The sequence below is a fragment of the Solea senegalensis genome, linkage group LG10 (genome assembly GCF_019176455.1).
Source record: "Solea senegalensis isolate Sse05_10M linkage group LG10, IFAPA_SoseM_1, whole genome shotgun sequence".
Classification (NCBI taxonomy): domain Eukaryota; kingdom Metazoa; phylum Chordata; class Actinopteri; order Pleuronectiformes; family Soleidae; genus Solea; species Solea senegalensis.
In genome coordinates this window covers 22178978-22299441 of record NC_058030.1, presented here as the reverse complement: position 1 = coordinate 22299441, position 120464 = coordinate 22178978, and the positions used below count along the sequence as shown (strand labels likewise).

General features: G+C 40.6%; 2 protein-coding genes across 12 annotated transcripts in view; both read left to right on the top strand.

Moving 5' to 3' along the window:
* Positions 1–26855: 26855 nt before the first annotated feature.
* pclob (piccolo presynaptic cytomatrix protein b) lies at positions 26856–98877 on the top strand. 7 transcript variants are annotated; one of them, XM_044036752.1, is made up of 38 exons: positions 26859–27055; positions 28384–29590; positions 30296–31051; positions 33859–34671; positions 34795–35655; positions 35860–36807; positions 37055–37915; positions 38060–38878; positions 39028–40176; positions 40413–41426; positions 42084–43217; positions 44097–45101; positions 57706–58584; positions 59011–65764; positions 66225–67792; positions 67941–68206; positions 68583–69408; positions 69722–70772; positions 72551–72619; positions 72915–72941; positions 74060–74148; positions 74232–74307; positions 74392–74517; positions 76075–76183; positions 76405–76472; positions 76580–76818; positions 78472–78519; positions 78611–78741; positions 79799–79825; positions 80204–80297; positions 84220–84291; positions 84910–85210; positions 88498–88692; positions 91501–91642; positions 93165–93223; positions 94078–94215; positions 94313–94458; positions 95298–98877. In XM_044036752.1, exons 2-38 carry the CDS (start codon positions 28637–28639, stop codon positions 95439–95441), a joined length of 23958 nt encoding a protein of 7985 aa, XP_043892687.1. In that variant the 5' UTR covers positions 26859–27055; positions 28384–28636; the 3' UTR covers positions 95442–98877. The 7 variants fall into 7 exon arrangements, 6 of the variants coding, with proteins under 6 accessions (XP_043892693.1, XP_043892687.1, XP_043892689.1 ...); XM_044036758.1 differs by lacking the exon at positions 88498–88692 and having other exon boundaries at positions 26858–27055; XM_044036754.1 differs by lacking the exon at positions 72915–72941.
* Positions 98878–106211: 7334 nt separating this feature from the next.
* The window catches only part of LOC122775663 (voltage-dependent calcium channel subunit alpha-2/delta-1), a 115102-nt gene continuing 100849 nt past the window's right edge, over positions 106212–120464 (top strand). For all 5 annotated transcript variants that reach the window (XM_044035738.1, XM_044035737.1, XM_044035735.1 and 2 more), the window contains exons 1-3: positions 106212–106535; positions 112891–112972; positions 114143–114259. In XM_044035738.1, coding sequence (XP_043891673.1) covers positions 106429–106535; positions 112891–112972; positions 114143–114259 — 306 coding nt within the window. In that variant the 5' untranslated portion in view covers positions 106212–106428. The remainder of the gene's footprint in view (positions 106536–112890; positions 112973–114142; positions 114260–120464) is intronic.

The window sequence follows — 120464 nt, the reverse complement described above, 5'->3', positions numbered from 1 at the left end:
CTCCTTTCTCCACTTCTTTTACTTCCTCCCTCCATCACCCCCGTACCCTCCACCTCTTCACGCACACCCCCTTTTGTTTGTCTGCAGATGGAAAGTTAATGACAGGGTGAACCATCCAAGCATGTCATTAGCAAAACTGATGAGTCAGCCTGGCAAACGTTCGCGTTCATAATTGCGAGACGACGGAAACACAAATCAAGCTCACGCAGCAATGAAATGCATTGTGGCACTTGTGAGTTTTGTCATGTCTTGCTTTTATTTTTCGTATAATTTTGACCTTCTTGGCTTCACGTAAAGGAAAAAAACAATCATTGCTTAGTTTTGTCCTCACATGTCGTCCCTCATTATTCTGCTTAATCATTCTTCGAAGGGAAATTGATTAAACGAACTGTTCATCATGCTTCACCTCGAATATGGTGCAAGCCAAAACAAACACCCACACACACATTAGCAATTAAGACAGTAAACCAATAAAGTGGAGGCAGACGTAAAGTGAGACCCTCGCGTGTTATTATCTCCGCCCATACGAGAGTTTAAAGTGTGTACTCTATCGGGTGATGTTCTTTTTTGATCTAGATTCAAATCTTTAGTGTTGAGTCTAAAGCCAGAGAAAATAGTACCACCTCAGATAATATAAAGCTCTCAAAATAACTTGTGGGCTATAACAGTGGGTATAAAATATTAAAAGAAGTCTGTATATCTTCTGCCTCTCTGGTCAATCACCACCAACTGTGTTAAAATTTTGTCATTGTCCCAGACTCCTCCTACTTCTAAAACCCGCCCAACGTCACCTTTCTCTATCACAGTGTGAGCGACTGATGCCACGTCCAGATGCAAATGGCACGAAATGTAAACCATCTTTGCCGTTTTAAAAAAAACGTTCCCCGTAAAGACGGCATTGTTTCAGGAAATACCACCGTCCACACAGAACCACCTGGAACGACTCTAAACGCTGTACATAGTACATTTGCCAGCACTGTAAGTTGCGTTGTAACGTTAAACCACCAACAGAGAAGGCGACGTTGCAAACGTTAGATATGAGACAGAATTAACAAAGTCAGGGGAAAGAAAGGGAAATCATGTCTGTTTGTTTGCGTTTACAGTTTTACAGCGACTTTAAAGACCCCGTGACTATTTTTGATTTTTTTTTTTTTTTAAATGACTACGACTCCCCGTCATAACCCGAATTACTTTACGAGAATTGTGCCATCTAACTGTATTTACTGCGGGCGAAGAGTCGCACACACACACACACAGAAGTACACTGTGTGAGTGCAGCGCGCACACACACACAAAGTCACAGACAAGAACGAGCTGTCGATGTGCATTACACAGGCGGCTGTGTGTGTGTGTGGAACAATCACTGATCTGTTTGGTTTCCTCCTCTCTTTACTTGACGATGCAACACTTTTTTTCGCCCCTGAACATGTTTGAGTGATATCTAGTGTCTCATCAGGTTGACTATAGTTACTTTTCATTCACAGTCGTTGGTAAAACGGTCAAACAATCTCCAAACACAAGACAATGCAATGACTGGGAGCTGGGATTATGACGTCATCGTAGCATATTCTCTGTCTACATGGAAAGGCGAGGCTGGTGTTTTTTGGTGAAATTTTACCATTTCAGCCCCTGCACTGCTCACTACTCTCCCTCCCTCCCCCCTTTCCCTCCTTCCTAAGACTCAGAAGAGTAAGTTGAGTGACTTGCCTGAAGTTTATACCTGAAATATTTTTGATAGCTTTGTCAATTTCCTGTCGTTGTAATTGTTTGACCGACCCTTATTGTTTTATATAGTGCATCTTTGCCCCTGTGAAACCTTGTGCCTCTGTTGGTCTTGCCTATTGTTCGCTTGGTGCCCACGTTTTGTTTTTCCTTCATTAGGATTTCCTGTTTGCCTGCCAGCCTGCCTAACAGCATACAAGAGACTCAGCAAGCCTGTTTATTAAAGTTAAATATTCTTCACTGCTCCTGCAGTCTTTGTTGTGTCTACATTTTGGAACCAAAGTAAATATATGGACCAAAAACAGAAATAAAAACTATATTAAGTAAGACTTTTTGTTTTATAATGTTGTGCAATGTTAATAAAAGCAGAACTCTGCATGTTTTTACCCTGATTTAACAGCTTCAGAGTCATTGTGAAGTGGCTTGTTGCAGGGAGATTGGGGGCCGTCTCCAGGGCCGCTGACCTGGAGAATCATGAGGTCTCACTCAGGAGAAACTTGAATTGCTTCTTGGCACTACACGCACACACATTAGGATTAGTCTTGCATGGGGAGGTGGAGCAATGTGATTTTACCACAGGACATCTGTAATATTGATAGCCAATTTGCACTGAATAAGAAATAACAATAATACTGAGTAACACTGTCCCAGGAGCCCTTTACTGGGCCAGCACAAATCTTTACCATAGACTTTTGCTATAGTGACACATGCACACAGGAACCCAGGAAAACTCTGGAGCACAAACTTCAGTGTCCAAAGACTGCCTACACCAGATTGGACTGGCCCAGATAACCAATATAAACATCATACTCCAGATCTGTCAGCGTCAGTGTGGACACACGTCGTCTTTTCTCCCCCCCAAACATTTTCTATCACCAGCCGCCACTGGCTAATGCACCTCAGTGGTGTTCTGATGATTGGTCGTTAATATTCTCATTTAACAACAGATAGTTACGCTTAAGAAACACATGTTCCTGGATATTTTGGGAACTACAGGTTTCTATTTCTGTGTGTGTGAGAGAGCGCTTTTTCAATCCTGATTCACAGTAGTTTACGTTTTGTTTCTTTCGACGTGAACCAATAAAAAAATATGCAATTTTTTTTTTTTTTACAAAGAAACCATATGTCCTCATCTTCATTCCTACGTCCAGACACTCACTGACCCATTAACTGCCTCAAGCTGTGTGAGTTAGCTGAGCCTAATAACCCTCCTAAACACCAGCCATTTGGGACTAATGACCCAAATGTTCAAGCTGGTGTCAGAAGAAGATCCACCTTTGCTATGAGGCCTGAACAGAAAATATTGACCTGCAACACCCCAGGACTTTGAAGTGGACTTAATTGAATATCGTCAAAGAGATCTGTCACAATGTGCCCTGTCATCGCTGACCACAAAAAGAGATTTTCTCCTAAAAGAGGGTGCAGATTATCTCCTTCAAGGCATTGCAGTTCCATTCTGACAGCTTACCACACAGAATAGACTGCAACTCCATATTAAGAGTTTGCATTGATGTTCATATTTACAGCATGCAACAAAGGGTTATCATATTTTAAACTTGTAAATCATCATAATAGGGTAGAGACATTGTTCCAACCGGGGCTCAAACCTTGCAAAGGTAAGAGTGCTAACCACTACACCAACCGTGTGGCTGACTGCTCTGCTCAAATACCCGGCTCTCAGCTCCAGTCTTTGCCAGAGCGTTAACCTCGTACATGTCTTATTTTAGGATTTAGTCTGTTTTTTTTTTTTTTTGGTAAAATCTCTAATTATATCTTTTCCTACCTCCGTTACTCTCCCTATCTGCCTCTCAGCCCGGAAACTCCAATTCTATGCCACAACTCATCCTGTCCAGCCAGCTTTAGTAACTCTTTAATTTTAGCAGTAAACTCTCAAACTCTCTAAACGTGGGTCTGTAATCTTGAATCGTAATTTTGAAAGTATAATCTTTTTTTTTTTTACGTATTTTTTAATGTTTTCTATGTAATAGTTTTGCATTTTGTGCTTCCTTTGTCCTTTCGATGGACAAGTTAATTTGTCTTTTTTCATAGTGTCTTATTCAATATGCTGTAATTTGAAATTATACCATTTCTTGCTATACCTTCACATTACCAACCACGTTGTTTATTAATATGACGTTGTTTACAAATCTGATATTACATAACAGATTTGATAGTTCATATTGCTAACGTATCTTACCTGATTTGTTAATTGTAGTGTTTTTGTTGGACAGTCACTTCAACACTGGTCTTTGTCTGCTCTCCCGCCCTTGTGATTACTGTTTGACTTTTCCTTGTTATCTTCTTGTGTCCTGTTCTCACGTGGTTCTGGATCTTTGTACATTGCATACATACGTTTTTTTTTTTTAACTTTTTAACTTACCTTTAGGGCCTTTGCTTTGTTTTGGGATAAGTGTTTGCTTGAGACTGCCGTTGTTTTTTTTGAATTTGGATTTTTTTTTACCTGTCCTCTCTCAGCTATGACAGCAAATGTGTGGGTGCAGAGTTAGCTCCTCTATTGTTGCTTGGCTTTTCTGCATGTAGTGACATCATGCTTATAGAGCAACCAAAGTAATGTCCTCTGGCAGGCATTATGTAAAAGTATATACTAGACAACACATAAATCTGTCAATATGTCAGACAATTCGTCTCTGACGTGATGTTGAAGATGGTAAATAGATTGGAGACAGAAGAACACAGAGCGATGGGAACCCACAAGCAACAGATGTTGTGGTTAGCTCTTGGTAAATCATGGACTCAGATTAGATTTACCAAGAGCCAGTCTGCACAGCAACGATCAAGAGAAGATGTCAGGATACTGCAGATTATTCACTTTCACTACATACCGGTCGTTCTCTATGGATGTATTTGAAATGACACAAATCAGGGTACTTCACATGTAGATTTGAGGATTGCTCTGGCACTAATGTTAGAGCCACACATTTATGTTTTAGATGTTTTTACGGCGTTCATTTTCAGCGTCAAACAATTCATACAAAACAATCCCAAAGCCTAAACGTAAACACAAACCCTTAGAACATATTCCAGAAACCGAGTCACGTGACGTGATGCACAGAACTCCATTGGTGACTCTCACTCATATGTATATCCAGCTTGACAAAGACATAAACACAAATAGCACCCAATCATACATATTTAATAAATATTAATACAAAGCTTATAATTAAAAACAGGTTGACTTGAAGTGAGGTTTTATGGAGATAATAAATCGAGAACAATCAGTAAGTATGGCCCGGTTATAACAATCATAATTATTAAGCTGCTCAGTGGGACCCCACACTCATTCAAATTCTGTTTGGGTCCACCTGAGTCGGTGGGGTGCTGAAGGCATTTGAGAATGGAATTCACGCTGCTGATTTATTCCACATGGCTGCCATAGCAACAGGCTCTGAACCAGTTCAGTTCTCTCCTTATCAAAGCTCCCTCCATGGTGTCTGTCATGTTTTAACACCGTTAACTCTGGGCCCCTGGGACCATCTAACCACTGTTCCCTACTGTTCATGTATCACATGCTGATGTGCAGTATAGGATCCTGGAAGATGTATCAGATGTATTTTGCATTTAGTTTCTGAACATATACTGAATGATTCCATCTGAGCTGTCCAATCTCATCACATTCCTTCAAAAATGTGCTGTAAGGTTCAAAAGGGCCATGTAATATAGTGTACTGTCCTGCAGTAAATCCATCCATTGATCTCCACAGGAGCAAAGGGTCAAAGATCACTACATTTAACAGCACGTGGTGCAGTCAGTGTAATAACGTGGCAAAACTGATCCTTGTCTTCCATTTGCAGCAAATTCCTTTCCCCCCCCCTCCTCTGCTGTCTTTGTTGTTCCTGCACGTTCCTGTTTCTTTGAGGAGCCAATGCACCAGAACCATTTGAATTACAAGTGGAAATGTCACGTAAAGACGGAAAGAGGCAAAGAAACATTAGAGGACAAAGAGTAAACACGCCTCCACCAGCACTGTGACTGTGCTGCTGCTCAGAGCAGACACACTTTCACATTGAAATCCTACACTGAGTGAATACACATGCACAGACATAACTGTCCCACTGTCTCAGTGCAAATCCTTATTTCTGTCTTTCAGAGTCTGGGTAACACTGTCCAATACTTTCATTTGAATTGCACTACCCATTATTTACACATAGCCCCTGTAAAATATTGTAATATTAAACACAAACTAAAAATATTCTTTTCATATTTTAATAAGGTCTTGGTCCCCTCATATTTAATGTTATTCTCCACACACATCGTGTAGGTGTAACATCTGAAGGTTAAAGTCCTCTCCTCATGGATACCTGAACCGATGACGACGAGGCAAAGGGGGATCCACTATCAGTGGAGGCACAGGCACCAACTTGTCATGCATAGGACAAAAATAGGACAACCGCTTTATCACACACACACGGAGAGATGGATCCTCAAATAATAAAAAGAACCTGCAATAATATAGGGGCCAATAAACTGTTCATACAAGCAGCACGTCAACATGCTATGTGTTATCTTGCTGACGCAGCTGCCTCTGAGGTACAGTGTTTAACATGTAGCCAGCACCAGAAGAAGCTCTGTGCTTATGTCTCCTAATCCACCTTTTAATGTTCTGTAATCTTTGTAAGGCTCGCGGAAACCTACATAATACGGATGGAACTTCATAAATTCACTTAATATGACTCTCTAAGCGCTACATCTGGTGGTGCTTCTCACAGCTTAATGTCTATCAGCACCCATGAGGCTCACAGAGAGGACAGGAAGGAAGATGGGAAGTGAAGATGATCGGGCTGAATGAGTCGGCGAGAGAGAGGAAAGAGAAAGGGTGGAAGAACAGAATAACAGGAGGTGTTAGATGTGGATCTCTGTGCTCTTGTCGCCTTGGTGTTTTGCCTCGTGTGGGGCTGACACTGCTCTGAATTCATGTGTTTGGCTGCATAACCTGGGAGAGTCTGTCAGGAGAGAGCGGTGCAGGTTCCTGACGCAGGTGAGAAACCGAAAATATAGTCAGGTGATGTTGCAGAATAATGAAGGTGCAGTGTCATGCCTTTCCATTTTTGGAATTCGCTTCCAGCAGAATGTCTGGAAATAAATCCATCCGTGCAACTTTGTTTGCACACATTCAAATGCATTGTTGTGTTCAGTCATAATAATAATCTATTGCGTAACTGCTGAATGGGTCATGTGACAGGCTTCTTTACTAAGGGCACTAGTGTGTGCGGTGCTGATGCAAAATAAAGGAGATATCAATAGAAATTTGACAGCTATATCTCTAAATGAGCCGTGTGGATGGAAACATGAATGCCCATGGGTTACCATGGCAACAAGGTAGTAAATTACCCATTTTGCATGTTGTCTACGGACACACCAGTGTGTGCAGTGCCCACTTTGACCACCCACTGCTGTAAGAACCTAAATCATGTTTTGTTTCTCCTTTTTGTTTTTGTCATAATCATCATCTTCTACCGCTTTATCCTCCGCGATTATTTGAAAAAGAATAGTTTTGAGAGCTGATTTAAACTCAGACAGACACTCAGACAGAGTCCAGTGTGTGCGTGTGTGCAGGAGGTTGGGTGTTGGATAATGCATATGCCACGAGCGTGTGACGCAGTGAGTGCTGTGTCATTAATCTGGGCGTAATCACTACGTTTGTCTCTCCCTCTCTCTCTCTCTCCTCTAATCTGTTTCCCTTAATCCCTACATCTTTCTCATCACAACAGTGACCTTTGTACTGCAGCTGCCCCAACAGCTGGTCAGAGCTGTAAAAAAAACAAACAGCACAGCCGTTCAAGAACACTGAGACCTACTCACGTGGCATCATACAGTAGATAATATGCACACAGCTACAACACACAGTAAATACAGGAGTCTGGGGTTTTAAATATGAGTACAGTGAGCTTATTTTAGGTCTGCAGTGTCTGAGTAAGCCTCATTCTTTACTCTTTGTAAAGGTGTTCTGTGATAGTTTAAGAACACCTTCACTGAATGATATGTAGAAATATTCCGGTGCACGTATGATGATGAAGACAAATAGTTGTTTATTTATTTATCACCTTTACATTTTTACTATATATGCTGCTGTAACACTGGGAATTCCCCATCATAAGTAATGATTATAACAAATATATTTTTGACACAAGCCTGGCTCAGGGAGTAGGACAGCCCTGCCACGCACTCTGGATCGTGACATCATATCCTGTGTTTAAAAGCTGCAGAGCATTTATGAAGTCAGGCTCTGATGTTGGACGAGAAGGCCTCTTCCAGTTCATCCCAAAGATGAGGTCGATGGGGTTGAGGTCAGGTCAGGGAAGTTCCACACCAAAGGACCTTCTTCAAACTGTTGCCACAAAGTTGGAAGCAGAGCATTGTCCAAAATGTCTTGGTTTGCTGAAGAGTTAAGATTGTCCTTCACTGGAGATACGGGTTCTAGCCCAAAGCCTGACTCCAATACTTAACAGGAAAGGCCAAATTATTATAGTGTATCTTCAAATGAGCTGAGCAGGTGTGCGATGATAAGTGGATGCGTTGCAGTGTCAGCAGTTTGGAAACACTTTAAGATAAGCAGTGAGAGCAGACTGTAACCTGTGCTACCCGTGCTCTGCCAGACTGTCAAGAGGAGGAGGAGAAAAGCAGCTCCTTCAACACCAGTCATTTCAGAAAATATCTAGATGTATATATATATATATATATATATGTATATATATATATATATATATATATATATATATATATATATATATATATATATACATATATATATATATATACATATATATATATATATATATATATACATATATATGTATATATATACATAAACATGATCTCTATGCCTGCCGTAATTGTTGGTCCTTCTCACTCTTATAATCAAATCATTGCGTGAATGTCAGTCAAGAACGAACCCACACCTGTAGTATTGCGGGCGGGGGACACTAGGACCCAGAGGAGTCCTCATGTTATTAGGAAGCACAGGTGAGCCTGATTCACTGATTCACCTCGGAATGAAGCTTCAGAGAAAACAAACATTTTCCTGGTAAGACAAGAACTTCCTGATGTTTATTGTGAGGTTAATGGATGAGTGTGAATGCACTCATCCATGCAGGTTTTAGTTAAAAATGAGGTATAAATAAAAATACAATGTTATGTTGATGATTATGAATGTGGTTTACTGGATAATAATGTTTTGAATATTTGATTTACTTTGTGCCTATTCTCCTGATAACTTAGTGGAGGTGTGAGCGTCAGTGTCATGTGTCGCCATCTTGTCTTCCTGTAGAGGACCGCACTAGAATTAAGTTATTATATAACATGTGTGTCTTTATCCTCATCATCTTAAAATAGTGCGACATAATTGTGTTTATATTTTTTTTAATAATGTCAAATAAAGCTAATCAAAGCCTTAAGTTGAGAATCAAAAAACTGCACTCAGAGACAATGCCGTTTATTCCTCAGGCAATTTAATAATTCACTAAATATGAGTAAGCAAATGTGTTTGCCCTCCCAGGCAACATAGTTCACGAATACAGTTAATTATTTACACAGAATTCTCTCTTGTTTAATCATCCCCTGATTAACGCTCAGCTTTGTGATTAAAAAACAAACTCATATTTCAAAATAATATCTTCTCCCATGCCACGTCATATGCGTGGATTAAATTGTGTGACTTCATTTGTCCCAGAAACAAAGCAGCTGCGTTTACATCAGCAACTGGAACAGACAGCAGCGTTGCAATAACGTGAAACAAGTGAGCTGTGAAATTAATTTCACCAAGGAAATATTTTTCAAAGGTCGATGATCATATTAAGTGTGAATCTGTGGCCTCTGTGGAAGTGGAGGGTATTAGTCTGACACTTTCCTGCTCATGTTTCAATATTGTGATCTAATATGAATTAGTTTTGTGGTACTTCTAATCTGATGTTTGAAAATAAACTGTAGTCTTCAACATGTTACATGTCTGTTTACCTTTTACACACATAATGAACTCAATGTGCAATTCAGTATAACCAAGTCATTCCAGGCTCTATCCATGTAGAATTATTTGTGATATCCAGCTTGATATTTTCTGCAGAAGCACAGGCATTTATGAATGTATGCATTAAAAGGAAGTGGATCATGTCACACAGTGTGAGTGCTGGGGAATAAATAGCCTGAGACGGGCTGTAGGCAGAAACAGAGAACATGCATAAATGTAATAGTTCTTTATGCCCTGTAGGTCTGGGAATCCATTTTTTTGAAGCTTCTTACTTCGGCAGAGGTTATGTAACCTCTGCCAGGAGGGTTTGTCTCCCTGTCTGTCTGTCTGTCTGTCTGTCTGTCTGTCAGTGAGCAGTGTAAATCTTGGATTTGGATGCCATTTTCTGCAGGTTAGGATTTTGGTGGCGATTCAGAGTCAGGGTTAAGTAAAAATGTCAACCTTGCAAGATAGAGTGCAATGACAGAGGGTGGAGGTTTGTACTGTCTCTGATTTTTCACCTGTATTTATCTGCCTAAGACTTGTGAGCAGCACCAGTGCCAGTTTCAAGCAGCCACGGTTCACTGTGCACTTGTAATGGAAAGAGATTGAGTCATTTATCACAGAACTTGTCAGACTGAACATATCTGACCCTTATAACGGCAAATGATCTTTATTCATGAAATATTTTCTAGTCTTAATGACCACTCAGATCTACGTGCAGTGCATTTTCTATCACATACCCACCGGTCGGAACCAGCGCCTTTCTGCATGGAGTATGTTCTCCCCCCCCGTGTGTGTGTGTGTGTGTGTTCTCTGAGTTCTCTGGTTTCCTCCCACAGTCCAGAAACATGTAAATTTGGGGATCAGGCATATTGGACACTCCCGCAGTGACCGCAGGTGTGAATGTGAGTGAATGGATGTTTGTCTCTATGTGGCGCAGTGATGGGCTGGCGGCGTGTCCTATGTCAGCTGGGATTGGCACTAGAGCCCCCAGTGACCCTCATGTGGAGGATAAAGTGGTAGAAGATGAATGAATGAATCTTTCATACCCAATCACACACTGTCGCCACACCTGTCAGGAGCAACATCGGAAATCAAACCCACAACTTTCCAGGAGAAGGACAAATTGCTCTACCTCTGAACTACCGTATATACGTCTATGGATTTGAACAGCCTTGATGCAGGTGTGTGCTCTGAGTGCTTTCTCTAGTAAATATAGTGTCCAGTGCCACCTTTCACCTTATATCAGCTGGGATTGACTTCAGCTCCACCGACAGAGTGGTAGAAATTGGATGGAGTGATTGGATCTGGATGGATCTGCTTTAGACTTTAAGCTTTTATACTGCATATTTACACTGTGCTACACTGTTAATGAAGACACAACATGCATGAGCAAAGCACAACTTGAATTGATCTTCCTCTGGTCATTTATTTATTTGTATTCATAATTTAGAAGTCTTGACAGCCACTAAATGTCCAGGTTGTATATGTACAGCACTCACATCTGACGTATAGTCAAATTGAATTATCCTGCGTTAGACTGAGCTCCAGACCCTCCTACCTCATTAGCACACGACACAGAAAATGTGTCAATAAATGAATGAATGGATCAATAAATATATTTTTGAATTTGTTTTGTAATACTTAATTCATGTATTTAGTTCTCTATTATTTAATCACATATAGATATGCCATGTTTTGCCCTCCATGCTAATAAGTGTGTGTGTGTGTGTGTGTGTGTGTGTGTGAGTGTGCATGCGTACATGCACGCTTTATAGCAGCAGGCAGCTGGGAGCCTGTGGTTGCTGGTGAATATTTGATGAGAGAATGGATCCTCCACCTCAGTACAGTGTGCATACTCAAGCCCACACATAAACACACAGCAACAGACATACACATGTACACATATGTACACACACACACACACACACACCTGGTGGTGCAGTTACTTGGCTGTTTCCACAGTCTTGTGCCAAGCAGGTGCCAGTGAAGGTTATGAGAGTTTACGCTGATCTCTCGTCCTGCAATTTTCTGCAATCACTTGCACATGTGTATACTGTACATGCAAGTTCATGTATTTACACAAGTATAGGTGAGGAATCCTTGGAAAGAGTCAGAAAAGATTTCATTTGAATTTATTAGGGAACCCTCCTGGAGATAAAGCATCTCATTTTCAACGAGGTGCCACTACTTTCCAGTTATAGGTGTGAAAAGGTTAAAAACACGTTTTAAAATGAGAATATGAAGACGTTTTGAATCAATGTGAAGCAGTTAAACAGCTTAAAAAGTCTGGAGATTATCCTCGTCAGGTGGAGCTTTATATTGAAATGATCTACACCTGATTTTCTTGGAAATTTTTGGAGCAAAGAATAGGATATTGAAGAGTGAAATGGAACAAGGAACTGTATCAAGTAGGACAATTTATATGCGATGGAATTGATTTTGCTTAAAGATCAATTTTGTGGGTATCTGCGTCATTACCTCGTTTATGAAGCCCTAAAAGTCCATAACAATCAGTTCAGCCACTGCTGCGAGCGCAGAGTTCGATTGTTTTCCTGAGCTCTACGAAGCAAAACGGCACTTCCGTTGACTAGTTACGTCACTGGTGAATTTCACCACTCCTCTAAACAGAAGAGCCTCCATATCCGGGCACATCCGGTGACATACTTTCAACCGTAGAAGAAGAAGAACTACTCTCGTTGTAGCTGCTGAGCGTATGAGTAGTTCTTCTTCTTCTACGGTTGAAATTAGCAATATAAACAGGACACAGCACCAAACTTCACCTAAAGGAAGGAGCAATGCCAACAATACGCATATAACTGTCTTTGTGTGCTTGTTTTGTCGTTTAGCATTAGCGATAGCCGGCTACAGGCTAAGCTACACGCTACGCTTGTGCTTCATTTGCATGTGTGTTTATCATCTCGGTAACCACAACGTTATCCAAGCTACAGGCGTCCTGCAGCTGTCTTTCACTTGTCACAGTGTCTTGACTCTGGGTCAGACTCAGGATCAGCACGGCTGACGAGAGCGTCGGTGATGAGACATTTACATCGGCTCGTTTGTAGCGACTAGAACGTTTTTGACCATAAAAACGACTTCATGTTTGTAAGTACACCTCCATATCGCACAAATTAGTGAGATAGGACCATGCTATGGCCGCTTTAAAATCCAGAATTAGCAGCGTTGGTGGTTTGTTTCAGTTTGAACTACATTTTGAATTTAGCGACCGAACAGCAGCTTTCTGGATGACTCGCCTCCGATTGGTTCTCTCCCTTGATTGTCCCATCCTGACATTTTTATCTCATTTTTATCTATTGATGAAAGTGTCAGTAGTTTTTGTCATTTCATCTTTATTTTTATGTACTTAACGGTGGAAAAGGGTTAAAATAAACACTGCAAAATAAAATTATGTTATATAAATATATACAAGCATACTATGGGTATAATATAAAATGTCTTTAATGCAAGTGTCAGTTTGTTCATATTCAGAGGTTTATAAAAGACACATTTATTACAAAGATTTTAAGAGGCTTGATTGATTTTGTTTCTCCATGGTACGGAAGAGAGTGCATATTTTCAAAATGAACATGCACCTTTCCACCAGCATTAGCATAATTTAACACGGCGGTGGTAACACATCTCTGACAGCAAAGAAAAGCAGACGTGATTTTTATTTTTAATGGATTAGAGTTCCAAGTCTGAGTTTGTTTGTTTTTGATTAATGTGAAGCAGCCCGAAGGTGGTAAACACACATAGTTTTAAACCCTCATCTTCAGTTATACACAGAGTGCTGTTGAGACCTTATCACGGCACCTCTGTCCAGCTGAACAACACATAGAAATGTACCGATCCTCAGATTTAATTACATCTCTCTGCTGGTTTTGCAAGTTTTTGTCTGTGCACTTTTTTAAAGTGTAACTAAATCGCTAAGCCACATTTTTTTCCAGGCGTAAACCGCTGTATATGCAGCGTCTTGTCATCTGATTTCTTTTGGCGCTTTCTCTGCTTTTCCTCCCACAGTTCAAAAACAAACATGCAGAGGTTAATTGGACACTCTAAAGCATGGGTGTCAAACTCATTTTTGTTCAGGGGCCACATACAGCACAATTTGATCTCAAGGGGGCCGGACCAGTAAAAATAGTAAAATAATAGCATAATAACCTATGAACAACAAGAACCCCTTTGTTTTTTCTCCTTTGTTTTACATTTACTGAAGGATCATTTTACAAAATATGAAATTTCTTGAGAAATATAAGTGCAATTTCAACAATATCATGCCTAAATTTACTATTTACACAGCACACTGGATCTATAAAGGCACAAACATTTAGTCACGGGTATCTGGAGCATTTGACATTACGTTTAGATTAGTGTGAAATTTTAATAAATTCATCCTGTGGGCCGATTGGACCCTCTGGCGGGCCGGTTCTGGCCCCCGGGCCGTATGTTTGACACCCCTGCTCTTAAGTGACCGTAGGTGTGAGTGTGCGAGTGAATGTGTGTTGTATCGCTGTATGTTGACCCTGTGATGGACTGGTCATTAACTGGCCCCATCTCTCACCCTGTGTCAGCTGGGATCGGCTCCAGCAAATCATGACCCTCATGCGGAGGAAAAAGCAATCAGAGGATGAATGAAAGAAACCTTAAACCACAATATAAAATACTTATATAACCATACTTAGGGGTAGCATATATTGAATTTCTGCCAATAAACCATCTTAAGCATTATAGTCTGTGGGTGTTTTTTATTGAATCTTTCTCTAGCGTTCCTTCAACATCAAGGTCTAATGTGACCGTGACGTTTTATCTGCTGTTTTAAGAAAACTGAATCCATAAATACGTACATACATGCAAAATAAGTTACACTTATTAACCAACTAGGTTATAACATGTGTAACTGCAACTGACAAAAGCAGCTTTTTACATAGCATATATATATAGAGAGAGCAGCCTGCCACTTAAAATCTACTTAAAATGTCTGTTTTTGGTACTTTCTGTTAAATATTGGCACCGTTATTGATTCGCACACAGTTTACTTTTTTTCCCACGAGATAGGGTTGTGTATGGGTTGAGTGGTCGGGGAGTTGTGGGCGAGTGTGTGTGTGTCTATGGCACGTTCTCCATCTGTTGTCTTACCCATTCATTTCCCATGGCAGTATTTTTTTGACTGATGACACCTAAGGTGTTAATAAACCCCCCCCCCAAAAAAATGTGAAAACGCATTTGATCAGCAAATGTTTTTAATGAGGTTAAATATTATTAATTGTGGTGTTGTTTTCTTTCCTCTTCTCCTAATGTTTTGCACATTGACAATCTGTACTGAATAACACGTAGACATGTTGTGTGTCTACTCTTTTGCTTAATGTATCACTCCATACAGTATGCTAATGTTGAAAGAAATCACAGACATTTGCCACACAGGAAAAAAAACATTATTTTAGATTTAAGCTGCAGCTCTGCTTTTTTCTATTTCAACCATCATCACTTCTGCCAGTGTGTCGCTCTTATCTTCAATTAAGCGTCCTCATTTCACCACGAGATTAGATGCATTTTCTATTCAACGCAGACTCATTTTTATTCCACTCCATCCTTCTATCCTCTGCTGGCCTGACTCTCATCAGCAGTGATTTCCTGCTCACTGATTTGTAGGATTTGGGGGCGTGGGCTGTGTTATCCTTAGTATTCTCCCATGACTTTACAGCTGAGGGAGACAAGGGAAAGAATTATAAGAACAAGGAGAAACAGTGACAAGGGTGTAGTGGACGCTGTTTCTTTAAGAGTATTTTTAGGAGGCAGTGGCAGATAGCAGTGGTCACTCATGAGGAAAAAAAAAAAAAAAGCCTGGGTGGCTTTAGAGGCTCATGCAGTGGCCTAGCTTGATGCTGAGGGAGGAAGAGAGAAGAAGGCACAGCATAAATTAAGCTCCCTGAGAGACAGAACAGACAAGGCTGCCAAGCTCTGGTTAACTCTACCTGCATATCAGCATTCTACTATCATCAAGTTACCTGTCAATAACATTGTTGGAATGTTTGTAATGTGACAAAGCACTGGCTCGACCAGGCATTCAAGAGGAGGATGGAATCATTGTCGACACTAGTGAACATCACTCGTCCTGTCCACTGCATTTATTTTAAAGTCAATCACTCACAAATATTCTTGGAAAATGACCTTGTGTGTCCACTAGAACCATAATCATGGATTGATGTGTGTGTACGCAAGTATAATACATTCTTAAAGCCACCTGAATCCAGAGAGGGAAGACCCATTTTAATATAACAGTTCTTACATGACATCATTTGTGTTAAATCTGTCTGAAAGAAGCTAGTTCGAAGAATGGTAGCCAAGCAAAATGTGCTTATCCCATTAGTACTTTATTGTTTTTAAAACAAGACAATTCAGAACAGTTGGCTTCTTACAATTAGGGCTGTTTTTTGACAGTTTTTCAGTAAATTATTATCCCATGTTGCCTCTTCTGTTACACCAACTGTCCTCATGTCCTCCTTCAAAACATCCATGGACCGTTCCTGTGAAAGATACTGTACGTTCACAGGGTAAATATACGTGTGTGTGTGTGTGTGTGTGTGTGTAAAAGCCTGTTGAGGTTGTATGTTGTATGTGTCTTCCTCAGTCTTTAGACTCAGACCAGAAGCTTGGGAGTTTGAAGGTCTTGTGCAATTTCAGGACTGTGCTCTTCTGGACAGAGATTAGAGATCAGCCAATGTGGTTCTTAGTCTCAGTATTAGTCCTATATCGGTCAAAATCACAGGATCGGATATTGGAAGGGGAAAAAAAAAAGTGACACAATCCAGAAATCCTATAAATGTATAAATGACATGCCTCGAAAGTATTTTAGCTGAGTCATGCTGCGGGCTGCTTATTTCTTCGATGTGGGAGAAGAATATTTCTTACATCGTTGGAGAATTATGTCTGTTGAGCTTCATAATTTAAAAGGTCTAAAATGACTGTGTTTGACTAATATTGGTATCGCTAGTTACCCGAGTTTGCGATGTTGTATCGACCACAAAAAAGTGATGTTGTGCCATCCCTAAGGCAGACTATTGAGTTTGAGTGAATTTGTCACACATTTCCAGTGTTACACACAATTATGAACTTCATTATGAATGGACATGTAGAGTAACATCATTGTAGAACTCTGGCATGGTGACCATTGTGAAAGACAAAAAAAACAACAGAGATCTCAGATGTTGTACCTGGAATTGTTGGAGCCACTCTCCCTCAAGCCTCTCGATGCTGCTGTCACTTTAGAACGCTACATCAATCACCACTTTATTCTTCTGTTGTTTGCGAACATGAAGGTGTCTGGTGGATTAGCCATTAGTGGATTAGTTTGTCAGTCTGGATGTGGAAGACCCACGTGACCTTTTCTTTGTCCTTCTCAACCACCCTGTAGCAGGTGTCTTCCAGTTTGACACCTCAGACTGGAAGACACCTGTAAGTCTGGGACTTGCAGCTCACGTTCAGATGCACAGATGTTTCTGTGAACTATTCCAGCTTCCTGGTTATGACATTCCATGTTCACCATTCCTGTCAGGAACTTACCTGCTGCTATTAGTGTTTAACTGTTTCAGGGGCACCTCTGCACCTGGAGTCCTGTCTGGTGCTTTTATTGATCTTGTTGTAAATGCCTGTTCTTGTGTAGCCATGTTTAATGCCTCTGTGGCCATGTCACTGCATGATGGTTCATCCTGATCCTTTACCACACAATGATGCTATAAATTACAGTGATTTAGCAGTACTTTCCAGAATAAATATTGAATTTTCCATGACTTACTTCACAGTTGTTCCATATTACTGTGATTTAGTACTATTTTCCTTTAAAAATAACTTTCTTTAATTTCCTGAGCTAAACACACAATATAAATATCTTACATTTTGAAGTATCACAGTTAAAGCCTATGAAATGTACTGTGAAATGTACACAATTCTGGAAGTACTTTACAGGGGGCAAAATTAAGTGTGTGAAATACAAGAAAAATATTGCTAAATCACACCATTATACACTGTATGCCACAATTACTCTAAGGTCTATGTTAAATTCAGTATTTATAAATGGACAATAAATCACTGTAATATTGCATAACTGTGAAGTAAGTGTGCAATAATTAATGTAAGGCTTCAGTAAAATACAGTATCCATACATACAGGGGAGTGTATTGTATAATTGTCATTGTACTGTTATATACAGTACTATAAAAGTATACAGTAATGTATTGTGGAAGTATCTAAGACTGTAAATATGGTTTATCTTGGTCTTTTGGAGCATTTACACCTGGTTCCATTTCCAGTGTGGTGTCACAAGTCCATATTTTCCCCTCCTTAGGGCCTGATATGTAAATTTAATGACACTGGCAAAGTGTGTGTGATCAGGTTACTGTATAGATTACACAGTGAACCTGCCAAACACACAGAGACCCAGAGACCTAGAGAGGACGGCAAATACGCCTCCATGCAGGCCACGGCTGCTCCACACCGCTCCGGCTCCACTCCTGAGAAAACCATGCCGGGAAAAAACTGCTTTGCCTTCCTGAAGGGTCAGCGTCAGAGGTGTGTGTTTGTTTTGCAAAGAAATTCTTTTTCCACAGTCTTCCACAATTGGAAGTAACTGTTTGTCTGTTGCTGTGGAGGAAATTGCAGTCTCATCCGTGAAAATTACAGCTGTGGGGGTTAGAAACTGCTTGGCAGCATTATGCTCCAGTGTGTCGGCTTAATTAAAATGAGAGTGAGATAAGTATAGTGGGGTCCAGTCTCAACTGTACAGACCAAATGTTACGTCTTTCTTGATGGTGTATGCCTTTAGGCCTTATAGGTCTGTATTAATCTTTGGAAATATGGAAATCGGGGTAGCGTTAATGGAGTCTGGGTTTGTCAAAGGTGATTTGATGGTTTCACTATTGTTGAGGACGAGCTTCTCATAAATCCCATGTTTGTCCCACAGGCAATAGTCAGAGTGCACTGCAAGTTTAAAAGGCCTGAAATTCGACTTATGTAACTGGAGGCAAACAAGATATTTGATAAGCCTTGAGGCCTGTTATTTAACAGGTAACACTCTCAGCACTGGTTCTAATATTATAACATATCAGTGGCCAGCATGGACCAAAACCAGTGTTAGGATCCGGCCTGGCAGATGATTTCAAATGTCAAATGACAATGTCACACATAATTCTATTGCTAGAACTGTTAATTAACTGACATAAAATATATAGAATAGAAGCCTGTTTCCGTCACTTGATTACGACTTAGATGCTAAGTCATATATTTGAAATAGTATCTCATTATTATCCAATCCAATCCAACTTTATTTGCAAAGCACCTTAAAACAACCTACAGTGAACCAAAGTGCTATACAGAATAATAAATAAAAGGCGTAAAAGCTCACGCGAGGCGATAGGATACAACTAAAATAAATGAAAGGACATGAAACCGTGGATAAAAGTAGCAATTAAAATAAATACAAACAAAAACAAATGACCTCATCAGCTTGAACGGTGTCAAAGTCCAATGAAAAGAGATGAGTTTTAAGAGGAGATTTAAAAACAGATGGGGAAGAGACAGATTATTCCAGTGTTTAGGGGCGACTGCACTGTCCCCTCTGAGCTTAGTCTTTGGCACACTTTTAGAAATAAAATATATGACGAAAAGTTTAGAAGAAAATGTTTGGTAGAAAAGAAAAACAACCTATGACATAATACAGTATGATATAATATAATATAATAAAGAGTGCCTCTCCAGTCTTGACAATCACATGAAGCACTTTATGTTACAGTTTTGCTATAATCAAATTCACACCCATTGATATTTTGATATTTTATGTGTGTATTTTGGATTAATAGTTACCTTCTCCAAGGAGATTATGTTTTCATCAGTGTGGGTTTATTTGTAAGTCTGTCCTTATGTTGGCAACTTCCTGTCTACAGTTTTTCATCAGATCAATCAGAATTTTTCGTCATGGGTAGTATGTTCTGAGTATGTTCTGGATCCAGATTACGGAATTGGTGGCAATTTAAATTTGACATGATTAAGTCCCATTTAAGAAGTTGTTATATCTCAGTGAAATTTTAACAAATCAGGATGAACTGTGTCAACTTTTTGTAAGAAGGTAATGTAAGATATAAGATGGTAAACTTTCTATACAGATCCAGAAAGTGTTCTCGGTTTTTACCCGCCTTTCATGTCATTGCATAGGAATACAACATAATTAGTTGTGACCCTCAAATGATGAATCTAAACATAAAAACATTCAGGACATTCAGTGAATCATTTAACAGCATAATTAGATTTTTTGGTTTATTTAGTGCGCTGATGACTGTGGGGAAGAAACTGTCTCTGAGTCTGGTGGTTTGTGCTTTGGCAGCTCTGCAGAGTCTGCCAGATGGTAACAGTTCAAAGAGTTGGTGACTGGGGTGGGAGGGATCAGTGATGATGGTTTTTGCTCCGCAGATATATCGTGAAATGGCAAGTTCTTCCAGGGGGTGCAGGGAACAGCCGGTGATCTTTTCTGCAGACATGATGACTCTGTATGCAGAGTCCTTTGGTCTGCAGCAGTGAGTACACTCTCAATGGTTGAAAGTTAGGAAGCAGAGGTTGAAAGTAATGAATTACATTTACTCACTGTAGTTGAATAGTTTTTTTGAGTCCTTTTTAAAACATTTTTAAAGTAATCTTTAAAATTTGTAAAAACAATTTTAACATGTTTTATGGAAGTACCGCACTTGAATTTTAATTTTAAAAAATGATAATAATAATAATAATAATAAAGGGGACAGGTGAATGATGGTGAGGACAGGTGAATGATGAGGAGGACAGGGGAATGATGAGGAGGACAGGTAAATGATGATGAGGACAGGTGAATGATGGTGAGGACAGGTGAATGATGAGGAGGACAGGTGAATGATGATGAGTACAGGCTAATGATGATGAGGACAGGTGAATAATGAGGACAAGTGAATGATGATGACAGATGATGAGGACAGGTGAACAATGAGGATGAGGAGGACAGGTGAATGATGATGAGGACAGGTGAATGATGAGGAGGACAGGTGAATGATGATGAATGATGATGAGGACAGGTGAATGTGAATGATGATGAGTACAGGCGAATGATGATGAGGACAGGTGAACAATGAGGACAGGTGAATGATTATGAGGACAGGTGAATGATGATGAGGACAGGTGAATGATGATGAGGACAGGTGAATAATGAGGACAGATGAATGATGATGAGTACAGGCGAATGATGATGAGGACAGGTGAATGATGATGAGGACAGGTGAATGATGAGGACAGATGGAGTTAAGGCATTTTTGACCTTTGACCCATTTTGGTTGATACATTATGTGTTTACATATTTTATTTTGTCAGCACTTTAATTTGTAAAGATTTGCCTTTAATTAAAAACAATCCATGTCCAAGATTTGTATCCCCTTTTTTGCACAACACAAGAAAGAAGCCCAACCTAAGTTACTTTTACTCTTAGTATATTTTAAACTTCTTTACTTCTAACTTTTTTACTTTAACTTGAGTACATTTTAGACCAGTACTTTTACATTTACATTTTCCACCTCTGGTAGAAAGCCACTATCACACTGTTCCTGTAGACGTAAAACCACACAGATCAAATGAAAAGAGAACCTCCCTGGTGGACACTGCCAGTACAGCAGTATGGGTTTCAGTGTGCCTTTCCCATGAGCACTTTGGCACGCAGACTAGAGGAGCCACAAATCAAACCACTCAACATAAGGTTAGTTGTCTTTGTCATGATTCATTCATTATGGGCAAACTTAGCCTCTGCCTTCTCTAAATGATTTTTGAAAAGACTGTATGACTAAAATGAAGAAAGCGTTCTACTTACTTCCTGTATGTGAATTCAATCACCACAGATGTGGTAAGGCAGAGAAAGAAAGCTGCGGGCCAAACATGTTGTTAGTATTCCTGCTTTTCTCAAACCATTCCCCTGACTGGAACACTTCTGACTCCTCTGCACTTTCAAGAGGATACAATCATCCCAGCGTTCGTGTCTGCATGAACGATCGATGCTGTTCAAATCTAGGATGCTTGAGCTGTGTGAGTGCAGGATTTAAGTCTGGTCTTGTGTTATCCGAGTGTGCGTGGGAGAAAAAGAAGAAGGCTGGTGACAGTGTATATTGTCGTTGTTTTATTTAAACTGACAAGCGGGGAGAGAGGGATAAAAAGAAGGAACACGATCGAGCCTTACATAAGAGTTGTTGACTGACAAAGGTGACATACATGTGTGAGTGGGATGAAAACAGTTTGACAGCAACAAAAACATGATTTTTTGACAGCTGGTTGTGTGCCACCATGTTCTTTGTCAAAACATGTCGAGGTGCATAGATCTAAAAACTGAGATTTGAGCCATCTTATAAATGTATTGCAAGCCGCACTCTGTGACATGAAGTTTGACGTACGCAGACTACGTAACGTCAAGACCATTTATGGTCAAGACGCAGGTGTAAAACGTCATCAGTCTCTGGCTCTCTTTGTGTTGGTTTAGCGCCGGTGTCACGTTGACCACTGCGTCATCTCGTGCGGCATTTCTATTGGTTCTTTACTAGACGTGCGTCGTAGCGGCAGTCACACACTGTGAGATGCTCGTCCTACATTTATTACGCAGTCAGAATTCGGTTCCAGGCTGTCTTTGGTCGACCACTGTTTTGGAGGCGCGACCAAACATATTGCCATGTTTCATCATCTTTGATCTGAGACAGCCCAAAATTGTACAGCGCAAAGTTGGCTTAACATGAAAGTACAAACGGTGGCATCTCCTACCAGATAAAAAAGTGACATGTATTGTATCAGCAAGTGCCAAAAAGTGTTACAGTATAGCTGCAGTGCATCATTTGTGTTGTTGTTGATATTATTCTGGCTCTGTTTGGTATTTGTGAACAGAAATTGTATGCTACGACCATCTAAGAAATGGGCTACGTCAAACAATACTATCAGCAACAGCAGAGCATGGGCGGGCGGGCACAAGAAGCATTCATCCCCTCAAACTGCGAAACAAGTGGGGTTTTTGAGCAGTAAAATTGACTCCCAAATGAACTCGGTTGACAGTGGTTTGAATGTGACAGACTCTGGATTGTATTTCAAAGTTACACACTGCGTCTTTAAGTACCGCATTGTGACGATGAGGTAGATGTAGCAGTCAAACACTCCTTACAGGATTTCCTGCCCATGTACAAGCCCACACAATGATAAAGCCTCAGTCCCCAGATGGAGATTGTGCTGATGAATGTTTCCTGTGTGTGTGTGTGTGTGTGTGTGTGTTTTCCAGTGCTTGTGTGTGTCCTCAAGCCCAATCTGCTGCTTTCCAAAGCAGGACCATAACTACTCTCCCGCTCACATATCACACATGACGTAACGCTCCCACATGCCCACACACCACTTGCTTGTCATCCTTCCCACACATCTCACTCACGCTTATACCACATCCTGGAAAGGAAAGGACTTTATCGACCGTATGCCACGTGTGTGCGCGCGTGTGTGTGTGTGTGTGTGTGTGTGTGTGTGCTTGTATTTGTAACATTTTCTAGCATAAACACTGACCTTGTCAGGACCAGTAGTAATTTGTGAGGAGCTGGTTAAGGTTTAGGGCTTGGATTTGAATTGTGGTTTGGCATGAATCGGTTGTGGTTAAGGTTCAGGAAAACACATTATTTAGGTTGTTCTGAAACTGAATGGGATTCAATGCAGTGTCCTAAGAAGAATAGATGTGCAAACCCGTGTGTGTGTGTGTGTGGGTAGGTGGTTGTGGGTGTGTACCACATGACAGGTTTTAGAACCAAAACTAATTCATTATCGCCGTATGTGGAAGAGTTCGATATGAAGTGGTGAGAATATAGTTAATAGTTTCTAAATAGTATATAAATAGTGTATGCTAAACCACAACTGCTGTCAACTGCCAATGCACAGGGATGTATGATGTCTTGTGGTGTTTACATCGTTGTTTTCAATGGAAGTTTAACTTTGAAACTGTTGTATAAATCTTTTTCTTCTCCTTCTTCTTTCAGCTTCTCCCTTTAAGGGCTCACCGCAGCGGATGATCTGTCTCCATCTTGTTGTCTCCCTTGTGTCCTTTTCTGTCCTCATGTCCTCCTTCACAACATCCATGAACCTTCGCTGTGGTCTTCCTCTTTCCCTAGTGCACGGCAGCTCCATCTTCAACATCTTCAACAACTGTCCCTCCTCTGCACGTGACCAAACCATCTCAACATTGTCTCTCTTACTTACTTTTACTATTTACAAACCCTCAAATATGCTCATTTCTAATCCTCTCCATCCTCGTCACTCCAAATGAAAATCTCAGAAGAGTTGCAAAAATATGCATGCACTAAATTGCCACTTTATTAGGTACACATGACATCCAATCTGGTGTGGTTTGACATGCTGTGCAGTCAGAGATGGTTTTCTTGTCCGGCCATTCTCCTCTGACTCCTGGTGTCACTATGGCATTGTCACTGGATATTTTCTTTTCTTTTTCTCTTTAAACCCTTGATCATGGATCGGAGAAACTGCTGATCTCAGTTGATCAGCAGTTTCTGATATATTCAGAGAAGCCCGTCTGGCACCACGCTCAGAGTCACTGAAATCACTTTTTCTTCCTCATTCCAATGCTCAGTTTGGCCCTGAGCAGCTTGTCTCGTGTCCATTCTGTGGAGAATCTCTGGTTGGAGAAATTGTGAAATCAAAGCCAGTGTAAGAGACATGTTGGACAGTGTGAAGAGGTGCTTTGAGCCTGTGGGTGTTCACTACTGATTTCATATGTCTTCATTAGCTATTCTGCAACCAGCCAACAACAACTTTTAATTCAGGCCCTGGAGGAAACGTCTAGACTGTGTCCGCACAGTGGAGGCGCACAGGCGTCCAGTCCTCAGCTGTGTGCTGAGTTGACAAAGAGTGGAGAACTATGAGAAGGCAGTTTTCATGACAAAAGCTGAGATGTATTGCTGTGTGCCAGTATTTTGACAGGCCTGAAAGATGGGTGTTGTTTACGATTGAGATAATGAAATGATGAGAGTATGGATTCAACATATCGAGTCTAGGAAAAGTATAAGAGTGAATAAACTGTAATGTTTATGGTAGAGATCTGTCGATCTATAGAAATCTGTTCAGCCGATGGGTCATTTATGCAGATTGTGTAGCTAGAGTTTTTTTTTCCCTTGACAAAACCTATGAGAAAAAACCCCAAAATGTAATAACAATTTATACCCAAAATTGTCTAACTATAAATATTAATTTCAGGTCTTTTTCTAGAATCTAGAATGTTGCAGATTTTGAGAACAAACATGTGTAAACTTTCATTAATAAGTAATTGGCTGATTAACTATCAATAGGGTCCTCACACCACTGTGTGAGCTCACACCGTTATGATCTAATCCCATGGTGCTCAAACTGTGGTACTTGTTCCACCAGTGGTACGCGAGCTTCCTCTGGTGGTACCTGGAGGAAAACAAGAAATACTGTTCTACTGTTTATACTGTTGAAATCTGCCAGTCAATCTAGCTCTAGTTTAAGGTGGTAACTTTAAGCCAGAAACCCAATTCATCAATTAATCAATCAATCAGAAATTATTTGTATAGCACTTTTTATAGCATTTCTAGCATTTTAAGCAAGCTAAAATGCATGGAATGGAAAGTGGCAGTAGGAAAGAAAAACGTTATGTAACGTGTTGCTGTCACAGTTGCTGTTTTCATGTGAAATGAGTCACGGTGGTTTTTCACCTCTAAAAAGTGGGTGTGCCCCTGCAAAATATTTTGGGAAACACTGACATTAAAGCAACAGTGTGTAACTTCTGTCACCAAAACACTGCTTGTGTCGCTGTGTAGCTTTCTGAAAGGAGGTCCATATTCAACAATCATTTCATTATCTCATTACCTCACTCGTGTTTCAGAGACGTGGGGATCATTTCGTTTTCTTTTCAGTTTTTTATCTTTTTATCAATCAAACTTATCTATTGTATCAATATACTTGTACAACACACCACTCTGTGTCACCACAGAACACTGAGAAACACATGGTTTCATGAAATTCAAACATGTAACGGACATTAATTTATATTAATATTTATTTTTCTCCATGTATAAGATATCACTTCAATGATAAAGCAGATTTCAGGGAGCATTTTCTCAGTTATTCATCTGCTCAGTGGTGGTGATGATCACACTGACATATTAAATGAACGGCCTTTTGCTTTTAATTAAGTAGATTGATGGACCGGTAATTGTACTTCTCGCCGGCTCAATTGTGACACAAAGTGTGTCTCTGGATGGATGCAGCCCAGGAATGTCACCACAGACACAGAAACAAAACAGAGCGAGCGAGAGACGCAGACAGAGTTGTGTTGAACTGAAAACTTTAATCAGTCATGTGTAAACTCATTTGACAGCGGAATCTAACAGACATTTATTAATATTTAAAAATATGCATGGCAGTCTGTGGTCAAATGTAATCAAAGTACAGCAATAACACTTTCTCAGCCTGTTTCCAGCCATAGAAAATTCAAAATGACAAGTACAAAAAAAAGTTTATGGTGAATATGTGGTAGTTTTTTTGCCGGTGATTTTCGGTGAATATGATCTGAACATATCTCTACATGCTCATTACCACATCATCCCTTGATTACGGATCATGAATTGATTAATCAATTACTAAATCGTCAACAACTTTAAAGATGATCGACTGAGCATCTGAAAAACAGTCATTTCTGCCTTTAGGGTAGGGATACACGATATATGAGCACGCAGAATCACGCATTATCAACTGATGTTTCTCAATTTTTCTGTATTTTATGGACCAAATAAAATACTTGTCCATCAAGTCAATAATTAACAGGTTGATAGTGAATATAATCGGTATTTGCTGCTTCTCATCCTAATAATCACACTCACATTTCAGATGACGTCAGTGGTCGCTGAGAAAACGTGGGTAAATCTCAAGGACGTTGCCACTGATGACTCCGTGGAAATAAATCACGTTGTCCCCTTTAATTTCAATTTCCGTGCGTGATATATATTGTGATCACCTGTCAGATGGCGGCGCCTGCGCACTTGAGAGGGGGGGCGGAGAGGATGCAGCTGATCGCTCTCTATCACTCTCACTCTCTCACTGCTGCCTGTGCCCTCCATCCTCAGAGGCGATCACACACACACACACACGCGCGCGCGCGCGCGAAGAGGCAGAAGAGATATCAGAGAGGGTTTTTTAAGGATGAGGAGGCAAATGTGCCGCTGATGAAGGTCCACGTTCTGCCTGTTCCTGTTGGAAATACCCGGCGCTTCAGTGTTTGACATTGTGACCGCGGAGGGTGAAGGATGCTGGGCTGCAGGATGGGAGGAGGTGAGGAGGGAGAGAGGGAGGGAGGGGGGGGATTACAGATAGTGTTTCACGGGAGATGCCATCGTTGACAGGGATTTTTCTGGGTTTTCCTCGCTGATTTGAGCAACAGCACTGGCTACTTTTACAGGTCAAGGACACCAAAATGGGTGATAATGTGTTTGCTCCAGCCGCGCGCGCGGAGCTGTCACCACCTTCAAGCCCTCCACGGAGTGATGTAGTCGGGTTTGGAGTAGTGACGCGTGATGCATGCTGCTTCCCCCCCATTACGATAGAACGTCTCTGTGAAAGATATCCACGTCCACTCATTGCAAATGTGTGAATGATTGCTCGTGGCGGTGAGCTGAGAGTGTAGTAAGCGTTCAATCCAAGTCTACACGCGCTGGAATAACATCTGCCCATTACAGACTTGTAGTATATGATGCTATATGATATGAAGAAGGATCAATTGCCCCCCCCCCATGCATTTATTCCATGGGTCCATGGGCCTCTACCCGGATGTGCCTGCAGTTTCTGCAGAGAGAGAGATAGTGTGTGTGTGTGTGTGTGTGTGTGTGAGAGAGAGAGGGGGGAGAGAAAGAGAGAGAGAGAGTGTTTACCCGTCTTCTTGCTGCTGTGAAACATGCTATGCATGGTGTTCGTGCTCACTCCCTGACGCTTGGTGCCATTTGTTTGATGAATGTGGAAAACCAGTGTGTGATTCTTACACAGTAGATCATAAAATGTTTGATTTCCTTGGATTGATTCATTGGAAATGGGTTGGTCATAAAGGTGTTGAGGGTGTAGAGGCCTCCTGTGCTTCACACAGGTCTATATTGTGTGGCCGGGCAGTAAAAAGATCTATATTTCTGAGGTTTCAGCAGCTCTCGACTCTGTCCGTGGTGCTGAATGCAACAGCTGGAAGGAGTAAATGAACGTGTGAGGTTTTCTCTGTGCAGGGGCGGCAAATGAGCAAAAGGGATGAAAGTACATTTTATGTAGTAGGTGCTATATGGTGTGTGTGTGTCACTGGAGATGTTTTATTACATTTACAGTGCTTTCACATTTAAAAGCACCTATTGTAAGAAAACTGCAGTTCATAGATTAAGATAAAGATCCCGCCTTAGAGTGAACAGCAGATTATATAACACGAGTAAAAGTATAATGGACAGGGGTAGAACAGACAGAATATGGAATAAAATATTAGTATAGAAACATAAATAAATGTGAGAAACCTGGCAGAATATTGGCTGAGCCATCAGTGTAAATGTGAATCACACATCCACACTTTCTTTTGTCTTGTTCCTTGTCATCTCACACTTCTTCTGTCTCTGTGTGTGTCGTGGATTTAGGAAGTCTGGCGTAGATGCTGAGCCAGAGGAGAGTCCAGGGAGCAGCAGCCACAGCAGCAGCAGCGGCAGCAGCCACAGCAGCAGTAGCAGCATCAGTGGGGCTGTAGATGCCCTCTCAACAGCTCCACCCCCAGCCCTCCCTCAGGCCTCTGTGGGAGAGCCTGGACAGAGAGGAGACAGCTCCTGCTCTGACAGTTCTGTAGAGTCCAGCTCTAGTGAGGAGGAGGAGGACGAGGAGGAGGAAGACCCCGCTATGTTCTCCTCCAAGTTCCTCAGTGGGGCCAACCCCCTCAATGCTGTGTCCTCTGCTGTGAATAAGTTTGGTTTATTTGGAGACGATGGGGAGGGGGGTAAAAATACGAAACCTCCTCCCCAGCAGGGGCCAAAGCCACATGGAGGAGAGCAGCCAGGAGCAGGTCTTGGCAAAGGCCCTAAACAGCAGCAGCAGCAGCAGGGAGCCCAAAAATCAGGGCAGGTCCCCCCTATGCAAAAGAGCCAGCCATCTTCGAAACAAGGATCACCACAGCTGCATGGAAATGGACAAGCTGGGCTCCCGAAGAAGGCTGGTGGGCAACAAGCTGCTCCAAAGGCAGACGCACAGCCTGGAGGTCAACCTAAGGTCCCAATTCAGCAAGGTTCACCTAAACCTGGAGCTCAACAACAGATTACATCTAAGAGTGGAGCTGAACCAGTTTCTCCAAAGGCATCATCTCAACAACAGGTTCCACCGAAGACAGGGACACAACAACAAGATCCTGCAAAGACTGGGGTGCAAGGGTCCACGAAGGCTGGGCAACAAAAACCTGGCTCACAGCAAAGTTCACCTAAAGTAGGTCAGCAACAGCAGGTGTCACCACAAACTGGACCACGACAGCCGGGTTCCCCTAAAGTTGCACAACCGGGCTCACCGAAGGTGGGTCAGCAGCAGCAACAGCAGCAAGGCCTCAGGACTACATCACAACAGCAGTCCTCTGAAAAACCTGGACCCCAGCAACAAGGCCTAAAGGGACCGAGTACACCAGGCCAGTCGCCACTGGCAGCAACGAAAGCTGGATCTCATACAAAACAAGTCGTTAAGCCCCTTTGCCCAGTTTGTAACACAACAGAACTCAATATGCATACCAAGGAACCACCTAACCACAAAACCTGCACACACTGTAAAAGTGAAGTGTGCAGCTTGTGTGGCTTCAGCCCTCCAGACTCTGATGTAAGTACTGGTTCCTTATTACATTTTATATACAGTATAAATGTTTTGCTTAATATTCTCTCTTAAAAAAAGTTTTGCATACAGTACAGCAGTGTTGCCCAAACTTGCTAAACGGGGGACCTACTTTTAAAAATGGCAAATGTTGTTTACAAATCATGATAATAGCTCACCTGTGCATGGTTTGGCAGCTAATATACAGATATATATAACACCTAATCACTTGTGAATGAATATTTTCCAAGAGACGTTTCATGCATGTTATTTAAAACATATACAATATACTTTGTCTTAACAAAATCCATTCATCTTCTATCGCTTTATCCTAAATGGTTGGGAACCATTTATTTGGGTCTGGACAGTATCGTTTAAAAAGGTCAACACTTGCTGTATTCACAAGAATCCTTTTAATTTTATACAAAAACTAATAAAAAAACAAAAAAAAACAAAACAAAAACACTCATTAGGCTGCAGACATTGGGTTTTATGTCATTATTCTGACCAAATAATTGCGATTCAGGGGATTTTAAGGGGAAGATACAGGCTCAGACTTTTGGCATCTTCAACATTTTTATGATTATCTGAAATTCACCAGGATCAACTGTTATTTCTGATGCCATTTAACTTGTGTGAGATGTATATATTATTTACTTATCATGTTTAATATCATCCAAATTAATGTATCTTTTCATTTGTTTTCTTGTACAGGGGCGTGAGTGGCTTTGTCTTACCTGCCAGATACAGAGAGCTCAAGGAACTTCTGAATCATCAGGACCTGCCATGAAAAAGCCCACACCGAGAAAAGTTGAACCTGTCAAAAAAGAGATGTCAGCACCAGGTTCACCTCAGAAAGTGCAGATTAAAGCTGAAGCTGTGAAAGGGCCAGAAAGTCCCAAACAGCGCAACCCAGCTGCTCAAAAAATGACACCTGAGACCCAACGAGCATCAGGGTCTCAAAAAACTGACCTGACTAGTCAAACTGGACGTAAGCAAAGCACTGCTTCCTCAGCTTCCCAGCAGGAGTCGGGAAGTTTATTTGGCTTTGGTGGTGCTAAGAGTGAATCTGCAAAGCCCCAGGAGTCAGTGACTGGGAAGATGTTTGGTTTTGGTTCCTCCATTTTCAGTTCTGCGTCTACTTTGATAGCCTCAGCTGTTCAAGATGAACCCAAATCAACGCCGCCAGTTTCTCCCAAAATTCAGACAAAAAAGGAGACCAAACCATCATCTGGCCAAATGTCAGAACAAGACAAGAAGCATGAGCCACCCCAGCAGGCACAGGCCAAAGGTGACAAACTTCCATCAGAGACTCCAAAGGCTGCTAAAGCAGGACAGTCCACATGTCCACTCTGTAAGGTTGTGCTCAACGTGGGCTCGAAGGAGATTCCCAACTACAACTCCTGCACTGAATGCAAAAGCATTGTCTGCAACCAGTGTGGATTTAACCCCATGCCAAATGTTAAAGAGGTAAGGTGTATTATATGTATCCATGATAAGTAATATAACATAATTCGTCCAAAGAAAGTTACATGCATCACTTTATCTTTCTGAAATTCTCCCAGGTGGTAAGATAAGTTTCTACAGAACCTGACAGATGGTCCGGTCTGTAGTTACGTCATTGTCTGGAATGTTCATTTGAAACTCCTGTTCATGGGGGTGTTCAAGTACATAAATAGATAGATTATAATTACTTTTGGATAGACAACATCTAGTACTGAAGAATAATTTAGAAATATTTTCATACATATTTTAGAAAATAGTGGGTGTGGAGTTAAGAATTATGGGGCAGACTGTTCTCTCCAGTCTTAAATTCAGGACTTTTTTGGCTTGTCTGAAAATGTGGCTCGATGACGCACCAGAACCATAATTAGCGTAACGATATAAAAACCTCAGCTGTTTATCATTTGCTTTATGTAACTTCACCTGCTTCCACTGTGCTGTCTTTTGCTTATTAGCTAGCTGAGATTCCTTTGTCCCAAAATGGTTCTTACCTCGATGCAAAAACACAGAAATCTCTGCCACTTTATTTAAAATTCATAACAATGTGGAAATGAAGTAAAAAGAGGAGCAAAGAGAGCAGGACTGTAGCTACACCAGCTTTGTGTTTGTGTACAATATGTACTGACACCAAAATAGTGAGAATCTCACTTTGCTATGACAAATAGTGATTGGCTAAAGTGTGTGTGTGTTTGGGGAAGTTTGATATCAGTGCATTTACGTTAATATTCAGTACAAACACAAGCGCCATTCATCGGCTTTGATCCCCACTAAAGTTTCTTTGTGTGTGTGTATGTTGGGCTCCTCCACTGCACACTTCCCCAATATCACAGTGCAGCAAATATAGCTGAAACACCTAAAGCAACATTTTAATAATTCATATTTGTTTAGTGAGTAACACATTTCACTGTAGGTTGACAAAGTCAGAGGAGATATTTATTAATCACTCTACAAGCACTTTAAGAACCTGATTAACACATACTAAACCACTCTGTAGACTCACACCAAGGCCAAACAATCCTACATGTTTTCTTAGCTCTTTAACTCTAAGATGATTCTAATAATAACATTATTATTATCTATAATAACAATAATAATAATAATAATAGTTTATCAAGCACTTTTTAAGATTCACATTACATAGTGCTTAAGATTAAAACGAAGACAAATTCACCCCATAAAACCAATATTATGTAACAAAAGCAGCAATTCTGAATTAAACTTAAACTAATTGGGGAAGGCTTTCCGATAAAAGTATGTTTTCCAGAGAGAAGAATGTAGCTGACTGTGCAGAGCTGATCTGAACATATTTTACCTATTATAACACACTTGTTAATCTCAATACCAAGAAGATATGATTATTTACAACCAAAATCATTTGTTGCTGCTGAGTAATTAATGAAACTGTCTAAAAGCCTGTGCTGTTAATAAATGTGATTAAAAACTCTTGGAACTGCTCCTACAAAATGAAATGGTTGTGTAATAATGGCATAAAGATCCCTCTATGGTGTTAAGTGCAGGAGTGAGCAGGTTATGTTAGACAGGTTTTCTTTGACCACACCGAAAAGATGAGGGCAACACAGTCTGCAAAGCTCTCAACATTCTTTAGCTTTGAATAGGAATGATTTTTGTGATGGGTTTAAATTTGTCTAACTTTCAAAATTTCTGACTTACCACACTGTCGCACACACAGTAAGACAATAAAATGATGCCTCATTAGGACTCCTGGTCCTAATCCTAACAAGGTCAGGGAATATGACATTCAAGGTGAATTACATCTTCTAGGTCATCTAAAGCACAAAGGCCATGACACTTGACCCTGTAATTCACTGCAGTAGACAGATAGTAGTGATATTGTCAAAAATGAATGGCTATAACATTTGTGGAGCTCAGTCTGTGTATTTTGCAAGTGCTCTGTAGAAGTGAATGTGGTAAAATGTATAGCTCAAACCACTGAATTACAGTCATTACTGTTAATCAGTTTTATCATTTCAGAGTTAAACAAATGGCAGGGGATGAGTTAGGTTGCCTGTTTGATGGTGCTGTGTCATTACACAGCTTCATCAGCCCCATATGTCATTTTAAGTATGAATATTGCCCTTTATAGCTAGTAAGCACTTTTTTTTCATTTGCAGAGGCACTATTGCCAAATGACTTTGTGTACTGTATGTGAGCAGGTTTTTCTGTTTAGTATTAATCACCTAAAATCCTAAACCTTCTTACTTGGCTTACTGTTTAACTTAATGACTTAATTCAGACCTGCTATTAACATCTGTCCTGAGAGAGTCCACCACATGTGGACAGTTTTTATTATGACTGTTAACACTTGGCATTAAAATGCATCCTGGATGTGTGACCACATGAGGTCAGATCGGGCTTTCTTCTGTACAATATTTAAATACCCACTTAAATCATGTCTGTTTGTGACAAAAAACAATGTTTTAATGAGTCTTGGTGACTGCAAATAAATCAATGTATGGGTACTGATTAGTGTGGAAAAATAATATGAAACTGCAATTGGTCAAAGTGGTCCTACACAGCTGAGGGAGTGGTCTCAGCTGAGATTGCATTCATGCAAGCTCAGGGATATGGCCACACACATCCTCAACCCACCTCAGAATGTGTTTTTGCGATCTGATATGATGCATTCAGGATGGATTGAGAGCACTGAGGGCTGAACTTGTGGCAGTCTGCATGATGTCTGAATGGGGTGTATAATTATCTGTGGGTTTATTGAACATGGATCTGAATAATGTGTTTATTTGTTGTGTTTTAAGGGAAAGGAGTGGCTTTGTCTAAACTGCCAGGTTAAGAGAGCTGCTGCAGCAAGTGAAACTCAGAAAGATACATCTTTGGTCAGTTCATCTCCAAAAAAGCCTGCAACAGCACAACCAATACAACAAAGGACTTCTTTACCAGGGTCTCCACTTAGTAAAGGATCTACACCAGCCGCACAACCAGTCAAGGCTGAAGCTGCTAAAGGACCAGGTGGTCATAAAGAGGCCAACCCAGCTCCTGGTCAGAAAACACCTCAGCAGAGTCAAGAAACTGGCCCTCAGAAAAAAACAGAACAGACAGGCCAACCTACACAAAGGCAAGGTAGTGCCACTGCAGTTAAACAACAAGATTCAGGAGGTTTCTTTGGCCGAGGTGGTCCAAAGCCAGAAGATACAAAGCCTGTAGAATCAGTGAAAGGAAAGATGTTTGGTTTTGGCTCATCAATCTTCAGTTCTGCATCTACTTTAATTTCCACCGCTGTTCAAGAAGAGCCCAAAATCACACCACCAGTCTCTCCTAAAATACCATCTGCAAAGGGCACCAACTCCCCCAAGAAACCTGACCCTGACAGGAAACCAGAACTACAGCAGGCCAAGATTCCTTCAGCAGAGCAGCTGAAAGGAACACATTCTCCTTTAAAGCAAAAGCCAGCTTCCCCAGTTATTTCTAAAGCAGTCCAATCTACATGTCCTCTCTGTAAACTGGAACTCAATGTGGGCTCTAAAGATCCTCCCAACTTTAACATCTGCACAGAGTGCAAAAATACTGTCTGTAACCAATGTGGATTTAGCCCCATGCCAAATGTCAAGGAGGTAAGACTGTAAGAATATTTTACATTGCACGATTACTTGACTGCTTTACTTTGGTTGTAAATGGTAAATAATGTAATGTGTGACGTTTCTCTAATTTTACCTTTTTACTTAATTGTTATACAGGTGAATGAGTGGTTATGCCTCAACTGCCAGATGCAGAGAGCACTTGGAGCATCTGAGCCTCCAGGAACCCCTATGATGAAAACACAGGCCTCACCAAATAAAGTTCCTGCATCTGCCAATGTTCTAAAGAAAGAAATCCCCCCAACAGACAAACCTCAGAGCAAAGACATTCCAGGACAAGTTGAATCTAAATTAAAGGAGGTCTCTGCACCAGGATCCCCTCAGAGGAAACCACCAGCAGAACAGAAAGGAAAGGGTGATGTGAAAGGACCAGAAATTCAGAAACAGGGCAGCCCAGTTCCCCATCATAAAACTCCACAACATGGCCAGAAAACTTCAGACCAAACAAGTGGACACAAACAGAGTAACAGTGCCACTACTAGACAAGATGAATCTGGGGGGTTCTTTGGATTTGGTAATTCTAAACCTCAACCTGATGCTACAAAGCCTACGGAATCACTGGGTGGAAAAATGTTTGGTTTTGGTTCCTCCATATTCAGTTCTGCATCAACTTTAATAAACTCAGCTGGCCAAGATGAATCCAAAACAACACCACCAGTCTCTCCCAAGATGTCCACTGCAACAGCAGCCAAATCCCTCCAAAAACAAGAACAGGGGAAGAAACTTGAGCAGGACCAAAAAACCAAGGCATCTCCGTTGTTACAAGCCAATAAAGAAAAAGCTCCACAAGGCTTGGTCATGACCCCAGCTGTTCCCAAAGCAGGGCAATCTACCTGTCCTCTTTGTAAGGTGGAACTCAACTTTGGCTCCAAGGAACCTCCAAACTACGATACCTGCACTGAATGCAAAAACGTAGTCTGTAACCAATGTGGATTTAATCCGATGCCTAATGTTTCAGAGGTAATGAGCTGAAAGACAATTTATGTTGAATTTACACTATAATACAATGCTATATATTGTAAAATTTATGACGGATAATGATTGAACAGCAGTACATTGTATACTTCAGACTGTACATACTGGCAATTGATCTAGAAAAGTGTGAACATAATCCAGGTGTTGTAAACGTTCCATATTTTAATTTGACATACTTTCTTGTTGCAGGTGAAAGAATGGTTATGCCTCAATTGTCAAATGCAGAGAGCTCTGAGTGCATCTGAACTTACAGGGCCTCCTATGAAATCGGAGAGTACAGCCAATAAATTGTCTCCATCTGTGGTACATCAGAAAATAACGACTCATAATCAAGTGGATGCTCCAAAGAAGGAACTGCCAAAATCGGATGCACCTAAAAAGAAAGAGAATCCAATGTCTGATACAGTACAAAAGGAGGGGGGTATCACACAAGGTTCTCCACAGAAGACGCATAATACAGCAGTAACACAGGCTGACAAGGAAGCACAAAATAAAACACGGGCTAGTCCAACCCCTGACCAGAAAACTCCTCGGGATATAAATGGAGAATTAGGTTCCCAGAAACCATCTGCCCAGACAAGTCAACTGCACAGTAATGTGACACCAGATCGACAGCTGAAGTCAGGAAACAAAGTTGGTGCAAGTGGACTTGCAATTGGACCTGATACTTCTAAAACAACAGAGTCCATGACTGGGAAGATGTTTGGATTTGGTTCCTCCATTTTTAGCTCAGCATCCACTTTGATATCATCTGCTGTTCAGGAAGAATCACACACCACACCACCGGGGTCACGTAAGATGTCTGCACAATCACAAGTTTCTCCCAAGATTTCTCCAAAAGGTCTATCAGCAGTTTCTCCCAAAATGTCACCAGCAAAAGAGACCAAAACAGTTGTTCAAAAGTCAGAGCATGAGAAGAAACTAGAGGAATCCCACCTTAGCAAAGAGGATAAAGCTCCATCACAGCTGGCAAAGGCAAAAACTGTGTCCAAAACATCTCCACACCAGACCATCTGTCCACTGTGTAAGGTGGAGCTTAACATTAACTCCAAGGAGCCTCCAAACTACAACACTTGCACTGAGTGCAAGACCACTGTCTGTAACCAATGTGGATTCAACCCCATGCCTATTGGGGAGGTAAGCAATGATAAACATTAATATTTTTCAGGACAGAAGTTAATTTTTCATGTATCCCTTTCATCTAGACTGTAATGTGTCAGAATTTAACCTTATTTGAGTATAGATCTTGTGCTACCTTTTTACATTGACATGATTGACCTATAGTGTATTCTTCCAGGACCTGTTTCAAATACTTGGGTTGTTCAGAAATACTGTAAATCCCAATTTCATAGCAACACATAACCATTTCTCAACTTTACAATAGGTGCAAGAATGGCTATGTCTGAACTGTCAGATGAAGAGAGCAATTGGAGTGTCTGAACCCCCAGGGATTCCGACAATTAAATCCCAGACTTCACCAAGTAAAGCTCCTTCAACCACTGCAGCCCAGATGAAGGATTCCTGCAAAACAGCTGCACTTCAAAAGACAAACATTCCAGGCTCTGCTTTACAAAAGAAGGACAGCTCAGAACCACTACAGCAAAAACAGTCCACACCATCAGTTCAGTCTGGCAAACCTGAAGCCCCCACTTCACCTTTAAAACAGGGCAGCCAGGAACAACAGATAAAAGGTCCAGTCAAGCCACTAGATCAGGCAAGTCAACCTGGAAGTAAGCAGAGTAATGCTCCTGCAGCAACACAGCAAGAGACCGGAGGGTTATTTGGCTTTGGTAGTCCTAAATCTCAGCCAGATGCTGCCAACCCTGCTGGGTCAGTGAGTGGGAAAATGTTTGGCTTTGGTTCCTCAATCTTCAGTTCTGCATCTACTCTGATAACTTCAGCAGCACAGGACCAACCTAAGACCACTCCGCCAGTTTCACCGAAAATGTCTGCAAAAGAGGTAGCTGTCAAAAAGAAAGAAGATCAAGGGAAGCTGCCACAGCTGCAGCAGCAGACCAAGACACTTCCATTGGAAGAAACCAACGTGGAAAAGGCATCTTCAAAGCTTCCAAAAACTTTAAGAAGCTCCCAATTGGCTGTTAAACCAGGTCAATCTACATGTCCACTGTGTAAAGCTGAACTCAATGTTGGGTCTAAGGATCAGCCAAACTTCAGTACCTGTACTGAATGCAAGAATGATGTGTGTAACCAGTGTGGCTTCAATCCCATGCCAAATGAAACAGCGGTAAGAATGGAGACATAAAAATCTCATTAATATAACGATATAAATACTTTTAAGTATTTTTTGTGTTTAAATTATGCATGTTTTTGTTAATTACTTTTTCAGAATATTACATTAATCAATCTTTTTTTTTTTTCAAATTTTAAGGTGAAGGAATGGTTATGTCTCAACTGCCAGATGCAACGGGCTCTTGGAGTAACACAGCCTCCAGAGGTCACCTCTGTCAGATCTCAGATACATGCAAAACCTGACACCATCACTCCACCTAAAGAAGAAAAGTCAGACTTATCAGCACCTAAGTCACCTCAGCGGAAACTGTCTATAACAGCACAGACAGCTACAACTCAGGAGGATAAGAAGGCAATGTCAGGTTCTCCTCAGAAAATGCCACATGAACCACATAAGACAATTGTTCTTCACAAATCACCAGACATTGCAAGGAAAACTGAACTGAAACCGGGTAACACAGTAGGGCAGCCAGAATCAGGAGGCTTATTTGGTTTTGGTGGTGGAAAAACTCAACCCAGTCCTGCAAAGCCTACAGAGTCAGTGGGGGGGAAAATGTTTGGCTTTGGCTCTTCCATTTTTAGTTCAGCCTCGACGTTGATGACCTCAGCTGTTCAGGACCAGCCTAAGACTACACCTCCAGTTTCTCCAAAGATGTCTCCTGCAAAAGAGATCAAATCTTCTGCTCTACAGAAGAAAGAAGATCAGAGTAAATCAGAACTCCAGCAAACCAAAGCACCACCATTCGTTCAGGCTAAAGTTGAGAAAGCCACAGCAGAGCTTCCAAAGGCTGCACCGGCCACACAGAGCACTGCCAAACCAGGCCAGTCTACATGTCCACTCTGTCAGGTTGAACTTACCATTGGGTCTAAGAGTCAGCCTAACTACAGTACCTGTACAGAATGCAAGAATACTGTCTGTAACCAGTGTGGCTTCAACCCCATGCCAAATGTGTCAGAAGTAAGTGAGATTTGCTAAGTGATATATGACAACATTTTTATTGCACTTTACTCTGCTTTTGTTGGTATTTCACTTTGTCTTATGTCATATGAATGTACAGTACATGTTTTACAGACACCCCTATTCAAGATAATATGGTTTGCCCACAGGTGAAGGAGTGGTTGTGCCTGACCTGCCAGGTTCAAAGAGCTGTAAAGACAGCAGAAACGGCAAATCCTCCACAGATGAAAACCCAGGCATCATCTAACAAAGTTTCCACACCTGCTTCTGCTCCAAAAGATGTCACTGCTAATCATAAGTCAGATATTGTTTCTACACAAAAAGAAGACATGCCAGACAAAAAACAGGACAGTTCAATTCCAGGTGCACCACAGAAAGAGGAAACTAAACCCCAACTTCAAACTGATAATAGCCAAGCATTAACCTTTGTTGTAAAGGAGACCCAAGATGCTGTGTCAGCCTCAACAAAAGATGAGAAAAATGCCTCATCAATTACTGCTAAACCTTCTCCTATCAGCACTGATATTCAAATGTCTGTTGAGAAGAAAAAGGATCTCACTCCACCAAGTTCTCCTGCAATTAAAGTAGTATCAGTACAGAAAGAGAAGAAACCTGAAGTAGTTAAAGAATCTTCTGATCAACTATTGAAGTCTGCTGATCAAGTAAAGCCCCAAAAAGCACAAAGCAAAGACTCAAACCTTGAAATCTCTGTTGCCAAATCTGTGCAACCAGAAGCACCGCCAACACATGAAGAATCAGGACGGCTCTTTAGTTTTGGTAGTCCTAAATCTCAGCGTGCCGACTCAAAAACTACTGAGACTGTGACTGGGAAGATGATGGGATTTGGGTCATCCATTTTTAGCTCAGCATCCAATGTGATAACATCTGCAGTTCAGGAAGAGTCCCGCGCAACAAAAGAAACCTCTCGCAAAATGTCTGCTCCTGCGCAAGTGTCTGACAAGATGTCTCCAAAGTCTAGTCCCCCAGTTTCTCCGAGAAGCACTTCAGCAACGGAGGTTAAACCTCCTACTGCTCAGAAGCTACACCAGGAAAAGGGAGACCAGACTATACAGGTCAAGGCTCCTCCATCAGGACAGACCCAAGTGGAAAAAGATCCATCAGAGCCTGCAAAACCAGATCACCCCCAAGCATCAACAAAAGTGAACCAGTCTTGTCCACTCTGTAAAGCAGAACTTAATATTGGCTCCAAGGATCTACCTAACTACAAGACCTGTACAGAATGCAAAACCAATGTCTGCAACAAATGTGGATTTAGCCCTATGCTAAATGTAACCGAGGTGAGTGAAATACAATGTTTTCTGATAATTTACACTGGTGTTTGAATAACAGCTTTCACGAGTGTTGGAATGTAGGTATGAGATAAGCTTTTGTAATGATTTACTTGTCTAATCTGTGTTGTCCCCTCCCATTAAACAAAGATTGACTTACCAATGTTACCAATATATCAATGTTGTTAAGAATGCATTGCCAACAAACTCAAAGTGTGTTACTCAGGTTCTGTGTGTGTTTTTAGGTAAAGGAATGGCTATGCCTCAACTGCCAGATGCAGAGAGCACTTGGAGCTTCTGAACCCCCAGGCCTCCCCATGATAAAACCCCAACTTCCCTCAAGCAAAGGAGTCCCTGTCACCACACAGAACAAAGAAACCCCAGTGTCAAGTTCTCCTGAAGACAAAAAGGATCTTGTTAATGTGATTACAACCAAAGAAACGGAATCCCCAACCCTTGATGATCCAACAAAGAAAAGCACCTCTAAAGCTGCTCCAGCTATCACAAAGACTGATTCCCAAAAAGCTCCTGAAGAGATTCCCAAAAAAGAACCTGGTAAACCCCAGCAGCAGCCTGCAAAAACCATGAGTGCTCCTGCTGAGTCTGCTCCTCGACCAAATCCAGAGGCAGGGAAATCATCTCCAAAGCAGCCCCCAAAACCTGGGACTTCTTCTGCTAAATCTGTACCTCCATCAGCTCCAACTCCACCTGCTAAACAGGAGTCAGGAGGCTTCTTTGGCTTTGGTGGACCTAAAATACAGCCTGCCACAGCAAAGCCAGCTGAGTCGGTGACAGGAAAAATGTTTGGCTTTGGGTCATCTTTCTTGAGTTCTGCATCCACTTTGATAACCTCGGCTGTACAGGATGAATCTAAAACTACACCGCCGACTCCACGTAAGATGTCCACTACATTCCAGGTTTCTCCTAAAACTACACCACCAGCCTCTCCTAAAACGATGCCCGCAAAGGACACCAAGCCCCCTGCTGCGCAGAAAACTGATGAGAGGAAACCAGAGAAAACCCAGCAGGACAAGACTTCTACAACTGTACAGGCCAAAGTGGATAAGGCTCCATCAGTGCCTCCAAAAGCACCAGCAGACATCCAAGGTGCTCCAAAAACTGATCAGTCTGCCTGTCCACTGTGCAAGGTCGAACTAAATGTGGGCTCCAAAGACCCCCCCAACTACAACACTTGCACACAATGCAAGATGACAGCCTGCAATCAATGTGGATTTAGTCCAATGCCAAATATGGCAGAGGTAAGTCATCCCAGCAGTTGTTGATTTCATTTGTATAAACAGTATTTCCATTGTTTGTATTGTGGGTAGCATTTCAGAATTTTACATATTTTTTAGTTAATTTTTTTTTAGTATCAATTTTAAAAAGGAAAAAAAAAGTTGATTATTTCAAGAACATTCAAGGGTCCAGTGTAAAAATGAGTGACCTGAAATGTTGAGACTGCAAATTGTAACATGTTAAGGAATTCTCCTCTCACCTTTCTTCCTTTCCCAAGTGAACTACAGTGGCTCTTTGCTTATGAGAAAGGATATAAACTCCCTTTACCACTTCCTTTCTGTTTTTTCTGCTGGGGGGCAGGGGGGATTAGTCCATTTCTGTGAAAAGATTGTTTTAAATTTTACACACTGGAACCTTTAACTGTCAAAGGTTTTAATTTGATTAGATAACACACAACTTATTTGCCAATGAAAATACATTTATAAAATTGTAATATACTCTACACTGGTTTGCTGAAATCATGTTTTATACAGCAGGTTAATTCCACCCATTGTGTCTCTTTCTAATACACAATTATAGAATAGAAAAGGGTATACTGAAACCTGTTTCTTCCTTGGTTTGTATATTTGAACACATGATGTTTGTTTCTGATTTATGCTTTCTATTGCAATTCTTTTCAGGTAAAGGAATGGCTTTGTCTGAACTGCCAGATGCAGAGAGCCCTGGGAGTATCTGAGTCTGCTGGACCTCAGCCTGTAGCTAAACCTCAGGCTTCTCCAAGCAAAGCTTTTACACCTCCTCTATCTGAACAGATGGATACACCAACACTAGCCCAGAAAGAGAAAACTACAGAATCTACAACAGTCAAAAAAGAGGTCACTCCGTTCAAAAAAGAAACCCCCAAAGCTGAGGCCAAACCTATACAAGAGATTCAGGAAATTGCAAGTACCAAACAAGGAAAGGCCCAAGATTTAGCTCAGCAGCAGAAGCAGCCTGGTGAAAAAACTCCACTAGTGCAGCTTTCGCAAACTACCAACCCAGAAGTAAAGACTGGCCCTGCAAAACAAGATGCAGCGAAACAACTACAACAGCCTCCAAAATCTGTGACCCCTCCTACAAAATCTGCACCACCAGTCTCTCAACCAGCTCAACCCCAGCCCCAGCCTGCAAAACCAATAACTGCTCCTCGACCAGATCCCGAGGCAGGGAAATCATCTCCAAAGCAGCCCCCCAAACCTGGGACCTCTCCCGCCAAATCTGTGCCTCCATCAGCTCAACCTCCTAAACAGGAGTCAGGAGGCTTTTTTGGCTTTGGTGGTCCTAAAACACAGCCTACCGCAGCAAAACCTGCTGAGTCAGTGACAGGAAAAATGTTTGGCTTTGGATCATCTTTCTTGAGTTCTGCATCCACTTTAATAACATCAGCTGTCCAAGATGAATCTAAAACTACACCACCGACTCCACGTAAGATGTCCACCGCATTCCAGGTTTCTCCTAAAACTACACCACCAGCTTCTCCTAAAACGATGCCCGCAAAAGACACCAAGACCCCTGCTGTGCAGAAAACTGATGAGAAGAAACCAGAGAAACCCCAGCAGGACAAGACCTTTACAGCTGTACAGGCCACAACTGTACAAGTGGATAAAACTCCATCAGTGCCTCCAAAAGCACCAGCAGATCAGTCAGTCTGTCCACTGTGTAAGGTTGAAATAAATGTGGGCTCTAAAGATCCTCCCAACTACAACATATGCACACAGTGCAAGATGACAGCCTGCAATCAATGTGGATTTAACCCAATGCCAAATGTGGCAGAGGTAAATCATCCCAACATCAAGTTAAACAAAGTAATTTAAATTGATTTAAATGTGTTTTCAAAGGGAGTTAAAGATGCCATTTATTTAAGTAATCAACACATAATTCTAAACACATTTCACTGCTAAAAGTTTTAACTTTACACCACACAAAGTGTTTTCTACTAAAACTAACCGTTTCATATACTGTACACTCAGGGGTCTAAGAAAGCAGGTATGCTTTGATACTTGATTATTGTATGCATTACTGGAAATAGAGAAGACTAGTTGCCTATCATGGTCACAATTACATCAAGAAAACACATCTGCTCACATTATGTCATCTGAAACAACATATCATTTCCATATCAGTTGCTTCTGAACAGTCCAATGCAGTGTTTTTTTGCAAGCAAAAAGGAGTCAATTTGAACTGTAGTAGATAAATAATTAGCTACAACCAAATGTATTTATTTTTGTTTTTAAAAGCAGTTCTCATTATATTTGTCTATACCAACAAAATAAATATTACATTACTTTATTCATAAGTAGCATATTTGCACCAAATTAATATTGCACCTTTGAAAAATGTGCTTTTGTGTAATTATGGCAAATTGTTAATGGCTACTACAGTATATGCACTATTTCTAAAAGTACAAAGACGTTTGATGTTTTCAGAAGTGAGATGTTTATGGTTTATTGAACTCATGTTTTATACACCAAATATATATTATATTCATTATATCTGTAATAATAAGTACCAGAGCCAAAATATACACAATACACGTACCGTAGGTCATATAAGAATATACTTTTGTGCTGTAAAATGTTTTGTAGTTGGTTTGTGTCGTTGAACATTGTTGTTGCTTGTTTTTGATCAATGTTTTCTATTGTAATTCTTTTTAGGTGAAGGAATGGCTTTGTCTGAACTGCCAGATGCAGAGAGCGCTGGGAGCATCTGAGCCCACTGGACCACAGCCTGCAGCTAAACCTCAGGCTTCTCCAAGCAAAGCTTTTACACCTCCTTTATCTGAAAAGCAGGATACACCACCACCACTAGCCCAAAAAGAGAAAACTACAGAATCCTCAGCATTCAAAAAAGAGGTCACTCCACTCAAAAAAGAAACCCCCAAAGCTGAGGCCAAATCTACAAAAGAAACACAGGTAGTTTCAAGTACAGAACAAGGAAAGGCCCAGGATTTAGCTCAGCAGAAGGAGCCAGGTGGAAAATCTCCACAAGTGCAGCTCTCACAAACCACCAAGCCAGAGGAAGTGAAGACTGAATTGAAGACTGGCCCTGCAAAACAAGAAGCTGTGAAACCATCACAACAACCTCCAAAATCTGTGACCCCTCCTACAAAATCTGTGCCACCACAAGCACAGCCTCCCAAACAGGAATCAGGGGGCTTTTTTGGCTTTGGTGGTCCTAAAACACAACCTTCTGCTGCCAAGCCTGCTGAGTCAGTCACAGGGAAGATGTTTGGCTTTGGCTCATCTTTCTTAAGTTCTGCATCCACTTTAATAACCACAGCTGTTCAAGATGAAGCAAAAACGACACCACCAACTCCACGCAAGATGTCCACTGATATTCCGAAAACTACACCTCCAGTTTCTCCTAAGATACCCCCTGCGAGGGAGACCAAACCACCTGCTGCTCAGAAGCAAGAGCCATCATCACCGGCCAAACCTGCTCCTTCAGCACAGGCAAAAGTAGAGAAACCTCCACCAGAACCTGCAAAGATCACTGCGGTGACAAAAGTTGCCCCGAAAGCAGATCTGTTGACCTGTCCGCTCTGTAAGGTAGAACTCAACAGAGGCTCCGACAAACCCCCGAATTACAACACCTGCACCGAATGCAAGAACACAGTGTGCAACCTTTGTGGATTCAACCCTATGCCTCATACAGCAGTGGTAAGTGTGCTTAAGACATGCACGTCATTTTCCTTATCTCTTATGCATGTTACACCATGCTGCATACACATCACATGTAGCAAATATATTTACTTGACAGTGTATGCAAATGCAACAGTCTGAGGTTTATATAAGGCCCAGTCTACATGTAGGCAGGAATTGGTGGGTTAAGTTTCTGAAAACACACATTTTAGAAAAGTCCTGCCAGGGTGAACATTTTGATAATTTTTTTCCACGGTATTTATGTGTTTGAGTTTTTGCCAGTGTTTCCTCTGTTTGACGTTATCACGTTTATTTCTGTTGTGTCAGATGTAGCCAAACCTGCGAGTGTTAGCGTTGCTGAGTGGACTTTTAACGTGCTTACTTTTGTACTTTTGTCATTTGCCGATTTTGCAAATTTGTCAGTCTCTCTTCTGATCGCCCGGCAAGGCTTGACCTTCCACCTCCTGTTAACTTAGCATTCTTCATTTTCTTTAAACCAGAGAAGGAAAACTTCAATTTTCAAAAATACCATTCTTTGTCTGGAGTAAGTGGCTGTAAAATACCAATATATTAAAAAATGTAGCTGAAGAAACCTTTAGCTTTAAATGAATCTAAGCTCCTTGCTGCTTTGATTTAGCACGTGTCACATCTACTTATCCTATGTCATTAAATCAAAAATGTGGTTGCTGGTACAAATATTGTCATCGTTTATGGTCCAAACACCTGCAATATGCTCTTCAGTGGGTAATAGACCTTTCTTTGTCTGCTCGTCGGCAGCAACGGAGATCATGGACAGGCCTTACTCATTTTATGAGTCCATAATTTGTACACCGTCAGGCACACCATCTTTTGAGTTAGAAGATGTCGAGAACATGGTTTACGGTCAAAAAATCTTTATGCATGTCATAGAAAAACGGTAGATGGGCTTTCATGGAGGCTTATATTGTGACTGAAAAATGCACGTGTATTTGCTTGAATTGTGCTTCACTGTTGATTTGCTTTTCAAGGCAAAGAAAAGTGCATTGGAATAAAATGGTCAAAGGTGCCACAGCAGAGGAAAATGAGAGCAGCATGCTTGAATTGGTTTTCAGACTGTGACTTTGAACAGTGGTTAGTGTGTTATTTATTAATGTAATGTAATCGAATCATCAAACCGACTTTCAGAGATCTTTACAAAATGAAAAACACACTAAAATGCAGACTGTGTGGTGGCCGACTGTTGTGGCTATCTATCCACTGAGGTGACAGGGGTTATTACATAACAGCACATGAGAGGACGAGTGCTCCAGCCAACCAGCAGCTCTGAAAACGTATTACAGTGATTGAGGGTTGTGCAACAGCATTAGTGGAATGGGGATCTGCTGCCATGACAGAGCAGGGATCAGGGAATCTCCAGTCCCCGTGAGAGATCTGAGATGGCAAAGCCCTTTGATGTATGCCAATAAGTAGAAGTGAAATGGATTATATCCAACACAATAACGACACAACAGAGTACATTAGAGCAGCAGACAATTCCTTTCAAATGATCTGCTATTTTACAGATCAGTGGCTCCATGTTATTTGCCCTTCATTTTATGTGTATGGTTATAATACATGTGCATACCTGTTTTGGATTTGCTCATACATACTGGTCATTAAGATTCTTTACCTCAGGTGCAATAATAATTTAACCCCCACCCCCCACCTTTTTTTAGCTTGTATGAGTCACATTTCCCCGTAGGGTTGTTTTTTCCAACAAACACCATTCAGTTACTACCAGGGGTGCTGTGATATAAGGTTTCATTGCAGTTTGTGAGGAAAAAGCACTCACAATAATTTGATTGTAGTGAATTTATATTATCTGGTGATATTTGTATTAAAAAAATTTAGAAACATTTTAAACATTTCAAAATATGTGGATCCTATCAAAAAAGAAATAGTACAATACAGAAATTAGGTACAATACAGTAACTGATTGTTTTGACTTGTAATTGCAATTGTAGTTGCAATCACTTTTTCAAGCCAAACTTTTTAATGGGCATAGAATGTAGAACAATCGACATTTGAAAAAATAAACTGCACTTTGCTAATTGCATTGCTTCAAATTGTTGATTGTGTTTTGGTAATTACTCCGACTTCCTCCTGATCACTGTAAAGGATGAATATATCAGTATTCATCTGATACTGGTCAAAAATCGCCCCAATGGAAAATGACAAACATAGGCTCCAATTTGATCCAAAATCTGCAATTGTCATTTGAATGCTTCCCTAAGCACAAATGTAAATAAAATGCAGTAATAGCTTTGTCATGTTATTTTGGCCAGTTTGTTTCTTTTGTAACGGAGCAGGATATTATTTGACAGTTGAGGCCTTTTGTTTTATTTTAAATGGCTGGTTTTAGGTGATGACATCATGTGGAGGATGAAGCAGTAGAAGATGAGATGAGAGGAAGTCATGCTTCAGAACAATGTTCATCGCCTTGTAGTGTAAAATACATCAGAGCATTACGGCATGCAATACTATCAAAAATATAAACTACCTATATGACTCTTGAAGATTATCATGGGCACACTCCATTTATTTAAATTGGCATAGAAGATGGGGACACATGGTGGTGCAGTGGCTAGCATTGTTGACTCACAGCAAGAGAGTTCAGCAGTTTTGCATGGGTTCTCTCCAGGTAAATACAAAAAATACAAAATTAAAAGTGGTAAAAAGGACAAAGTGGTAGAAATTGGATGGATGGCGTAGAAACTGGTGGTCAATATACCGGTTTCTGAAGCATGTAAGGATGCTCTATTTACACCACTGTATTCTGACATAGGTGATAATGGTATTACTTTCAGAGCTCAATGTTTTCAAAGTTTGTACTTGATATGAAAAAAATTGAGAACCACTGATAACATAGATCAATCAAAAGTACAAGGGTCAAACTGCAGCCTCTGAGAATTTTTAGGTGCGTTGTTTCCAATTACAATTTCAATTTGCAAACAATCAAGTGTTTACCCGTCTCCTTGGAAAGGCGAGTATTTTTGATTGACGTTTGTTTGAACTCAGTAAATGGTGATAAAACTCCTCCCTGCAGTGACTGCGATGCAGTGTGAGCATCATATTATCTCATTTCTTTATTCATGGCTTCGGCTTGGTTTCCCTTTGACGCTTATGTAACTGATACTTCTCACACATTGTGGACACCAGAGAAGGGGAAGAGCCGAGGCCTTGTGCTTCAGTGGGGGAAGGGACAAGCGTGCAGGCGTGATCGCTGCTACTGTATGTGTGCAGCATAGATTCAATCCTCATAATAGCCGAGGAAACCATTAATAGCTTGGCCTTGATGCAGCTCTAAGTACTAAACTGCTGTCAACATGTGTTCTCAAAAAGGACCACGCCTCTGTTCTTTACCATGAATGTATGTTGTTTTTTTAAGGAGATGAGGTCCCTCAGGTCAAAGTCAAAGCCATTCTATCCATATTTTTCTTTTGCATGTTCTGCTTCAGCTGATTCCATCAAAAGCCTGGGAGTGACTGTTGTCTGATAAGTAGGACACACGTGTTTTGTGTTGTGCAGTCACTGTGTGTAACTGCTGAGATAAGAATAACATAGCCTCGATATTAAAAAAAAACAAAACACTCAACTCAACAATTTGGGATTTCCTTGTACAAAGCAGGATGCTTGTATTTCTATATGGTAATATTTTTTTAATTAATAAAATGTGAGTTTACATCCAGAAGAATTTGCAAAGCTGTGACAGATAGAATAAACTAGGATAGGTCTTTATTATGCCCATGGGTCAATTTGTTATTCAGTCAGCAGTAATCATGTCAGGCAGACGACAACAAAGGATTATACACACTGAAATTTAAACAGACAGGGGATAACAAGATGAGAATGAAATTATTAAAATGAACGAATAATAAAACAATATAATCTAATAGTATGAAACACAATTTCATTTTAAAATACAGGCCAGATTCATGGCAGGAATCAGCTGGATACGTGATGTCTGTCTCACAAGCCTCAGATGTGCAACAAAGCATCTGTGGAACCTTTTAACCTGCACAGATATTTTCATATTTTTACATACGTTTTGTGCCATAGGTTAGTGAACCATGCAGCCACAGACTGAGCAGCAGAAGGTCTGGCTGAATAGAGTTCCGGTAGCTGTCGTCGTAATCCTGTCGCGCAACAGTCAAAATATACCAAGCGACACGTCAAGCAACTTGAATCTTTGTGGGCAACTGGTCTTAGTTTGAGTTAGGTTTGAAGACGTTTCACCTCTCACTCAGGAGGCTTTTCAGTTCTGAAGAACTGTAGATCACTTAAAAAGACTTAACAATCCTATAAACGTGGGTTAATCTCCAACAATTACCAGGGAAATGTCTAAAATCTCAACGTTTAACAGAGGACTCTGGTGTATTTAGTGACAGCACTGCTGATCACAAGCGGCGAGTGGCATCACAAACGCTGCCGCTGTACTTCAGTCCAGTGAGTGTGTCAGACGCAGTCTGTGCTCATAGGTGAACAGCTGAGTCATGTACCGTCCAGATAAGCAGGCTCTTCTGTGCTGTGCCATGCTTTTATGCAGTGTTTGTTTGGTTTCAGAGGTCAGGACAAGCTCATTAGATTGCACTGTATAAACCGTATTGCTCTGTTTGTGTCTTGGGGTTTCGCTCTCCTTTTATGATGAGAATTTCATAGTCACTGAAAACAGATGGTGCATAGCTGTTTGTTTAGAAAAAATGGACCAAACTACCTGTTGGCAGACGCAGAAGTCTTATTAGGAGTTAGGGAACGGTTGTACAAAAGAATGTTACTTCATATCCTAATTTTTTTGTCCATTCCGTTTCCATTTGTAGTATTATTTAAAGTATGATTTGTATTACAATAGAAGAAACGATGATGGGAGGTCATGTTTTTTCAGTGATGGTACTGGGTTCAACACGTGTGTCCTCATGTCACTTTGAGGGGAACCTATGCACAACCTCCCCACTCTATTTTAAGTTCCGTGAGACTTCAGTGCTAAAATGTTAACACTTTAGCCTTGATGTTGTATCACATGTCAGCTGTGCAATTTTCACTGTCTGTTTTTGTTCATTTTCACTGGTCTTTTTCAGTAAAGATGAAAATATTACTGGATTTACTTTAGCACAAATACTCTGAACTACAGTGATTTTCCTGCATGTGAGACAAAGATCCATCTTTCCATTTTGTCTTTTCTGTCACAGAAGAAGTAATAGGACCTCCCCTCAGAGCTTTGTTAGTGTACCTCTCAGCATCTTTCACATTCTACTGTTTTTACTTTTGTCTTTTATGCCACACCCGCACAGTCCCTCTTATGTTTCTCCCAGTCTTTGCCCATTGCTCCCTGGCATCAAACGAACTGCCGATGCACCATTTGTCAGGTTGGCAAAAAAGCAGGGAGGGGTGTGTGTTTCCTCGTCTGCAGACTGGAGCACTCTGCTTATTATGAATCAGTGGGTCAACGTCCTCAGTCATCAGAGAGGCTTGATTTATGATGAGTTCTGCTCTGTGTGGGCTGCTGAAGGTCGAGTATATTAGCCTTCTACAGCTTGTGCCAAAGTGTCTGCCAGGAAATCAATAAGAAAGTTAGTAGCTCCAGTATCAATAGCTGGAAAGCAGTGAAGAAAGGCGAAGGAACACTGATGTCATCAACAGACCTAAGGCCATCTCTTCAGTCTAGCTAGTGTCTCATATGTTGTTGTTCGGGATTGTTTTATTTGTGTTGAAAGTGCAAATGTGTCAAGTCCACACTTTTTAAAGCCACAATTACAAAGTGCTGCACAGTACCAACCAATAATTAATAATAAGATACAAAGATCACAGACAAATTAGGACACCGGTCCCAACCACTTTATTAGGTACAAAGGACATCTAACATCTCACATTGCTGCACAGTACAAAAGCACCCACACTTTAATGACCTTGATATAAATCTCAAATAGAGCTTCTTGCAAGAACGGCATTGATTGTCACATTAACACTGTCAGTTGTGTAACTGCATATTTCCCGTATATATCTATCATTTTTATGTATTCTGCCTACATTTAGTTTCTGTTCTTATTTCTATTTTGTGTAATTATCTTTTCTCACATTCTGCTGCTAACATTTGTGCTGCTGAGTCAATTTGAAGTTCCTTTATGGGAGATCAATACAAGTCTTATCTATCTTATTTTCATAAAGTGGTAGGAGTGTCACTCGGCGTGGTCTTCTGCTGCTGTCGTTCATCTGCTTCAACGTGCAATGTGTTGTGCATTCACTTGTAACGAGTGGTTGTTGGAGTTACTACTTTTCTATCGACAAGCAATATTCTCCCAATGGATATTGTGTCTTTCTTATTTTGACCTTTCTCTGCAAACCTCAGGGATGGTTGTGTGGGAAATCCCAGTAGATAACCAGTTTCTTAAATATTCAGACCACTAACCATGCCCTGTTTAAAGTGAAAGTCTTGATCAAGTAGCATCCGGTCATGACGTCGCCCATTAAGAGTCTCAACTCCCATTTTGAAGCTATGCGATGTCTGCTCCTGTTGGACAATACCAGCATTCATTCACACTGGTGTCTATTTTCCTCTAAATGGGAACATAATTTATAAAATTGTGATTGTGTGCTATTGAAGACGACCTGAAACCCGTAATTGAGAACATTTTTAGGTGGGAGTTATATGTTGCAGCTGAGCATCCCTCTCCTCAACCTTCTCTTTCAACTGTGTAGGAAAACTTATAGCCTTCAGTGAGCATCAAAAGTCAAAAGTGGTTCAGTTTGTCCATTGTGGGCTATTTTAGCTGAATTCTGATATAAATAAAAAAGGCTCATTCTGGGGTAATGAAAAACAACAATTCATACAATAAGGTGATTGAAGTATAATGAATCATTTAATTATCATTATTTTATCTTCAATATCTTGAAATGTCACTTAAATTTTACACACCGGTCCCTTAACTTCTCAGGAAATTCTTGTTAAATATCAAGTGAGCCGTACAAGTGAGCCGTACAAGCTCATTTTCCCATAGACTTTTTTTTTCAACGGCCTCAACCAGGAAACTGGACTATGTCCATTTTTGATGTACAGTCTATGGTCTTGAACATACTGTAACTTCAATGCTTAAATACTGAACCCATCTTCTATTTCTACTTCTTCTTCTCCTACATCATCTTTTGGCTTTTCCCTTTAGGGGTCGCCACAGTGGATCATGTGCCTCCATCCTTCCGTCTTTTCCCTTGTGTCCTCTTCTGTTGCACCAACTGTCCTCATGTCCTCCTTCACAATGTCCATGAACCTTCTCTGTGGTCTTCCTCTTTTCGTCCTGTCTGGCAGCATCATTTTTATCATCCTTTGTCCAATATAAACACTGTCCCTCCTCTGCTCGTGACCAAACCATCTCAACCTTGACTCTCTTACTTTATGTCCAACCCGTTCAACCTGAGCTGTCCCTCGAATATGCTCATTTATAATCCTGTCCATCCCAATTGTCTCTAAGCCATATATCATAGCAGGTCTCGCGACCATCTTGGAGACCTTCCATTTCACTTTTGCTGCTATCCTTCTGTCGCAATTCACCCTTGACACTCGTCTTCACCCACTCCAACCTGCCTGTACTCTCTTCTTCACATATACGTGTGTGTGTGTGTGTGTGTTGTTTGTTTTTTTCAATATTGATACTGAAGAAAATAATAGCCCGGTTTACTGCCAAGCTCTAATTTGAATGTAAAGCACATTATGGCTTATTTACGTTGCTTAAACGGAAGAGTGTCTCTTGATGTGACTTAAGTCAAATTGGCAGTTCAGCAGATGAACCGCGCCTGTGTGTCGGTAGCATCATTTTCCTGACTGGCGTCATTGTGCAGGTCTGCTAATCCAGCTCACCGGCTAATCATGTGGAGCAGCCTCTCCCACAGCTTACTGCTTAGGCCTCATGCTCTTTACTCACAAAACAGATTTAATTAGACAAAAGGGCGATGGCAGTTTTCCAGACCCTGTGGCTCTGATGCATGGCTCTGCTGGACTTTATGGCTGTGAGGCAGTGATTGGTGCTGAAAAGGGAATGTGTTGGGATTAGGTCCCCTCGTTTTTTGTTTTTTTTTTGATGAATGGGATGTTTAATTTCATGTAGGTTGGTTTCGAGTTTACAGGTTCAGTGAGTTATCAGATACAAAGATGGCACAGTATACATCGTGCTGAGAAAAGGACCCTGAAGAGCTGTGAGGTGCAGGGCCATATTTAGATGGCAGGAAAGGGAGACTAGGGAGAATAAAGGATTAAGAAAACATGCTTTTTGACAATCCTGCAGCTTCTTAACAACCTGTGTATTATTAAATTAAAGAATTCAGTGTGCAGTCATTTTTAGTATTTTACAATGAATTCAGGGCATGCAGTTTTATTTGTAAAATGACGGCTATGGTGAAACTGAATGGTTTAATAATAATTATTAGGCTTGCAACTATTGGTTATTTTCATCACCAATTAATCCGTCAATTATTATTTTTTAACTGATAGTTCATTTGTTGATAAAATTGTTGGAATGTAAATAACCTAAAAATGTTCACAAATGTCAAACTTTACTAAACTTTAATTATATGGTTTTGATGATTTATTTGTAATAACATTGAAATCTGAATTATTGTTAAGTATTGGTTAGGTACTGGTCAAAATCAGAGGATCAGATATTGAATGCAAAAACCAAAAACCCTACAAGTCGCACAAAATACTTTCCTGAGCACAACATGTACAAAAAACAAAAAACAAACAGTAAATAAAAAGCAGCAACAGCATTGTAATTGAGTTATGTTGTGGGTTCTTCATTTCAAATGTATTTATTAGTTAAATTATTACCAATATTTATTACTCAGTTGGAGATTAGTGGTTTTGAAATGGCTCGTTATGGCTCGGTGGTAATGTAGCAGCACTAATGCAGCGTTAACAGCTTAGTACTGTAACTGCATTGGACTGATGTTGGTATTCAGAGAGACTCAAAGCTGTGATATTGACTTAGAATGACTTTTTATTTGCACACACACCAAGTAGTGATAGTGAATTGGTTTTGGTATTGAACATGAAAACCAGTTATTGAGCCAATCAATGTTTAGTTATTCATTTTGGTCAGCAATTATCTTTAATATTCAGTTTACCCATTTTGATTGGTGGAAAGGCTCGATGCATTGAAGGATAGTAACTCTACTCTCAATTTCCATTTAAGTGTATATCAATATTGGCTGCTCAGGAATTCAATTACAAAGAAACCATATATTTTAAAATATCATATAAAGAAATGATCACTGCATATGAGCTGCCTCTGCTTACACCATTGTGCCAGGTATGAGATGATTAGAAAAGCCAGAAAGTAACACGTTTATTGTGTGATTAAATTTTATCAATGGCCTTCTTGGGCAGTGACATGATTTTGCTGATTAGCATATGAATGAGTCAGGAGTGTGTTCCTTGTTAGCTGTGATTATATTCAGTGTGGCAGATGTGGAGATAAAGAAGTAGAGGGATGTGTGGGAATTCAAGTTTTGACAGATGTTCAAAGTTGAATACTGGAGCTTATTGTGTGTTATCATCTTATTTCATAGTTGCTGATTGTTGAACTAATGTAGCAACGTTTAAGGTTCTTGAAAAGGTGAATGAGTAGGGCTGAGCTGGGATCAGATAATATTTAGATAATTACCAGCAACATGTATTGCACTGATGAGGCTTAGTTTGTTATTGGAAGGGAACTCATAGGATTATCATATTCCTGACCGAGCCAGAAGTGAACAAAACACTCACAGTGGAGGCGTTGGTTTTCTCCTGTTATATTTTGCTGTCGTCTCGCTTTACTAGCGCAATGTTGCTGTTGCCTCCGTCTTTTTTGACATCAAACAAATCACTTCCCGTGTGCAGCGCGGGAATTCGGCCAGGTGACATGAGATCTAAACACTGCTGTACTGAGAAACACAGAGAGAGTCGTGTGGGGCTGATAAACTTTATCAGTATTGTGTGGATTCATTTGACAATGGTTTGACTTTAAAAGTCATATACACGACAGTTTGAAATATCTGAAAAGCAACTGGGCAAAGGCAGGTTTGAGACAAATATTAATAATCCCAGTTGGACAAAAATCTCAAATGAATTCAAGTATAAACAGGCAAATGCCCCCCTCTAATCTTGTCTTTTTAACATCATTATAACAAGTCATTGCATTGTAATATATGGGAACAAAAATGATAAATCCCCAGCACAGCTGGATTTTAAGAGCATGCCTATGCAAGTCAGTGTTTGACAGAAGGCAGATTAAATCAATTAAACGTTAAGATTAAGTCAGCACATGAGTACCTGAACTGTTTTATTTGTTTAGTATCGCATATTTCCCTTTATTATAATATGTATTAAAATGAATTGAGTGAGGACGTAGTGAATGTGTGTAAGTTGTGATACTTATTTCATACATAAAGTGAAGTTAAAAATGAACATTGTTTCACAAATGTGACGTGAATGCACTGTAATCTCCTCCTCTGCCCAGAGTATCAGACCTGCTCTCCCTGGCTCTGCAGAGGCAGGCGCATTGCTGTGATTTGGTTTGCTAGGCTGCTACAGACACACTGCTTTATCTGTTGACAGCTCATGCCTTTCATGTCCTCCTGAGCTTTTCCTTAATGGAGCATGACTGTGATAGGAATGTGCATTCAGAGGAGGATCATTTTATATAGTAAGACCATTGGTTGTAAAATGTGATTAGCTCTTTTGCAAGGTAAGCATTTTTATTGCTATCCTTTAAGTATCGTAAGTTCTAGTGCTGCAAGCATGATGCTATTAGGGACCACACGCTTGTTTTGAAAATGTTATTTATTTACACAACACAGTTTTTGGTTGTTTTAACTGTGCGGAAGTTATAGTGCGTGGTGAAGATTGAATTCATTGGTATTCACTGTGAATACTATGATGCATAAGGGACAGTTATATTGTGCCTTATACACGTGTGTACAGGTTGACAATGTGGGGAAAAAAATATGATTCATTAATGACTGCACCACACTGTAATTCATGACTGCATTGGCACATACAGTCTGCCATTATCTATAATTGTGTTTAAATCATTTCCATATAATTTCTTTAACTGTTGACATACTCTCATGTATAGTATCTTTTCTCAGTGACAACTACGACAGGCCATTTATTAGACACCAGATAAACTGGGGTGGGTAAATGATGCAGATATTTGTTGATGCTTATGTGATGCTCCAGTTGTCAATACTGCAGACCACTGTGGAGAAAAGGCAATCAAAGTTTTACTTTAGGGAAATTGTTAAGTTAAATAATGGGATTCATCTGTGTGCCATTCAAAATGACAGCTTCATAATAATTCTTAACACAGTCTTTTGTTGTTTAGTCACTTTTGAGATAATGGTTGCTGTTTGTTTTGTATTATGTTTCTGGAAATTGCATGCATAAAAGCTATATTTTTGCTTTTTGTTATTAACAAAATGCCAGTTGAAGACATTTTAGTTTTCATTTATTATTATTATTATTATTATTGTTATTGTGATAATATCATTATGTTTTCCTTTTTTCCCATTACTGATCATTTGCAGTTGTTGGACATCTTCTGATCAGTTTTTTTTTCCCTTTTTTTTCCTTAACTTATTATATTGAGATTTTTTCCACAGAATGCAGGCTGAATATTTTTGACATGTGGATTCAATGCAGGGCCACACAGCAGATTAGTGCCTAGCACTGTAGCCTTACAGCAAGACGGTCAGCAGCTTGAATGTCCGTTTTACCAGTGACCAGTTTCTGTGTGAAGTTTGCATGTTCTCTGGGTTCTCTGGTTTCCTCCCACAGGTCAAAAACATGCAGCGGTTAATTGGATACTCTAAAGTGACCATAGGTGTGAATATGAGAGTGAATGGTTGTTGTTCTCTGTATGTTTGCCCTGTGATGGACTGGCTTCATCCTCCACATGAACCAAGAAGTGTACCAAACCACATCTGTGTAGAATACTGCCTAACACTTGAAATGTCATTTTAGTAGAGTAGATGTTTGTCAGACCCCGATGAAAGCTTAGGGTCAATACACTGAACAAGCACTGGTCTGTTTGTTTACCTCTATGCTTAGGAAATCAATTCTCATAATATAACTTCACCTGAAGATGGAGTGTCTTAAGAGATTGTTTTTTTTTTTTGGTTTTTTTTGTGCAGTATAAACATCTAACAGGAGTTTTGGTGTATTTTTTACCTGGAGCTATATAGTGCTTCTCTCTCTCTTGGAAACAAGCTATAACTAGTCTGATCATTGGCTTTGTGTAATTATTTAATCCTAGATCAGTTAAGATCAGTAAGGTAGATTCTCTCAAGTCAGCAATTTCACAGCAAACCTTACTTTTCTTCCTCCATCATGAAATACTTTCTCTAAGTATTGGAGTAATTAATTTAACTGTAATCTTAAGAGGAAATTGAATATTACCAAATGCATATACAGTAACTATTAAAATGTCAATTGCATATACTATTATAGCATGAAAAGCATATAGTATAGTATGTGATGAAGTATGTGAAAAAAACAGCATTTTGCATGTGTAACATTTTGCATGTTTATCTGGTAAACAGTTTCTTAACGTGCATTTGTGTTATGTGTGTTTGTTCACAGGAGGAATGGCTGTGTCTGAACTGCCAGACACAAAGGGCTTTGTCTGGACAACTAGGAGACTCAGAGAAGGTACCCCAGCCTCCCCCTGTATCTGCCAAGTCAGAGACCCAGGCCACACACACAACCAAACAGGCAGAGACCAAAAGTGCTCCAACAAAGGCAGAACCCACACCTGGCACCACATCACAGCCCAGTCCTGTCTCCATGATGGAAACCAAACCTTTAGCAGCTTCAACTCAAATTGAGGATAAGGCCCAACCCGTACAAACAGCAAAGTTTTCACCAGTTATAGAAGAACCACAGCTTCAAGTGGCGTTTGCAGCAGAAGCCACCACACCCACTGTGGCCCCACTTCAGGAAACGGTGTTACAACCAAAGGTTCAGGTGCCAAACACAGACATTTCCAAAACTGTAACTGTTACTAAAGAAAATGAAGTCAAAATGGAGATTAGTGGGACAGAATTGCCCATACCTGAACCTGATCTTCAAAAAGTAAAAGTTGAAGAAGATATTGCTGCTGCAGCTTCTACATTCCCAACAACAGATGCTTCAATTGTACCCATCTCCCCTATGGCTGCAAGAGATGCCCTGGCTGTAGCTGTGGCTGGAACAGAATCAAAGCCAAATCCTCCCTCTATTCCAGAGAGGATTATAAAGGAAGCACAGCCTGATGATCCGATCAAACCTATAGCACAAACAAAATCTTTGCAGCAAGTTGAGGTGTTACCAAAAACACAGGAGACGCAGTTGATATTGGAGGCAAAATCAGAGTTACAAGCAGAGAACAAGACAGTCTCTGAAAACATGGTTAACAAGATTCCTGATGTGACTTCAACTCCACAGATACAAACAGACCCAATGAACACCATCATCGTAAAAGTAAGTCCTGTAAAAATATCTACTTTCATAAAGTATGGATTGTAAAGTGTTTTTGTAATAATTTAGTAGTTTATTTTTTTTATAAAATTCAACATCCTGTATTTTGTGTATTGCATTTAAATCATGTTTGTATCTAATGCCAAATTCAATAATATCAATGTTTGGCTACTATATTATTGGTTTAGGTTGTTATATGCCCTCTACCAATATAGAAGACTGTCACAGTGAAATTGTCATATACAGATGTTAATTATTGTTCTTAGTAGCATTGATAAGGACAATGCATTGTGTTTAACTTGTTTATATATTCTGCAAAATTTTGAATGATCCATCCCCCTCTGCATTGCAACATTTTCAGAATTAGCAGAGGAAAGGTGTCTGTGCCAGAAATTCATTGAGTTTATTGTTAAATGTCTTTCCCCATAGGCCCAAGATGAGACCTGGAAAGTGCCAATTAAAGAAAGAAGTGTTTCTCCCTCAACTGGGCAGGTTCTACTTGCAACAGATACGAAGCCTAAATTGAAAGAACAACATGATGATCAACCCCACATTTTACCGATATCAGAGGAATTAAAGGATGAGCAGCTGGTTAGCGACACAAGCAACGATGATAAAAATACAGAACCAACCATACCAGTAATAGAGGAAGTCAAAGCTGAAAGAAAGCTCTTAAGTTATGAAGCAATGGATGACAGCAGTGAAAGTGAGCTCACGCAATCGCCCTCACCTAAATTCCAAAGGAGGAGGCTAAAGGTAGCAAAGGTTTCATCCAGCAGCGAAGATATCAAAACTGAAAGCAATGACTCCTCTGTTGAAACTGAAGAGTTCATCCGCAAACAGATAATGGGTATGGGTGATGAAGGACAAATGTCTCTTTCAGAAGATGAAAAAGACAACGATTTGGAAAATCAGGATGCGAAGGAGGCTACGATTGATAATACTTCAGTGACTGCATTTTCTAGGGAAGGTGTCATAGATAATGATGATAGCCCAACAAGGAAAATAGCCCTCCCGATAACTGGCACTTCAACAACACAAGACGTCCCTGAAACAATGCCTAGCTCTACTTTCAGGAAAGCCATTCCTGTCATGAGACAGAGACAAAGCACTGATGAAGAAGTAGAGAGCATCACAGAATCTTTGTCCAAGGGATCATCTAGTGTTCAGGCATCTAGCTTTACTCCAGGATCTTCACCTACGTCAGCCTCATCTCTTGAAGAGGACAGTGACAGTAGCCCCAGTCATAGGAAAGTCAGTGGGGACAAACGTCATCGCAAAGGTAAACACAGGCAACCAACCCAGCCTCTGCCAACAATTGAAGACTCTTCAGAAGATGAGCAGATGAGGGAAGGAGAGAAGCCTAAGAAAGACAAAGATCAAGTTAAGGCTCATGGTCAACCACTGTCTACACCTGAAGATGTTTCCCCAAGGGGTGATCTGAGAGGGGTCACTGTCATGGATGAAACTAATAGAACATCTGGCTCTGACTACTATGCCAGTGTTGAATCAGAATCAGAGGCTAGACAAGCTGTACAGAGAGGACGTAAGCCCTCAACAACAGTGATACCATACTCTCCATCTGTAACAAAATCATTGAAGAGTGCAGAAGAAGCATATGAGGACATAATTCAAAAGACAATAATGATTCCTGGGGAGAGTCCTCCTGATATTGAGCCACTCTTTGGAGGAATGTCAATTGAGGACTATCTTTATGAATCCTTGGTTGATGAGCCTGATATAAGAATGAGTGAATCTCAAGAAGCTACAGGCTTTGAATCTCTCAAAAAACTCAGGTCACCCGAGGAGGTTTATGAGGAAATGATGCAGAAAAAAAGAGAACTGATAATGATAGAGCAAGAATTTCATCAGGCCCAGACTGCCATGGAAAGTTCTGCCACTGGGTCCTCAGTTACTGAGCCTCTATCGGTTGCTGAGACCTGTGTGGTAACTATTCCGACGGAAGAGTTCCTCACTGGTCAAACTGAAATTCCTCTCATGGAAACTGAATCTTCCAATGAACTACTCACAAGGAAAAAGAAACGGCCAGCTCCACCACGCCCTTCTGAACCACCCAAGCGCTCTGACATGGCAGTTATTCCCAGCACTCCAAGTGTATCTATAGGTTTTGTTAGGCCTATGCTTCCTCAGGATCCTGCACTCAGAAAATCATTGTTCCCCATACCAGACCTCAAGATTACCCAGTGTTCTTCTGGGGAGGAAGAAGATGACAGTCTAGCAGATGAGTACGGTGTGGGTATTTCATCTGACATTACCCCCAGTGATGACTCTGAGACCAAAGATGATCCATCCACAAGCCCACCTTTCTTTGAAACTGCAGAAATTGAGCCTATATGTGTAGTTTGTGAAATGCCAGAGCCAAAACCCATTCCAACTCCAATATCAGCCCCAGAGCTCACCACTTCACCATCCCCTGTGTCACCAGTATCACCTCCAACTTCACCGGCCAATTCAGATTCCAGTTTACTTTCCAATTCTACATCCCCATTCCAGGCTCAAACACCTGTTTCATCAGATTCAACTCCACTGTCTACACCAACACCTCCAACCTCATTTGTAACACAATCACCTACAGAAATGTCATCACCATCACCTACCACAGTTGCAGCATTATCATCTAGTGGGGGCTCATTCTCCCAGTTCACTCCAACAACAATTATAGTTACAATACCAGATGTGGTTTCTGATCCATCCAAATCTCAATCAACTGCAGCAACTCAAGTGAAACCTTCCGAATCCCCAAGTCAAGTAGATATGTCAACTGTGCCTGTGGTGGTCCAAATGCCAGACTTAGTATCATCTCCATCTCAGATGCCTATTGAGGCGCCAGCTGTTATACAGGCCTCCGCACCAAGTCCAGCACCTGCTGTTGTTTCAGCTCAGTCTGCAACCCTAGTTTCAGCTGCACCTGTTGCAGTCTCCACTTCAGCTGCATCTCATGCTGTTTCTGCTTCTCTGACATCAGGCCCAGGGCCAGTCATCGTCCAGATGCCCGACATAGTGTCAACTACATCTCCAATTGTTGCACAAACTCCACTACCAGTATCAGCACTTGTGACAACCCCTGCTCAAGCCCGAGCTAAGGTGGTACACTCAGTCCCTGTACAACCAGTTGTGCCATCAGTGAGCCCAGTGGTAGTTCCAGCTCCAGCTCAAACAACCAAGGTGCCACCACCAGCTCTGGCATCAACAACTATCATCAAAAAGAAGGTTCCGCCCCCCCCTCCCCCTCGGTCTACATCAGTGTCATTACCTGAGCCTAACACAGAACTGCCTCTTGTAAGGAATGCTCAGCATGTCACCCCTGCTGTGACCACTACCACAGCTATGGGAAGCACAGCATCTGTCCAGCCACTGCAGTCTGTAGTTGTGGATATACAACCAAGAATGGAGGATATAAAACCAGATCATGTAACTGAACCTTGCATCGTGACCCCAACCAGACAGGGGCATGTAGTCATCAAAGTGCCTAGTGGGGATTCTTCATCTCTACTTGGACAAGCTCAACAAGATATTACTAGCACAGGGTTAAATGCTTACAATACCTCTCTGCCACCAATTACTCAAATGTCCACTGACCCTGCTTTAGATATGTACAGTTCACTTACAACTTCACCATCCTCTGAACTGTCAGCACTACCAGCAGCTTCAGCTCCACCACTTCCACTTAAACCCATGACAGGCACAAAAGCTGTAGATACAGTTGAAATACCTGTGGCAGATACACCTCCTCCTCCACCTCCACCACCACCACCACCACCACCTACTGCATTACCGAAGCCAACTGTTTATCCAAAGCCACATGTTCCCACTGCAGTTACAATTGCCACAGCAACAGTAGGACATGTCTATGTAACAGCTGGTCCCATTCAAACTACCAAGCCTCCCCCACCCATACCACCTAAGCCTATATCAATTCCAGCTGGACTGGTTTTCAGCCACAAGCCAGGAGAGAGTGTCAAGCCACCACCTCCCCATGTAGCCCCGAAAGCTGCAACACTACCTAGGACCAAGGAACCTCCCAATGCTCTGTCGCTTAGCCTGACACGACCTGTGGAATCTAAGTTGGGTGCAACGTCCCCTAAGTCACCTTTGTCTCCTAGACATTCCAAATGTTTGCAAACCTATGTGGTGATAACTCTTCCATCTGAGCCTGGCTCACCAACTGAGGTTATAACAGTCCAGGCACCTGCAAGACGAGGCTCCGTTCCGTCTGCAAAAGTGTCTGGGGTACGGCCTACACCTTTAGAGCAAAAAGCACCCACTGAGGTATTCTCAGCACAGGCAACAGTGAGGACAGCCTCTGTTCCATTGGTAAGGCATCCACCTCCAGTTTCTGTTCCTCTAACTGTTGCAGTGGAGCAAGTTACATATTCTGCAGCAGTTGCTGCTGAAGTGCAAACAAGGAGAGACTCTCTACCCCCTGTAGTGCAACCACCACCATCAGTAGCTGAAGTCATCATGGTGTCATCCTGTCCAGACACAACCATCCAAGTGCATGCTGTACCTCCTCCAATCAAGAAACCATATGTGCAAAAAGAACAATCAACTGCTCAGCCACCCGGAATTATATCTGAGCTAATATCGATGCCCCCTAAGGTTCTTATTCAACCTCTGACAATCCAAGCCACGGCAAGACCACCGTCTATACCATCTGTGGCTCACCAACAACATATGTCAATAGAGGTAACAACAGCTTTACCAGGGGTTTCAAATCAAGGACTTGTTCCTCAGGTCCCAATATCAACTTTACCTGTGCAGCCACAGCCACTGAAAGAAGTTGTAATTGTACCACTGCAACCTATAGATCCACTAGTTCCACAAAATAGATCAGCTACAGTCCCTTCAACTTATAATTACCCAAAGATTGAAACTCAAATAGAAATGCTACAGAAAGAACAGAATGTACCTGCTAATTTCTCTGAGGGGGCTATAATATCAGTTATAACTGAAGTGGGTGAGCAACTTCCTGTTCACGAGCAACTGACAGAAGTTGAAACAATAACAAGACCTGCAGACCAAATGTTACCCACAGATAGTCGCACAATTGCTGAGCTCTCATCAATACCACAAAGTTTTCTACCTTTACATGTGGAGATAGAGCAGCATCCACACGTGGAAACCCTGCCTACACAATTTGAATCACCTACTGAGGTTATTTCCACTGATGCTTTAGAAAGAGGACCATCTTCAGCATCTACAGTACCACAATTCCAACCTGTAACAGCTGATGTTACCCCAATACCTGAAGTAGCTAAGTCAATGCTGCTAGCCACAATTGATAAGGTGATCATTCCAACGGTTACTGAAACACAATCACCTCTTGTTACTAAAGCGCAGCAAATGGTAATGCAGCCAGAAGTACCTCCTGTTCCTTATTTACCACCGGTCTATAAAGCAATTTCATCTTCTGTCATTTCACATTCTACACCACCACTGGAGGTCATTGCATTGCAGCCTGAACATGAGACTCCCATAGAGATTATAACACAAAGTGCTTCAGATGTAGCTTCAGTTCCATTATCCATGCCAGAAGGAATTGTTAAAACAGAGGAAACCACAAGTAAGCGGAGGACATCTGTATCATCCATAGTACAGCCAGTATACACAACAAGTGAGATATTTTCCCATCCTGTAGAATATGATATACCCACACAGGTTGTTGCGACGGAGGCCTTCGCTGCAAACAGGAGAGAATCTATAACTATGCAGCAACCATTACAGTCAGCACAGGTCATAAACATGCCAGCTGAGAAAGACATTCCCATGGAAGCTTATGGAATCCATGTTCCTTACAGAAGAGAATCTATTTCCTCAGCAGAACAACAACCACACGTGATAACTTACCCATCTGAATTGGAACAGCCTCTGGAAATTATAGCCACTGAGGCATATGCTCGGAGAACCTCAATGCCCACTGCAAAGGACATTCCACAGGGTGTTTCTGTGGCCCCAGTTTCCATCACTAAAATTCAGCAAGAGTCTATTGAGAGCCAAGAGATTCGAGGACCAGAAAAGGTGGTCTCAAGTTTGAGTCACATGTATTCTTCTTCAGTTTCCACTTTAGGGCAACCCCCTGAGAGCCTGCCTAGTCTGGTCACTCAGGTGGTCACCACTGAGGTCCAGAGGACCACTGTTTCTGTTGTCCATGAAAGACTTCCACAGGCCCCTTCAAGTATAGCAATCACTATGCAACCAGATGTAGCTAAAGTCCAACCTCCCCAGAAAAAGAATGGGAAGATGATATACCCTGGTGATGTCATTGATTTACGTACAATGAAGGTTGGTGTCAGAATGACAGAACAAGGCATGGACCTGACACAGCCTGACTCACGTCGACAGTCTTTTTCAAGTGACTCCAGTGGCCGTCAAATTACAGCAGTGCAGCCTGAGATAGTGAATCTTAGTTCTCAGATCACCCCTGCAACCACATTGTCTGTTGTTACAGACAGCATCACAATAGTTACTTGTACAGCCACCATCGCTTCATATAACAAAGCTGCTGCTGAGAAACCCCTCGATATACAAGGCAATGTTATGGCATTACCTCTGCCTGTCAAATCATGCAAACCATTTGAACCAATAGCACAGATTGTATATAAACCTGTGAACTCTGAGACTGTTGTCAGTGCTGTTGCAACTACAGCTCAGGAAATACCCATTAATCTCTCCTTTGGAGCTCTTGTCTCACCAGCAGTCAAACAACCAGCAGCTGTCAGCAATGAAGGTCCTGTTCTTTCTCTAGAAGCCATGGATTTATCCAACTACAGACCAGTGAGAGCAATGGTAGCTTTATCGAGCACAAGCCCAGGAGTGGTGACCACTGTTGTAGAGGATGATGGAACTCCAGTTGACCTTACAGCTGGTAGGAGGAGTGTATGCTGTGATGTCATTTACAAACTTCCATTTACAGGAAGCTGCAGAAGTCAACCCCCAGTTACAACCCAGCCTGACAACCACTTTGGTGACAGAGATGACCATTACCAATACGACAAGGCTGGAATTTATAGAATCAAAGGAATGAATGGTGTAAAAGCATCAATGTCTGAGTCCAACCTTACAGATGCAGGACTTTTCTCCAGTGATCCCAACAGTGACTATGCCTATCTCATTGGAACTTCAGATGGTGCTATAGACCTCACTGCTACCAAACTTCCATCTGGTGAGTATGGGGTTATCCCTGCATTTCTACAGGTTTAACCAGCATGTTTTGCTTTCTTTGGGGGCTTGCATTTAATTGATTTAATGAATTAGAGGATTTGCTATTTTACTTACTAAATAAGTAAATATTGAATAGTGGGGATTAATGTGGTTATTTTCCCTTAATTGCTTCCCTTATGTATCAGTTGTTTAATATGCATGCTTTGAGTAACCGCTGCCTTTTTTTTCTTTTTGTCTTGATACAGATGCATGTGTGTGCCTTCGTGTGCTCCCTCAATATTTTGGCTTTGCATCTTGCTAGCCAAAATATCTGCAGATATGCATGTGCAGTGGGACTATTTGTAAAGCCAAGCTGCATGACCATCAAGTGATATACAGTGCATTATGATTGTTTCTAGAATTAATGTATTTGATAAAGTAAAAGTTTTTTGTTTTTTTTATCTCTGGACTTATCATGGCAGGTAAAGCTCTTGACTACACGAACAAAGCTACTGGAGACTATCCTGGGATGACTACTACTCCTTACTCCCAGGTTTCTGCAGCTGGTTTTGGTGTAAATAGTGTTCTAAGAACCTCAGATGGAATTGTTTACTCCTCTGTTGCTGCCCCAGTTCCATCCACATATGCAATTACAACTCAGCCAGGCTCTGTCTTTAGCACCACCTTAACTCCTACATCAACAGTCCAAAACCAGGTATTGCCACATCCGTATGGCTTCATTCCAACTACAGACCCAGGACAAATAATTCCTTATGACACAGGCCTACCTAAGGAGCTCATACCCCCAGCTTTGACTGACATTATAACAGGTTATCCAGATATGTACTCCGATATTACCCTGGAAGCGATTGCTGCCTCTCTTGATGCTTTGGCCTCTTCCCCAATGTTCCCTGGCCTAGACAATACCAAGATGGCACAGTATCAGATGGAGAGGGAGATTCTCGAGCTAGAAAAGCTTAAACAGCTATGTCTTGCTGAGGAGTTGGAATGGGAGAGGCAGGAAATTCAGCGTTACCGTGAACAGGAGCAGCTTATGGTTCAGAGAGAGCTTGAGGAACTTCAGGCACTAAAACAGCAGCTTCTCTTACAGCAAGAGGAAGAGCACCATGCACACATGGTGGCCCAGCAGGAGACCTATGCCCAGCAGAAAGAACAGCTGCAGCAAATCCAACAACTCCAATTGCAACTCCAACGCCAGCTAGATGAGCATTACTGTAGCAGTGGTTCTACAGGAAATCTCCTTGACGCTAAATATGCAGGAGTGGGAGACAGTGGCCAGTACTGGCCAGTCAGAGACGATTCTACCACACCATGTATTGGAACATATTTAGAGGAAAACCAAGACCAACTTAGTTTAGTAAAGAAGCCTCAAGCTGATCAGGACACAGGGAAAAGAATAATTGATAGTGGAGTACAGACAGATGATGAAGACTCAGCAGAGAAGCAGCATGTAGGGAAGAGAAAGAAGAGTAAGAGAAGTGCTGATAGCTCAGCTCAGTCTGATGATGAGGACCAAGATGAGTGGGATACTCCTTCAAAAGCTCGACGACGCTCTCGAAAACATAGCAGTGATGGGAAACATGGCTCCAAGGTCTCTAGCATTGCTATCCAGACAGTAGCAGAGATATCTGTCCAGACTGACCACTCTGGAACTATCAAACGTCCTAATGTCCAGATGGACACGAAGGTGGAAATCATCAAACATATCTCAGCTCCAGAGAACTCTCAGAGAGGTGGCAGTCTGAGCTGTCAGACAGACTCAGATAGAAGACATGTACCTATTGATGTGGGCTTCAGTACACATCTAACAGCAGATCTCCCCTCTAAGTCTAAAGTCTTTTATACTGCAGTCTCCCCACTATCCCCAGAAAAGTCTCTTGGAGGCCAGAGAATGTTAACTGCTGACCCAGCTAGATTTTCCTCTGGTCCACGTATATTGAAGTCTGGTCAGAAATCGCTATCTGATCCTATGTCCCTTAGTCCTTCAAGAGAAGACAGGATGGGTGGATACAGTGGAGACATCTATTCTGTAAGTCATTGCAAAATGTAAATAAAAGAAAATTCCCATTATTGATAAAATATTTACTACAAAAAAGTTGCTGTTACTTGTAGAATGATAATATACATAACATGTATATCATTTTCATTTTTATTTTTATTTTTATGTTACATAATAGGGCCGAGGCTCTTCTACTGGCTCAGGTAAAAAGGTGAAACGGACACTACCAGACCCTCCTCCTGAGGATGAGTCTCTGACAGGACGGTCAGGCTACAGCACCAACTCTGCACGTCGCCGCCTTGCCCGCAGTACTACAATGGCTCGTGCAAAGATACTGCAGGACATTGACAAGGAGCTTGATCTGGTGGAGAGAGAATCATCCAAACTTCGCAAGAAACAGGCTGAGCTAGACGAAGAGGAAAAGGAGATTGATGCCAAGCTGCGGTGAGTTACTACAGAATTAACATCAACATATTTCAAGTCTTATACCTTCTTTCAGACCCTGTAACACTAATTCATTAACTATAACTGTTAGTAATCAATTAATATACTGTTAATTGATTACTACCAATATCATTGCATTTTGTCCCTCTCCTGAAATCATCATTCCTAATTCATCTGCATGGTTCCCCTTTTACCTTGATAGCTTATGGGCTAAAAGGCTGCCTTGACATCACTCAATGAGACCTCTCTACACTCACACATAGTAAACAGGTACAAATGTGTGAGGACCTGGAACATATTTGGCTATACTGTTAATAGAGTGGTTACATTGTAAAACTAAAAATAAATTCTAAAAATATTTTTTCCTATTTTATAGGTACCTGGAGATGGGTATAAATCGGCGTAAGGAGGCCTTGCTGAAGGAGAGAGAGAAAAGAGAAAGGGCCTATCTCCAGGGGGTGGCAGAGGAAAGAGATTATATGTCAGATAGTGAGGTTAGCAACATCAGAGAAGCAAGGGGTGATGGCCTGGAGAGACCACGGACGGCTCCCCAATCAGAGTTTGATCAGTTCATCCCTCCGCAGACGGAAGCTGATTCCCAGTACAACACACTTACTAGTCCCTACTCACACTATGCCCAATATGTTCCTCAGACCCAAACCACAAGCCACTACACCCAACAGAATCTATATCAGCAGCAGTCCCTTTACCACCAAGTGTCTCCTTATCCAACTCTATCTTTGTCCCACGCCCAGGCTCAGTCTAGCAGCTACCAACATGCACTGCTCTTGCAACAGGGAAAGCAGCGACAAACTACTCTGTCTGATTTAGAGCCCAAGATCACCACCAACTACGAAGTAATACGCAACCAGCCTCTGCTAATTGTGCCAACCTCTACAGAAAGTGGATATGGAGTTGCTCACTTGGGGGGCAAGTATGGTAGCTTGGATTTGAGGCTAGGGATAGAGGAAAGGAGCATGGCCTCTAGTCCTATGTCCAGCATCTCAGCTGATTCTTTCTATGCTGATATTGACCACCACAATGCGAGGAACTATGTGTTGATTGAGGACATAGGGGAGCTTACCAAGGCTTCAACAGGGCTAAGCAACACTGGCTTAGGTTCTGGATTCAGTTTGCCTGATAAAGAGTTGTCCAAAGCAGACAGGCTACTCAGAGCAGCAGAAGTCAGGCGCACAGCAGAGGTAAATACTGCACTATTACATCAAGTTTATAGCTTTCTTATCATTTAAGTGATAAGAGTGTACATGCATTTTGTTCACTTTTTTTGTGACACATGAATCTCTCATTGAAACTACATCAATGAGAAATTAAAAAATTAAGAACTGCTGTTTGTGTTACTCCCATGATGCACAGTAGCCTATCATATAAAGAAAGCAACATTATGTTTTAAATAAATCTAGGTACAGCCTGTCACTTCTGTTTGTCATAATCAATTACTCTATAGTTATAACACATGAAAGCTCTTAAACACTTCTTTATATTTTCTTCATTTAGGTGGCAGATTTTTTAGGCACAGCCCGTCTTCAAGGTTATGGTAAAGGAGAAGATGACACTATGGAGGAACCATATGAGCTGAAACTACTGAAGCAGCAAATCAAGCAGGAGTTTAGGCGAGGAACTGAGGGGCTGGAACACTTGACAAGTCTGGGCCTACCCCAGTTTCTCCCCAGTGACAGCAGTTTTCGTCACTTTCCTAAAGGGGAGAAATACAGCATTGGCAGGCTCACCCTTGAAAAACAGGCTGCAAAGCAACTCCCAGCAGCTGTGCTTTACCAGAAACAGATGAAGAACAAAAAGGCCCTAATAGATCCTAAAGCAGTTACAAAATTTTCTCCAATTCAGGAAAGTAGGGACCTGGAGCCTGACTTTGGAAGTTACATGGGATCTGGGGCCTCCTCTGTGACTAACCTGGCTGCTAGAGCCAGGTTGCTTCAGGACGAAATTACATTTGGACTTAGAAAGAACTTGTCTGAGCAGCAAAAATATTTGGGCTCCTCTCTGGGGGCCAACCTAGCTGGTTCTCTTAATCTTGGGCAGTCCATTGGATTGGGATCTGCGATCAGGGCCACTGCCCAGGATGATGGCACCTACCCCAGTGGCTCACGTTCCCGTCCTTCATCTCGCCCCTCCTCCCGCCCCTCTTCTGTCTATGGCTTGGATCTTTCTATCAAACGGGATTTATCTAGCTCCTCGCTTAGACTAAAAACGGAGGGAGAGGTCCTGGATGCAGCATTTGCCTCTGGCATGGCCAGAGCAAAGCCAACTAGTTTACCTATCAGCCAAAGCCGGGGCCGTATCCCCATTGTGGCTCAGAACTCTGAGGAGGAGAGCCCTCTGAGCCCAGTGGGGCAGCCTATGGGCATGGCTAGAGCCTCAGCTGGACCTCTCCCTCCAATCTCTGCTGACTCCAGGGACCAGTTTGGGTCCAGCCATTCCCTGCCAGAGGTACAACAACATATGAGGGAGGAATCTCGAACACGGGGATATGATCGAGACATTGCATTCATCATGGATGACTTGCAAGGCGCCATGTCGGACAGTGAAGGTAAATGGATCCTCAGACTGATGCAGCAACACGGCTGTTTGGACATGCTTGTCATGCATGCTGATGCTTAGTGGTCTGACTGACTGTGTGTACTAAATGGTTCTTTCTCAAGCATCTGTGTGCTAAACTGTTGTTGATTGTTTGTTTCTGTATTTCCCTTTGTCACAATAAATGAAACATTAGTAGTTTGCGTGCATGCTCACCGATACATAACACTCTTTGCCTGAGTTTATGTATGTCACTAATCAGTTATATTCATGTTTGGTCTTTTATTTCATCAGCATGCTTTCTCTTTTTTTGCATCAGCTTTCCTCCTTAAACTTAAAGCCCAGTGTAACACATTACAAGGCACAAAATCTTTAGGCTTCAACTTATTCATACATGTAGTCGACATTACAGCTGCTTTATAGTGAAATATTTTATAGCCATCCTAAACAGAGTACTTAACTGGGAACATCAGTGAATTTGTGGCAGATGTAAGTAACTGTGAGACAGTAAGTAAGAAAGTTGCTATGAATTCACTCCTGCATAAATTTATAATGAATGCAAGAATAAACATAAGTATTTTAAAAATATATATATATATTTATTATATAAGAGATACTGTTCAACATAGTAACAATGTAACATAAAATCATCTCAAATGTAAAGTGCCTTATACTGTACATACACATAAATTCCATATGCTCAATCACCAATACTTATTGTACAAGTTTGAAAATGTATCAATTGTTTGCATCTAGACTGTCTGAGATGCTTTATAATCACCTGGATGCTGTTTTAAACGCTAAATCCTTTGTTAGTAGACTTAAAATGAAGGTATGACATGGAATATCTGGGGATTATCTTGTGATAATCCCCTCCCCATCAATCTACAAAACAAAGTTGGTCAGTGCCACAAACATATATATATGTATATATATATATATATGTATATATATATATATATATCTGTACACAATTTGTATTTACTATTCTGAAGAATCTTTTAGCTATTTCGGAGAACAATAACAGCAGAACTTTGAAAGGAATACTGCCAAGCCCTGAAATTAAATGTACTGGAGTTTATTGCATTCCCTTTGTGTTGTTATTCCTGGTCTGTCAGGGACACCTACACATTTAGGAGTAATCTAACAAGTAATATAACAAGTTTGTGTATATTTTAGCTCTCTCTTAAGGACTGTTGTGTCATAATCCACGTCCAGCATGATATCGTTGTGTCTCAGTTGTGTTGTGTTTACTGTATCTTTCTTATTATATTACTGTATGTCTTTCATTTTCTATCTGTATCTGATTTTGCAATCTTGCATGTTGTCTGATTTATGTTATTCCCATTTCTGTCTAAATAAAGTGAATGTTTTGTGCTTGCTTAATGTTGCTGTGGATGTCTCATTGCTATGAGAGATGTCTATGTCTTCTAGTGATTGACAGAAAATATTGACATGTATTAGCTCCATATTTGTTAGTGTGGGATTGGCAGAGATTCCAGAGATCAGATAATTATGTTCCTGTAGATATCAATACACAGTATGAAATTCAGTTCATGTTCATAACATTGTAATACTGAAGACCGTGAGAATTCAATTTTTAGAAATAAGTGAGACACTACAGTGAAAAGGCACTTGCAAAACACACAGGATTAAGAGGGTTGTGTGTCCACGCTGATTATCACACAATGTATAATAGTAACACATGTGTTTTAAGACCATTTTATAAGGAATCATTAGAGTTTAGCTCTTGATAAGAAGATGATGTATGTCCATCTGCCTTGATTACAGCACTAAGTGAGTCCATGCTGGCTTTGAACAGAGATGATGCCAGAATCTTTCATGAAAGTATCAGACACGGTAGAGTATCTCCTGGTACTGATTAAAACCCTTTATACCACTATGGTTCAGTCTAACAGAATTTTTTAGTGCATTTTTGTTTTGTTTTACTTAACATGTTTACATACCATAGTACTTTTACTGACAGGTCAGACTGATAGTAATTTTAAGTTTGCAAATTTTATTGACTGCTTATACAGTGCATGTGCTCAAGTATACTCACAATAAAAGGTAGCACAGTTTTTGTAGTTTGTTAGATTCAATAAAACATGTTAACACATTTTTAAATATACATATATACAACTTTGTATCCTAGCTGGAGGCCCAAACTGGAATATAGAAGGTGAGGAAGCGTTCAATTCCCATGTAGCGACACTACGCCTCCATGCCACATACCATGGTTCTGAATGATCCACCTTTTCTGGTTGATTTTCTAAACCAGACCCATTCTGGAATGACCCACATCTCAGTAGTATACAATACATGTCATTTAGCAGATCAATACATGTCATTTAGCTGTACTTGACATGACAAATCCATTCTGGAATGAACCCCATCTTAATGGCAATTGATCTCTTATATGTGCCATATACCGTATTGTAGTGATTAGAGTTACACATCATTCTGGAATGACCCATTTCTAGTATTCATGTTCATGCACTTTTGCCAAAAAATGTGTATATGATGTGACCATGCTCAGGTGTTACCACAAAAATGTGGTAATTAAATATAAATTACACATATGTCATATATGCAAATTCTGAAGGTTGATGCTGACACTGTTTACTAATGCTGTGCTTTTTGTAACGTTGAATATGTTCGCCAGGCATTTTTACTCTTCCGTTTGTGTTGAAAGTTAGAAAGAAAGTTTTCTTAGCTTTGCAATAATGACAGTAAAGTTACTACCAATATGCCTCAGATTATGGTTATATTGTGCTTGGTAGATTTCATGGTTGAACACGGTATTTGATATCATGGTTTTCTAAAATTGGAGTGAAAATACACAACTCCCATCCATAGTATTTTGACTGACAGTGTTTAATACCTTTCAACAAAGTTTGCCAAAGCTTCTTTCAGCGATAATGTTTCATACACAGCAGCTATGAAAATGGGGGGTGGAAAAAAATATGCATTCTGAGAGCATTGCATGATATCATAAGCATGCCAAACTCAAAATGTTGCAAAGGTGTTTGCATCATTTCAGCTAAGAGATGGAATGGATAGGGTGAAACGGGGTTTATACTCCTCCGAAGTACCAAAGATTTCCCTGCCCTTACACAAGTGAATGGATGCATGACTAACTGTGTGACACATACTATTTCCAAATGATGATTGCGCAAGAATAATTGCTGCCCAAGTAGTCATTACCATGTTTTAAAGGCTGATTTATCAAGCTATCAGAGATATTTGTGCGATTGATTGTATGTACGTGGCTTTTAACCACTGCTTCTCCTTGCCTAGCCTACCATCTGAGGAGAGAGGACACAGACTGGTTTGACAAGCCAAGAGAAGGACACCTTCAGGGTGGAAACATGTCAGACAGGAGACAGGTGAGCATTCCACTTCACAAAATATTGCTTGCTATTAAATCTTCACCTTGGAAACTAATTTTCTTCCTTAATATCTCTATCAGATCAAACTGGTTCCTTATGCCTTCCCTCACACTCGCACCACGTTTAAGAGAGACCCCATGGACACCAGTGTGTCAGGTATTAAGAAAACAGACGTGTCACACTGGTGTTTCTGTGCTTATTTACTATGATTGTTTTGCTAATCAGTTTACTTTCCCTCAGGGAACGGACTTGGGATCTGTGTCGTAGGTGGCAAAGACATTCCCGGGGGCAGAGGAGAGATCGGAGCCTACATCGCCAAGGTTATTCCTGGCGGTGTGGCAGAACACACGGGAAAAGTTGTCGAGGGTAAGCTCACTCTCCATGAATCTACTAGAACACATGCCGTGTGCGGTTCAAATTTAAGATGGAACGTAACATTTCAATTATATTATGAATGAGAACAATTAACACGGGCCAAATGACTCCAATGAAAATACAGGGTATGGCATTATTTCATGGGGTCTTTCAACTGTTATTTATTCCCTAAAGGTCACTGTCTGTCTGAATCAGTGAGTCGAGATTCTGTGTTGTGGTCTGTCATGTCTCGTTCCAGCATTGCATCTAAATGCAGAAAAACAGCCTGTGAACTCCTTCCTCCACAGCATTAGGCTGTGTTAGTCACTAAGCTAAATGCTAAATTTAGCATCTTTATAGACACATACTCATACTCGTACTCATACTCATGCTCTCTCTCTCACACACACACACACACAATAATTAGCCCAATAATCCTTTAAAAACCCATTCAATTCTTATTTGCAGTTAAGAGTTTTAAAGTGATTGCTCTCACGGGGGTTCATGGTTTGGATCCTGAATGGATGGAATATAAATGGAGATTCTCACAGTTTGAAGATATTTCCTTGGTGTGAAATTGGTTCATAGCTCTCTCCTCAGTGGAAACTCGACAGACATGACTTTTGCACAAGGGAGGGGGGGTGAAGGATGATCAGCTATTTTTAAATAGCTGTTTAGGTAGGTAGGTAGGTAGGTAGATTGGCAAATAGTAACTGGTCAGGCTTGTGATTTGATGTTTCTTCCCACTGAAAGAAATTGGCAATTGTTACATGCCTTAAGGTGCAAGAAGAAATAAAGCGGGGGAGGATATGATGAATTAGACAGAGTGAGCATGTGCACTGGCTCATGCAGAGCCGGTTATGGAGATATTAATTCAAGCCTTTATTGTTGCAGCAGCTGCTGAGTTGCTTCATAAGCAGAAGTCTAATCTAAGGACCTGCAGGTTTCGGTTGTGTAAGTGAGGGCTTATACGGCTCTGCCCTTGGTTTGCAAGTTTGAGTTTGCAGTGTAATGAATTTTTTTGACAGAAGTTGCTGTGTGTGTGTGTGTGTGTGATGTTATAATGACTAAGTCAACATGAAGATGAAATTCAAAATTAACTAATCATGTTGCTCCTCTTGTCCCAGTACCAATCCCTTTCTCTTTTTTTTGTATCCCTACAAATGGCTCCACAAATGCCAACATCACCAAACCCTGTCTTGCTCTCCTCAACAGATTAAAGTATTCTGAGATGGTACCATTTACCATTGTATTATATTTAAGTTAAAACCAATTTCGTTAAATTGGTAAAAATTCTCATTTGATAGAAATAGTAGTATTTTATTTATTGGGGAAGTAAGTTGTGATCCGCATTTAGTAAATATGTGACATCTTTCTTTAAGCCATTTGCGTATATCATCTTACTATAAAACATTAAACAATTGATGTTTTTAAGACTAGTGTTACTATATGAGTGCATATGCTGCTGTACTCAGAAAAAAAAAAGTCATGTCTGGTATTTAGAGATGAGGTGAAGCATTTTTGCCCACAGTCTCTGCATCTATCTGCTTTACCTTAAATGCACCACAGGAATGCAGGTACTAGAGTGGAATGGAGTCCCTCTGATGGGAAAGACTTATGAAGAAGTGCAGTGCATCATGGGCCAGCCATGTGCAGAGGTGGAGCTCTGCCTGAGACTGTAAGTTATACATCTGTCACCATTACCCGTCTGTCCCACTGAAACTCTTACATGTTTAGTCACAATATGGTGTCTCTGCGCACACACGCCCTCCTCATCCCTCCTTTCTCCTCTATCCATCCCACACCCCTTCATCTGTCAAATATCACTCAATGACTGATTACTGCTAAGAAAACACTGGTTGATATTCCTTTATAAATTTCCTGTATGCATCCAAACAGCGACCTTAATATGCTGTCTGACCCTGAGCACCCACAAGCCCTGGAGCACCATGTCCAGCTTAAGGCTGGTATGTACAAGGATTTGTCGTCGTGTGTGTCTGCATGCACGCATGTATCTGTGTATCCGTTTCACCTGCGCACAGTGAGGATTACGATGGCTGTTTGTCCCTGAAAGGTGGCCAGCGTTCACCGGGAGTGGATCCTAAGCAGTTGGCAGCAGAGCTGCAGAAGGTGTCTCAGCAGCAAGGTCCTGGTGTGGCTGGGACAGGAATTGTGCCTGGGGGTTTGGGTGTCCTGTCTGCACTGGAGCGTTCGGCTCTTCTCCATTCCGGAACTGGATCGGCTGCCTCCAGTGGTGTGCCGAGCCCCGGTCAGCCCGCGTCCCCTGCCATAAACAAGAAACAGCGACACAAGGTAGTGGATTTGACTTGAGAACGTACCTGCAATAGTACTTGATTGTCAGTGCATGATCAGTCAGTGGTTTAGTGACTGGAAGGTTGTCACTTGGCTCCGCTAGTCTACATCTTAAGTAAATAAATAAAGACTATTTATCATTTGTGAAGAGATCAATTTGCCAAAAGAAAAAAAAAAACCTCAACTGACCACTTTAGTAGGTACACAACTTCACCTGTTTATTTCATGGCAGCAATTCAGTACGTAGGCATGTAGGCATGAATTCAAACTGAGCATAAGAATGAGGAAGAAAGGTCTAATGGTTTATTGGCAGAATTTGAATATATTATATACACAGACACTTACAGATAAGAGGGACTTGCTTTACACAGGTTGACATCTTGTGCACTGTCATCTGTCCTTTCTGGTATGTGAGGGCCACGACAGTTCCTGCAGTCTTGATGCCCCTAATTCTTACACACTGGACCATTGGTAGTATATTGGGTTTCTTCTAACAAAACCTCCTAAATATCACATGTTGGACCTTTGAGTGACTTTGAGCACGATATCAAAACGGGCTGATCTGAATATTTCAGAAAGTGCTGATCTAAGGAGAAAATATCCAGTGAGCTGCAGTTCTCTGGGCTTCCACTGCTTGGAAATGATAGAAAGACGACACTGATTCACAGAACCATTCATTTTATGTCACTCATACTTCATTATTAGGTGTCCCCTGTGCCTAATAAAGTGGCTGTGTGACTGTAATTAGCCACATTGATATATTGTATAAAATAAAGGTGTATTAATAGGATATGTACTTGGCCGCAGTCTGTGTACCCTTGTGTGATCCGTCACACACCTTGGCTCCAGTAATTCCATTAATATTACATCAAACACTTCTAAAGGGCAGTGCCCTGTGAAGGTCAAACGGTGCAACTGTGTTCAGCAGATAGTGACACACCAATTATAATAGATCATGAAAGCGCTGTGGTAGACGACATGACCCTGGTTATATGAGCTCGCTTTACTCTTTATGAAATGTGCTATATGTGGCACTTACGTACAAGAAGGCTTCATTTTTAAGCAAATGTTTAAATGTGTCATTCGGGAAACACAATTATAGTGACCAGTTTAAATTAGGTGCAGTCAGTGTTTAAAATATCGCAGAGCATATACATACATAAACAAATACACACATTACTGTCTCACCATCTGTTTTATTTGAACAAACATCAGATATGTTTTTTTTGTTATTTTCTCTCAGCAGTGGAGTTGCTGACGTGAAAAAAATGGTTCGCTGTGTATTCAAATAAAATAGTTGGTGGGACAGTTATGTGTGTGCATATAAATGAGCATGAATGCAGTGCAACGCCACACAAGCGGAGAATTATCACATTTTAAGAGTGATAGCGAGCCCTTTTAGGGTCAGCAACAGTGTCGTTATGACCCACAACTCTGCGTTCCTGTAAATAAACTTGGCTGTGAAGCATGCATTTTAGTTTTACATGTTTCTTTTTTTTGGGTAACGTAATCCCAAAGGTCATTTCTAAATTTCTTATTTTAGGTTAAATGGAGTATGTCTGTGTTTGGTCAGCCTTGAAACATTCACGTTTTCACACACACACACACACACACACACATAATTTACCGCTTTTATTTGCTTTCTTTTTTCAGCCAGCAGAGGTGATGAAGTTGCCTCACGCCATCACTGGAGAAATTCAGGTAACAAAACAAACTTTAAGTGCAACAAAATGGAAGCTAGAGCACATATGTTGAGTTTGGCTCACACGGTCTCTATGTTTTTGCCCCTCAGCTCCAGATCAACTATGACAGGAACCTTGGAAACCTGATCGTTCATGTCCTGCAGGCTAGAAACCTAGCCCCGAGGGACAATGACGGCTACTCTGACCCCTTTGTCAAGGTCTACCTCTTACCAGGGAGAGGGTGAGTCCCGAGTGTGTTCGAGTGTCATGTCTGGTCTGTGTCTTGCCTTTTCTGCTTCTGTGTCTGTCTTGTTTTCTCTCCCCCTATTTCTTTCTGACTTTGTATTGACTGTGTGTCATATATGGAACTGACTAACTTTCCCGAGTTTGTCTGAGAGAATGGGACAAGACATGATATGAGGCACTCATTTTCAGTCATTTGGTGGAGTCTTTACCGATCAATGGATGGCTGTTGGCTGATAATATACAACGCTGTGAGAGTAGATCCTTGGCCATACCACTACATTACACATTCCCTGTTCATGTTGACCAATCATTCATTCACAGAGACCGGGTCAGGACCCACTGACCAGCTGCAGGACATTTATTTGGGTTTTTTGCCCAGCCTTTTACTGAGGAACTATTTTCCTAGAGGTCCAGTGTGTAAATTTAGGCAAAATAATTTGAATTGGGCAGAAATTAAGAATACACATGGAACATGCTAAATTCACACACTCTTCAGAATACGTCCGTTTTGGCTAGAAAGAGTAGCCTTCTTTAGTATTTGTCCCCTAGAATTTGCCCCTTTCATCAAGATCTGCTCCGCTGTCTTCACGACAGCCTGTGAAGAGCTGAAGGAAAGATCAATACAGCCTTTATCTGCTGTGTAACACTATCTGCTCTTAGATAATGACCCCATCAGACCCGTTCATGAGATTATAAGCTCTCTCTGACCACCCTATGGGTTAGAAAATGAAAGCGCTGCAGGAGAGTGCATTTGTTCTCTAGAATATCCTGAAATGTATTTATGTGACATTAGCAGGAACCTCAAGAGCAGTTCAGAACATTGAATTATTAATTCACACATGAGTCACGCGTAATCATTGAGTTTTTTCTTTTGATCTTGCGCCACATACATCGCTTTGGCACCAAAACAGAAATGCACCCTGCATTGAATATTGATTGCCTCAGATCGCTCTCCTTTTACTGCCTTTTCTTTGAGCTCTGACTGTTTTTTGTGTTTTTGCTTTTCTTGTTTGTGATATCTGCCCTCCTCCTCCTCTTCTGGACTCCCTCAGCCAAGTCATGGTTGTCCAGAATGCAAGGTAGTGTGGTGCTGATCTTTGCTTTTAGTTGGTGTTATGTTCCCTTTTTCTTTTCTGTAAAATTAGTGTTTGTCTCCAAAGTGGTTTTTCCACCCTTTTGTTGTGGCCTCTGTTGTGTGTCCAGTTGTCTGCTCAATCTCATGGTGTTTAAGAACACCCATTGCTTTTTTCTCTCCATGCCTCTCACGTTTAGCTCTCCTCAAAATGTAAAAACACAATTTTTGAAATTGTTTCTGATGTCTGCACAAAAACAGACGACATCCATAACATCAATTCAGTCCACATTGATTGAGTACATCACAGTTTGGTGAATATCTGTCATTGGGGGTGTGGCAAGCAGGACACATTTTAATTTGTTCTGAATTCTTGACTAATCAGTGCTGACAACAAGAGAAGGACCAAGTATGCCCAGAAGACAATGAATCCAGAATGGAACCAGACTGTCATCTACAAGAACATTCATTTGGAGCAGGTACTATGCACACACACACACACACACACACACAATTTTGTGTAATGTTTTTGGTTCCAAGGTGTTAAAATTCACTTGAGAGGATTATGTAAATGCATCAGTCCATGACATGAGCACCGCCAGACTAACTTCTCTCATCTATCTCTCATGCAACCTTAAAACAATATTACATTCTTTACCTTAAGTACAAAAAATGTACACACGCTAAAACTGCACTTAAGCATTAGGGGGTTTAACATCTATGTGTAATCCTCCTGTACCTTAATGGTGCAGTTTATTGCAGGCAGTTATACTACGTTTATGTAGTGACTCAGTGTTGCCTGAAAAAGCAGAATCTGCCAACAATGTAGACATTTTGGCCAACTACAGAATCTCAGAAATTTATTTTTTTAATTTCTCCTGGCACGCTATAGGCAGGGATTAACAAGATGAAGACAGGGAAGTATACATCCAACATGGAGGCCACCAAAGAGCAGCTGTCTTTCGAATTTGGCTGCTCGCTAAAACTACAACAAGCACGTTTGTTGGCATTTTTTCTGTCACTTACATATCGCATACATCATCTGGATCATTTGTCTGATTGGCTGTAGGCTAGACTGAGCTGGCAACATAAAGGCACTCTCTCCCGGCATTAGTGGAAATTCTGTTTGCCAACCACCATTAAACAAGAGACACAGAAGTTAACACAACACAACATACTGATATGGTATGAGTTGTGAGATAGAAGACCAGGAAAGCATTTCTCCCGGTAAAGTTTGGTCATGCTGACCCAGCAAGAACAGACATCACAAAATAAATTACTGGTATCATTTGGTGTTACACAGCACAGCTTCTCTGTGGTCTCTTCGTCGCACACTCTACTCCATCAGTGGACGGCTGCTGCTTCAGCATCCACACACACACTCACACACACACACAGAGAATCAGAGACACAACCTGTTTTTATGGTTGTTTCACATAAGTTATAATGTAATGCACAAAAATGAGCTGTTGAGGGTTGTCAGTAAAATTCAGGCACAGAAGAAGACACATGCGCACACAAACACACACACAGGTTGGCACGGCTATACTTCTCAGGACACGGCAGTGACTGCAGCCTGCAGTAGTCGACTAACGATGCAATTACTTTTCTGATCAGTCGTGATGATTTATTTTTAATCTGGAATAAACAGCAGTGACATTATTACAAAAATAGGGAAGACAGCTACTCATAATTCACTGCACTTGACATGATAGCAAACATGACTTATTACACGGCTCGGTTGAATACGTCGATTATATCAACAACATTTGACATGGTCTGTGTTTATGACCAGAAACGGTCCTAAAGAGATAACAAATACACAGTCTGTTCTGCTTGTGCTGTTCCTGTATGTGCTGTGGGCCATTTTAAATGAAAGAATGTCTCATTTTCTTATTATTATTATTCAGTCCTCATGCCTCGCCCTCTGGGCCATTATTAGCATCCCTGTATAACATCTCCTCAACACTCCCAAGAAACAACTTAGCAGTCGTCATTTCTGCTCTCGCGCACTCTCGACACAGACAGTGTGTGTCATTTTAACAACCTGCAGTCGCACACCAGACCTGTGTGCTCGTCTGTCACGGCTCTGCAAGTGTTGTGTTGGTGTTTTATACTTGGTTGAGTCTGTTTTCAAGGAGCAAGTGTTGCCTACATAGACTGTATATGGTGAATAGAGTCTATTGGATAGCCACCAGGGGGCGAAACTGCTGGTTGCAAAAATAACTCGATATGAATGGAAATCTATGGCATAATGAGCTTCAACTTGATTTCTGATGTCAATAAAAAAAATCCCTGAGGAGTTAATGGTTTCAATTGCTAGTTTCAGCTCTTCTTTAACAGAATGTGATGTTGATTTTGTAGAGAATGTTCCAATTTAGAGAAGAATAGATGTTAAGGCACGACACATGGGAGTGGACACCAGTGTGATCGTAGGTGACGATTGAGGATTTCACGTTGCAAATTATCTTCAGGTTTTACAGTGAAAGTTTCTTTTGGACTTGGAAGACTCCGTTTACTTGGTTAGACAAATTCAATGACTTTTCAAACGTTCAAGGATTTCAAGGACCCATGGGAATCCTGTGTATGGTTTATGACGCTGAAGCAGTAGCTTTAGTGGTCAGAGGAAAAAGACATGTGAAGGCACTAGGGATAATTTAAAAGTGCTTTTTCTGATTCAATGTCATAACACAACTATAACTTTGCTCTCAACCAGATATTTGAACTAATGAATATTTAAGTCATGTTTAGGTTTCATTACTTTTTTTTCATTTTCTGATTTTCCCCTTCAGTAATATTAGTAATAATAGCAGACTGATACCGATACGAACATATCGGCTCATCCCTACAAGACGATGGTTTCGCCCAGGGATGCTTGATGTTAAAGGCCTACACTAAACCTCCTATTCTGACACCGATTTTGAAAAATGCCAAGTGGGCTGTGAGCTGAGTGAGGGAGAGGAGGAGGAGGAGGAGAAGGAGGAGGAGGGAGTGGGCACGTAGTCTGGTAGTGAAATCTGACAAAGACTTGCAGCTGTCTAATGGTCCTTTGCCATGGCATGGTTATTTTGCGTTTCCATTAGTGATAGTACCTACATTTGTTAGCGCCGTCAAAGGAAGAGGCATGAGCAATACGTCCGACACAAGAATCAAGCCGAACAATGCTGAACTGTAGATGAGTTAAAAGACAATCCTGAAAATGTCGATCTCCACTTACCAGGGAAATGTCTAAAGTCTTCTAATCATTTACCAGAGGAGTCTGGTGTATTTAGCGACAGCACTGCTGAGAGCGAGCGGTGAGCGGCATCACAAACCCTGTCGCTGTATTTCAGTACACCTTGTTTGTGTGTGTCACATGTAAAACGGAGTCACGGCGGTTTCATGCAGCCGTGCAGTGATGAGGAGGTACTGTATTGTAATGGAAACACAACCAAATCGCGTAGAGGCGAGTTGAGGCGAACTGGGATCATGTCGTGGAGACGCGACATAATGAGTGGGACGAGTCTCTCGATGGCTCTCACCGGGAGAAGAGAGAAGGGGGAGGAGCCTGGAACAACGAGCCTTGCACCGGTTGGAGAAGAGGGTCATGAAAGACGCAAGTGTGGACTATGAAAGCTAGTGGCAAAAATGTAAGGCAGTAGCTGGTGTTCGACCAGAGAGGACAGTGGATACACCACATTTTATCACAACATGTATAATTTCAATACTTTACACTGAACTATGATGATTTACACCAGGATAAGCAAAAAAACATTACTAGATACACATACACACTGGTTTACACGACACAAATGTGGGGTTTAGTTACAATTTAATCATCTTCATTTCAAATCAATTAGCCCAAATTCACAAAATCACAATGCTCTGTGGTGGGCTTTACAATCTGTACATGAAGCCAAATCCTTGGAGCTTAGCTGATGAAAGGAACAGCTCAAAAAACAGGGAACAAAACCTCAAGAAGAGCCAAAGAGGAGAGATCACTCTTCCATGATATAGCCAGAAATGATGAATAGTATAGATTAATAGATGTGGAGTGTACAGAGCAGTCATGTCTCACTGCTGGCCTTCAAAGAGCACTGTATGTATACATACATGAATATAACTATACTGTTTAATACTTTAAAGGTTGAGTGCTCTTTAACACATTAAAATGCAAAACACATGCTCTAGTTTGGCCTGAATGGCTGTAGTACAAACAAAACGATGCAAAGTGGTGGCCTCTTTTTGCGATGGTACAATTAAAAAGTGTTTAATTAGGGGTAAAATATTCCAACTCCTGCCAATAATCTTATTATTAATGTTACACACTTGATCTTCAGAAGAGTTGCATTCATTCCTGCTCAGTACGTATTCACACATCCCACCTCTTTCTCTCTCCTTGTCTATTTTCTCTCTATCCAGTTAAAGAAAAAGACGTTGGAGGTGACAGTGTGGGATTACGACAGATCCGCCTCCAACGACTTCCTCGGAGAAGTGAGTGCTTTTTCGACTTTGAATCCCGTGTCTGAAAATGTCACATTTATTTTTATATTTAACCGGCACAAAAGGTTTCTGCTCTCTATTTTCCACTGACGATCTTTTCTTTTTTCTTTTTTTTTCTTATCTCTCTCCTCTCACACGTCAAGATTTAGTCCATGCCCGTATATCTCTGCAGTGGGCATTATTCAATCATTTTTGTTGGGAATCCTCTTATATTCCTTTAATACAAAATGATCTCCTTTTTTTGAACATGTAGCAGAATGAAGCTTTAAATTCCTCCATATTTCTACAGTAGAATTGCTTGAAACTTGACATGAACAACATGGGAGAGGCCAGAGCTGACTGTACAACAGCACACCAGCAGCTGGACGTGCACATAAGAGAGAATAAAAGAGAGATAAATAAAAGAATGAAAGGGAAAACATGAACCAACTGGTGGTAGCACAAATCCGGAAAAAGAAAAACAAACATTAATCAACTTGATTTTTTTTTTTACAGTGAAGCAGACAGGATGTCAGATGTAGCCAAACTCCATTAATGACACATTCGATTTGGGATTTCTATTTTACATTTCATCTTTCTTGTCTTTCTCTTTCTCTAATCACGTCTCAGGTGTTGATTGACCTCTCAAACACTGCGCAGCTGGACAACACTCCTCGCTGGCTGCCTCTGAGGGAGCAGAGTGAGAGTATTGAGCAGAGTCGAGCTCACCATGTTTCTCAGGGCCCACCAGGCTCTGGGTCAGGTCAGGGACACGGACAAGGCCACGGTCATATGTCAGTGCCTGGGATGGGGCCTGGACATGGAATGGGACAGGGCCAAACACTGGGACCGGGAGATGGGAGTAATGATTCACCGAAAAACTCCGTAATCAAGAGCAGAAGTCATGGAATTTTCCCGGATCCGTCTAAAGGTAAACGCAGCATATGTCTGTTTTCAGTTTCCATTATTTCCACAAATCTCTGACTACACCATGCAGGGATGCAAGCAAAACTCAATAACCACGTAAAAATGACAGAAATGTTTGATTTTGGTGGCGATCCAGAGTTAAATCAATGTTCAGAATTTTAAAAATTGTATCTATTAACACTTGCACAAGGATGTAGTGCAGGGGTGTCAAACTCCAACCCACTCTGTCCAAATCCAGGATCATGACAAATGATTTCCCATTGTCCATTTGCACATACAGGCCTGTAGTCACATGCACGTTCGCCAATAATGTCCCGCGTTTTTACTGGATGTCCAAAGCTAAAAGAGAGGGAGCCAAATACAAACGAGGAGCTGAGCCCCCTTATAACCGTCCCCGTCCCCTGGTCCGGCTCTGTGTTTTCAAAAAGCATGAAAGACATAACATCTCACAATTGTATGCAGGGCCGAATGTGGCCCGCGGGCCTTTAGTTTGACACCTGTGATGTAGTGGGAGGGCATAACTCAAGCAGTTAATATCCACTTAGGATTAAACTTGGCACATGATTATTATTATTATTATTATTGTTGTTATTGTCACAGTGTGGGATCAACATATAGGCATTCCATGTTCCTGACGGGGCCTCCATAGACTCCACTAAGGTCATTTCAAGGTGCTGTACAGAAAAATAAAAAAAAAATAATAATAATTTCTGAAGAATAAAAGAGTGAAAAGAGGTCAAAAGAAGTAAAAAAAAAGGGGGGGAGTAGAAGTAACAATATAAACAAAGAGGTTAAAGATTAGGTTAAAATATTCAAATAATATAAGATGAATACAAAATAAAAAAAAAAACCTCAAATTAAGATTTTTTTTAAGTTTCTTCTGAATTCCTTTTAAAGTTATGAGCAGCTATAGATTGCATATACATTTAAAAACTCAACATTAGCATTCACACAGTCATTTATCATTTTCCTTTCAGTGGCAGGAACATTTACTTGTTCCTGAAATGACAGTGGTATGCAAAAGTTTGGACACCCCCTTTGAAGCAGCAACTTCATTTTAACATACAGTATGTTATACCTTATGGAAACAGACATTTTTATTTGCATTCAAACAAAAATAGGCATGTGCATAAATTTAGTCGAGCCTCCTTTTGCTGCAAGAACCGCCTGTAGACGCCTCCTATAGCCACAGACAAGTCCCTGAAGTCTGGTAGGTGGTAATTTGGCCCATTCTTCCATAAAAAAACACCTCCAGTCCAGTCAGGTGTCTTGGCTTCCGTGTGTAGACAGCCTGCTTCAAATCAATCCATACATGTTCAATGATGTTAAGGTCTGGGGACTGGGATGGCCATTCCAGAAGATTGTACTTGTGCTTCTGCATGAATTCCTCGGTGGATTTTGAACAGTGCTTAGGATCATTGTCCTGCTGAAAAATCCAACCCCAGCGTAGCCTCAACTTTGTGACCCATTCTTGAACATTCTTGTCAAGAATCTGCTGATACTGAGAGGAAGTCCCTGTCCTAGCCACACAGCCCCATAACATGATGGACCCTCCACCAAATGTCACAGAAGGCAGTAAGTTCTTAGCCATGCATACCTCCTCTTGTTCTGACCAAATAACTCTATCTTAGTCAGTAGCGTACTGTGGGGTTCCAGTGCGCATCTATAGGCTACTGCATTATTACCACCACATCTTCTGTTGTGTCAGTCGGCAAACGCAATTTCACAAGCCACTGTATGTCACAAAAACAAGCTTCCACATAAGCATAGGCGTCAGCTACGTCCTCGGCACTATTTATGATCAACAGTTTTGTCCTCACCACTTCTAAAAAATGTTATCAATGTATCATTAACACTCAAAGTACCGGAAATGATGTACCTCTTCGGTGTAGGTCTTCCTCTTGAAATAATTTCCTTCTTTTCTCCAAACGATCGCCGTGAAAAGTGCACACGAAGGAGATCAGCAACATGATGGATCGGTGGTGTTAATGCAGTGATCATAACTTACTTCAAAACCCGCCAAAAGGTCCAAACGTCGTTGATGACAACAGCGGGGGCTAGCGCCAGACACATCGCTGGGCCTGGGGCGTTCTGTCACTATGATGTCACATTTTGATTGGCTGACGACACACGTCAGTCAAAGTTATAACCAAACAGGACATGGCAGCTTCAACGAAAGGCCAGCAATACTACTAGAGCAGGTCCACGGAGCTATGATGCGTTTCATGACATCCAGGAAAATCTAGCTCTGCTTCACAAAAAACATACTGAAAAAGTCATTGATTTCAGACACGTTCAGACACACATTTATTTGATTATTTAAATGATAATAATAATAATAATTAAAAAAAAATATCTCATCTGACCACAGTACTTTTCTTGTCCAGATGTGCTTCTGCATACCTCATGCGACTCTTCTTGAGACGAACACTCGGGAAGGGCTTTTTGCGCATCAGCCTTCCAATGAACTTTTCCTGATTCAAAGTACGCTGGATTTTTGAAAGATGAACAACTACAGCATCAGTAGCCGGATGTTCTTGTAGTTCTCTGGAGGTGGTCTGTGGCTTGTCTGTGACCATTCTAACCATCCTTCGCCTGTGCCTTTCCTGTATTTTTTTTGGCCTACCACATCTTTCTTTCAGGAAAGGACTGTTCTTGTGGCCTTCCATTTCTGCATTACATTTCTAACTGTGGAGACAGACAGTCCAAAATCTTCTTGATAATTTCTTGTACCCTTCTCCTAATTCATGATAAGTGGAGAGTTGTTAAGATGCCTCTGTTAAACAGCCTTTTTAATGATTGGTTCCACCTGTCTTTGTAAGTAAAGGTCTCACAAGCTAATCAAAGCTGTCAGCTATAAATCCATACAGGTCTTGAAATGAATGTGATTAAAAGGGTTCCCAAACTTTTGCACTAACCATTTTTTACATTTGATTTTCTCATAATAAAACTATGTAATGCTACTCTAAAGATCTGGAAAACAATATTCTCTTGTTGCTGTGATCTTCTCTTGTAAAGTTAGAGCAAATTATCATGAAATCTTAGAGGGGTGCCCAAACATTAGCATACCACTGTACCTGTAGTGTAGCACATAGTGATTATTTGGAACAGCATGCAGGTCATGTGGTTGTCCTACAGTCGTCTGTTACCACGGATACAAAAATGCTCAACATTACTTGACGGCTGCAATTGCGACCGTCTGCTCCCTGCAACAACCGGGGCTTCATTTGAGCAGAAAACAATAGCAGCTATTATGATTTCATCATAAAGGTCCATTTAATGTTCCTGCAGACATGCAGATGTTGCCTTTGGAGAAGTCACACAGCAGCCCGGGCAGCTCCAAGTCGTCCTCTGACGGGCAGCTTCGCTCCCACGGCCCCTCCCGCAGCCAAAGCAAGAGCAGCGTCACTCAGGCTCACCTCGAGGATGCTGGGATAGCCATTGCTGCCGCCGAGGCTGCCGTGCAACAGGCCCGCCTGCAACCAAGTAAATCCCTCCCCTACCCATGATACACTTCCTGTGACATGCTTCCTCTTTTTTTGTCCCAGTGCATGCTCATGCAAGTTTTGTCCCAAGCGGTTGCTGGAAAAACCTGAACTGCTGTGTGATCACATCCTTAACATTCTGCCTCTGCCTTCAGCTCTCTGTGTTTACGTCAGCGTCTGACAAATGACTCCTGAGAAATATAGTCACTAAACTACGATGGAGTATTAGCACCGTCCTGAAGAGACCGGAAAAAAAAGTAAAGTCGAGAATAAAGTCGTAATATTACAACGTTTTTCACTTTTCCAGTGGTTACGTCTCCATCCACATGATGTGACAGCTAATTCCGTCTATGCCGCACATAATTGCACTGCCATGCAGGCTTTAGTTTATCATAAGAATCAATATGCCATTAAGCTCTCTGACGTTGGAGTGCCACTCCTTCTGGATGCAAAAAGTGAATTATCAATCTCATTGTTTCTTGAGAGACTATAAAACCTCTTTAAATAGCACACAGAGATGTCACCAGCAGCGGCCATTTCCTCCTCCACAGAAGACAGGATTTCCTCCAAGTCTGTGTGATTCTTTCTTTCAGAAGAGACTTTGTTTCTTGCACAGTCTTTTCAGAGCCCTGGTACTGATGCTCGTGTGGTGCTGATGTGCTAAAAGATGACATATTTCCTTATTTCTGAAGCTCAAATCAAAGCAAATTTGCAGCCGATCAACTGAGACTTTGCTTAAAACAAATATTACCACTTTTCTTGTAATATTGCGACTTTACTATATTGCAACTGTATTCTTCAGTATGGCTCTAATACTCTGTCATACGACACACTACCCAAGACACTGAAGAAGAAAGTAACTGATTTAGGGCAGCAACTAACAATTGTTTTCATCATTGATTAATCTGTTGATTATTTATGAAATGATTTCAGTCTTCTCCTTCTGTATGAGGCAAATATTCACTTTTAAGAAACTGAAAAAAATCACAGAACTTGATTTAATTATAAAAAAAACCATTAAAACCGATGAATCAATTATAAAAATGAGTAGTTTAGTAATCAATGAATAATCAATTCATCGTTGCAGCCCTTAATTGATTGATGTACATACTGTGTCAAAACCTAACCTGCTGTAAAAATCCTACTTCATACAGTCTTTAAAACTAAAACTAAATATGTATCTCCAATCTAGTGCATTCATTTCTAATTAAAATATCCAATATGGGACATGTCGTATACATTACAGTTATCTTAATTTCCCAACACCACCTTTTTCTACATGTTGTGTGTGCATGTGTCGCTCCCAAGAACATGGTTTCTACACACACACACACATCCCAGTGTGGAGAACCAAGCTGGGACGTTGTTATTAATTATTTAAATGACTCAAACTCACTCAACTCACTCCTGTTAATGCACAGTTTTTAGTGTGATGCACTTAAATGTGGAGACAGAAATAAATCAGCCCAGTGTGTGTGTGTGTGTGTGTGTGAGCATGCAGTCACAACCTCCCTGCTCACTCAGGACATTGTGATGCTTTAGTGTCTGTGTGTGTGTGTGAGCTGCATTAATAACATATAACACACACACACACACACACAGAGTAATGGCACACAAAGTCCCCTCCCCTTCTGGTCCCATTCCATCCCTGCCACCTAAAATAAAGGCGACACAAATGAGAGACATCAGCCAAAGCAGCCAGGGAACACTGGACCGTTGCGTTCTGCTCTGCACTGAGAGTAATGTGAGCTGCTAACCATGAGAGGAACACACACGTGTCACGGGAAGGTGAGGAAACATAGGATAAATACAACAAATCTTACAAATACTGACTCACTTACGTTTAAGCAGTAAAAAAGTACACAAACATAGACCTGTGTAACTACATGTGGAAGTAAATGAAGTAGCAAAAAGTGTCTGTTGCTCCAAGTGTCTTGTTGTTTTTTGGTCTTTTATTTCATTTCTTTTTTCTTTGTATTAATTTGACCGTATTTGTAATATTATCTGTATATTCGTATTATACTTTATATTTTTTTTTATCTTTAATTTCATATGTTTGTGTTTTTGTAGACACTAAACTGGTGTTTTCACACACTTTTTTTTTTTTGCTATTTATCATTTTGTCAATCCTACACAGCTCGCACTCTTGCGTGAAATGTTTGGTGAAAACTGGAAATAGTAACGGTTAAAAAAAAAACACCACCAGATTTACACGTACATGAACAAAGATTTGTGCACGCGTTTATCAGTTCGGGTTAACGAGGATCGATGCGCTAAATCGATCTCACACATGTTGTATTCAAACATGCTTCTGTCATCCTGACATTAATGATGACAAAACACATTGTGATCTGTGAATCTAACATGAGTAAAGTATCTACCCAGTTTAGACAGAAATCTTTCCCACGCTCCTTGAACTAATGAAGCTATTCCGTACTGTTAGGTATGAGTGTAACTCAGCAGCAGCCAAGAGCTGAGGAGAAAAAGAATTCAATCGATGAAAGAACATCGATATTGTCTCACTTTAAATCCATTTTCATGTGTGAATGAAACTTGATGACCTTCATTTATTTCACATGAAGAGGGTTTACACACTGTGCTGATACATTCAAGGACAAACCGTCATCTGTCTCCTCTGCTTCATACGCTGTTATGTGATGCTCAGCCTGTCAGTGAGTGATGGCTGCGAGAGTGAGGCCTTTCAGGACGTGTGTGTGTGTGTGTGTGTGTCAGTTGAGATGCTCTGTGATCATGTAAAAATAATTTCCTGTAACAAAAGATGGATCATGTCTGTCCTTCTTGTCCTCAGGACCAGGTCACCGGCTCGCTGATGTCTCGGGGTCAGTGGTGCTGTCTGCCCCGAGTCTTGTGGGAGACACCTATGGCGGTCTGGACGGGGAGGAGGGGGCGGGCACTGGAGTGGACAGTGCCATTTTTCAAGTGCCACGCATGTACGACCGTCCGTGGTTCACTCTTAGCACAGATAGGATTTGCAGTGTGCCTCTGTTTGGTCTTTGTGATCAGGAACTATTGCAGCGTTGGTCCATTATACAGCTCTAGCACGAGTGCGATGTCCGACCCAGGAATGAAACCGAACTAAGCCGAACTGTAGATCAGTTAAAAAAACTGAAGCACGGGGGCATCTATGTGCAAGATGCATTTGTACCGTCAAACGTAAATAGTATAATTTTCCTCTGAAACGTTTCCTGAGTGTGTCTTTGTTTTCCGTCTTGTTTAAACCTTCTTGCTTTACTAGCACAATGTTGCTCTGGCCTCCGCCTGTGAAGTGAATTAACTATATAAAGCAACCCGACTATTTCCAGTACGCTGTCAGCCAAAGATACAGCGATGTTCTACAGTCAGTGTCTGCAGAAGAGTATTTAGTGACTAAAGCTGCTCCCTATGGTTTTCTTGCTGCTGCAGATTAAGCCTGGCTGACTGATATTTGACAGGTTTGTTTTCCATGAAATACTAAACAAAAACCACAGGCATAGGAGGACTTTGTTAATGTCCTTTTAAAGTCTTATTTTCTGCTTTTATCAGAAGAATCAGAATCAGAATAGAATCAGAATCAGAATAGCCTATATTGTTGTTATTTTGTGGACAACGAAATTTGGGTGCCACTCCCTTGGTGCAAAATACAAATATATAAATAACAATTTTAAAAGAGAAAATAGAAATATTAACAATAAAATAAGAATAAGAAATGTCGTTTACATTTTTTCCAGAAACTATGACTATGTATAAATTAACATAAGATAACAATTATTACCACAGAGCACCTGTTCTTCCTCTGGCCAGTGTCCAAAGCAACACAATGTGCTTCATTAAACATGTAAACACTGCGTTATCTTGCTCATTGCCCTCGTAAAGTAGAGTCAGGGTCACTAATCAACCAGGAACTCACAATCATTTCAAAATAAGTTTTTCCAGTGACCGCTACTGTGACGAATTATAGAATTTAGCCGAGGACGTGCTCAGAGTGATTAAAATGTTCATTTGTTATTCCTCTGGGCTTATTACTAAAACTTTATTACTTGACGACAATGTAGATCTTTTTGATTAACATTGGATGTTTAAATCACTAACAATAACTTACTAAGTTTTCTTATTAGCAACAAGTGACTGGAAGTGAAGGAGCTGCCGTATAGTTTAGCGGAAGTTGTAAGTGATGCTGCGTCCATATGGTTCAAAAACTGCTTAAAAAACCCAGTCATTCAGCAGTTTGACGAGATAAATGCTTCCTGTTCCCTCCCACCCCTGCTCTGCCGCTGCATACACACAAATGCTCCCTCAGTCAGGTCTAGACGCTTTCAGATGGAGGACACAGCGTACAAATTATGTTACATTATAGTTCTGTTCATGAAGACCATACAATAATAATAATAATGATATTTAGCACTAAAAGTTACATACTGCAGCTTTAAGGCCAAGACAGCAGTGGTTTTATCTTGTTCTTTTTTTTCCTTGCAGTGGAAAGACTATCCCCAATGGCACTGACAAAAACCAACTAGAGACCCCAGAAAATGAAGGTAAGTTCCAGAAATAATCTTCTTTCTTGAGGTTTTGACAGAAAAAAAAAACTTGGTTGAATATCGCCACCTGCTGGATATTTCAAATAATGCCATTTGCTTATTTTAACCACATTTAACCACAGTGACAATTCATCTGCGCAGTCTCATGTGAGCTAAGTGCTTCTCGTCCATTAATATGCACTCAGTGTAATGATCGTCTTAGTGTACGGCGGCCCCGCGACGGGGGAGGAGAGGTGGGTGTCACACTATCCTCCCCGCTGTCATAACTATATCGTCGCGTCAGGTAGCTCAGGTGTCGACGATGCCTCACTTCCATCTCTTGTTTCACTTTGTAACAAAGAGCCCAAGGTCATTTTAGGTTTAACAGATGAGGGGGTCAGCAGGTCGTTTCCACGGCGACTGATTACTCATTTAACACATGACCCCCGTCTCAATGAAACTGAAATAACACCTGAGTTTAAGTCTAGTATTAGTCGACTAAATATTATCATAATGGCTTTGTTTGTATTATTTAAATGTTCCTCTATCAATCAAACTCATTGGAATCATCTATAAATAATGTAATAATTATGTATATAATAATAGATTGTCATAATCACTTTATCTTTATTTAGTTCATGTCTAATGTTTGTCACTGTAAAAGGGTCATTTTTCATCCTGGTCCCCGAAATTAGCACTGGTTTTAGTTCTTCTGTCAGCCCAGGATAAGTGATGTAAAACAAATAATATATGGGTATAGGCTTCAGAGACAGTTGAAGGTCTCTGGAGGAGTCTGCAGGCACGTTCAGGGACCTTCAGGGGTTTTTACTAACAACTGATCAAGCACATTTCTCTTTCGCTGCTGCTTTTAGCTGCTAAAACACAAATAATGGGCGAAATCAAGGTCGCTTTCAAGAAAGAGGTGAAAACGGAAGGAGACCAGCTGGTTTTGGAGATCCTCCAATGTAGAAACATCACGTACAAGTTCAAAAGCCCAGACCACCTACCAGGTCAGCAAGTAATCATTTATGTATTCTTCTTATTGTTATTTTTCTTACTCCAACTCTTCATATTAACCGTTCAAATCAATCCATTTTGGGCCTCCAGACCTGTACGTGAAGTTGTATGTGGTGAACGTGGCCACTCAGAAGAGGATCATCAAGAAGAAGACCAGAGTTTGTCGACACGACCGGGAGCCCTCTTTCAACGAGACCTTCCGCTTCCCGCTGAACCCAACAGGACACGCCATACAGGTACAGCAGACACACAATCACCAGGACGGCTCTCTGCGGTTCAACGGCAGAGGCTTGTAGCGTCTGACAGAACAAGTTTTACACCTCGTCATTAGTATAAACCTGCCTCATGCCTCATGTAGCAGCTGTGAGATTGAACCACCAACTGTGCCTCTGCAGGATTCCAACATCTGGTCGTGTCCCATAAAAGGATTTAACTCCGCACAAGACAGTTGGAGTTAAATGTTGACTCGTCTTACACTAATCTAATGCGTGGAGAATCCTTTTTAAGGCCGGTTTTAGATGAATAATGAATGAAAATTTGAAAGAAATTTCACTAAAGTCATTACATTTGTGCGATTATTTTTTTGCTAGACTGCCAGTAAAGGGCGGGGCAATCTGGGATTTTATCTGGCATCGCAATAAAAGCACTCACATTATTTGAATACGTGTGAATGGGGAAATTGTTTTAGAACATTTCACATGATTTACTAAGGGAGAGCTTACATTTTTCCTGTTATTCAATGATCATTTAAGGTTCTTGTTTTTTATTTTTAGTATCCTTGGTTGCGTGTTTTTGTAACAATACACTTTGTTGCATGTTTGTATCTGTAACATTAGAGCATTTCTCTAATGTTATTCTAAATGTACACATAATTGTGCATTTTCTGACAATTTACAGATAGTCCCACACGTAACTGCAATAGAATCACAAATCCTTATCATTTTAGTGTGACAGAAAAGTCTTATATGCTCCCTTATGTGCAGTAGTGATCAGATGATGTTTGAAAGTGAAACTTTGGCAAAACACAACCAAAATGAGCAAATAATAAACACATTTCATCTCCATGTTTTTCTAGCTTTTCCTGGTGTCTAACGGGGGGAAGTTCATGAAGAAGACCCTGATCGGTGAAGCCTACATCTGGCTGGACAAGGTGGACATGAGAAAGAGAGTGGTGAGCTGGCACAAGCTGTTCGTCAGCTCCACTCTGACCAACCCGTGAACCCCACACCGAGACGGAGAGGCCGATCAGAGGAAGGTGAAACCAGACTGTACCAATGCAGAGATACCAGTTTGATTTATGAAAAAAAAAAGAAAAATGGATGAGACAAACAACAACAACAAAAAAAAAACAAAACCGTTTGTTTTGATTTATTTCCTCAGTTGATAAGTTAAGGACGTAGAGGAGGTAATTACCATTCAAATGTTATCAGTGCAACACTGCCAGCACACGTCCACCTCCTCCGCTCACGTCCCACGAGTCTCTGCGGGTTGCAGACTTTGCTCGTTGGATGCAAACACGCAGAAAATGCTTTTTGTCACTGGTTTAAGTCGCTGTCCATGAGCTGAACAGAGATTGTATAAAAAAAAAAAAAAAAGAAAGAATTTCACTTTGATCACGAGCCATCGACTGCATTGTGTTTTTGTGATCCATGAGTCATCATGATGCTTGTGGATGTCATTGCATTCCACGGTGAGGAGGATACACGATGCTTGTATGATATTAATATACATGTAAAAAAGAAAGAAAAAAAAAGGAATATATAGGAGTGAGTGAGGGGTGAATTTTGTTATGTACAGCACTTCAGATGTAACATATCGCACAGAACATATCGGAGAAGTCACATTGTACAGTGTGATACTTATGTAGAATACAGAGATATCAGAATCTATCTAAATACAATATATGATTATCTTAACACAAGCTTATAATAGAAGAGAAGATATATACACATATGATCTGTATCATACTGAGGCTGTGGGTGGCGCACTGACAATCCAGAAGGCTCCTTTAGGCCGCGGTGTAGGCAGTCTTTCACGTGGTTACCTGAATGTGGAGCTATTCTGATCCAATAAAGATCAATGTCAACATCCAGCGACGTGACACTGTTTCACTGGTACGCTTTCATGTCGGGCGGTTTAAAAGAAAAACGGCTTCTCGTGTCAGAAGCACACTCTGTGTTCAATGTTAGGAAAACATCACATCCGTGTCACGTGGAACAGGATTTCACTTCTAAGGTGTTGTAGTTGCCCAGAGTGTTGAGATATTTTCAGTGTCGTCTGTCGGGGCTGTCACTTTTTGTGAAAATGAGGTTTGAAACCTGCTATTAACACAACTTTATTTATTAATACAAAATTATTAATGAATAATTGACTTCATTTTTTTATTTATTACTAAAAAAAGGGAGGACTTACTTTTAGTCATTAGGTTGACGCCTATCTGAGATGCCCCCTCTGCCGCGTCACGGTTCATTTTTCATAGTAAAATGACAAAACATTGCTTTTATTTGTCTTTTTTCTCATGGTGGACCTACAGCCAAAACTGCAAAAAGCTCACAGCACCCTCTGTTGGAGCACATTGTAATGACTTCAGACTTCAGTCTGGGCTGTATATTTTTTTAAAAACTTGAATGAACTTGTTTGCCCCCAAAGTTTGTATCAATATCTGAAATGATGGTAAAAAAAAGTGACAGCCCCAGTCGCCCTTCATGTATCCCAGCCAGCATGTCCACGTGGCTCATCAGGGTTATATTCAGGCCCCATTTAGTACCCTTTCTGCCTGGATGGGTACGAAGTGGGCAAATTATGCAGGTCCCGTATGGTTTCAGTACCAAGGGGAAGCCCATGTGGACAAACCCACTTAAGACCCATATTGTCAGCCTGGATATAACCCTTAAGCTGACTGTGTATAATGTATGACACTATTGGAATGGACGTGTAATTCACACATTGTGGCAAAAATCACATTATGTAGACACACAACTGTCAACATTCGTGTGTGTGTGTGTGTGTGTACATACAGCCGCCTCGGGTTTGACGTTAGCTCAAAACGAAAATGAAGAAAACCAATTCCTATCAGTCAAATGTCACGGTTCGTCTGTGTGTCTCGCTGTGCTGTGAAACTCACTCTACTGTTTAGTGTCAGTGACTCCCGTCAGAACACAGTGAACCAGCCTCTTTCACTGCCTGTGACCAACACACTCACTCACTCACTCACTCACTCAGGCCCACGTCTGTGTGAGCAGGTGACCCGTGTATCCATGCTGTCATGTTTTGCCGCCATATCTACAGAATTGGGACAAAAAAAAAAAAAAAAGCATGATCAAGTGATCCTCTGTCAGTGTATTTAGGCATTAACCGGGGCTTATGCAATCTTTTTTTTTTAGAATAAAATATCACAAAAGGAAACAAAAACTACACTTGGACCAGGATGTCACTCGAATCTCACAGCAAAGGAAACAGGAAAAAAAAGAAGATATATGAAAAATAAAGGATATAAAGAAAAAGAGGTGATTTTCAGATAATTATTTTGCTGTGCCAACTTTTTTTTTAAAATTTAATTACGAACTCATTAGTTCCTTTGAAGTACTTCTATGCAACATATGTGTTTGAATGCATTTGTAGATTAATTGTCTTATAGAAAATATCTTTTAAATCACTGAAAGAAAATAGACATTAAATAAATTATTATTATTATTTTTTTTTTACTAATTTTAATATATCCCGTCTACGCGGAGCTTGTGCACTTTATTATGACATTATTTACCATCGTTTCCTGTTTCACCTTGACTGTCATTGACATGCAACAATGTGTGTAGAGTTTCTGCACTGACACGAGCTGAATCATGGTGTATGTGGTGGCGGAAAAAGATGTTGTGGTGTACATTTTGTATCTCTGTGTGTGGCAAAAGGAAGAAAAAAGAAAAAAAAAAAACACAATTTGGGGAGAAATCAGAATCGTTATTCTATGTTGATAGTCAACGAAACAGTCCGTGTCCAAAGTACAGTTGAAAATTTAAAGAATTTAAAAAAAGACATTCCCTTAGTGCTCGGTCATGGCTGTTTAGCCCCTTGTGTCTCATTCATTCGACTTTCCTTGAGCTACTTGTTTGTTCGGATCAACTGTTGCCTGTAATTGTGAAACCATCCATTTTGTTGTCGTCCTAAACGGGTGTGAATGTGACTCAGTGTGTACATAAAGTGTTTATTTTCTACAGAGATTTGAATGTTTATATTGTCCGAAGTTTGAGCATGTGAGTGTCGAGAAACAAACAAAGAAAAAAAAGACTCCATTGTACAGCGATGCTGCGTGTCTGTAGTTGTGTACGAGGAGTTGATGACAAACGCGTGACGTGTCAACCAATGATTGTCCGTGCAATCACGTTCCTGTTCAATGAAATGGGGGGGGTGGGGGGGCGGGGGGCGGGATCTGTTTAACTTCAATAGTTATCTGAGACTTTCTGTTTTGGATGTTGCATGTTTCGTTGATGGTTTGTCTGTATATTTTGCCCACAGATTACGTTTAAAAAGAGAGCATATGTATAGATTTATCTGTAATGCTGACTGTAAAGACAAAACGCTCACTTCAGTGTAAAAACAAAGAATCTAATGTTATGGTTTTGTGGTTGTACACAGGATGTGTTGAGATATTATGCAAATTGTGCTGTAAAAAATCCCCAAAAAAAAAATCAGCTGTTTCCCCTGAGTCTAAAGAATAAATATTAAGAAGAGCTATATTACACTTGCCGACTTCAGCCTGGTTTTGTTTTGTTATCGATTAAAGAGCAGACATTTTGAATTGTCATAGCAACAATTCATTCATTCATGTTGCCAGCAGATGGCGCCAAAGTAACACATGCTGTGGTCTCTAAATACAGTGGGAAACTATGTATTATAATAAGTTACCGTATATCTCACCATTGTCAAAGGCAAGCACACTTTAATTCCAGCTATAATAATGATTATGCATTTTATTTTGTTCACTTTTCAATGCACTCAAGTACATCTTTCAGGGATAGTATAATGGTTTAGTAAGAAAATAATATAATAATGCAAAAATGTCAACTACAACATAAAAATAAAGACCATGGAGCTGCATTGTTGATTTATCCTGAGTATAATAATGCAGTTATATATTGATAAACATTGATATACAAATTGTTCCAGACATTTTAAATAATATTTACTGAATGTAAACTTATGTTGTTGTAATAATAATAATACTTAACATGTTCACTTATACAACGACCATGCAAGATAAAATGCAGTTTAAAGTTTTTTATCAAGGCAATTTTTTTATTAGTAAAAATTACATTTGAAAATAAAATTGGTACATAAGTCATAGTCTCTCCAGATTTCATTCCATTCCACATTATTTTATATTTGGAAAAAAAAAAAAATGATATTAATATACAAAAGAGTTCATAATAAGACTGATAATAACAGGTCAACTCAAACACATTAAATATATAATAAAATAGAGTGTTTTAACTCGGGCACGTGTGTCTTGGCTCTGGCTGATTTTGCACACCTGTGTTTGATCGCCGGCTGCATAAAGTGTTTGAACCTACACAGCATTCATGGCTGATCAGCAAATACGTGTTTTCCAGAGTTTGTACTTTGCTCTTTGGGAAGATAAGTACTTTTAATTTGCACCCGTGCCACACTCATACAATTGCATGCCTCTTAAAGTTGCTTCTGGGTCCAGATTGCACACACACCACACACACACACATGGTTGCAGATTCTCCTTTTGTCCGTCTCACTGAATAGAATATGAAAACATCCATAATGTAGGAGGAGGATATATTATAGAGAGCTTCACATGTGCATAAAATGACTAACCCAGTGCAGAGAAGCTAAGCTGAGGAGTGATTTGCTCTCTTTTCTTCTCTTTTTCAAGTGAAAACTAGCTGATGTGAAAGTAGAATTTATGTGTCTCTAATTAAATCTGTATTCAGAGTGTTTCCTTTTTTATTCACATATGAAGTACTGAGCACAAGTTGGGAACATTGGCTTCCCTATAGTATCATTGTAAATCAAAGCTTTCAAATCTACTGACCGTCAAAATGCGAAGCCCTGAGTGACAATCAGTCTAACTCCAGTTGTTTGTGCACTGGTTTTCTCACTCAGACCGTCACTGTGGTCTTTCCATCGAATGATGACATCGTCTCTACATCCTGGAGACCATATATCATTCTTGGTAAGTGTTGTTTACGTATGTCAAATGTTGTTCACCTCCTACATTTTTTCCTTAACTGGGTCATTTAAGGAGAATTTTGCAGTGTTAAGAACTTGGGTTAAGTTGTGTTGTTCGTCCCTTTACTCCAGGGGTGTCCAAACTTTTTTAGCGAGGGCCAGATTTGAAGATTCCTGGGGGCCAATGGTCCCTTCAGATCTTTTTTAACAGTACACACTTGGTCTGAGCTAATTCCGCAGTTTTTAGACCCACTCGTAGGGGGACGGGACCTCATGCTAACAGGACCAAGTGTCACAAGTGGGCACGTAACAAAGAAAAGAAACTGAGGTTGGGAAGCACACTTTTTCAAAAATACTACCCCTATTTTTAGCTTTTTGCTGCTCCACAGAGCTGCAATATAAAGACATGGCCACTGAGAGGCAGCGTTGGTTCAACCAAATCACTAATGCCTGGCTGTGAAGGAGAAGACCATTGTTGTGTAACTCACGGTATTTTGAAAAAGGTACAAACTTCCCATAGGAAATATTTATTCTGGTTAATTAACTATAATCCTGTCAACACATGGATAAAGCAAAGTAAATTATGGAATTTATAAACCACAAATAAGTAAGCAATATATAGACAAGATAAATAGATCGATAGATACTTTATTGATCCCAAAACTCGGTAATGATTGTGTTACTGCAGCGTGGTTTCAGACAATTTACTACTCTTAAAATATAAAATAAGATGTTGAAGTAGATTAGAAAAAAAGAATTAAATACGTACAAGGGCTGTATACATTGCACATTTAAATTTTCAGTTTTGAAATAATCTCTCCTTTATATATAAAGATTATTTTAAAACTGAATTTAACCAAATAAACAAACAAAATCAACAACTAATGATACTTAGTGGAATTGAGCAGAGTGTAATGTTATTGTTTTTATCACTGGATGAATTTTTATGTGATCAAACAACCCTGCACTAAAAGGAAACACTACATTCTGGTAAATAACATTGTTAAATATGGAGTTTTAGATTCTAAAACACAGGAATATGAGGAGTTTTATCTTTTTGCCTCCAGATGTGAACGCGTACATGGACAAACTTTATTGCATTTGTTGAAAACCTTACAATAGTTTAATTTTTGTAGGTGCACTTTATAAAAAAAGAAAGAAAAAAAAGTCTATTAGGGTAAACCAATTCTCCTGCATCACCTCCAGAGGGCAGTGTGTTTTATCAAACAACATTCTCAACTGGTTCTATCTTCAAGTATTGGATTTTGATGTGATAACTAATTTTGGATTCATTAAAGCAGCGGTGATTAACTTTCAAATACAAATGTAATGTGACGTCGGTAACATTTAGTTCATGGTCTAATGGGTTCACACAAAGTCTTTTAGCGCCACACAACTCTCTCTGGACTTGTTGTGTCTCAATAGTCAAGGCTGTGTCCTCCAGGTGTGGATTTGGCAGCCGGATTTTGTCAAAATGGTTAAACCCAATTTCCCGTCAGGACACATGAGCATAGGAAAGTGCAACCACGTCAGGAGTGCGAGGTGAACAGTGTGCAGTCCAAGGGTGCTGCCAGTGCAGATATTTAAAAAAAAAGTGAAATATATTTATTTTATATCATATTATATTCTATTTTTCAGATGTTTTGACTGATTAGGCAGCAGCTGTGATTCAGGGCTTTGACCTGTGGAGGGCAGCGTTTAGCACAGTCTGACACAATTCATTAGGAGAAGAAGGTGGTTTGGTGAGTTGTGTGTGCGCTGGACTGTCTCATTTCTCACAGCGTCTGACTTCCGTGTCCTTGGAGGATGTGCACACTGCACACAGGAAGTGATTCACGAGACAGACATAGGCAGCAGCAGCAACATGGTGCCGGTGAAGCAAATGCAGTTTGACTGAAAACACAAGAAAGCGCACAGTGAAAAGTTTCCGGAGTTCACCCTGCTGCTCAAAAAAACCCGCTCACTCAACAATCTGACAAAATAAAAGCTTCTTGTCCCCATCGGCCCCGCCCCTGCTCTGCTGCTACACACACACAAACGCTCCCTCAGTCCCGTCTCATAGCATTACTTGCATATACATGCATGTACGCATGTATGATGCTTTTGTGAGGAACAACAGGCCTCAGAGAAAGAGAAACTGTCACGTGGATACCATCCGTTCTACCTCAGATACAGGGAGAGGTGTAGCATGCAGTGCAGTCTGCATTCTGACACCTCTTACTCTTCTGGATACGAGGTGTTCCTGTATAATAATGATGAAGAAGAACCACATATGTTCCTCTACACACTGCTACCTCTCCAGTTCCCACAAAATTCACTTTTACTCCCCATTTCATCAGCAGGTGCATCCAAAGTCACTGGGTATAATGAGTTTGGGAAGGTGTTTGAGAGCGAGTGTGGGTGATGTGTAATGTTGGTGGGGGGGTTATGAGTTCCTCAATGCAGTGCAGTGAGAGGAGAAAGAGGAGGGGTGTGGTGGGGGGATGGAGATGGGAGAGACAAAGAGAGAAGGGGGGGCGCGATGGATGGTGTGTGGTTGCCAGGCAACGATTGATAACCAAATCCCCGAGCATCCTGCTTGTGCTGCCCTACCCTCCCTCCAGACCTGAATATTACACACACACACACACACACACACACACACACACAGTGTTGACTGTCTTTTAAATTAAAACATATGTGTCCTCCAGTGGTATGATAGCTTTTACTGTATATTCAATGTTTTTTTTCTTTTTTTTCTCCATACATTCCATACAATTCATATCATTATCACTGTAGTCAACATACATGTGTGCGTTTGAGTTTTCATTGCATAAATGCATTCCATGGAATAAAATGCTTTAAAAAGAACAGCACAGAAGCAAAGGCATGAGACAGACAGACAGACAGACAGACATTTACATCTCGTCTCATGTTTGAAAAGGAGTAGGCAGAACTATAAACGTCTACCTATACCAGATAAGATAAGGTAAGATAAGGTATTAGACCCACAATAGATGAATGTGTATGCATTATAAACACTAGGAAAGAAAAATATGAAATATAAATATGATAAATCTGAATATTATATACACTGTAGACAGAATACCTACATGGAATAGGAAATTCACAAAGCAAAGACACAAAATCAGAGAATATGAAATATGAAAAGAAAAATAAAGGACACACCGCACACTCAGCTCCTTGTTCTTGACATAAACCACTATGAATTGAGCAATTAGCAAAGTGTGATCCTCAATTTCTTTTTTTCTTCATTGATATTCCTGAGGGATAGCCAAAAGAAAAATGTATAGCGTTTGATTGTGTGTTGTGTTTACTTGCATTATAGGACAGGAGGGGGAAAAACACACACACTCACACACAGCCACCAATTCAGTCTTGTAAAACACTTCAATGATTAATGACGCTGCATTTTATTGGGCTTTTTTTTTACTGTACTTTGCTCATTTACACTATAGGCTATGTGTGTGAAATCAATATGTACATCTGTCACTCTGGCCATAACTCCCACAGAAAACGGCTTCACTGCTCGCTGTCACTCACGCTGCTCAGATGACTGATAGTGATTGGCAAAGATTGTGCTATCAAAGCCATTAAATTATCCCATCGCTCAAGGTTGGAGGCACTTGCAAGGTCAGAGGGCTTTCTTTTTTTTTTAAAGAGCAAAACCTGCATGTATGTGTGCTTGTAACTGTGGTAACTGTTTTTTTATATGTATATATATATGTATATATATATATATATATATATACATACATATATATTTTTATATGTATATATATATATACATACATATATACGTACATACATACATATATATATATATATATATATATATACATACATACATACATATGTATATATATATATATATATGTATGTATATATATATATATACATATATGTATGTATATATATATATATGTATGTATATATATATATATACCATCTGAGTCAGATGTTTCTTTATAGAGGAGGTAAAAGCAATCACAGGAAAACCACATATGCAGCTAAGTGACAAGTGCATCTACTATCTGCCACATTTGTAGGTATTTTCTTCAGGGAGGCATCAAACATATGGAATCATGTGCAACTCCACAGAAGGGAATACAGGTTGTGTATGCAACAGTGCACACCACATTTGAAGCAGCTTTGAGGGCCCATCAAGACTAGACAAACACTTGTTCAAGTAGGGCAATTAAGTTTCTTATGAGTTGATATCCATAATTGTCATGATACAATGTTAGATTATAAAGTTTTCCCAGTTCATTTTGGTACTGCAATTCTTTACAGATGTTAAACAATTAACTGTCAGCGAGAGGCAGCGATTAAAAGTGTCTGCTTTCAAACAGAAATAGACATTAGACCAGCAGAGAATCACATGATGGGAGGCGATGACAGGTGATGATCGCGGACTGTAAACAAATATCCCCTGACAAAGTTTATGAGAGCGTGAGTGTTTGTGTTTGCGGACATTCCCTGTCTGGTAGAATAGTATCCACGCTGGCAGGTATGTCTTTGGGGAGCAACCACAAAACAGTGCATTGTGAAAGTAAATTAATAAATAAAAATATAACATAATGAGTAATTACTGCGGAGGGTTGTTTGTCTCTATGTGTGTCCCTGCAATCTGTCCAGGGTGTACCCCGCCTATCGCCCTATGTCAGCGGAGATTGGCACAGCACCCCCCGCGACCCTCCTGTGGAAGATAAAGCTGTAGAAAATGGATGGATGGAAAAAAGACAGCTTGCCACTCACTGCATGGCTCCATTGCATCGCTATGTGCAATGAATATAGAATAAAGTGGAGCACATGGCACTTTTTCCGTGCACATGGAGTGTATTTAATTGCGTTTTATTTGCATTTTTATTTTAGTGTGTTTTATTGTCAGATATGGATAATTCAAATGTGTATTGTAAATGTGCGAGTAAAAAACAACAGTAGTTAACAGGTGTGTTCTGTCATGGAGCTTCACAGGTATGGACGAGAGCAGGGTTTTAAAAAAAAAAATGGACCCGTGCAGGACTGCGATCCAAACACATACAAGGTTAAACAGTATGCACTGACACAGAAAGCTCAGAGCCACTGCATCTACCTACTTTCAGCTGTCTGTCTTTGAATGCATCTCCACTGCAGATCCTTGTTTTTCTTCACATCTGGTCAAGACTTTTTTGAGAGGGGTACTGAGGCTGTTCTAGTTTTTTCACCCCATGTACCAATATACTGTATATATATATTATACATATATGTGTGTATATATATATATATATACATATATGTATAATATATATATGTATAATATATATATGTTTATTCTAGAATTTAATTGTATTACTTACAATGACTATAAATATAACCATCTATTAATCGGTCTACCTCGTGCTGCTGTGATACACATATAATGGTAATAAATTATTGCTCAGCCATGTGTGTGTATATATATATATATATATATATATATATATATATATATATATATATATATATGTATATATATATATATATATATATATATATATATATATTCAACCCACAGCAGTAAAAGTATAAATTGCAGTATGTCAATAATGGCAGTAATTAGTACCACATAAAATGTGAGGAACATGTGTGATTTATTTTTGTGCCTCTGGATTGGAAAAGAGGGGAGAGACAACAGTGTGTGCGCGCGTGTGCATGTGTGCATGTGTGTGTGACTAAGAGAGAGGGAGGGGGGTGAGAAAGTGTGTGTGTGAGTGAGAGAGAAAGAGAGTGAGGGAGGGAGAGGGAGGGATCTCCAGCTCCAGTACCTGTTAGAGCCGTGGATTGACCGGCTGATCAGATTAGAGGTGTCAGGGTTTGTTAATCTGTGAGGGAGCAGACTCTCTGTCACTCACGCTGCTGCCTTCTCTGCTGCACACTGCCTCTCTCCCATTCACCGGCACCAGTGGGGAGTGGATCACATTTTGGTGTTGACGTTCGTCGGGGAATTTCCTCCCCTTTTCCTTTTCTTTTACCCCTTTTTTCTTTTTTTTATGATTTATTTTACAATGGTTACCTGCAGACTGCGAGTCTGGCTCTTCCTGCTCCTGCTCTGGCAGCTCAGCGGCTCTTTGGCATCGCAGTTTCCGACCCAGCTCATGTAAGTATATGTCTGTAATCCCGTGTTGTTGTTGTTGTTGTTTGTTCTTTTTCTTTTCTTTATTTTTAACAGACTCTGTCGTTTGGATGCATGTGTTTGATTTAATGAGCCACTTGCAGCGCAGGCTGCACGGTATACGTGTGCGCGTGGGGGCGTGATCGTGTCGGGGTGGGCAGGTCGGCTCTTTTTCATTCATGCACCCGTGGTGATCTTTTAAGGGTGGACATCATCACAGTGTTGCTGGCTGTATTTACATTGTTGTTGTTGTGCATTGCTCTTGCTCTCACTTTACAAAACTCACTCAAACACTTAATACATGGCTCAAAATAAAACCACGAGACCTTTACAAAATCACACACTGTGAGAAGAAAAATCCCCATACGTCCACACCTCTGTTTACTGTAGGATGCAACTTGTATTCCAAAATATATATAGTTAAGGTTTCTTCATCTTGACACTGGAAGACACTGAAAGTCCCACAGGTGAAGGAATGGACCAGTGCATTGGCTGATGCTGCGTCTTCAGTGACACCTGTGGGGATGAGGTGTCCCCTTGGGATGAATTCTGGGATCACATAAATACTGTGTATATCTGAGAGGTGTGTGTGCATTGGTATTCATGTGTGTATTCCCGTCTCTTGGAGCAATCAGCTGTATGTGTACTCCTGAGCCAAGCCTGTAAAACACAACTGTCACATGGGCGATACATGAAAGAGGAGTTTAGATATTTTATGTTTAAATGTTTTTTTTTAAAAAAAACACAGCTCAACATTTCATGATATCATAAAAAAAAGACACCTGTTCATTTTAAATTAAGTTGTGTCAGTCAGTATTTTAACTGCTGTTTGAAAACGCCTCGTTCAGTCTGTGTAGGGCTTGAATAAACACTATTGTCATGTTTTGGTTGTGTAATGATACTTGGCTCCAGTTTGTGTTATGGTTCTAATACATTGTAGTTTGATAGTTTGATGACTTTAAACTCAAAATGTCTTCTTTATGATTTAGCTGACGAAAAGGGCACCGACATGCAGTGTCGTAAGATGTATGCTATGCATGCTAAGCTAACATGCTACTTTGTAAATTTAGCATGTGTGCTGTCAATGTGATGGTAGCCATACTTTCTACCCCATATACAGTGCCACCCATGCGTGGTGCTCTTATAGAGAAAGTCACATGCAGAGTCTAGTCCAAGATGGAGCAGTGCTAGTTAAAAGGATTAACAAGCCGCGGAACCAACTTGTTTAAGAAATTCAATCGTTCATTTTGTGTGCAGGATGACCACTTTAGATGAGATAGAATTGTGTTATTCAGGCCTTAACACAGCCTGAGCGTATCTCTTCCCGGTGTACTGGTGAAGGTGGTTGACTTAATTGGAAATAAATTGTAATGTAAAAGTCACTCAAATGCAAGAAGGTCACTGGTTTTCTCTGGGTGCTCTGGCTTCCTCTGATAGTACAGAAGCCGTAGCTTTGAATGGTTGTTTGTCGCCGTAAGTCTGGCGACCTTTCACCCCATGTCAGCTGGGATTGGCTCCACCTCCTCCCACAACCCACATGTGGAGAATAAAGTGGTGGAAAGTGAATGAATGAACTCACTTAAATGAACAAAACACTTCAAACATGTGTCAAAATAAACTCAGTTGACCATACAGACGGACTCACCCTAAGCCTCATAACACACTGATTTAAAACATACCAACAACAGGGAACATCAAGTCAGGAGCTTTCATCTTTAAACGTGTTTAAAGTGATCTTGAATGAAAACCAAATCTTTATGGCTAATATTGTTTTCAACTTTTGCCTCTACTGTATTGTTCTTGTTGGACTATGATGTCCAATCCAAATCGCAGGACTCTATATTCATGATGGACACTGGCATTGTTTTCACTATAGTGACCATTCAGAATAAACTCATTCTTATTTCCATGGCCTTTTCTTCTTGTTGGATTGTTTGCTGAAGTCCATTTCTATCTGAGGATGTGGAGGAATATTCCTTTGAATCCTGAGCAGAGGAAAATGTATGAGCTGTGTCATCCTCTGTAGTCTAAACCTAAAGGTTTTCCCTCTTGCCTGTTGATATTCCTCAGATCTCTCAAGTTGTAATATACACAATAGGTCTTTTAAGTCAGTGATATAAAGGGGATGCATCTAATCATGTTGGAATATGTGTGTGGAAAATGGCCGTGTCTCTCTCTGATGAGGAAATGCATGTGTTTGTGCAGCAGACACATGACACATTAAAATCAGTAGAAGCTCAGCTTCAATTGATCTCTATGAGACATCCCAGAATAGTTTTTTTCACTGTGGTGAAAGAGACACTGATCAGGTGAGTGCGGTAAAAGTGTCACTTCCAGGGAAGCTCAGCGTCTCTGTGGACGCTGGGCTGAAGCTTGATGATTGGAGGAACAATCTGAAAGGCGGAACCACTTTTTGATTGACAGCGTTAACAATAAAAAAATAAGTGGGTCTGAAATGAGCTTCCCTTGTTTGGAAAGCCCAGCAACCGCCACTGATACACACACTTTAGGAGTAACGTTTGCCTTAAATTTAACTATAACTGCCGACCAGGAAGCTGTGAATATGAATGCGAAGTTCACTATCGCGATGAATGAGAGCACCTGATGTGAAGTGATCACTCTACATGAGGAATCTGTTGTCTGTGGGTTTACATCAATCACATATTGTATGCGGCCGTTTTATATACAGTTTTGTATGTCTATGTATGTATATGAGCAGCGCTGTTGCCTGCCAAGATGGCTTGGTTGCGTGGCGTGAGATCTATAGATCTATATGTATGTATGTATGTATGTATATATATATATGTATATATATATGTATATGTATATGTGTATATATATATGTATATGTATATGTGTATATATATATGTATATATGTGTATATATATATATATATGTATATATATATATGTATATATATATACATATATATATATATATATATATATATATATATATATATATATATATATATATATATATAAGATATTAGGCTGGTAAAAGCTCAAAATCCAAAGCCTTCAACTTAATATCAATATATATAGTTTTTCAGTATTTAGGCCACACTGAGGACTACTAGACTACATTACCCACTTGTGTGTTGGTGTCTGGGCTGCAGAGCTGAAGCGGAGCTCTGCAGGTTGTTTTGTTGTTACTGTTATTGTGTTTCCATGCCCCATTCCGCTTCGCTGTCTGGACTGGACCACTCCTGTCTGTGCTTCAGTGAGGTTGTATAATTAGACTGTAGTTTAACACTATCTACCACCGAGGTACGCGCCGTGGGCTAACTCATTACTTCGTTCAGGTCCATAGTGGCACCACATCTGTCTCCCCTGTTTCTTGTATTGTCTCCACACTCGTCTTTGTGTTTTCCTCCCATTTGCTCTCCCTGTGTCTGAAAAACAATGTAGGCCAGTGTCTGACCCAGTTGCCATTTGTATGTGTGTGTGTGTGTGTGTATGTGTTTAATTATCCAGTGTAGTACTAGAGGCTGCAGTAATCAAAGCTCAGGAACCAGAGCAGAAACATTTTGCCAAATCAGCACAACAACAATGGCTTTATAACTATATAGGCACCTCTGAATCATCACATTGTTATTTTAGCCAGTGATGAGACTTAACAATATAATAACAGTGGAGCAGATGGCGAGATAATGAGCGCCGCTCTTCACTAAATTAACGATTATAGCGAAAGAGCTAAAATAAGAAGCACACGCCACAATTTCAGGGGGTGATGTGACTTCATATAGATCAGCTGTGACAGACTGACAGTAGATCTCACCTCGTGGTATTTATGAAGCGTCGCTGTATAAAACCATGTGGGGAACTGAAGCAATGTTTGGAAATATACAATTTAAGGACAAACAAAAAATGTACTGAGGTTTTTCTGCCCGTGTACAACCCATGTTGTTGTTTAAAGGTCCAGTGCATACAAATTAGGGCTGAGGATTCTCCTTCTCGAGGGCTCACCACAACAAATGATCCGTATATTTGATTTGGCAGAGATTTTTATGTCCGATGTCCGTTCTGTGATTTTGTTCTAGCTGCTTTGGTTCAAATTGTAATTTAGATTATGATTAATTATTCATAATAATTAGTGTCTCATGGCGAGCCTGCAGATTGCATAAATCGCCACTCCACTCCTCCACTCACCCTTCTGTTTTCCATGTGTGTCAGGGAGCTATGGTGGCCTTCACAAACCATATACTGTATAATGTAAACGCTCTTTCACAACTCTCCACTGTTCCACCTTCTCAAATCTGCCATGTTCTATTCCTCCTGCTCTCCTTTGTTTGCAGTGAACTCTGTGGAGCAAGAACTTTGGCTTAAGCCTATACAACTGGCTTTTTCCAAGGCCACGAACACCAAGTGCTTTTCTACTTTATTATACACTTACACAAACGTATGGGTAGTATATTCAATTTCTACCAATAAACCTTCCCTAAATGTTACACACTGGAGCTTTAAAGGGTATTTAATAACCAGAATTTACTGTGAATATTCGTAAAAAGCAATGTGCTCATAGCTTTATAGTCCTTGACTGTGCATAATGAGCAGAGTGAGCACTTTACTGCAAACTACCTTTGTCTGCACATTACAGTCTTCAGCATATGTGCACAGACACACACACACAGTTCATACAGTACAGTACGACTGAATTCAGTATTTAGAAATGCACTTCATATAGTCTTCTGAAGTTTTATCTCTGGCCGACCTGCACATGCATACATACTGCAGCATAACCACGGTTCTCTCAGAGATTCATCAGCCCATGGGACCTGTGTGTTTTACAGATTCGCACTAGTAGCAGTATGGATTTTACAGCAGCTAAAATGTTGAGAGAAAAATCCTCTGCTTCTCTGATTTAAGAAAATGTCAACGATAAGAAGCATGTTAGTTTCCCTGTGGCTCAGTGTGAAGCCAGAATTGACTTTGATTTATCTGTCAAGGATGTTCACAGTAGCAGACTGTTTGGAACTGCTAATAACAACAATAATAATAATAAAATACAATATACATATACATATATGCACAGTATATACAGTATACACAGACATTTACCTCAACATTAGGATGGATGACTCTTAATCACCGCAGCTGTTATTAATTTGCCTCCCAGAGCCATTAAGTTCTCCACTGTCACCGTCAGCATCCGTGTTTTCCACAGCTGGAAAAGTGTTGCTCTGGGAATCGTGGAAATGCAGCTGAATCGTGTTCTGACCCTGTTGTGGTGTCTCGATTTCCTTTTTTTTCCTAAACAGTTTCAAACTGTGCTATGCCCTCTGGTACGCTCTCTCTCTCTCTCTCTCTCTCTCTCCCTCTCATGCAGTGTATCTCATCTTTCTTCACAAGTGTTCCTGCTTTCACTTTTCCTCACCCACTGTGGATTTTGTGTCCCTGATGAATCTTTCTAATTCCTCCTCTGTCTTCTTGATCTTCTGTACCTTTTCTGCTTCTTGCCACCTCCCTTTGCAGTGTCGGTGTCGGTGTTTCGCACTGTTAGTGTAATGTCTCTGACTTTCATTATGCAGCTGCACATTCTGGTTCTATGTTTGTCAGGGTGTGCACCTCTGCTTTGTGTTTATTTCACAGTATAACCTACTTCTTTACCATTTAGGCGGAGCGCACAGCTCAATCTGTATTAATGTGTATACAGGGGGCTGCCCCATACAAACCTGTTATTATCCTCATGTAATATTAATGTCACTATCTATATCTGTGTGTGCAAGCATGGCAGCATATAGGGGGTGAATTAATGCACCTGCATGCGCACTGGTTGTGTTTTTCTGTTGCTCACCTCTCTCACCAGGTCCACCTCATTTATGAGTCCGATTATTCACCGTGTCACTTTAAGTATAGTGTCTCTGTTGCGCCCTCGCGCATATCCATCCGTTGCAATTGTGTTCCGGAGACAAGGAGGGAGATATTATACTGTGTGAGTATATCTTAATGCATGTGAGTTCACTGTGTGTTGACAAGATGATTGGATGCAGAGGGGTGAGGAGGACCTGATGTCCCCCCCCGCAGCTCTGCTACCTCGCACCGCTCACCTGTCCTCTCACATCGCCATCGCCGGACACTTCAGCTGATTGCTTGACTTCATGCTTGAACTCAATGAAAGTAATCACATTTGCTGACACCCAGTGACACGCGAAGGAGTAGAAGATATTGTATTTGGTTCGAGTTCGATTGGTCGAGTTGTTCCCCGCTTTGGCCGTGTTTGTTTTGATGCCCGTGGTGACTGGATGATCCTGTTGACTGACAGTTTAATTGCACATTGAAGTTTCCTTTTGTTGCGGCGACGTCTGAGATTCAGTGCGAGCATTGCTTTGTCTTGTAGGATTAAAGAATGGGTGGATCAGATGCAGAAGGAGCTCATTACCCTGGCAGACACGGCCACAGCTGGGAAGAGCCTCACTCAGGTATAAACAGTGAAACACAACACACACACACACACACCATTCTGTCAAGTCATTGAGTATGAGTCTGGAGAGGATGTGTGGTGACCGACAGGTGCCAATGCAAGGCAACGACCCAAAACACATGCAGGAGGAGGAACACATGCAAACCCCAAAACACACGCAAGACAGAAAACACACGCAAATCCCAAAACACACGCAGAAATGAAAACACCAGCATATTCAATAAAGGAAGTGGGTCTGTGGGAGTGCTCCTACGACCAGCCATAATTCTTACTTTATTAAAAGACCTTTATTAAGAGGTTATCCGACTGCAATCAGGCTTTCCGTCACTCGTTCATCTGTAGTCAAACTACATGATGCTGAATTTTAACGCCTGAATTAAGGGATTTACGCGAAAAATCCTGCAGTCAAGCGGATTTTTAAGGACATCAACGCCCTGTTTTGAAAATAAAACACTCAGATCAACGTATCGGTGTAACCGTTTGAAAGCACATCTCCTCGCAGCTATGTTTCAGAGATCTATTAATCAGACATGAGCATCTGTACAAAGTACTGTATGCACTGATATCTGATCGTGTGGAAACCTGTTGTACTGTACAATTAAAATCAAAAGTCAGATTCGCTCTTTTAATACGAAATTATCGTCAACTTTGAGATGTAATAAAAGCCTGCTTTTCTACGCCCAGAGCAGAACTACTGCTGATTTAAAATAAAACACTGATCATAAAAGCTGCGTCAATAACCTCTTCATGAAGGTTTTATTAAAGTAAGAATTAGGGCTCGTCGTAGAGCTGCACGAAAAAGAGCGCTCCCACAGACCCACTTCCCTTTTAGAATATGCTGGTGAGGTACTCTATCCAGTTTTTGTAATACATCCATAGCATATGAATGCACTGTGCGTGTAGGGGGCGTGGCCTCAATAGCCCTGCAGTAAGTAGTGTATGTGGCTGATTATGTATCTGCTACAATACACTATTTAATAAATATTAATCCAACCTGTTCAGTTAGTCTATTAAATGACTATATATATATATATATTTCTGTTAATTTAACGTTAATTTAGCATCTTATTTAACGCGCGTATTTCACCTTAGAATTGTGAATGTGTAAACATGTGATGATAATTGCATGTGTGGCTGTATACTATACTAGACTCTACTCTCTGTGTAGATTTTTCTGAGTAACCAGCACCTGTTCAGTGTTGAGCAAAACGATGCGGAGGAGCTGGTGGCCAGAGCAGCCAGGAACATTGAACAGCTGCTGCGCAAGAGATCTGCTGCCTTGAAGGTAAGACTCGTCCCACTCTGAGGAGCCAGCTGTCAGTGTGTTAGTGTGAACACTGAGCAGGAAGAGACACGGAGGGCTGAGAGACACGGAGGTGTTTCCCGTCATTTGTAGCTGTAGAATTGACTATGCATATTACTCAATAATCAAACTGATATTAAGTCGTGTAGATGTCCCTGTCAGACCTGCTTTTTCACTGACATAAGCAGGTAATGGTGAATGGTTTGTATGTATGTAGCTTTCCTCGCTTTGATGGCCACTCAAAGCTGCTTTGCACTACAGGTTTGCCATTCACCCATTCACACACTTTCACTCACACTTTCATGAGTTTGGTGTTGAAGAACTTGGCTTGACCTGACCCCATCGAGCACCTTGAACTGGAACAGTGATTGCGAACCAGGTCTTCTCGTCCAACATCCGTGCCAGACCTCATAAATGCTCTACAGAATGAATGCACACTAATTCCCATAGGGACACTTGAGGAAAGTCTTCCAATGGAAGCTGTTATAGCTGCCAAATGGGGACCAACTCCATATTAAAGTCCTGTAAACACATTTGAATATGTCATTAGAGTCCCTGACACACTGGCATGCAGACTTGCAGAGTCGGGAATCAAACCCATGACTGCCAAGTCGACAACTCCCTCGACCACTGCGCTACCGTCGTAGGCAGCACAGAGGGCTAAAGCTTGATTTATACTCAAGATTTTGTCAAGATGGACAAGAAATGGATGATGGACATTGTCATATTTTGTCTTCTCAATAAAAGTAAAATAAAAACTTCCTTATCAAATATAAAAGGAGCTCATACTGTGTATAGATACCAATAAACGAGGAGGACAGGAGGATGTTCTGAAACTGATCGGGATGATACAAGAGCCAGCTGGAAGATGGGATGTGGCTGGTTGCCAAGGAGACGGCTGGAATCTTCTGCCAGAGCATAAATTGAAAATGCAACTTGTTAAGCGTTGTCAAGTGATAATAATCACCTAGTGTCAAATGACGAAGTACAAACCAGGCTTAAGAAAGTGCAACGTAATTATGTTAACGCAGTGTGGCTCGCAAAATCAAAACATCCCAGCTAATCACGGTGAAATGCAAAAGCTGCAGTGTCGTTTCCCTTCCTTGATTTCTGAACGTCATGTTTTGTTTTCTGAGCCTGTTCCCATTTAATTTATTAATTTACTTTGACCGATATATATACTTTATATATATCTGTGTGTATATATAAACATATATATACATACCACTGTCCTCCCTCAATCATACAATATTAAATGTTTTTTTTGTATCATAGTTGATTTATTTTATTTTAATGAATGGTTATATTTGTAACATTTTATCATTATCATTAATCATAACTTCTGTTGACTTTTAAAGCTATTAATATTGCGTATGTGAATCTCTGGACCCATGAAATGAACTTGATTTTGCACTATGTTGTTAAACTGAGAATCTGGCCTTAGGGTTGAGGAGAGATGGAACGAGGTTAACCAAGAAAGTTAAAATGTTCCCAGTAAATGAGCCTGTTGTTCTTGGCTGTTTGACTCTAACAAGGAGAACAATGAACCACTACACTGACCCCCGAGAGCTTTAGCTGCAGGGTACAACACTTCTTATAGTTTAGTGTTGGTAAGAGAGACATATTATAATCCTGAGTTCTATTCAAAGATTAACTACACCCTTGTTACATGTTTACATATGTGTGTACATATATGTATATATATACATATATATATATACATATATGTATATATATGTGTGTGTATATATATATATATATATATATATATATATATATATATATATATATATATACATACATATATGTATATATATGTATATGTGTATATATATATATATATATATATATACATATATACCCTTTTTACATGTTTACACACACACGTGTATATATATATATGTATGTATATACACACACACATTGTGGGTTTCTGAAAAACAAAAATGTATACAATCAAGTGATTGTACACAAGAAAATGAAAAATGTAATAAAGTATAATTATGCCATCTTCCATTTCTGCCAAAAATTTAAATACATGTACCTACATTTTACCCACTGGACCTGAAAAGGTATTAGTGATTAGTTGAAATAAGTAATTAGTACTGCTAATTACAAGAGATGTGGGTTTTCTGTTGCTCAGACTTCACACAGCAGCGTGAACAAAGTTTTATTGCAATACTTTAGTAATAGTCCACCTGTATTTCAATGGTGATGTGTGTAGAACATATTTACATTGAGTGTATGTAGAATTTTGGGTTTGTAGAAATGAGATTCTACTTCTCACTTGACCTCTGTTCCATTTACATCGGAAGTCAGAACTGGGAGTGACGACATCCCCGAGTTCACAAGTAGGAAAAAACATGGACGTGAAAGTATCTTGAGCTAGCCATTTTTAGCCATCATAACAAAGCTCTGTGTGTGACTGTGTTAGGGTTAGAAGAAAGATAGAAGTCAGGGTTCCTGAACGCTCCATGAATTCCGACTACAATGACAGTTAATGGCACCCATCTCAACTTCCCCTAACTACTTTTAGGTGTTCTTTGATAGAACACATTAATGTTTCCTTTTCATTTAAGTACAGAATGTTCCCAGTGTAGATGAAAATAGACAGTGGAGATCAGTCCATGTGATTGACAGTAGGTTCCTGGTCGCAGGTGATGCTCGCGAACTTCTGCTTTCAAATATTCGAGGCTCAAAAACGGTAGTTATTTTGAAACCGGGAGACTTTGTCCATTTTTAGCGTGGTGATTATATAGCGTGCGTGTGCAGTAATAAGGCTAACTGAAGCTTGCACAAAGAGGAATAAAAAGCAAGGACTGAAATCTTTCATTTGCTGGATTCAGTGTGGTAATGAGAGCTTTGACCCTGGGGAGGTTCTCTCGTTCTCTCTCTCCCTCTCTTTCCATTTCATCATCTAATTTTTTTTTTCTACATAAATGGGTCAGAGATGCTTTATAGTAGGAGAGTGAGCTGTTTTTACACATTCAAAGGGAGTTCACGGCAGTCTTTACCCCTGGCTTTATAAGGCCTCATCATTGTTGTCTTATTAGGGCTGGAGAGCGAGTTATTTATGAACGTTCATAAACACTCATCTCTTGCCTGTGTCTGTCTTTTGTATGCTAAGTAAACACGCTGGTGTTCTTATCATTTTTCCATGAACTGGTGCCATGAGACGTGTAAGCAGCGAGGATACAAACTGGCCTCACTGTACAAGTCATGGGTTGTGTTAGTGTGTGTGTTCATGTGTGTTAAGGGTATAGTTGATAAGTCAGGGGTCAACCGGCCTGTTGCAGAGGCTCCGCCCAACCCCTGGACATCAGTCACTCCTTACTTTTATTGCGTCTTTGTGTCTCATCATCTCCTACGAGTGTGTAACCTCAGGGCACGACGATATTGGATTCTGTCCTGAAACATATGACTGGGGAGATAAATGGATGATATGAAAAAAAAGGGGATTCATGCGATGGCTCGGTGCGGATGGATGGAGAGGCGAGCAAAGGCAGATTGGTGGACGAGAGCAGATGAGAAGAGCTCAGGAAATAGTCGGTCACCATATTTTTGATTATTGCTCCGTGTCTTTCTACGGCGGAGGTCTCTGTGGTCCAGATCCAGACCCAGACCCGGAGCCATTTCCATCAGTCATTGATAATTGCCACTCGTTGACCGCCTGTTTGTGTTTTGTAGCCGTTACGTCACGACAGACCCAGGGAAGTCGGACCAATCACATGTGCGGTGAAATGTTCAGTCAATCATTATGTATCGAGCGGTCGGTCTGTGAGCGAGTGAGGCTCATGCGCTACATGGAGAGGAGAGGGAATGAACGGATGAATAAACTGATAATCAGAGAAGACTAAGAAAAATAAGTGGACTAAAAAGAGCGATGGAGAGAGCGCAGGTTTTGAATCAAAGAATACAAATGTGCATTTCATTTTCCATTTCTTACAACTGGTTTGGTTTTATAAGACAGGATTTATTTGTATAACACATTTCATACACAACGGCAACTCAATGTGTTTTACATAAATACATTAATATGCTCACAATGAAAGAGTAAAGTTAATAAAGGAATACAATTTACATTAAAAGAGCTCAATCATAAGCATAGGAGGATATAACTACCAGACTCCTCTGTGAAATGATGAGATTTTAGACATTTCCTTTGCTAAATGTCGGAGATGAACCCACGTTTTCAGTATTGTTAAGTCTTTTTAACTGATCTACAGTTCGGCTTTGTTCAGTTTAATTCTTGTGCCTCTTCCTGCGACGGCACTCTGTCCAATCAGTCACGCATTTATCCCGGTTACGACGCCATGAGTCGAGCTAGTGGAAACGCGCTTTATGTCACGTTAGCCACCGCTACAATACAATAGAGTACAATACAGTAGAATAGGCAATAAGACAATAGGCCCATTATGCAGGGCCATGTTCAGGGCCTAAGCAAATCACACTGTTTGGCACTTTTAATTGAATGAGTAAATTGAATGTTTCCAATCTTTTGTTCATGAGTGCAATAAACATTTTGATTTGTGAAAAAAAAATCGCGCCAGAGAATCTTGATCTCAATTCATCTCATTTTTCCAGAATCACGCAGCCCTATTAGATATTATCATGTTCCATACATTTAGTTGAGGACATTTTCTTTATATCTGGACCTCCTGGAATATTAATCATGGACTTCAGGGATCTTGGGCCTTTAGCCTCAGTTACCAGCAAAAGCAGAACTTAATATATGTTCCAATATTTCTCTTCGTGTTCATTTCCTCTGACATGCACTTGGAAGGAACTCTGGACCGAGACACTTTGACTCCGATCTTTAACTCTGGTGCGGTGGGTGACCTTTGAGAGGCCCCAGAGTTTACCTTTCCACAGGTGTGTGACGCAACGCAAGCATGTGTCTGTGTGTGTATATCCCCTCACGCTTCTATAAATAAGTGTGTAGCAGAGTGTCACATGCATTATTAATGAGTACTCGGGCCCCACACTGTTCAGAGTGATTGCTTTATCAAAGGTTTGACAACGTATGCCTGGGCTCAAGCTCAGCAGGGAACACTCACCGACACACAGACATGTGCGACTGCTGAGAGGAGCATGTGTAGAGGCTTTAGAGGCTGCAGCTACTTCCTCTTTCCTCTCAGACTGGTGTCACTTGACCTCTGGTTTATTTCTAGTGCTTTGATTGAGTTTGACTTTTAGCTTTTACTTTGGAATTGTCCTGATTTGGTTAGAGTTTCTTTTTGTCCCATAGTTAATGGTGTTGTCTTTTTTATCTTTGTTGATTTTATGGATTTTCTGCTTTATTTTGTCACTTCCTGTTTTTTTTTTTGCATACTCACTTCTTGTCTTCTGTCATGTGACTTCACCACTCCCTGGTCTTTGTCTGCTCTCTCACCCTAATTACCTTTGTCTGTGTATAACTGTCTGTCTTCTATACTGTTTGTATAAATACTTACCCAATATCCCTTTGTTCTCAATCAGATTGTCTGTTCAGTCTCTTGTTCGCATTGTGTCCTGTTCTCTCAACGGTGCATTATTTTTCACATCACATTAAAGCAGAACTACAGGATTTTTACCCTCATTTAACAGCATCAGAGTCATTGTAATGGTTAAATGTCTTGTTGAAGTCAGGCTTCAATCCGCACCCACTGTCCGTTCAGGACAGCCGACCCAAGAAGAAATACACAAAGGTTTTTAAGTAGTAGAAAATGAAATCTTGAGATGATTAGTGTTAATATTGTGGCTGCGGCTACAAATAAATCAGAGGGACTGTAGGTAAAATAGGCAACTTAAGTTTAAATAGGGAACTGCTATCAAAATAATATTATATATAAAGTGTTTCCCTCCTCGGTATCTTTAGGATCCAGTGTCTCACTAATTGAAAGACAAATCTATGTGGAGCTACTGTATAGACAATTATACCACTTTTCCCTCAACATAAGCATAATTTGCAGGCTGTGCATTATATTTTCATCTGATGATAATTTACTCATTATTATCACTGGCACTGGATTTAAATTTTACATATGTCCTTCATCTCCGGTCGCACATCACGATCATTTCATGAATGAATACGATGTCGTCTGTCTGCTGATTCTCCCCAAGAGAGAATCAGCAGGGAGTAACGGAGGGCACCATGACCCAGGGAGCTGCGGGGTTCCCACCCCTCCCAATTAAGGTTCATTTAGTT

Excerpts from the sequence above, each read along its gene's own strand:
- pclob (XM_044036752.1), top strand. The coding sequence starts at position 28,637 with ATGTTCTCCTCCAAGTTCCTCAGTGGGGCCAACCCCCTCAATGCTGTG. Across the intron at positions 35,656-35,859 it reads CGATGCCTAATGTTTCAGAG|GTGAAAGAATGGTTATGCCT; the intron begins GTAATGAGCTGA and ends TTCTTGTTGCAG. Across the intron at positions 78,742-79,798 it reads TACCTCTTACCAGGGAGAGG|CCAAGTCATGGTTGTCCAGA; the intron begins GTGAGTCCCGAG and ends GGACTCCCTCAG.